Source organism: Ostrinia furnacalis, unplaced genomic scaffold, assembly GCF_004193835.3.
Source record: "Ostrinia furnacalis isolate ACB-3 unplaced genomic scaffold, ASM419383v2 OfSCF0216, whole genome shotgun sequence".
In the NCBI taxonomy this organism is placed as follows: domain Eukaryota; kingdom Metazoa; phylum Arthropoda; class Insecta; order Lepidoptera; family Crambidae; genus Ostrinia; species Ostrinia furnacalis.
In genome coordinates this window covers 1,516,230-1,660,408 of record NW_021130455.1, presented here as the reverse complement: position 1 = coordinate 1,660,408, position 144,179 = coordinate 1,516,230, and the positions used below count along the sequence as shown (strand labels likewise).

The 144,179-nt window shown below is 37.7% G+C and overlaps 7 protein-coding genes across 19 annotated transcripts; 4 read left to right on the top strand and 3 right to left on the bottom strand.

The window, feature by feature from the left end:
- The first annotated feature begins 27,574 nt into the window (after positions 1-27,574).
- On the top strand, positions 27,575-36,984 carry wap (DDB1 and CUL4 associated factor wap). The gene is made up of 8 exons (XM_028310018.1): positions 27,575-27,820; positions 28,001-28,083; positions 28,390-28,492; positions 28,680-28,815; positions 29,854-30,104; positions 33,293-33,418; positions 34,347-34,528; positions 36,056-36,984. The coding sequence occupies exons 2-8, from the start codon at positions 28,019-28,021 to the stop codon at positions 36,252-36,254; spliced, it is 1,062 nt and encodes a 353-aa protein (XP_028165819.1). The 5' UTR covers positions 27,575-27,820; positions 28,001-28,018; the 3' UTR covers positions 36,255-36,984.
- Positions 36,985-38,425: 1,441 nt separating this feature from the next.
- Positions 38,426-41,375, bottom strand: LOC114356690 (ATPase family protein 2 homolog). Its single transcript, XM_028310006.1, has 2 exons — positions 40,931-41,375; positions 38,426-40,661 (listed from the first exon to the last, which is right to left on the bottom strand). The coding sequence occupies exons 1-2, from the start codon at positions 41,277-41,279 to the stop codon at positions 38,770-38,772; spliced, it is 2,241 nt and encodes a 746-aa protein (XP_028165807.1). The 5' UTR covers positions 41,280-41,375; the 3' UTR covers positions 38,426-38,769.
- A 291-nt stretch (positions 41,376-41,666) lies between these two features.
- aph-1 (gamma-secretase subunit Aph-1) lies at positions 41,667-42,984 on the top strand. Its single transcript, XM_028310672.1, has 3 exons — positions 41,667-42,088; positions 42,253-42,426; positions 42,570-42,984. The coding sequence occupies exons 1-3, from the start codon at positions 41,867-41,869 to the stop codon at positions 42,894-42,896; spliced, it is 723 nt and encodes a 240-aa protein (XP_028166473.1). The 5' UTR covers positions 41,667-41,866; the 3' UTR covers positions 42,897-42,984.
- A 961-nt stretch (positions 42,985-43,945) lies between these two features.
- Positions 43,946-45,250, bottom strand: LOC114357103 (intraflagellar transport 43). Its single transcript, XM_028310572.1, has 3 exons — positions 45,000-45,250; positions 44,645-44,755; positions 43,946-44,257 (listed from the first exon to the last, which is right to left on the bottom strand). The coding sequence occupies exons 1-3, from the start codon at positions 45,077-45,079 to the stop codon at positions 44,053-44,055; spliced, it is 396 nt and encodes a 131-aa protein (XP_028166373.1). The 5' UTR covers positions 45,080-45,250; the 3' UTR covers positions 43,946-44,052.
- A 4,776-nt stretch (positions 45,251-50,026) lies between these two features.
- Dorsal (embryonic polarity protein dorsal) lies at positions 50,027-125,857 on the bottom strand. 13 transcript variants are annotated; one of them, XM_028310490.1, is made up of 18 exons: positions 125,665-125,857; positions 123,791-123,986; positions 114,103-114,221; positions 97,257-97,325; positions 91,230-91,356; positions 71,262-71,414; positions 69,911-70,098; positions 66,711-66,802; positions 66,064-66,201; positions 63,444-63,599; positions 62,715-62,793; positions 60,686-60,754; positions 57,488-57,567; positions 55,924-56,223; positions 54,793-54,867; positions 52,771-52,938; positions 51,295-51,472; positions 50,027-50,279 (listed from the first exon to the last, which is right to left on the bottom strand). In XM_028310490.1, exons 1-17 carry the CDS (start codon positions 125,702-125,704, stop codon positions 51,296-51,298), a joined length of 2,226 nt encoding a protein of 741 aa, XP_028166291.1. In that variant the 5' UTR covers positions 125,705-125,857; the 3' UTR covers positions 50,027-50,279; position 51,295. The 13 variants fall into 13 exon arrangements, 12 of the variants coding, with proteins under 12 accessions (XP_028166291.1, XP_028166299.1, XP_028166277.1 ...); XM_028310498.1 differs by having other exon boundaries at positions 66,064-66,228; positions 66,738-66,802; XR_003656273.1 differs by lacking the exon at positions 66,064-66,201 and having other exon boundaries at positions 51,016-51,472; positions 66,573-66,802.
- A 504-nt stretch (positions 125,858-126,361) lies between these two features.
- Positions 126,362-138,182, top strand: LOC114357517 (uncharacterized). Its single transcript, XM_028311155.1, has 6 exons — positions 126,362-126,573; positions 127,090-127,302; positions 134,191-134,344; positions 136,299-136,451; positions 137,645-137,708; positions 138,172-138,182. The coding sequence occupies exons 1-6, from the start codon at positions 126,449-126,451 to the stop codon at positions 138,180-138,182; spliced, it is 720 nt and encodes a 239-aa protein (XP_028166956.1). The 5' UTR covers positions 126,362-126,448.
- Positions 138,183-143,167: 4,985 nt separating this feature from the next.
- On the top strand, positions 143,168-143,961 carry LOC114357511 (uncharacterized). Its single transcript, XM_028311144.1, has 2 exons — positions 143,168-143,264; positions 143,453-143,961. The coding sequence occupies exons 1-2, from the start codon at positions 143,204-143,206 to the stop codon at positions 143,959-143,961; spliced, it is 570 nt and encodes a 189-aa protein (XP_028166945.1). The 5' UTR covers positions 143,168-143,203.
- The last annotated feature ends 218 nt before the right edge of the window (positions 143,962-144,179 follow it).

The following is a 144,179-nucleotide window of genomic DNA, read 5'->3' as shown; positions in this document are numbered from 1 at the left end:
ACGTAAGCCATCTTCGGGCACACCAGCGCCGCCAAGACAGCTAGGAGTCGGAGTGGTCGCCATGGCCGAAATCGGTCGGATGGATCATCATCATCATCATCAATATCTCTAAAGCACAGATGCTTGTCTTTCAGTTAAATTGTGTCCTGAAAAAGCAAATACACAGAACCGAATCGAGATATTTCATGTCTTTAACCATTGAACAACGCAGAAATATACAAATGATGTAACAGTCAAACAATCATTGTCACTGGATCATTTTACCACAGCGGACCTTGAATCTGAATCAGTATTTAGTAGGCGCCAGGTAGCTTATTATTTCCTAATCACAGTCAGCAACAAATCACACTCTACAAAATTTATTCATCGCCGTAATTTTATTAACATACGAGTATGACTTCTAAAGTCTATGTTGAAAGACTCTCGAAAATAATGCTTGAAAACGCATTACACTTTGATCAATGACCCTTTGGCGCTTTAAAATCTTATTTTATGTCTATAATTTATTGGATAATCTACTATCAATTTGTACATGCATAATGATATTTTCATCGCAATCATTTTATATGTTATGCTAGCCGTTTTAGTCAGTAATAAAATAAATAATGACATAATAACACATTTAAATGTGCTACCTAAACATGCGTGCGAAATAATGAGACCAGCCATGCAATCAGTCTTTGTAACTATCAAATAAATAAACTAAAAAAAACTTCCCGATCAATAATAACACAAAATAATGGTGTTACAAAATTGCAATTGCAATCATAACTAGAATTAACTAAAGTGATACGCGATTCATAAAACGTAGAAAGTAAAGAATCGGTTGTCAGTTTCTGTTCCGTTCCATTTTCCACCGCACTTCTATTAACTTAAATAAATTATTTGCCATTGTATCTATTGATTTGTTTATGAATTTAAACCTTTGTATCGCCTTTTCAGATGGTGAAGACTTCACAGAGAGTATTTTATAACATATTTGTTATCTAATAGATCTGCTAAACTGAAAAACCAGGCACATAATTAACTTATTGCAAATGATGATAAAAAGTTATCGACTGCAACTACATTGCGTTACCAAGTAAAGTGGGATAGAGGCTTGATAGATTTGCTTTAGGTCGTCAGTCTAGAAAATTATGGGGGCTTTTAATTGAAAAGCTCTGAGCTTATGTAAGCTTGCGTAAATTAACTCAGCTACGTAGAGCTTGGTTGTGAAGAAAATTTAAGTGTTACATATTTTAAGTTTAGAGAATTTCATAATTTAAAATGAAACAAACAATGTAAAAATATAATCTCTTTCTTGCTTTCTGAGAGTCACAAGTTGAGGCTTCTTTCTATAGCAATTAGCTACAAGAAAATGTTCTATCTTTGTCTCCTTTTATTGACAATACCTAAGATAATACATTATAGTTTCTTGGTTCTACTCGTACATGAATATTTCATCTAATTGCCATCAATTTCTGGCAACAATGCATGATATTTATAATATAATGAATCTTATAAGCGCTTTGGATGTATTCCGTTAGCTTGTAAGATGTTTGAATAATAATAAATAAATAAATAACGGATTGTACATAAACAAACTCTCTTATGAATCACATCCGATCCATTTTCCCAACTTGAATATGATAATGCGCCGGCGCCATAAATCTCGATGCCTTTTGCAACCCACTCGTTTGCAGCCACTTTGAATGCAATTCCCACTTGCGAGCTATAAGTCGATGTTTATTTATACATAACTCGTATTTATGTTGTATGAAGTCTAAAATTTCGTTGAGTCAATCTTTGGAAGCTATTTTCACTGTTGACACCGTGTTTTGCCTCAGGTGCTAAAAATTACATTGTATTATCTAACTTCTTAAACGTATCGTGTTACCCTCCAGCGAGATGAATTGACAATACGTTTAGAATTGCAAAGATCGTAAGATATAGCATGCATTGGGAAATATCCATTAGCTAATTCAATCCTCAATTACTATGGTTTAAAAACTCAAACTAAAATCTTGACAGCAAAATAACACATCAAGTTATTTGAACCCAAATTGGCCGAGTAAACCACAACCTTTCCAGTAAGTGGGCTACTCAAACAGTAAGTGAATAGCTTGAGAATCAAAGTAATTTATCTAACTATGCATTTATTATCATAATTCGACGCAGTTCGAGGTTCGATTCCGAGCGAGTGGCCTTGCGAGCGCAATGTACAGTCAAAGGCAATCGCTGTCTGAGACTCTATATTTATAAAGATGTAGCTGGCTTGACTTGTTTTAATATTAACTTATTCGACTCGTTAAAAACATTTAGTTCATTTCCTAATAATTAAAATGCTCATAGTAAAATTATTAAACGCATAAACTAAAACTATGCTATGCACATGTAACAATTTGAATTAGTTACGGTTTTCTTTTACATGTTAAGAAAGGAAGCAGTTATTAATATTTATATGCTAACATTATATAAGGGGTGAATGTCTACCATGTTAACACAAAAGCGCCGAGTGCAGAGTAAACAATATTTTATGACACTAATTTTTATTTCTTTAGTTTTAAAAAGTGAAAAATGTGTGAAACATTGCATATTTGTTTGGGTGACAGGACATTTGCAACGCCTTCTCTATGTGGGTGTAACAATTGAAGTACCGTGGTGGTGGTTCGTAACTTACTCGTATTAAGCCAAAACAGGCGTCTGTCATGGCTAAATTAAGATGTTTTATAGTACCACAGAAGCATGATATCATCTTTCAAGATAAAATCGGTATAGACAGTGGTTTTTCTCTACTCGAACTGAAAGAACAGCGCAGTTATAAAAATTTAACCTTTCGCGATTTCAACTAAAATAGAAAGACACGGGTCTTAACGCGACGTTTAGGTAGTTACATTATGTACTATGTATTATGTATTCTATTTAGGACGCATTTAATGCTGCTGAAGTTCTAATCAATGAAATTCTACAGCTTACTGTACTCAGTCTGCGAGTCAGGGTCCAAAAAATCAACAATACAAACCTCAACACGCATTGTGCGGCCGTCAATAAAACACGGCGTTCACAGACCACGTGATCAGCTGTTTAGATAACTCACAAAAAGACAGCATGATACACACAGTCAGTAAGAAAAGCCTTTGCGCAATTCTAGCTGCTTTGAATGATTGCGAAACTGAACAGGTCTTGTGTTTTTATTAGCTGTGCGGTAATTGATTATTGTTTTTAAATGAATTGACTAGGCTTGTTTTAAAGTAAAGTATTCAGATTTATAAATGTTAAAACAAAAAATCTATTGGATTTTTTTTTTGGTTTGTTAAGCATACTATTTGAATCCACACAGGTAGGTAAACGTAATTTTCTAATAGTAATATGTAATACTAAACAGTATAATTACGAGTACCTATGTATTGTTTTTGGGGTACCTACGAGTATGTACCCAAAAAATCTATGTGTAGTTAGTCGTTTTATACTTATTAGAAGAGTTTTTTGGAAGGAGAAAGAAACGGGGTCATGTGTCAAGTACCTATGGTATCAGATCATTAATATGAAATATGAAAATAGAACACATAAATGAATTCAAATAAAACCTAAACCGTCCCAAATTGTTCCAAAACAGCAATTTAAACATTAGCCAAAAATATTTAATTTAACCAAACAGCCAATAAACCATCATCGACTATTCTAATGCAATAAAATCACACTTATAACACTAATAACTTTATATTCGCTGTCGAACAGGCCATAAAGGCACTTAGCAGTCGGGTCGCGCCGCTAAGCCATACGAATGCGCTTACAAGCTCGTTGTTTTCACTTTCAAGCATCACTTTCAATGATTTCACTTTCGTTTACTACGAGCTATATGGTGTATCTTATCTGATATCGACTGAGTTATCGGAAAATCTTATCGATTTAAAAGTAATTAAGATCTTTTAGCTTTAAAACATAACTTAGGTATGTGATTTTATAGACAATATGTCTTCGCGTGTATGTTATTAATTAACCTATTAATCAACAAGTTTTTTGTATTTAAAGATAAGAAAAAGGTTACCTTGACCCTTCTAGACAAGGTTCTTAGATTTTAGTTTTATTATAAAACCTATCCAGCGCAATCTAGAAAGATCTAAATGGATATTCTATCCCTGAGAACAATCTTATTGAAAACCTCCTTGACATAGAAGAATAAAGGAAATAAAGTAAGAAAGTATTTTTAGATATAAATAAAAAAGTGTAATTTTTAGAAGTAAAATTATCGTTGTGAAGTTGTTACTTCATGAGATACAAGACTCGCTTTCAATATTTTCACTTTCGTTCGAGTGGAATTGTGAATCTAAATTAGGCAAACTTATCGCGGAACTAGTTAAAGAGTGCTGACGGATTTATTTTACGCCCAATTAAACATTTATACGCCTATTTTAGATTACGCTCTTACCTATATACTCTATAAATTCATTCGGGAAATAATTTCACAAATTAAATAATTAACTGTAATGCTGTATTTTATATTAAAAATAGCGAACTCGTTATTAATTTAATTATTGTTAAGAAACTTAATTTTCGTGTTTGTGTTCATCAATAAACTTAACAATATAAGCTTAGATCGTAGATATTATAATATTTTTTATTCAAAGTTCTCAAGATAATTTTTGCAAACCTGCAATTAGCATTGTTTTAATGAATACTTGGTTATTATCAAGTAAAATCAATCTTAAACAATGCTCGAGCTTATTTTGCGTAACTTTGAGACTGATTCTCACATGTTTTATTGCTCATTGAAGACCTGTAAACGCCATTCAAGTCCTACTGCTTTTTTTCTTAAAATGTTAACGAGTTTAATCTGTGGTTGCTAAACCTTTCGAACCCAGGTCTCCCAAGGGTTAACGACCCGGACGAACAATTGTCCTTTCTAAGCTCAGTACAGGCAAGACCTAGGCATTAACCGGATTGCCCAACTCTAGAAAACCTTAGTTACTAGCTTTGCATAGCTTACACTTACCTTGTAACATAAAACTTTGCAATAAAACACAATTGCTCATATTTTTATCGCGGTAATTAAATTTTAAAAGCTATTGATTTGCAATGCCTTTTGTATTTTTTACGCTGTACATTTAAAGCTTAAATCTAATAATATACACTCATACTTAAACAATAGACATAGAAATGTGGTACAGAACCACCTCCGTACCGATTCACTTTGCACTTAACACTTTAAACATCCAGATACTTCCAGGTCGTTCTAATACCACAGGCCTATGACACTAATGACACTTACGTAAATTTTGGCGGACATTTTGGGGTTAAACTGTCACTGTCACTCGCGAGTAGCGCATGCGCGTAGGTTCGCGCGGAGAATGGAGCGCGTGTGCCTGCGCTCCCTATATAACCTCCCCCCCAGTTGATATTATATTAATTACGATCGATATTTTCACTGGACAGCGCAATCTGGATCAGGCTTCCTATAAAGATAGTCGATCCTGAATGTCAAACCGTAGACAAGTCATTTTAGGCCCGGATGATCAAAATTGAAGATAAAGCTAAAAGCTCTCGGATCATTCTAGCAAATTGCATACATATTTAACGACTTACGTTTTTTTCATCAATACTTCATACTTTCGTAAGATTGCTTTTTCATACTCTGACTTTTCAGGGTAGACCTAGATTTTACAGAACCATAAATAAACGAAATGGAAGAAAACTTGTAAGATTTTCTTAAACAATTAAAATTTCATACAAACAAAAAAGCTCGTAACTTTACAAAGTTACTAAATATAACAAAGTTACTTTACAAGTATTGGATCATTTCTTAATTTTAGCAAGATTTCACCAGGTGTTACATACATGACATACAGGGTGGAAACGATAAGTGATCTCACGCGATTAATTCTAAACTACACAAGATATTGAAAAACTGGTTACTGATCCTGAAAGTGCTTCACGAGCACTTTCCAACGGTATAAGTAATAGGTTACAGAATTAACTGGATCTGTCCGAAAATTCAATGTTTTCAGCCTCCATACTAAATGTATGCCGGCCACACAATAATAAGAAGCGTATTTTTTTTATTAAACAATAAACACTTAAATTGAACTCGTAAGTTGCATTCTAATTTTAATTATTCATGGAAAATATTGGTTTTAGGCTTTACTTGCTATAATATTATCAAGACATGAGTGCCATGACTGTGGCAGTATTAAATGTATGGAATCTGGAAACATTGAATTTTCGGATAGATCCAGTTTATTTTGTAACTTATTATTGGTACCGTTGGATAGAGCTCGTGAAGCACTTTCAGGATCAGTAACCAGTTTTTGGATATCTTGTATAGTTTTTACTATTATGTGGTTTTACTAAATGTATGGAAGCTGGAAACATTGAATTTTCGGATAGATCCAGATTATTTTGTAACCTATTATTGATACCGTTGGATAGAGCTCGTGAAGCACTTTCAGGATCAGTAACTAATTTTTGGATATCTTGTATAGTTTAGAAATAATCGAGTGAGATCACTTATCGTTTCCACCCTGTATGCATATATGTAATGAGATTGTAAATCAAATCAAAAAGAGGTTAAATATCTTCCTTAAACTTTTACTAACAGTTATTGTTTTTGTTAATAGCCTATGGGAACTTCACACTCACACAATAACACATGCTACTACGGTGCTAATGCACATTAGACGATTTATTAATAAACAGCATAATCGGATGTGAAGATGCAAAAAAATTGATAATGAAGCTTTTCACTTCCGGGACATTTTATATTTATTACCTACTGTAATTTTCCACACAAGAACATTGTTTTGTTTTTAGATTCGACACCAACATTATTGATCATAAATCATTAAATTAAACTGTCTGTAAAAGAACGAGTAAAACTAACAGCCAAACAATAAAAACGTGTCTAGTCAACTTCAATCATCGATTAAATATATGAAACATATTTTCCTCAGTGTAAAACTATTCAAAAAGAAAACAATATAAAAACCCGCAAATATGAAGTTCATTGTTTTGAATCGATGTATCATTTCCTTACACTCATTATCAAATCAATTAGGTTTTGTTTGTTTAAAAATTACTTGTATATTTTTCAAAAAAAACAAATACAGCTCAAACTGTCAGTCAATTTTGTATACATAATCAATAATTTATGAGTATAATTCCCTCACGCTTAGAATCCAATTCTTTCTAGAGCATTTCATATTCACGCTATTACGCGTTCTTGAAAATAATGAATTTTAATTAGTTTACCTCATTATCAGTAACTAGACCGAACTGGTCACTTACGATGAGTTGGATAACCACAATTACACGCCGTGTGGCTGTCATACTAGTTCAGGAATATATTCGTCCTTATGCAAACAGAAACAGTTTTCCTGTACTAATAAATTAATAGTAAACGCAGCCTCGGAGTTTTGCGCTTCTCAGCATGTGCAACTCACTAAGAAACTTTTCTCTAAAGAATCAAAGAGAAAACGTGAAATCTGCTGGTCATATTTTTCGTATTTGTTAATACTTCTACTGTGGAGTGATGTCTGTTCTTAAATTACGATTCGAATTTAGTTCTTTCTCAATATTTATTACTGTCCCTAGAGTGGATACTACGTCTTAAAAAAGCTTGTCTCTCTTTGAAAGCTCGGAATGAAATTTTGAAAAATCCTAGTTAGAAGATAGTTAATGATCAGGTTCAATAGCAAAAATTGAGAGGCATTTGTTGAGCACTGTAAGGATATATGATAACTCGTAGAGTTACTTAAGTTTTTAACTAACAATGTGATTGTAAATCGTTTCGGATTAGCCATAGGTTTTTTTACATCCTATAGCAACACCCGGATTCCGGAATAAAGCCACTACCGGACCTATATGCGCCTGCGCACATTCGCAAAATTCAAAGATTCCAACGAATCGAACCGATTAATCGCATGAGAACTGTTTTAGCGCAATTATCAACAATTTATCAAAGTCCGTTATGCTGTAGTTACATTCCAAGTTATGTAGTTCCCAATTTATGATCATAACAAGTGTATATTTTACGTAAGTTTGCAATTGGACTACATCTCTGTGATAGACAGTCTTTATAGATACGAAATGCATCAGAAAGTATAAGTTCTTTTAATTTTTTCTCCTCCTTTCAGTTCTATGTTTCACTATCTTAAATATCCCGTAATTTCATTAGGATTTTTATACTGCTAGAGTTTGACCAAAATAGAATAGAATAGAATATTGTTTATTTGGCACAATACACAATACAAGATAAAACATACATAAAATTACAAAAAAGAAACCTTATCCCAATTAAAATAAAATAGATTTAAGTGCCCTGTGCCAAAAAGGTCCCTGGCTCAGCATTAGTCGTGACAAAGGTGCCACAACACTGATTTTCAGCAATGAAATAGTTTCAGCCTTGCTCGAAATAAATAACTTATCAAAAAGATTTTTTTAAAAGAACATTTTGTTTCTTAATAGCACCAATTTGGATAACATTGACATAACATCTTATCGATTCTTAACAACCCAAAATCTGCTTCAGATTCAAGTCTCGAACATTCCTCGAATCAACGTAGTCTGATGTAAAACAATGCGATTAACATGCGCGGGCGCCGCGTGTCGCAACGCGCCAAAGAAGCACTAGCTAATGATGTGTGTTAACTGTTTTGTACTTTTTTTAACAGTCACGCCTATTGTTTGGAGCTCGTTTATATTGGTCTACATTTTAAGATTACGCTAAAGTGGGTCTTGTCGACAAATGCCGTAGAGTCTTCGATCGCGTGAACGGTACATTAGAGCTACTAATTTGGAATACATAACATAATTTATTTCATCAACATTTGAAGGAATTATATTAGAAGTTTAATTTCCTCGACTGAAAAATCTCCATATCCAAGAAAAATATCGTAGCTAAATTAATAATTATCAATTTATCAGCCATTGATTCTGGCACACATACTATCACTATTGGAATCTTACCTTGACTAGTAAAGCGTCTTGAAAAAAATGCCTGCAAGTGTATTATTGACTCGCCGGACTAAAGCGCGCTACAATAGCATCTTATTTATCTAGACTTTACCCAACAAATGAATTCTGATGCCTTACAGCGACCCACCTCATATTTAAAGTTTCCAAAAATCAGTTAATTTAATCGTTAACCTCTTAACCTTCCGCAGTGTCAACGAAATAGATCGCCGGTTACTTTTCGGTTCACTTTCACTGCGTCGGGTCAAGGTCGCTGTAGCCGCCAATCGGAGCGAAGCATTTTACTCAATGGGCTTAAATCTTTCTACAATAACTTGATGGAAAATTCAAGATTTGAAAATGACCTTTGGGCTGATGGGAAACAATAAACGTGAAGGAAGTGAGTCACTTGGTAAGAAAATGTAAATTAAAGTTTCAAATCTGGCTATCTAATCCGGCGAAATTCTGTTAACAATGGCAAATAAAACACAAAAAATAATTGTTCACTTTGGTGGAGTTGTTTGAAAGTTATGCGGGTACATATATACTTATTACGGTGATTCATTGTTATTGAAAAGATTTATTCGCATTTGAAATCCTTCAAAATAATTTGTACACATTAAAAACTAATTTTATAACCGAAAAAAGTTTAACAAGTGATACCGCGGAAGCAAATACTTACTAAAAAAGTTGCATCATGATGAGGATAAGTCTAACAAAGCTTAATATATGTTTTTTATTCCAAAATAGAAACATCGAAACGCATTTAAATCGCTATTAACACGGTGCTAAAATGATAATAATAATTAACGAAACGTGGCCTAAGCCTTGATATACGTCTGTAGCTAGATTATAGATTTGATTTATAGCATTATACAGAAGGTCCACTTGGTTCCGATAGAAAATAATAGGACCACTCCTTTCCCGTAGATGCCGAAAGACGAATATGCAAATATCATACCACCACAACCCGTTTGGAAATTAGAAATGTTAGTTTTCTGCATTTGATGATAATGATGATAGTAGAAATAAGTTGAAGAGTTAGTTGTATCTCTGTTGCACCCTAACTTACCTATATTTTAGTTCAGAAGGCAAGTTAACAGTGGCAGTTAATAAAAATTGTATAAAACTTATTCTGAACCTCAGTTTACGCCTTTTCAGTCAAACTAAATGTTACATAGTTAAGATAAAATAAATAAATAAATTCTTTATTAAATAACTTATTGACAGTTTTTAACAATAGGCTTATATTAAACTATAATAGGTAAAAGTACATACGTGCCTGAACTAAGAATTATAATTCCTGTATCTCAGGCACAAAAAAGGCTTACATTACTTTATTAATAGAAAGATAGACTCGACAAACATATTCCAAAATCAAGCCTCAATGTGGGCCTACTCCTACCACCTTTTATTACAATTAAACTATTAATATCCTATTCTTATTCTTGATCTTATTCTTTCCAATGACGGATGACGTGTCTGACAACCGGACCCGGCGCGACCTTGCGCTCACACTTGACCGTTGCCATAAGTAGAGTACCTACGAGTAATTGCTCAACAAATTACATAAATGGGTAATTTTCTTTTCTATACCAACAAATACTTGGCTTGTAAAGTTATAATGCGTTTCCGGTGCAAGCTTTTGGAGTGGACTTCTAAACAAGGCAGAGATTATTAGTCATTTGTTGTAAGTGTTAACTTTTGTGCAAGGTCAAAGAAACAATATAAAGTAAATCACCAACGGGTTAATTAGGCTCCCTTGTGAGTGGTTCCGTTTTATTTTAGACAGTACGAAATACATAGTACCTACTAGTATGAACTGAATATAATGTTGATCGTTATTATGGTTGTGATATTATTGCTACTTATTGGTAATACATTTACGCCCGTATTCACAAACGATGCTTGCTTAAATGAAGCAGAAAATCGAACGCACAGCATTGAATAGAGCTCTGTGATTGGTTCATGTGTCACCCTGTGCGTCCATACGCACTGTAAGTCCTCATAGTAATGTTTGTGAATACGGGCGTTAATTTTGCAGGATTGTGAAATGTTATTCATAAGCCATACTCGTAAGCCAGGATAAGATTTATCTGGTGCTTCAAAACGGACGATAGACACATAGGCATGGAGGCTCTCATGTCATAGAGAAACATGTTTTTTAACATGCTTATTTCTAAAGATGATACAGTATTAAATGATAATAAATAGTTTATTTTTCCAAACCTTATCAATACTAATACATACTTAGGTATCTAAACAAACTTCGTGACTAAAAAATATGGTTATACCCCTGACCTTCAAAATAGTAAAAACTGAGCTTTGAAGGGTCAGCGGTTCGGTTAAAGTAAAATAATACCTTCCCGGATGAATTCCGATAGAAAGGCTATTTGCATAAGCCCTTCGAATGGGCTCCTTTCAGCGGCCTTGTACAAAAAGTATCACTACAAATGAACTTAGACAAAAAAGCTCGAATTAGATTTCGTCTCCACGCTTCAGCGAGCTTCCCACGGCCCGCGGGTCGTGCGCTGAACTAGTCGTGACAGATCTCGCCGGAAAAAATATGGTATCTCGGGCTAAATAATATAGCTATAGTTTATGTAAATTTAAATAAATACGCACCATAGAGCACGCTTAAAGGCAAATTAATTAACTTAGACTGAGTTACAATAAGTTACTTTAACTATAACTTTAATAATTTAGCCGGCATTTTCTGTATAGATTTTGACAGATTTTTGACATTTGTTAAAGTTAAAGAAAGATGGGCAACTTAATTAAGCTTAGTATGAAATATTTCACAGGTTACTGAAAGTTATACTTTTCTTCTAGGTACTTCTGCGACTAGGTTTGTTCGTAAGTTAAAATAACCGTATTTATGGCCAGAGACGTAATATTTGGTCAAATTCAAATTATTTATTGCATGTCACATGGGTAAGGGTTGGTCATATTATATTATTCAATTTGTCGAATACACATTACAACAGTAATTCTAAATGTTCTACCCATTACCCAATAACAATTTTTACCATCTCAATGGTACTCTCTCTGTGTGAATTCGTCCAAAGATTTATTATTATAAGTATTTATCTCTCACAAAGACCTTCTTACAATAATAAAGTGAGTAAAGTACCTATTAGATCAAATTATAGTGAACTATTAGATTACGTCGAAGGTGATATTTCAGGCCAAATCGGCGCCTTTGTTGGATATTACGTGTCAAGCTGTCAATCTTGTTACATGCACTATCACAATAATAACGAAACCTTTAAGGTTTATGACCTTCAGTTCTACATCTTCCTGTACTGTAGATAACTTTTCTTAGAAAATCTTCCAAAGCTTTTGGAGCAGTTTGAGCTTAGGTAACCCACGGAATCAATGTGGTGGAACTACCTAATTTATAACGTGAGTAATATTCATTTTAATGAGAACATTAAATTTGAAGGTGAAAGAAGCAAGTGAATGCAATGCAATAAAGTAAACTTTTAGGCCAGTGAGTAAATTGATTTATTGAATTAATCATTAAAACTTGTATCACTTATTTATGACACAATTTTTAGTTAATTGGCACCCACTGCGCTAGCATATTTATCCAGACATGTCGTGGTTGGGTATGTAAATTGTACCCACTTTAAGTTTAATTAATAAAAAGATGTTTAACCTAATAATACTTTTCTATTCGAACGATTGCAAATAATGCTTAGCTTACTCTAGTTCACGATTTTATGCAAATCTGGGAATACTTAATTCCTTTCTATGGGATTTGTAAATGATAGGATAGCCATTTGTGGTTATGTATGTTACTTAAGATTTAAAAAAATAGCGCTATTATTATCTACTATGCCGCCATAATCTATCATAACTTATCATTGAGATTTTCGCAGGTTTTTCATCTTGTGTGTAAATCTTGGTTTTTCCACCCATTCAACTGTTCCAATAACAGTTGGCGCCGAAACCAGCCACGTGACAGATGTCAAACGGGCATGTAGGCAAACACATTTTGTTATTCAACCTGAGAACTCTTACGATACGCCCCAAGACCGCAACGAATAACGCAGCCGCGGGCGGCATCGCAAGTGAAATGTAACAACTATATCTTTACACCCACGCCAATATAATTTAAACCTTATTTCTTGCACTTTGTGGTTTATTTTGAAGGCAAACTCAAAGACACTGGACAAGCCAGTGTTGTCACACCGCTGGGCTGTTCCAGATGTGTCAAGGACTACTGTTTTGCAAAAATACTTTCTTCCATCGCATCCTTACCTGCTTTACATATTGAGACACGACTCGTGTTTATTTGGCTTACTTAAGTTGAGTAGGTCGTCTTAAAGGCCTCCTAAAGGACTCATATTTATTTGATGCAAGTTAGATGAAATTTAATATAGTGGCAGTCCCAATATAGTGTTTTGAGTTTGTTCCGGCGTTTCTTCTCAGCACTTGCCATATGTTTGTCTCGAAGCGCTGGTAGGGCCCAAAAGATAAGGAGACATGTAAAGTGCCCCATAAGGGCTACCTTTTTTATTTACTATATTTTACGTTCATAAGTGCCACCAGTGGTCTAAATTGAATAAAATATTTTTGATTTGATTTTGATATAAGTACAAACTCTACATACAATAAGTACATGATGTCGAAACCGAAGGCTATTTATACTAAGTAGAACTTCATTGATCTAGTTCAACCAGCCAACACAATAATTAACTATGGGAAAATAGAGAACAACGAGTAGATGATTGAATACTTCTATTCTAACCATTGAAAATGTATATGTGACTTGGAAAATCGCTCCTACATATTATTTTTGCGTTGCATGCACGGTGCACCTTATCGCTTAACTTGATGTGCTATCGTCTGTTATTGAGCCTTAGAGGCTTTGATTACACCCTACTCACTGTTCCCTAAATACATACATACATTACTTAAAAAAATGTTTTGCATAAATAAGAAACAAAGTAGACTCACAAAAACTAAAAAAAAGCCTTCTTTGCTACATATCGTTGTCTGTGATTGCGGCTAACAATTATTGGCGAGAAGCAAAAACTATACAAATAGGACGTGCAAGCAAATCCACGCAACACGACCATAACTAATAATGGAACCGTGGACAAGACTTGCACCGGACTGTAATGGTACAGCACTTCAAGCTTACACTGCAGCATCTTATGTCGTTGAAATAGGGACTATTTTTCAATAAAAATACAGTCAGATGTGCTCTTGACTACAAAATGTCTGCAATACTTTCTGTCTACAATTGCAACAGTAACAAATTCGTGTCGCACAGAGCTGCATCCAGAGTGAATGTGTGACCAAAAACGCATTAGAAATCTGCAACGATTTGTCAGAAAAAGTGAAAATGTGAAATCCATCTGCTTTTTATGATGACCAGCTGAAATATGGTGCTTTCATTGCCTTATACGAGTAATAAATCTCATCTCATCATCGCATGTATTTGCTCTTAAGTTCTCTGATATACATTTTCTATAATGAAGCTCCTTAGCTCGTAGAGACGATGGCCGTTGGGGCAGAAAAGTTCTCGAGTGGCGACCACGGGCTGGAAGATGTAGCGTGGGCAGGCCTCCTACTAAGTGGACCGACGATTTGGTAAAGATGCGGGCAGCGCAGGACCGTTCATTGTGGAAAACCTTGGAGGAGGCCTTTGTCCAGCAGTGGACGTCTTTTGGGCTGAAACGAACGAAATAAACAAAAAAAAATAGGGCAAAAAGGATTTTATACGAAAACCATACAAAAGACATCAACGCGTTAGAGGAACATCGAATCCAAAACACTTTTGGGAGAAGACTTTTGTTGTTTACGTTTATGTCAATTTTATTTATTAATGCTTTCTCTTTATTATTTATTTTAAAAATCTATAGGTAGAAAAGATTTATTATAATCCCTTTCCTCCAGTACGGCCCTGTGACTGACCGCAGCCGCATTGTTCAGTCGGAAACAATCGCGAGAGCAAACAAACGATGCGCGTGCGCCGCCCACTCGCGATATTTGTAGGGAAATATTAAGATTTACTGACAACACATATCATTTATTACTATATCTTTAAATATTTTTCGATATAATATGATTTTTCTAATATTTTCGTTATGTAGTATTTAGTTTCCTACTTCGAAAATATTTTTAATCATTAAAATGTTTTTGAGTCACTACCTACCTGATGCGACTACCTATTTTGTTCTTTAGTAATAAAATTTTACTGGATTACAGTTTTATAAACCATCGCTAAAATTCACTTTGCATTTCCAAATAACAGACTATTACGAAAGTCATTAAAACCTCAAATTAAACAATATAGAATGTGACCTCCCTCAATAACCCTCCAATCACAATCTATAGCCATAAAATATTAAAAAGGTAAAAAATGGCAACGTCAATCACTCCCGGCAACATGTGAAATCAACAGAAAAATAGCTAAACAAATCAAATCTAAAATAAATTATACAATTTCCACCATGGGCAAATAACACAAGAAATATGCGAACGGACAACCATGTCAGATCTGGTGCAGACGGTGAGGAAGCGGCTGCTGACTCTTCCACAGCATGAAGAACCCAAAAGGCGAAGGTAAGTTCGTTTTTGCTTAGATTTTGAATTTGAACTGGATTATGTGGCTTTCTGATTGACTAATTTGAGTCATCCATCACTTGAATTTGCCTAAAATATCCTTTGCAACGTTTCTGGCAGTGTCAAATGAAAAAAGCGCGAGATCGTTATGTAAGGCACTTTTTCAGCGAGGCTTATTGCTAACGTTCAGTTTTGAAGTACCTATCATACTATGAAATAATATTTTTCCAAACTCACATGCTCATAAACGGGTGCTTAATCCGACTCACAGATAAACATACTCTTGAAAGTATGTTTATCGAATTTGTGTTTGGGTTTGTACCCAAATACTAAACCGGTGACAGCATTGTGAGCCAGTTCACCATGAATGGAGATACCATACGGGCTAATGCTGTTAATACAAAGCCTACATGTAAAGAAATAAATCATTACTGTCGGCCGTTTGGTGTAGTAGTTCGAAACGAACTACTATTCCGGAGGTAGCGGGTTCGATTCCCGCACAGTACAAACATTTGTGTGCATGAACATATTTGTTTGTATTGGACTGGGTGTTTTCTATGTATAAAAAAAAGTACCTATTTAAGTATGTTTATATCCGTTGTCTAGTACCCATAGTACAAGCTTTGCTTAGTTTGGGACTAGAAGCGCAGTGTAAAATGTCCAAGGATATTTAAGGATATTTTATTACCTTCAGATTCGACGTAATCAGACGCGTGCTGCACATGAAGAGCAGCAAAGAGAACGAGCTAAGCCCATACGAGCTGCAGCTGTGCGCCATCGTGGCGTGGACGGGCGTGCTGGTGCTGACGGCGATCGTGCTGCGCTCGCTGTACCTGCTGTACCTCAAGCCGGAGGGCACGTGAGCCTGATAAGTGAGTGCTGCAGCCGTTTCCAAGATTCTATTCGGCCTTTCAGGTCATCGGTCCACCTTGCGGGTGGACGTCCCACGCTGCGTTTTCCGGTACGTAACCTCCACTCCAGAACCTTGCTGCCCCATCGGCCGTCAGTTCTGCGTAGGTATTGCCCTGCGCATTGCCACTTCAACTTGCTAATCCGTCGGGCTATGTCAGTGACTTTAGTTCGTTTACGTATCTCCTCATTTCTGATTTGAGGTGGAATTGTGTAAAGCAATCGTTATCATTTGACAGTTCATAACGTACGATAAAGTCAGTTAAACAAAGCGTTTGACAGAATAATCGTACTTTATCAACTGTCAAATGATTACGATTGCTTTACACAATTCCACATTATTTTGATCTCGTAAAAAAACACCGAGCATAGCCCTTTCCATAGCACGCTGATAAAGATAGCACGAAGGCGCTGGATGCAGGCTGCTACCAACCGTGCGATGTGGAAGTCATTGGGGGAGGCCTATGTTCAGCAGTGGACGTCATATGGCTAAAATGATGATAATGATGATTCGGCCTTGAACATGAAGAGCAGCAAAGAGAACGAGCTAAGCCCATACGAGCTGCAGCTGTGCGCCATCGTGGCGTGGACGGGCGTGCTGGTGCTGACGGCGATCGTGCTGCGCTCGCTGTACCTGCTGTACCTCAAGCCGGAGGGCACGTGAGCCTGATAAGTGAGTGCTGCAGCCGTTTCCAAGATTCTATTCGGCCTTTCAGGTCATCGGTCCACCTTGCGGGTGGACGTCCCACGCTGCGTTTTCCGGTACGTAACCTCCACTCCAGAACCTTGCTGCCCCATCGGCCGTCAGTTCTGCGTAGGTACTATGTGCCCTGCGCATTGCCACTTCAACTTGCTAATCCGTCGGGCTATGTCAGTGACTTCAGTTCGTTTAGGTATCTCCTCATTTCTGATTTGATCTCGTAAAGAAACACCGAGCATAGCCCTTTCCATAGCACGCTGATAAAGATAGCACGAAGGCGCTGGATGCAGGCCGCTATCAACCGTGCTATGTAGAAGTCATTGGGGGCGGCCTATGTTCAGCAGTGGACGTCCTATGGCTGAAATGACGATAATGATGATTCGGCCTTGAACATGAAGAGCAGCAAAGAGAACGAGCTAAGCCCATACGAGCTGCAGCTGTGCGCCATCGTGGCGTGGACGGGCGTGCTGGTTGCTCGCTGTATCTGCTGTACCTCAAGCCGGAGGGCACGTGAACCTGATAAGTGAGTTTTAAATTTTCTTTATTGACATAAATACGTAACAAACAAGTGAATAACAAAGATAAAGTACATTGTTACAACTATAACATTCGCTAAACGTTAATCTTACCAGGCTACTAGCGCCTCCAAAGATTTTACACACCAATGTTCATACTGATAAAACGTATTGTAAGTGCTAAATTAATCAATAATCTAGATGCAACATTTTTGTGATAAGTGAGTGCTGCAGCCTTAGTGTTTTAGGTAAAATCTAAGACGATTTTTGGGCGTCAACTTCAAAATTTTCTAGGGCCATCCCCGACGTTTATCGGCTTATCGGATTCGTTTCGGCGAGCCCTATCCATAGACACCCCGTTTGTAGGGATCCGACGTCAAAAAGTTTATAAACATTTCCAAGGTTCTATTCGGCCTTTGGACTAGTTAAGATAAGAATAACATTCCTGCCCTAAAGTACCGTCTTAATATGCTGTTCTTGCAGTGACCTGTGCCTGTAGTGAAGAGAGCGTCCTATTTCTGCTATTTGGCTCTAAGGCCTGGTTTCTAGCAAGCTGAAATGGAGAAGTGTTTTGGAATAACCAATTACATTTCATTATTTCCATTTCTACTCTCCGCGTCGCGCCGAAGCGCCACTGTCGAATTCTGTGGAAAAGTTCGTCCGCCCGACTCTTCTCCGTTCTTATCCTCTACGCTCTCCGTCTTGGAGGAAACCGGGCCTTAAGCCAGACTACTTTTTACATAAATCTTTACAACTTTATCATCAATCCCCAAGCGGCACATTATTATACACAGAGATTATTGTAAACAGGAGTCCTATATAAAAAAACATTATTCTTATTACCTATTGCGCTTCGATTTGCGGGGCGACCAGTCTACTTATCTGTTAGAATCTCTCAATTTCATTTTCATCTAACTTTACAGTATATTTACATCTGTATGTATTTTCTATCTTCATGGTTACATTTTCATTTCCAGGTCTAAAAGGCATTCTATTATGCCCCACTTCCAAACACAAGCCCATAAATGTTTAACTTTCGTCGGAAGCCGACCCGATTCTATCGCATCAAGAGGTCCATCTATATGAAAACCGCCGGCCGCCGAAACATAGAGGCCGCTAGCGTGCAGTTATACCAGCTAGTACTGCTCACTGGAGTACTGTTTGTACTGCTACTAGTACTAAGGACTTTGTACTTGAAGTATGCCAACGACAGCGAAGGCTTACCCTCTGTCTACGGGCTCTGGTGCCGGCAGAGAGAGCGGGACGTCGACGTATATTGAGTATTAAAGGACTTGGAAAAGGTTTTGTATTTGAGTCATTTTATTTTATAGTTCTGTGCACAATCTATACAATACTCGTATAAGAAACGTAAACAGTATAATGTGACTTATTTATTGCTTTATTGCTGCTAGAACCAAAAACGTAACTACCTGAAATGTACTTACGTAAAAAGGTTTCCTCTTTTATACATTATTTATGTACATTAACATAGTTTGAGATTTCAGTCTGATATCTACCACTTAAGAACTTATAAAAAATTGCAATTACATCTTTGTTTAATGTCAATATTCATACAAAATATTTACCAGGAAATATAAAAAGCACTCGAAGCTAATTAAGTAACAATACATTATTTTCTACAATCGACGATCTGATCGAACCGGGCCTTGAACTTTAGGCTGATATCTCACGTCCTGTGAAACAAATTATGTAATCGATCAATTAATCGATTTAGTTTCCGCAATATCAACATTATGTATTTTCCGGACACACCTGCTCTAATCTTCACACAAAACTTTAAACTATGACTCAGTTTTACAGCACTTATTTCAAATTTGAGTTTAAATATAGCTATTAGTTTCTATCAAAAGTTATACAGGGTGTTAGGTGAATGGGTATATGAGCCAACACTAGCCCATGTTAACATGGGTTTTAAGTATTTCAGTAAGAAGTTAGCTATAATAGATTCTACATTTTACTGTCGACAGAGTAGTAGACAACAACACGTTTTTGTTTCAAAAACCATCCTAAGCATACTCTTATTGTGATGTAGTCTATAACGGTACTCTTCCCACCTCTCGTTCCCAACGCTGCAACTCCTGTGTATCCCTCCAATAAAAATCAAACGAGTCAAGGCGATGAAGTCTTTTATCTACTTAGAATATGGGACAGAACATAGGACTATTGTTAAGTGACTCTGTCAACAAACCCTTTTAAATTACTCATAATATCTGTCCTATCCTTCCGTCAGAAGACATTTGCTCCCACGTTGGACTCCTGATCGTTATTTAGACAAAACGCATTGTTTCATCAAACCCAAATCAATTGCCATCACACACCACAATGGTCCATAACACGAATGGTCAGCCTTTCATCGCATTGTGGTCCGTAAGGCCGCGGGTCAAGGCGCCTCGTATCTGATCCGCAGAGGCCACTTCCCTGTGACGAGGACCGCCCCCTGTCGGATAGCCTAATGCATTCTGAAATCATCTAAACGTAAACACTGGTTTGTGAGAATCGCAAGGCGGATCTGGTCTTGAAAATAAAAATACATCGTCTCTGAAGATTCAGGAGATGCGACGCCCAATTATCTACCAAAGTTAATATCGATAACAACGATAAGTGAAACATTTTCAATAGAAAAGGTGAACAACGGAAAGGAAATTTCATGTCACCATGTTGGGGACAATGGGAATAGAGGCAAATGAAATCAAAATAACTTTATAAGTCTTCCGGAATCCCAAAATGATAAAGGTTGAAGAAAGTAAATAAAATAAGTAAACCTCTTTATTACAAAATTTAACTAAAAAATGATCAAATCCTTTTAATGTTCAGATTTCTCCGAATATTTTAGTATCTTGTACTAGGTTCTATAAATTGAACTGGCATTTACAGATATGATCTCTATATATTTCTTGGAAATATCATTCGAATCAAAATGCTTCACTTAATAACCAGAATATAGTTCACAGTAGTTTGCAACTAAACCACAAAATACCAACTCCCATGGTGACCTTGACTGTCTATGCGTATTCCCATCCTTTTCCCCCTTTCATCCCCTTGAAAAAACCTCCGAAAACTTATAGCTCCTGTTACTAAATAATGATTTATTGCTTTACCACATTAGCGCATCCATATTAGATGTTATAATAAGTTTGTACTACAACTTACAGTTGTTTGTTACAGTTAAACAATATGTACTAACACTCCTAGCTAATTTAGTTACAACTGCCAACTAATACACTTTATTGAAGAAACTCGAGCAGGAGCACTACTGACTTCTTCTTTTACATAAGTTTACGACGAATATGTACATGAACTACCTAAGCAGTTTGTAAAGTTGTGATACACATTCAGCCAAAGAAATAAATTAACATAACCGAGTTAAATATAACAAAAGTGTTACAAATACGACAGCAAACCTTTTTATTACCCCAGACGTTACACTTAAGCCACATTCCGCGCCTGCGCAACTAATTATATCACGATCCCTTAAGGGGGGTTGACGTAAGAAAGAAAGTGGCGTCCTTAACCGGAGCTAAGCAGCGCAACACGCATGCGCGGAATGGTAAGGTCGTGCCTAGGAATGCAATGGGCGGTACTTGACTAAAATGTGGGTCGCGTGACCGTTAATTGGTTAATCTTAAGTTTGGGGTTGCCAGCAAAAATAGTTAGCCGCTAGGTTTTTCTCGGATAAGGTTAACTGCTGAAGTTTTTATTCAGCGAAAAGTACATTAGAAACGGATCAATAGAAGGTTCCAGAAATGAGCAAACATTTTCAAATTCAAATAAGGGCTGCCCGTTACTGCGCCTCCATCAATGTAAAAGCAAAACCTGTAACTGCCCAGTAAATGTCTTATTTATTGCCCTTATGATTTTATTGTGAAAACCCAGAATATGGAGTTTCTTTAATCTTAGTCATACAAAAGGATTTTTAATAAGGTACTTGATACAAATAAGGCCTACCTAACTTTAAATGCTTATATTTCAATAAATATTAACGCCAGTCAACAAAAACAAGGTTAATTAACTTCTTTCATCCTTTAATTTTGGCAATATTACAAAAAATAACACAATTTTTAACTAAATCTATTCAAAGTAAGCAAATTACGAAACCACTGATTTTGGCTTTATTAAATCACCTACACGGAATAAGGCCTATATGATTCAAATGCCTGTAGACCTTAAAATTGAGGTTGTAATAAACAAAATGCGGTCTTATAACATTAAACACGTCGATTTGTTTGCGTTATCAAAATTTTACATACCAAGTAAACAGAAATAATACTGTATATCTCTAGATAAACTTAAATTCCACTTATTAAGAATAATACATAAATTATAGATAAAATTAAATATTCATAGTAACAAAGTAATGATTCCTTACTTAAATTATCAAAAAAAATATCAAAAACAAACAATATTATTTTTTTGTATAGGGCTTATTAAAACACCGTGTTCGAATAAGGCCTACACATAAAACCTTTTAAATAAATCAGTTTAGGAACATCATTTAGTCTTGATTTTTTGTAAACAAAATGAGATCTCAATTTTTGTTAGAACCAGGGCATAAAAAGGCTTCTGAATCATCTTTACGAACTCCTACACAATCTTTATGATACCACCAAAAGCAGTCCTTTATGGTAGCATATCTGCTACATTGTCTTCGAGACAGGCATGATAATATCAGCTTTAATCCTTTAGAATTATACATACGGCGGTTTTTTCTTATTTTTTATTGGTTTTGTATTTTGTTTCTTTTTTTACAGGTTTAGTAATTTTTTTTTACTCTGTTTTCTTTTTATTTTCTGTGCGGTTTACTAACCTGTTACTACATTCTTATTAAATAAATATTTAGTTACTCTTTAACTCATTTAGTTCAATGAATTTGTCCGTAATCAGGTGTTGACATAAGTATCCAATATGGCCTACCATGCTGAAATAAGGCCTAGGCCTTATTAGATATTTCGCTCTTGTTGTCTTTAAAAATTTACAAATAATGCATCTATAGCCAGTAGTACAAATTAAGGTAATTATTAGCTAGTAAGAAATATTTAGAAACGATTACTAAGAAAAGCTTAATCTAAAACAGCGTTATTTTACCGAAAATTTAAGATGAAATCGCCAGATTTTTATAAGAGAGCACGAAATCATCCACCACCTTAGAAGAACGCGTGCCAATTGGTGCTGGGATCGTGGATCGGGAAGCTCTTGCACTCTACCGGGTTGTAGGGCATATGAGTACGTGTCCTTGAAGTATTATCCCGGTTGGATTTGTTTATCTGTGTTTTCTGATGTATAGGCCTTATTAGAACGTAGGCCTTATTTGTATCAAGTACCTTACTACAAGATTAGTCAACATCAGATAGCTATGTTTGTCAACGCTGAAACATTTTACGCAATTGTCTTATTAATCGCAAGTCAATCGAAACGGAATCGTAATGCTTAGTATGTTTTGAAGCGGATAATATCAAGCTCCTTTGACCATAGGTCAAGGCGTGTACAGATATTAATAAGTTCTTTTGTGCGCGCGCGCAATTCGTCATGTTTTGACAACGGCTGCTGCGCGCTTTGTTCGCTAAGGTTAATGTAGATAAACTATAAAACTAGTTTCAATTCGATTAATAGCGATTTCACGCCAATAGTCTTCATTAGGCATTGGCTTTGGGTTTTGGCAGATAGTGATATGCCCTTGACTTGGCGTTCTTTAGAGTTTAGGAAAGTTTGACTTGTTAATTAATTCTCAAACCTGATTATGACTTGAAAAATAAACTTAGCTGTGTTACTAATTAATAATAATTAATAAGTTACCTAGTAAATTATGACAAAACATTGGAATTCTAATATAATGTAGCTACACTCGCGAGCAAAAATATGGAATCACTTACATGAAGTTGTTTCCACGCGAACTTGTGTACTAACGAATTTGTTAGTAACAAAAAAAGTGGCACCATTTTAAAGATTAAACTTTTATCTTTAAATTGATACCAAATTCATTTAAATCACACCAGTATTTAAAAAGATATCCCGGCTGATGTGAAGAAGTAACGAAAAAGACATGTATGAACTGTTTGATACGTCGCGAGTTGCGGCCTATTTAGCCCCTATAAAAGCACGCGTTTTTAGATTTTTGCTTTCACACGTTGATTCACATCTCCGCTTCTTTTGACACTTTATCTGGGATTCTACACCTTCAGAAGCAGCACAAATCGTTGCACTATTGCAAGAAAGGCTCGGCCAGCGGGCTGTCGCACGTCAGCGCCACTTAAGCCAGTCCTGGGTTTCGAAAGTTTCAAGACGCTTTCGGGAGACTAGTGGCTTTATCCCGAGACCAAGTTCTGAACAGCGCCGGTGCACATCGCAGAGGGAAGACCGTTTTTTCATGTCAACCTCTCTATGAAATCGTCATTTGACTGGAATCGATGTCCATCAAGAGCTCAGAAATGTTCGTAAGATAGCTGTTAGCGAGTGGACAGTTCGTCTAAGATATAAGCAATAGAATTTGACTCCAAAAAGGCCTGCCACAGGCTCGAAACTGACGGCAGGTCACCGATAAGCACCCTTTCAATTTGCTCGTACACATCTCGATGGGAAGGCGAGTAATGGAGGCGAGTTCTGTTCTCCGATGAATGCAAACTGTGTTTGCAGGGCAGCAGTCGAAGAGGTCGGGTTTATAGGCGGCCTGAGGAGCGATTTGTGCAGTGCTGGTTCGCTGAAACAGTGGCTTATGGGGGTGGCTTGCTCGACTTAACATCGAGATGTGTACGAGCAAATTGAAAGCGTGCTTATCGGTGACCTGCCGTCAGTTTCGAGCCTGTGGCAGGCCTTTTTGGAGTTAAATTCTATTGCTTATGTCTTAGACAAACTGTCTACTCGCTAACAGCTATCCTACGAACATTTCTGAGCTCTTACTGGACGTCGATTCCAGTCAAATGACGATTTCATAGAGAGGTTGACATGAAAAAACGGTCTTCCCTCTGCGATGTGCGCCGGCGCTGTTCAGAACTTGGTCTCGGGATAAAGCCACTAGTCTCCCGAAAGCGTCTTGAAACTTTCGAAACCCAGGACTGGCTTATGTGGCGCTGACGTGCGACAGCCCGCTGGCTGAGCCCTTCTTGCAATAGTGCAACGATTTGTGCTGCTTCTGAAGGTGTAGAATCCCAGGTAAAGTGTCAAAAGAAGCGGAGATGTGTATGAATCAACGTGTGAAAGCAAAAATCCGAAAACGCGTGCTTTTATAGGGGGTAAATAGGCCGCAACTCGCGACGTATCAAACAGTTCATACATGTCTTTTTCGTTACTTCTTCACATCAGCCGGGATATCTTTTTACTGGTGTGATTTAAATGAATTTGGTATCAATTTAAAGATAAAAGTTTAATCTTTAAAATGGTGCCACTTTTTTTGTTCCTAACAAATTCGTTAGTACACAAGTTCGCGTGGAAACAACTTCATGTAAGTGATTCCATACTTTTGCTCGCGAGTGTAGTTATCTTTATTAGCTTACGAGCAAAGTATGGAATCATCACCCTGTGTTTTGTTTAGAGTCAAAGCCATCTTAGAACTGAATACCTACTTATTGTCCAATCTACTTAGGGTACTTATCCATTTTAAATATTACCCTTTAAAATGGTCATTTTGATTGTTCGGAACAAATAGGGTGACTCCATATTTTTACTCGCAAGTGTATAAATGCAATAATAATTAGTGTTAAAACAGTACTTAGTATTGGAACTTAAAGCTTTTTAATTGCCAATGAGCTAAAAATAAGCGGCAATGTTTTTGCAAGATATTGAAAAACTTGTAACAGCGAAAGTATCTGGACATAGGAATACATTTGCTTGCTGAAATGACGTGGCGCGAACGCGANACGGTCTTCCGTCTACGATGTGCGCCGGCGCTGTTCAGAACTTGGTCTCGGGATAAAGCCACCAGTCTCCCGAAAGCGTCTTAAAACTTTCGAAACCCAGGACTGGCTTATGTGGCGCTGACATGCGACAGCCCGCTGGCTGAGCCCTTTTTGCAATAGTGCAACGATTTGTGCTGCTTCTGAAGGTGTAGAATCCCAGGTTAAGTGTCAAAAGAAGCGGAGATGTGTATGAATTAACGTGTGAAAGCAAAAATCCGAAAACGCGTGCTTTTATAGGGGGTAAATAGGCCGCAACTCGCGACGTATCAAACAGTTCATACATGTCTTTTTCGTTACTTCTTCACATCAGCCGGGATATCTTTTTAAATACTGGTGTGATTTAAATGAATTTGGTATCAAATTAAAGATAAAAGTTTAATCTTTAAAATGGTGCCACTTTTTTTGTTCCTAACAAATTCGTTAGTACACAAGTTCGCGTGGAAACAACTTCATGTAAGTGATTCCATACTTTTGCTCGCGAGTGTACATTTGTGTGGGCAGGCCTTAGCAGCCTACAAGACATCACTGTTTCATCATATATCATATATGTAGATATCAATTTAGATCTAAATTACTTATCATAAAAGGACATTGCCATCTTTAATTTTATCTGTATTTGTTTACGATGGCAAGATACCTACTCGACTAGGTACTAAGGAAAAACTTATCTACACTCGCGAGCAAAACTATGGAATCACTTACATGAAGTTGTTTCCACGCGAACTTGTGTACTAACGAATTTGTTAGGAACAAAAAAAGTGGCACCATTTTAAAGATTAAACTTTTATCTTTAAATTGATACCAAATTCATTTAAATCACACCAGTAATTATTAGGAATATCGAATTGTTTTAGAGAGGTTTTAGGAATTATTGGATAACTAGCTTTTGCCCGCGGCTTCACCCGCGTGAAATTTAGTTTGTCACAGATCGTCATAAATTATAGCTTATATGTTATTCAGGGTTATAAACAGTTCAGTAGTTTTTGCGTGAAAGAGCAACAAACATCCAGACATCCAAACTTTCGCATTTATACCTAATATTAGTTGGATAATAGTGTCAACCACTCAACTAAATACTACTTCCTTCTCGTGTATTTGTTTGCAAACTATTACTATAATAACGTACTAAATATAAATAAGTATACGTGGATATCTGTTATTGTCTTTCTTGCGTAGTATTAAGAGTAACATTTTTCTATCATAACGAAATAAACACAACACATGACAAGACAACCCTGGCGCGACGGCCGAGCGTGCGAGCGAGAGAGGTATGCAAAGCGAGGTACATACATGAGTTTACCTTCTGTTATATTTTGTGTATAAACCCTGTTTCTTAAGTACTCCGGAAAATATATTTTTTTATGGAGTAAGTAGAAGCTCGTAAACTACTTGGTAATTCCGGAAGCATTCTATTTTAGAGCAAGACTGCTGCCATAAATGCACAATGAAACGAGAACGATATTAGTTAGGTATTATATTGTACCCATAAAGATTCATCATTCATAATCAAAATATGTATCACATTAGTTGAACGTCTGAACCGAACCTGGGAAACAAATCCAGAACCTACAACCACCGACGCAACGCTGACACCACAATGCTTTTACTTTTACTGCCATCTATCGAGTTCACGTAGAACTTATTTGTAATCTCGAGAAAAATATTTATTTTATCGTATAACATTATCAAAGTAAACCAAATGAAATTTATTTCTATTAAATAATAAAACCATAATTTATTCAGACTTTTATTTTCAATTTATTAAATTTTACAAAATGTATTTTATGTGTAAAACTAAAAATCAATGCTGTATAATCTTAAATTCTTTTGACAAGTTTTGTTTCTACTAATTGCCATAATATAGTGTCATTTTTCCCTTTTTCAAATTATTCTCCCTTGTGTAAAATAAATTTAATTTGTAATGAAGTAGAGTTAGGTATTTCAATTTTACGAAATATCTCAAAATTGACACTCATAAATTTATATGATAAGACACTATTGTCACTCTGTCGCTCGAACCTTACACAATTATTTTTTTTCCAAAAAGCTCAGAATTTATGTATGGTGTTTTTGGAAGCATTTTGTGGTGTTTGGCTTAAAGTGGCAACATTAAAATTAAATGTCATTAAACACGTCAATGTTGCTGAAATGCTTGTTTGATGAAAACATGCGATTTATTCTATTAATAAATTGAAAAGGCTTCGTAAAACTGACGAAAACTGCGACAATATTCATGTCGGTCACTAAAGTAATCAGATAAAAGTGTGATTTTGGGACTTGTGCTAGTAAGTAACCGTTTTGTGTTGGTTGCTTTGGCTCGTGTTATTTTCGTCTTCTTAGCCTCATTTTAGTAACTATTTATTGTTGTTGTGATGTGTTAGCCCGGGTAATATCACCAGTAATTTAGTGCATATACATTAGTTTGTGTTAATTTAACAAGAAGTTGAGAAAAAATGAATTTTCAGGATCATAGTTTTGTAACGATGTCTATGCCACATAGCAGCTCTAGTACGACGAGTTCGAGCACGAAACGCAAAGAAATATACAAGTAAGCATTCTTATCCAGAGCCCCGATTACGGTAATTTTTAACGTCAACAATCCAGACACGCTTCTCGATTCTGCGATACGATTGGTCGTTCAACAGCGTACGTCAGCTGTTTTGACCAATCGTATCGCAGAATCAGAAACGCGTCTGGATTGTAGACGTTAAAAGTTACCGTAATCGGGGCTCTGTACTTCTTTCGTTATTTCTTAAATTCTCAATATTAAATACCACAACTTTCATACATTTTGTGGTATTTTTTTTAAGTTATGGTACCTAATAAATGCAATGTTTATTTCCTTCACTTCCAGATATCAAGCACCATGGCCGTTGTATTCGATGAACTGGTCCGTGCGTCCTGACAAACGATTCAGACTGGCCCTTGGCAGCTTTGTAGAAGAATATAACAATAAGGTAACATATTACTGAAATACTGATTAAGCCTTAAGCAATTATTGCTGGCCCATTTATTTTCCCGAAGGGATGTTTAAAAGCACTTTTTAAAGTCAATTTGCAGAAAATTACTTTTATGACGGTGATTTGCAGAAAATTATTTACTTTTATGATGTTAAGAAAGTTACATATTGAATTGTTTAATTAGGTACAAATAATATCACTGGATGAAGAGACAAGTGAATTCAGTGCCAAAAGCACATTTGACCACCCCTACCCCACCACGAAGATCATGTGGATTCCGGACAGTAAAGGGGTGTACCCAGATCTACTAGCTACCAGCGGTAAGTGTCCATCAATATCTTTCATTTTTGATGATTGCATTAAAGTATACAAAAATACTGTGCAAATTTGCTTACTATTCAAATTGATCAACGCCAATCAAAATAACACAATAAAGACAATGCTTTCATTGTGTAGTGGTAGTTTTATACCAAGCTCAGAAATAAAGGTCAAGTTCAGAAGTTTTAAAGTAGAAACAATGGCAATTGAATTGTAATAAGTGTGATTTTATTACTAACTGTAAATTAATGATAGTCTATTTGTTTTTAATACTCTAACCCCCTTACTAATAAAACTTACACGCTCGTTGAACAGTGTTTTAAAGAGACGTTTAGTATGGAAATGTCATTTTAAAACAATGTTCAACAACTGTGTAACTTTTTATTAGTAAGGGGGTTCAACTGTACACTAAAGTGTCATGTTCATGAAAGACCATCTTCCTTACAAGCAATAAATAAATAAAAGGTATTTAATTCAGGCATATCCCATAAAAGTGTTAGTAACAAAGGTCTTAGAAACTATGTTAGTAAATCACACAACAATGCCCTTTTACCTGCATTATTGAGCAGAAGAAAGAAAGAAAGAAACATTTATTGCTATGGACATCACAAAAGACAAAAGAGGTAAAATAAAAAAAAAAGCAAATAAGACAGAGGTGACATAAAACATACAATGAATGAGCAAGTAAACTAAGCAGTGCCACCCTGTCGCACAGCGATGCCCATCGCAATGGGACCCCACTCAGCATATGCCGTGGCCCCCGGTGAGGGAAGCCACGACGCTGGTTTTCAGTGTGCCCCATGCCGAGTGAGAGTCACGGACACTGACCTATACTGCATAAAATATACATAAATAAATAATAATAATAGTGTGCGTATAAATTTTAAGTGTAAATACAGACGTAGTAGAAAATAATAATATACGATATAGACGAAGTAGCATGAACAGAAGCATGTGGTCAAGGTTTTTTAAACCATTCTTCAGAAATTGTAGCCTGTTTTACTACTTTCCATCTCAATTCTGCCTCCATCCATCCACAGGCGACTACCTCCGCATATGGCGCGCTGGAGAACCGTACACCCTTTTCGAGTGCGTTCTAAACAACAACAAGAATTCTGACTTCTGCGCACCGCTCACTTCGTTTGACTGGAACGAGGTGGACCCCAACCTCATCGGCACCAGCTCCATCGACACCACTTGCACTATCTGGGGGCTGGAGACGGGACAGGTGTTGGGACGAGTCAACGAGGTCTCCGGACATGTTAAGACGCAGCTCATCGCACATGACAAGGTAATCTAATGATAGGTGGGTTGGTAAGAGCTTGATTTATGACAATGAGGGCTATCGTTTTTATACTTAACAGTTGGCACCCCTGGCGATTGACAGGACCTTACTCTACAGTGGCGCCATCTTGATGAGTGCAAATGCGATAGTGTTCCTACCACTTTAGCGCTCACCAGTTGGTGCCACTGTCTTCGCTGCTAGCAAGTGACAGGACCTTACTCTACAGTGGCACTAACTGGTGAGCGATACGATAGCCCTCATTACAAGCAAATTAATGTACTTGGACCTCTATTTTACATTTTACGATATAATCCATGTATTTTGGACATATAATAGATATATTATTTTATTTGATTTGTCAGCTATAATAATCTAAAACAGCCTCTATTAAATGTAATATTTTCTTAAAACCAATTTCATCTTAGTTTACCAAATCGGGACTATTCCCAACTGTCGTTTCCACCGCTGCAACTCCTGTGTAGCCGGGATCTACAGGTTGACTGCCAAATAAAACTCAACCAGTGAAGGTCAAATTAATTCACCAAAGTCAGTGAGCAAAGTTTATTTCAAGTAAATATCAACACTACAATGGAAATATTTTTCGAATGTTTCTGTCTTTGAAAGATGATTGACCAAAGAAGAATTTTAATTGAGTATTTCGATGTTCATCTACTAATTAATAGTATACGAAACCAATTAATTATTGCATAGCAATGGACGACTCATTTATTAATTAAAGCATTTATTGTGTATTGGTCTTCGTAATGCTTAATAAATTACACATAATAATAAGTTTTGCTTCTGTTGATATTTTTTATTGATAAAAATACTTTTAGAAAATAAGTATGTCTTCTAATCGCGTTTTAATTAATTATTTTTATTTCGTCATCGCCAATTCATTCACCTCTTTGTTATTATTATTGTTTACTAACAACAGTTTGTTTGTTGACGATATAATGTCATAACGTCAGTTAACTACAGTTTATTCACTCATATTTCATTCCTGATTTATGTATGAGTTCTTGTTTCCACTGCCAAATATAGCAAATTTTTATTTGGTAGTATATAAAAACGCCCAAATACTGTGCTTGTCACCAGTTGCGCCAACTGGTAAGCCCCATTAAGGAAAGGGTTATCCGTTATCAGGGCCGTCTTTAACCTACTAGGGGCCCTGGGCATTTAAGGATTTTAAGGGGGGCCCAGTGGCGGCGTAGCATGGTAGCACGCACACAGCACGTGTTTAAATAATTGCGCTATGTGTACACCCAAACAATCTACTGACAGCAAGTTGTAACTTAAAGGACATAGTACACTTATCAACCCAGAAAGGGATCAATCCCGTATTGCTTTTCGCCGCACTGTCAACCGCGAGGTGTTTACGTTAAGGTGCGGTTAACACTAGAGTACACGCGTGGCCTACTAGAGTAGACCAGGGTAGCATTTTACGCTATAACTTTTTAAGAACTTGCGCCAGAGAGCTGGCATTCCAGGAAAGCCTCGTTTACTAAATTGTCAATAAGCCAGTAAAGCTTGGGTCGCTAGGCGTCTACGCACTTTTCTAAAATTGGCCGTCAAAACTGCGGATCTACACAAAAGCCCGAAATCACTCACGAAAAAAATTATGGAAGACTAGCAAAAAATGGATTTACCCCATGTACCAGGCAGTAGAAAGTCTTGAATACTATGACAGATAAAAAACAAATCATATTTTTTCAATATTTTTTTTTTGCTAGCATGGATCTAAGAGTGCAATTTTGGTCCATAAAATTTACAATTTTTTAATCTGTTTATAATGTTTTATCCCAAATAGTTATACAAAGAAACTTAGATTATAAAAGAACTATAATAAACACTTTTATCATTTACATAGTAATTTTATTCATAAATTGTTTACAAACTGATTTACAGTGATTTTAAATTGGCTTACCAGAGTAGGCCGCGCGTGTATTGGTGTAAAAAAAGAGGCGCGTGTACTGCAGTGTTAAGTGTGTGTTCCAGTACGAAGTTTCATACAAAGAATGACCGCCTTGAGTTGATACGGTTACGATCCGTTTCCGGGTTTATAAGTGTGTTCCAATGACAGTTTAATTTTCCCCCTCGGACAAACTTGACCTTGGTTGGATTTTTATGGCGGTCAAGCTGTAGATCCTGGCTACACAGGAGTTGCAGCTGTGGGGACGAGAGGTGGGAATAGTCCCGTTTATAAGTGTGTTCGTCCTTCTTCCTTTAAAAACAGTTGAAGGCTTCTTCTTTTTCAACTTGAAGCGTACAATTCTTCCTACCTTATTAACGTCTCACTGATGATATCAGGAGGTGTACGACATCGCGTTCAGCCACGCGGGCGGCGGGCGCGACATGTTCGCTTCATGTACACCTAGCGCTATCTATTGACTATTTACACGAAGGGAACGTCCAATGGGGGTTTCCAGTTGGCGCCCCTGGCGTGTTAAGTTCTATACTATTGTATACCCCACCCACTGGTGGCCGTACGCCTTTTTTTTTGTTCCGTTCTATACAGGGTAATTGGAACTGAGCATGTCATAAAAAATCGCTATTCGTCCTGTATAATTCCGTATCCGTCTTGTATTATATCGGCTGGTGCCTGCAGAACAGATGTACGACATCGCGTTCAGCCGCGGAGTGGCGGGCGCGACATATTCGCCTGATGTACATGTAGCGCCATCGATGAGGGTTTCCAGTTGACGCCATTGCAGCACTAGCGCTCCAAATGCTGAACTATCGTATACCTTATTAATGTTACTACACTTAACATCAAATATACCGCACCTTCCGTGACGCGAACTTTAAAGATTTTCTTCTGACACAATCATGGTGTCCCAACAATATTGGTGTTATTTGAAAGCCCAATAAATAGGAAGTGCGGATGCATACGTTTGAAAGTGCTTGTTGCGGGAGGTGCGTTTTATTTGATGTTGAGTGTATAAATTATACATACTCACTGATGATATCAGGAGGTGTACGACATCGCGTTCAGCCGCGCGGGCGGCGGGCGCGACATGTTCGCTTCATGTACACCTAGCGCCATCTATTGACAACAAGTTGTGACTAGAATGTTACCGTAGGAGGTGTACGACATCGCGTTCAGCCGCGCGGGCGGCGGGCGCGACATGTTCGCTTCATGTACACCTAGCGCCATCTATTGACAACAAGTTGTGACTAGAATGTTACCGTAGGAGGTGTACGACATCGCGTTCAGCCGCGCGGGCGGCGGGCGCGACATGTTCGCGTCGGTGGGCGCGGACGGCTCCGTGCGCATGTTCGACCTGCGCCACCTCGAGCACTCCACCATCATCTACGAGGTACGTACGTATAAGCCCCTCCAGGTTTTCTATAGGTCGCCAAAGAAGTTCCCTGGGCCCCGAAATCGACGGGGTAGCAGAACTTAGGCTGGTTTTAGTGTCACGCGGACTGTCAGTGCGGATCGCTCCGCACAGCCGATCTGTATGAACTGCTAGGGAGCGGAGCGGTTCCTCCGGACCGCATTACTCTAAAACGCTCCCTAGAAGTTCATACAGATTGGCCGTGCGGAGCGGGTCCGCACCGGACGGTCCGCGTGACACTAAAACCAGCCTTAAATCTTTGAATTCCTTGCAGCTACTGTTTCATTTTGCACATTTCTGATGTGTTTTTAGCTTCTTTGTTTTAATTTGCTGGAACCTCATGAATACTCGCGATCCTGCTCTAAGTAGTAGATTAAAGATAGCTTTGGTATACATACACAGTTATACCACGTTATGTTCTCATTTTATTAATCATCAGCTTCTAACAGTCCATTGCTAGTTATAGGTCTCTTTCATCAAACACAACAGGTGTAACCTAATTAACAAGGATCCAATATTTTCTACCGTGAGAACCTAAAAGTGTTTTACCTATTCCCTAACTTGTTTTTACTTTTTATTATAATAATAAATAAATAATAATAAATATCCTTGGACATTTTACACTGCGCCTCTAGTCCCAAACTAAGCAAAGCTTGTACTATGGGTACTAGACGACGGGATAAACATACTTAAATACTTTTTTTTTGTAAATACATACATATTATACATAGAAAACACCCAGACCCGTCACAGAAATTAAAATTCATCATTTCAATTTCTGCCCGGCCGGGAATCGAACCCGGGACCTCTCGGCATAGTAGTCCGTTCTGAACCACTACACCAAACGGCCGACAAAAAATTATAAACTGTAAAACCCTGGTTTTCCTAATAAACAAATCTGCTACAGGACCCGCAGCACACGCCGCTGCTCCGTCTGGCGTGGAACAAGCAGGACCCGAACTACCTGGCCACCGTCGCGATGGACGCGTGCGAAGTCATCATACTGGACGTGCGCGTGCCCTGCACGCCCGTCGCGCGCCTCAACAACCACCGCGCCTGCGTCAACGGCATCGCCTGGGCGCCCCACAGGTAGGACAGTGTAATCGATAGTTTATAGCAGTCTTTCCCAAAGTGGGCGATAACGCCCCCTTGTGGGCGCTGCTGGCTTAAAGGGAGGCGGTAAGAGACCCAGAAAAAAATCGGGACGTTCTGTAGAGGCTTGGGAGGCGTCATCTACTAGGAGGACTCTTAGACATCGACTGAGCTCGACTCTTGACTACAAAAATGGGGGGCGCTAAAAAATAATTTATTCTCAAAGTGGGCAGTAGACTAAATAAGTTTGGGAACCACTGGTTTATAGGTAAGCGAGTTTGCTCAAGTTCTGGGACGCAGGTGATAAATCCTCAACTTAGAAGCCAGTCGTAAGAAGCCAGGACGCCCCTAAGGTACGGTGAGACGCTTTATTCTAGCGAAACCTCTACTATAGTCTGGTCTGCGAGCACGTAGAATTTTGTCCAATGACCCCAAACTACCCATCCTTATCGCTCGCGCGTAATGAGGGCTATCGTTTTTATACTTAACAGTTGGCACCCCTGGCGATTGACAGGACCTTACTCTACAGTGGCGGCATCTTGATGAGTGCAAATGCGATAGTCCTCCTACCACTTTAGCGCTCACCAGTTGGTGTCACTGTCTTCGCTACTAGCAAGTGACAGGACCTTACTCTACAGTGGCGCTAACTGGTGAGCGCTAAAACGATAGCCCTCATTATGAATTCAGGGCGCCCCTGATATTGAAGACAGGGCGCTCTTAATAATAAGTCAGAGCGCCCCTTATAATGAAGTCAGGACGTCCCTGATTATGAAGTCAGGGCGCCCCTCAGGTACGATAGAGTCGCTTGACTAGCGAGACCAATGATGTTAGGGCGCCCAAACGCATGGTCGCTTGTCACGCGGTAATGAATCCGGGAGGCCCCCACAGACTATAGTCTGGTCTGCGAGCACGTAGAATTTTGTCACAATTTGGAAAAAATTATATGTGCTCGCAGACCGGGCTTTAGTCAAAAGGTAGTAGTCACTGGTTTGTAACAGGTTACTATACTATCGTGATTAATGGTCTGTACACCAGCCGAACTAGGATGCGCGTCACGATAAAATTTATCGACGATTTAAGTCGTCAAATATATGAGCATATCATCAAAAACCGATATGTGTCGATAAGATTTTATGGTGGCGCACATTCTGGCTCGGCAGGTGAGTCCCACAGTTTAAAGATCGCTAAGCTAGCTTCACTATTTTTCCAATTTCATCATCATCATCATCAACAGCCCTTTACAGTCCACTGTAGTAGGCCTAAGATGCGCGCCGCGATAAGCAGTTATCACGCCGTTTTATCGATTTTGCCCATATATTTTGACGTCGATAAAAGTTATCACGGCGCGCATCTTAGGCCTACTGGACTATGAGCCTCCTCCACTATACTATAGTTATAGTATAGGTTTTGCCATTATCCCCACGCTTGGCAGGCGGGTTGGAGATCGTTATTTTCTTTAGCAATTTAAAAAAGCTGTAATTTGGTAACACAAATCATTTACTAAAACGGCAACCCCTCCCACAGTTCATGTCACATCTGCACCGCGGGCGACGACCACCAGGCGCTGATCTGGGACATCCAGCAAATGCCGCGCGCTATCGAAGACCCCATACTGGCCTACACCGCCGCCGAGGGCGAGGTCAACCAGATACAGTGGGGCGCCACGCAGCCCGACTGGATCGCGATATGCTACAACCGCCACACTGAGATACTGCGCGTGTAGAATGGATAAGTGATAACACTTGATGTGGCACACGTTGAGAATATTGGCTCCAAGTTGTAGCCTTAGGGAGAAGCCACACGGTGCCAAACAAAGCCAAACATTTTGCCGTGTCACTGTACACATATGGAATGCGGCGCCGCAATACGGCACCGTCTCGCTCAATCGAAGTGCGGTGGGTCTGCGATGCGGCGCCGGAACGCACCGTCTGGCATATCATTGTTTTTATATGCAGGACGCCGCAGCGACACCGCTCCGGCGCCGCGCCGCGACCGCACCGCGCCGTGTGACTTCTCCCTTACATCCTATACGCCAACGTGTAGATCTTGACCTTATTATGTCCAACCGATCTACACATCATTGGTGTATTGGATTCGAGACTATAAATTGGAGCCAATATACCCAATGCATAGCGCTGGTAAGACGCGACGCTTGCACCAACAGCAAAAATTAGTAACTACAAGCTGTTCAGAATAAAAAATTGTCATCTGTTAAGAAAGTTCTAGGCGCCTATTTCGAATTTCTCATAAATTATTCGTATATTACTTCGTCAACTACTTACATCTCTCACTCACTCTCACTCTCTGAAACCTATCAAGTTTCTACAAATCTATTTAAATAATTGTTTACATACATTTTTTTTGCTGTTGGTCCAACTATAGATAAAATTATTTACCACCTAGTAATGGTAACACTTGTACTGTTAGACGACAAATATCGCCGTTTGTGAGCGCGTTTTAAATGAAAAAAATAAATGGAAAGATTCTGTGTAGATAATAATGACAAAAGATAAAAAAAAATGAATTCACATCAAAAATACATAATAATTACTTGCTTTTACGTGAACTTCATTAAATCAACATATTTGTGCGGATTTTGAATGAAAAAATGCGCTGTTTGATGGAACTTAGTGGAAGCGAAAAGTTCCAGGATTGTGTGTCGTCTCAAAATGTATTTATAAGTGAAAATGATTTGCAATAATGTGTGATAAAGCAGGCCCTAACGGCTGCTACGTGCTAAGTAAAGAATTGACAAAAGTGGGACAGAGAAACTATTCATTGCCCTTTTTGACTTACGACTAGGCTAATTTTTAGTCAATAATTTATTTTAGCACTTATTCATTAAGGACGTAGCACACTTGTCAACACGGAAAGGGATCGTAACCGTATCAACTCGAAGCGGTCAGTATTCTTTATAATTATTTAAACAAAATTATATTATATTCTTTATAATTACTTTATATGAAACTCGCGGTTGACAGCTCGTGAGAGGACATACAGTGTTGATCCCTTTCCGAGTTGATAAGTCTGCTATGACCTATTCGGTATTAAATCACCTTCATAAATAATAGCGTGTAGTATCAGTATTAGAAGTAAGAACATAGAAACTATTTTAATACAACTAAAATCATTTTCATATTATGTGACCATGTTTCTCTGTCCCTTCGAAGATGAACCAGCAAGATCTGTTGTGAGCGACGTATGGTATATTTTAATAGGATGTATATTTTGTATAATAGGTCTCAATTATTACACTTATTGTGTGAAGAGATTTAGCTACATCTGACAGCATCGACCTGTATACAGGGAGATACCAAATAGTAACGAGGCAAGATTCCATGTTTATAAAGAACTAGCTGACCCGGCGAACTTCGTACCGCCTTAGCGTAGAGATTTTCTTAATATTTTTTTCCGTAAGAACCATCCTTGGACTTCCACAAACATTTAAAAAAAAGAATTATCGAAATCGGTTCAGCCGTTCACACGTGATGCCGTGACAACGCGAAACGGGTTTCATTTTTATATATATAGATATACAGTATTTTTTGTATATGATCACATTTAGGTTGATGCTGTCAAATGAAACGGTACTTATATGGCAACATTATTGTGGCGCGTAGAAAGTATTGCTGTCCTTTTCGTAATAGGGGATAAGAAGAAGACAGCATTACTTTTAGTGGCTATTTTGATTAGTTTCCGGACATGATTTGGTAGGGCATCTTATTATGTCCAATCTCCATCTAATACCAGGGTCACCCTGTTTTTAATGTAAGGAATATTCTTTCAAATTAGTTGCTAACTTGTAACTGATAAAGATTAAGTAATAAAAGAAACCAGGGTTAGTTGCCTTATAAGTACCTACTAAGCTTGCCTTTATCGAATTGCATTTATATGGATAGGTAAATCCTATTTTAAATTAATATGTGACCCCAAAAGACTTCCTTGTTTGTAGGATTGTTGTGTGTTGTCGATATAGACATGATTTTGTATGATTATGTTCCTTGACCATGTATGTGACAACCATTCAAATGCTGGTATCGAAATTTTGTTTAAATAATTACAAATAAGAACTAGATTAATTATTAATTTATACACATTAGTAGAATTAGGTTTCATATTATTGATAAAATAAATTATGAAACAGATTATAACACTTTTATTGATCTTAAAAATATAAAACATCATGTATAAAATAAGTTAGTAGAAGACGTAATATTTTTACTTAGGAAATTATGGCTTTATCCAGACTTTTGTCCTAAAGCAAATTCTTCATATACTTTCAGTAACGAAGCCGGAGTTCTCGGTTTATAGTCCCGCAAGACATGTTCAAAGTGTTCCATGGTGACCGCCGGGCAATCGAGGTCCTTCTCCAACGCCCGCAGCGCCGCCTCGTGGCACAGAGACTCCAACTCGGCGCCCGAGAAACCATCAGTCCTCACAGCCAGCTCGTGAGGGTTAATATCATCACTGGTACCCATATTCTCCATTTTCAGCTCCAGAATCTGCAGCCTGGTCTCAAAATCTGGTAACGGGACGTATATCAGTCGATCTAAACGCCCCGGTCTTAGCAGAGCCCTGTCGATTTTATCAGGACGGTTAGTTGCAGCTAAAATGATCACAGAATTGAGAGGCACTACGCCGTCTAACTCTGTCAACAGTTGAGCTAGAACTCTCTCGTGCACGCCCGCCTCTCCCGAACTCCTCTCCCCGCCTATTGCGTCCATTTCATCGAAGAAGATTACAGAGGGCGCCACCTGCCGCGCTTTTGTAAATAGGTCCCTCACGGCTTTCTCAGACTCGCCGACCCACTTGGAGAATAGCTCTGGACCTTTGATAGACAAAAAGTTAAAACCACTTTCAGTGGCCAATGCTTTTGCTATTAAAGTTTTTGAACATCCTGGCGGGCCGTACAGCAAAATGCCTCTCGGTGGCTGAATGCCGAGGCGGCGGAAGCTCTCCGCGTGCTTCAAAGGCCACTCCACAGCCTGGCGTAGCTTCAGCTTCAAGTTATCCTGCCCCCCAATGTCCCTCCACCTCACATTGGGAACTTCAATCAGTAGCTCCCTCATAGCACTTGGCCTGACTATTGTCAAAGCTGCTATCAAATCTTCATGTTCTATCACATTGCTACCCCTCTTTATGCATTTCATTGAAGCCTGTGTACATAAGTTCACCAAATCTGCAGCAACATACCCATGGGCCAAGTCTGATATTGAATCTATTTGTTGATTAGACACTTTGTTTGGTAGACTACCAAGCAGAGTGTACAAAATCTGTTTTCTTCTTACTCTATCAGGTATAGGCACTTCTATCTCCTTATCTAATCTCCCAAACCTTCTTAGCATGGGGTCTATTGCATCTGGTTTCCTTGTGGTTGCCAATATGAATACTCTATTGTTTTCTGAATGAAGACTGTCCAAGAGGGACACAAATGCAGAAGTCACTCTTCTCTCTTGCTCAGTACTCCCAGAAGATCTTTTAGGGCAGATTGTTTCAATCTCATCTACCAGTATAATGCTTGGTTCATTTTCAATGGCTTTTGAGAAAAGAGTTTTAATTGATGACTCTGTTTCCCCAAAGTATTTGCTGAATACAGCAGGGCCATTGATCTCAGTAAAACTACAGTTACTATTTTCTATCAAATACTTGCATATTGCTGTTTTTCCTATACCAGAGTGGCCATAAATCAGTAAACCTCTCGTGGGTTGAAAAGTAGCAGCCAATTCAGGGTCAAAGGAAATTTTAATGAGAGTTTTTACTTCATCCAATATGTCATCAACTCCACCTAAAGAAATAGGTTTCTTCTTTACTTTTTGTGTGACATCTTTGTCCATATTCCATGCAGTTTTGTCACTTAACGCAAACCATGTTTTGTTTGTCTTTTTATTGTGTTCCTCTGATTTCACATTTACTACTTGTATTTCCAACTTTTTGCCAAAGTAGTAGTAAACTAAAACGCTGCCCACACACACAAAATCATTTTGAAACTGCTGTTTTAAGATATCAGAAATATCATGGTCTATTTTGTGGTTCTTGACTTTGACTGCTAAGTAAGATGCTTTTGGTATGTCTCCTTGTACAACTGATACTGTAATCTTTTTGTTGTCACTATTCCAAGCTCCGGTCAAGTCTGTAAATAAATATTTCAAATTCATTAGGCACACAAATAAAATAGTTTTTTTAGTTTTTCAAAATATAAGAATAGGATAATCTTTATTGCCAAAACTGTGAAAAACCAAGTTAAAACATTAGCTTGCTTAGTGACTACTTTTACCACTGAAGAACTACTGCGATGAGGTATTGAATTGGAATGTCGAATAAACTAAATTAAAGTTCTAGCTAGATTATCAGATAGGTAGTTCAGATTTATTGCATTTTAAATACTAACAACCAACTTACCAGCTACAGGTAATATGACGGCTGCCGGCGCTGACGTCTTCGAAGGCCACATCCGTTTGACGAGGGTCGGCGCTCCATCCCTGCTGAGCTCCAGTGGCCCTCCTATTACTGCCCCCACTAAAGTACCGGCTGAGGGATGAATCAAAACTGCGTCTCTAGGGACTCCCTCGGGCGGTGCGGCGCCCCGCACTAGCCACGAGTGTAGCTTCCCATTCTCCACGTACGGACACTTCAGCTGATTCTTTTCACAGTTCAGCTCAATATGAACATTTTTGTCGTTTGAGGTTATACTGCAGCCACATCGCTCGCAATCCACCCATAACGTCTTCTTTGCTTGCTTTGGAGGCATATTTGATTTAAATACTTTTTCAGTACTCTTAATTATAAATTGGCTGGAAAAATGTATTTTTAGAAAGCTCACAAAATATTTTAGAGGTTATGTAAAATTTTGATAACAACAAATGTCAAAATATCACCTAAAGGTTGCGTTTTGTTCAGACTGATATTGAATTTTTACCAGAAAATTATCTCACAAAGCATTCGCAGCTCATTATTTCTTTCGGAGCAAATAATTTTGAGGAACAATTTTATTGATAATCAATCAGCATTCTATTTTATTTTGCTTTGGTTGGGAATGAATGGGGACTCTGCGAAAAATATGAATGAAATATATTCTGCGGAAATTGGAAATGCTATGACAGCACCACAGATTAACATCCACACAAAAAATGACAGCATCTGTCACTTATACTGAGTGATGGTGTTGATTTTTGATTGTGCGTGCGATAATTTTTTGGTAAATTAAAATTCATCAGCGCTACACACAAATGTCGTTTACGTCCGCTAATTGAACTCGAATAAAACGCCGCTCAGCGGCATATTGCAATCTTTGTAATATATCGTTATTGTACATAGAAACAGTAGATTGTAAGTAGGATGACTCTCGCGGAGTTTTTTAGTTGTTCCCTGCTTGCATTCGGAGCTCCACTGGCGATGTTCGCGATGACAATAGCGAACGACCCTGTCCGGATCATCATCATGATAGCAGCGGCATTTGGTTGGCTCCTATCATTTCTCTTGTCGTCGTTGGTATGGTATGCTGTAGTGCCTTTACGATCATATTTGGCATTTGGAATGGTTTTTGCAGTCATATTCCAGGTAAGATAATTTATTTTTACTGTATTTATTATATCATCATCATATTATACAATAAATTGCTACCTTAATAAACACTAATAAATTGATAGTCTATTATTTCATAAAAAGTCTACTTGCAAATCTTGCAAGGCTTATAAAACCAATACCATGTTATATTTTTTCAGGAAGCATTCCGTTACGGCATGTATCTCTTATTGAGGAAAACAGAAGCAGGTTTGAAAGAGATCTCAGAGAACCACGAAATCGGCAGCAATAAGCTGGAGATGGCATATGTATCTGGACTTGGATTTGGAGTCATGAGTGGAGCTTTCGCCTTAGTGAATGTCCTTGCAGACTCAGTAAGTTCTATTGTTATTGTTGTATTTGCATACCTAAAACCAAAGACGCAATTTTTGGGATCTTGAAGGTGCCATGAAAAAGATTAACCTGGCAATATCTAAAGGTAAAGAATTTAATTAATTTTGATAAATCATGTTCACAGGTTGGACCAGGCACGTTAGGCCTTAAAACAGGCACCGAGTACTTCTTTGTCACGAGTGCAGCCATGACCCTCTGCATGATCCTCCTCAACACATTCTGGAGTGTCATATTCTTCAGTGGCCTCGATGAAAGTAACTACATGAAAATTGGATGGGTGATCCTCTCACATTTCTTAGTTTCCTCAATAAGTTTGTTGAACAGTAAAGAATTGTATGCCATTACAATATTGCCCTCATACATCGTATTAATCATCACGGCAATCATAGCATATAAATGTGCGGGAGGGACCAGCAAAAGCTTTATTGACAGTTTTACAGTGCGGTCATAGGGCAGCCGTTGTAAATACTTGTTGACCACTGCATTAGTTTAATGTGACATGACACTCATTTGTACAATTTGTTGATCGGATTGGTAAAGTGTAAATAATTTGAACTAGTAGATAGTTGAGATTATGCCTGTTCTAACGTCAACATAGATAATTTAGAAGTGTTGTTAATACGGATTGTGAAGGATGGGCAGTGTGTATAAGGTATTGCAACATCCCGCCTTTATTAAAGCAATGGATCATATCTACACAGAAAAAGAATGGTCTCACACAAAGACTATCCCCCTTACTAATGAAAAATTATACAGTTGTTGAACACTGTTTTAAAATGACATTTCCATACTAAACGTCACTTTAAAACACTGTTCAACGAGCATGTAAGTTTTATTAGTAAGAGGGTATATATTTTAGGAAAATTAATGATCATTATTCATTGATTGATGAAAATGTGCTGTGGAACAATTAAATTCTACTATGTTCATGTTCCTTCACAAATATCTATTCTTGAGAGTAGAGAAAGAAAGCAAATAATTATTGCAAACACATTTATTTTGCTTATTAATTGTTCATTGTGTACAAAAATAAAACACTAATTACTAATTATCATTATTTATTATGCCTTAGTTTATAAATCATAAAATAAGTAAAGAGATCATTCCCTTAGTTTGTAATTTATTCTAGTTCTTGTAAATTGGACGGAACTGAATTTATTATTGTCAACAGACGAATAACAATGCTATTTCTGGATAATTAATAAGACAATTAATTATTAAAAAGATTTTTTACAAAATAAAGAATTAGAAACAAACTTCATTTTTCTTTTAAAAAATCTTAGAAGTTCTATGTTAATTTTAAATTAATTTTATTTATTTAATTTAATAATCCTTAATTAATCCAAAAATTTGAGGTGCATTTTTTTAAATAAATTATAATGGCAGGACATATTGATTGATTACCTACACACTCTTTGGACACCAGTAGAAAAAAAAATGGCCACCATGAATTTTCACTTCTACCTCCATTTCTAACATTGTCTGTGTCTTCATTTCATAATTCTATAAATTGAATAAATAAATCTAAATTGCACTTAATTAATGTTGCAAGCTGTGAATTGTTTTACAAATCATAATGTTTATCCTAAGTGTTCAAGAGTGGTTAATTACAAAACTACAGGTTGAATTTCCTCAGCTAGTTGAGTGAGCAGTGAATCCACAGTCCACACTGAGTCTGCAGAATCCATATCCACTTGAGGTATGTAAGATTTTAGTATCTCTAATGCTGAATCCACACTGTCTACAGATGCACTCAGGCCTCCGCCCACTTCTGCTAAAGTGTTCACTGTGTCGGTGTCTTTGCGGTCAGTCCTGGAAATTGATGACATTGTGATAGTATAGGGCAGTGTTCCGCAAACAGTGTATAGTGGCACACTGGTGCAAGGTGAGCATTAGATGGTGTGCCTCGGAAAAATAAGATTAGCTCATAAACTTATTTTTAGACTTATAAAGGTACCTCCAAAAAATTTAGTTTTCTTTGATGTACCTTAAACACAAAAAAATTGTGGAACACAGCCATTTCAATTAAAAAAAAAAGATATTAAATTATAGGCTCATAATTTGGTGTCCACTGTTAATATGTCAACCAAAACATTCTTTGATGAAAATAAAACACTTTGTATTGCAGTTATTATTACCAAAAATACTGGTAACCTTTCCAGTTGAAAATTATGATGAAATTAATTTTAAATTACTTACGCAGGCGGCATTGATATTTCCTTTTCTAGAATGTCCTGTAAATCGTCTAAATCTGGTATTGTGGGGATATCATCGCTGGAGTCAGGTGATTTTTTTGGAATTATGTACTCTCTGTAATATCAACAAACTGGTTTCACAATCACTTTTAAGCGAGGTAGACTGGTAATAAAACTTGCAGAAGTTTACTTCCGCAAACTGTGTTTATTTATTTATTTACTGTAAATAGCTAGATTTACACTGGTGACAGCTAGCGGAAGTCAACTTCTGCAAGTTTTATTCCTAGTCTAAACCTCGCTTTACACAAAAGGGTTTAATTACTCAAATAGAACAACTTTTCTTCATAATTGTTACGTACTTTGCTTCTATGTGGGTGCCCTCGGCCCAGACACCAACTTTTTTGGGTTCTGGTACATTAGAATTAAAGGAATCATTCATTTTCAGTAAGATTTATTCAGTGGTAGGTAGGTACGTGCTTAGATTAATAAAGCGGTACGTGTTGCTTTGCGTCACAGTCACTACCAAAAGATATTTCGTATTTCCGATCAAGTTTTGTTTGTTTACAAAAAGTGACGTTGCCGAGGTTACTTGCCATTGGAGGCGTTTGGCCAAAAATAGAATTGTTAGCACTAATAATTTTCGTTTAGCGGCATAACGTGCTTTCACTGCTAGAAAAATGTATGGTAAAACATCATAGAAACGTGTCTTCGCTGTAAACATGGTAAGGTTTTCGGCGATCGCCATTTTGCTTGCAATTTTTAACAAATTCTATTTTCTGCCAAACGCCTCCATAGTGATGTGGTAATGCTAAGAATGGGCGATTGAGAATGATATTATTTGATTGTAGATGTTTCATGTGATTGTTCCTTGAAATATCAATCAAAAGTGGACGTTATTTTGCGTGCGAAAAAGACTGATTTTGTATGGTAATCACATTCATTTATACGAATGAACTAGCGGTTCCGGTGTATTCGATTGTCTTCGAATATCAATCAAAATTGGAGTTTATTTTGTGTGTGAAAGACAAATTTTTATGCAACATATTCATTAAAATAAATTTGCTGTTTCATTCAATTGTGCGAATTAGCGATCGATTGTTAATGTTTGTAGTATCAAACCATTCGTTCGTTGGAATTCGAATGACAATTAAAATACCGTGGCTCTAAAGTAGTCGGAACTAATACCAATCGATTATAACGTTTTGTTATTGGTTTAACATCCGATTTTAAATTAGAAGCATGCCGTATTTATTTGACTTACCAGCTTAATGCCAGGGAAATTAAACAGAAATCGGTGGTGTAAAATCGTTTTACTGTCGGTCGACTGACTTTAAATAGTGATTTTTAAAGCTTTTAGGTTCGATAATAAGAACAAAGTTTTATTCTCACAAGTTCTCAGGACTCTAGAATGAGATTTTTATCTTCACTATTAACATGCGATATTCGATTACTTTAAAATTGTTTTCGAAAATCGTATAAAGAAAATTATATCGCCCATCACTATTCTTGGTTGACGCAATCTGACACACCACAGATTAAAAATTTGCTGACTGATAAAACTAGTGATGTCGAACATAACATCGACAAATCGCGGTGGGTCATAATAATTCATGGACTATATTCTAAATTTATCTAGAAGTCTAATATTTTTTTTTTGTAAAAGGATTATTAGCAATTTGTATTGTATTTGTATTATGGAATTATAGAATTGTTTTTTTTGGTTGACATTTTGGGTTCTTCTACCCCAACTTCTACGATTTTTATTATATTTTCATTCGTAATATAGAGGCTTCTGTGGCGAGTATTAAATGATCCTGATGCCGAAATATACGATACCTAGACGGTTACTCACTGATTTTTTTGCTCATCGACTTGATGAACAACTTAATTGTCCGATGAATCCATACGACTTATGAAGAACTTTAGGAATAAATTCAAGAATACATTTTGGTTATGAATTAAAAAAACAGCATTTTAAAATAGCATTTTGTTTATTTTTTCATAGAATAAAAAACTGACAACACATTTGATAACCGACATACATTTCATGCGTTATTGCACCATTAACATTCGTAAACATACTCTTAAAATATAACATTTACGTATTTTTCTGTGTAATTAGATTGTTTTCCGTTTTCGTGATCATTATGTTCATGAGCGAACAAGTACATATATGCAATGGGTTTCATTGAATCATTTGAAAACTAAAGAAAATTGTAGTATTTGGTACCAAAAGATCATTAAAAAAATAAAATCTAAATTACCTTAATTTATTATGCACAAAATCTCTATCATAATACACTATACGGCAATTTCTTGAGGACCGCTTCTCTAGGTAATGCATTCATTAGTAATAATTGACCTCGAACGCACCAGGTAATCCACCTGACAAAAAAGTTTATGTATAGGTAAAGTTGTAAGGATTAACCAAGGATAGTTTGTGACAGGATGATATCCTGGCGAAATCACCAGAAAATCGAGCAAAGCTAATAAAGACTTAGCCAGCTCGACACTGTAATATCACATTCGAGGTCTAATTAAAAACCAGAAACTTTATCTTGGTACAACATAACATTACGTTCAAAATACTAAGTAAATCGTAAAATAATCAGATCGTCAGTCGGTGTTTTGCGCCGATTGTACTTGCAGACAAAGATTAACACGTTAAAATATATACCCAAAAAATAACTTTTAAATACTATAAAATTATTGTACGTCCTATCTTTTAATTTCAAAAACAATTTGATGATAGTCTAACGGAATTTATTCAAAATACTGTAGCACCAACACTTAATTTCCTAATTTAGCACTTTCAAATTTGATTTGATAGTTTACAGTTCAGTACCTCTAGCATGAACAACTTTCGTCTCCGAATCGTTTGCGTATTCGACAAATTAAACGATAACGTGACAATTTTGATTCTCGAAATAAGTTTCGTGCAACTTCTCATACTAAGTTCACTTTACGACACGTTCACAAGGGCGCTGTTGTAGTTTTCGTACTGATGATATAAGTATGCAAGTATATTTTATACCAAAATAGCTTTCACACATCATTTCCTTAAAATATATATTTTTTACCTTGGTTTTATATGTTAACATCTTAGAATGTCTAAATAAACATTAAATGCATAATAAATATTTTCGCCTATAGATAGATACCCATTTCATTGTCTTTGTAAAATGTAGAACGAACTTGTTTTTGTCTTAGGCTTTGCGCGAACGGGTGATTTTTTGTCACCGTGACAGTAGGGTGAACTTCCAGTCATTGGACACCTAAGGGCATATCTCTGAGTTATTGGACAGATCTTTTTACTGAATTAAAAACAGCATTTCTATTACAACAACAAAGACTGATAGAGATAAAAAAGGGTTCATGGAGTGTTTTGTCCAATTACTGGAAGTTTACCCTATATCTTTCTCTTTTACACTTTTACAAAGAGAAAAATAGACACACCGTAGTACTTATTAATATTTATGGAGACGTGCTGTCACGGTGACAAAAGTCACCCTAGCGCGCACGCCTTTAGTGTGAGTTTGCTTCGAAAATGTCTGATAAGCACGCGATTTCATAAATTCAAAATCTTTATTATTTTCGACCCCTATAGGTGTAACAAAACTTTCCACCTTTAGGCGCTATGTTCGAAGGTCTACTAAAGATTCGGGGGTACTTGCACTTCTTAATGAACAAGTAATGCCCCCCGAGAAATACTCCAAGTAGTCGTTTCTAAAGCAATTAGAAACGGTACTGGACACACGTCAAATCAAATCAGACTGGGAAATTCATATTTGGTCATCTTTAGATTTGGAAGGGAATATGTGGTTTATTTACGTACATGCATAACTTAGTTCAGGTAATCTTATGAGATATTTCTAGTGTCTTAACTGTAGTTACTGTTATGTTAGTATAAGTAGAAATATGGTCTAAACGAACACGTCTCTAGATAGGCTATATTGAGCAAATACATTTTTATACATATTCCCAAATATAGTTTGATACTGAAATATCTTGTTTTCGTGATTTTAGTTGTTAGTATGTTTAAAGATGCAGCTATGGAAGAGAAACATAAATATAGCACACAAAATTACGAGGGCTTTGTGTTCTTGGTAACCAATATGTTATATAAACTTTACAACTTAATCTAATTTTACGTCAACCGTAAAATATCAGCATTATAGAAATCTAGCATTTTCAATATTTATTCCACCAGTTTAATTCGCTAGATATCCCATTATTATCATACTATTTTAATGTAACAAGCAAATATATACATGTCTCTAAACATAAATCTGTGCCAACCATGTTCACGGAACATTACAGTGACAAAGACCGGGAAATATCTCATGACATGTGAATGGCATGACATTCAACAAAAACTACTTTGACATAGTAAAGTTGTTCAAATACTATGATAGATTAAAGACACAATAATATTGTGATAGGTTTCCATGCCATTTTCCCTGTTTTCCGGTACATTATCTGGTTTGTCAAGTCTATCCTTTAAAGTAAAGTTAAAGTTTGTAAAGTGCCCCATAAGGGCTACCTTTTTCTTTTTTTATTATTTTCTATTGACGTTCATAAGTGCCACTTGTGGTCTAAACTGAATAAATATTTTTGATTTTGATTTTGATTTTGGAGATGGTCAAAATACAAAAGATGATGATGAAGTATTTAATTCAAACATTTATTTAATAAATTGTGTAATTTGGTAACCACAATTATTTTTTATTCCATAGAACTTGTTTTTGTTTAACTATTTCCAATGGATAGACTTTTTTTAAGTCGACGTGTCAAATAAGTTACGCCTTGGGTTTATACCTCTACCCACTAAAGTGCTACCTCTTTTTAACAACTACGCATTAAATAAATTCGTACAAACACAATAAAGAGAAGCAAGCTGCTTTTCAAGCAGAACAAAATCTTGATATCGCAATCAAAAAATTATAAAGATATTGAATACAATAATCTTCCATTTCAAAAATATGGAAATGTATAAAAAGTATTTTTTCATTTCATTATGATATCAGAATGAATTATTTTCATTCAGGTATATTTTACATTGCAATATCAAGCTTTAGTATTAAAAAAGTATTAATAAAAGGCTTTGAAATTGCCATTTTAAAGATAACTATCAGAGTCCCACTCTAGTAGTAATAACCAGTATTCCACAAATCAGTAACGTTAGCGTTACACGCCAACGAAACGATAACGGTACGTCGAATTCGCTTCTTTGGAGATCACTTATTTACAATATCAAACGGCATACTTACACATTTAGACTACAAATAATTTAATTCGAAATAAACACACTCGGATTAAATTAACCAATACAATTTTATCTTAATGATTTTATTATACAAGTGAAATAAAATATTACATTAAATGTTGGTTTTAGAATCCGAACGAACAATTAGCGAAATGTCTCTTTTTTTTTAGTTTTCTGGTTTTAGTCTTAAATGCAGTAAGTGATAAACTCGCCTAACTAATCCCAACATCGATATCGATGAACATTATCAAATAAACATCTCTAGTCTCCTTTCTTCGAAGCTGGAATAGTTTGCCTCCGATGTGGTATTTACCGCATTTGGGAAGGAACGAGATGACTCTTCACAACAGATAATCTGGATCGGCTGAACGGCCTGGTGGGAAGAAAAAATATTGTTTTTATAAACATAGCTTAGTTAGCGAACGTTTGCCGCATCTAAGTCAAATTACGTGATATACATTGTTCCTAGAATTGAAATAATTTAGGTGCAACTTAGAAGTCCCATAACTTATTTATTTTCTAGTGTAGGTAGTGGCCAGGCGCGTGAAATCAAAATCAAAATTATCTTTATTTGTTTAGACTAATTAAATTAGTATTTGCAAATCGTCAAATGCTCTTAAGGAGCCTATACACGTCTCATTCTTTTTTTGCCCTACCAGCGCTTCGAGACAAACATTTGGCAAGTGCTGAGAAGAAGCGCCGCAACAAACTCAGTCACCACTGTCTGCCGGTTTCAAAATATAAAAAAAAGTAGGAAGTTACAATACATTCAGAAGCAAGTTACTTACCACGCGCTCCCGTTGATAGAAGGTGGCCTTTAAGACTCCCATCTAGCACGAGACCGCGTGGCAGTTTTGAATATATTTCTACGTGAGGGAGGCGGGCAGGCAGTGGCGGACTAACAGGGGGGCGGAAGGGGAGGCCCACCCCGGGCCCCCGGTCTTTGGGGGGGTCCCAAATGCCTCCGCGTTCCCCCAGAATGTGGGGCTACTAATTTGAAGATGATACGAATCGTGACACATCAGAACTATAAACCCTAGATTGGACAGGTGCGCGAGGTCGTCGGAGGTGTAGCTCACGTCAGGTCGCGGCGGGTGCTGTGTACTCACGCTAGGGCTGCAGCAGGTGCTGTGTACTCACGCTAGGGCTGCAGCAGGTGCTGTGTACTCACGCTAGGGCTGCAGCAGGTGCTGTGTACTCACGCTAGGGCTGCAGCGGGTGCTGTGTACTCACGCTAGGGCTGCAGCAGGTGCTGTGTACTCACGCTAGGGCTGCAGCAGGTGCTGTGTACTCACGCTAGGGCTGCAGCAGGTGCTGTGTACTCACGCTAGGGCTGCAGCAGGTGCTGTGTACTCACGCTAGGGCTGCAGCAGGTGCTGTGTACTCACGCTAGGGCTGCAGCAGGTCGCGCGTGGACAGACGCGTGAGGGAGTCGGACAGGTCGTGGCGGTCGGCCAGCAGGCTGGACAGGTGCGCGAGGTCGCCGGAGGTGTAGCTGACGTCATCGTCACCGGCCTGCTGCAGCAGCGACGTCAGCGACGGCGTGCTGTTCACCGTGCTGTCCATCTGTGGAAAAACATTTATTTGTATTATTTACGTTGTTGAAAAATTTCACCTATTGCATACAACTGCTTAAGATGTCACAAAATGCTAAGAGGATGGGGCTAAGGCCTAGGGCAGATGCCACCCCCTGAAAATGGAACGCCCCTAGTTTAACTACCTTACATTTTGTTCCAAGTATCTGCGTTTAGGAGATAGTGCTTAAAAATCTGATTTGCCGTGCTGCCGTTATGGGCAGAAACCGGCGCGACCCCTGGACTATTGTCGATATGCTGTTTCTACAAAACTATTCGACAACGGTCGGTGGAGATAGAACTAGCGACCCTCAAATTAATAGACCATCACTAACAACTGTCCCTCCAGACTGACCTGCGTGTATGTGGGCGCGCCTAGGTCGGCCATGACGGGGTCCATGGTAGGCTGCAGCCCCATCGGCATGCTCATAGCTCCTGGTTGCATGAGCGCGGGAGAGGCGGCGGGTGCCTATCTGTTGCGTCTACTGCCCCTGGTCTTTAGATCCAGTCGTTTGGACAATTTCCACGAATTTGTTATTGTATTCATCAATAGTTTCCCAGTCTTTTAGGCATTTGAAACGATTGTGCAGCTCGAGTTCAAAAATATAAGGTTTTGGCACTGGATGGACGCCGCGCAGAGTGGCGATGCCTTCAAAATTTTAATGGCACGCTGCTGCTGGATTTTTTTTTAATCGGCGCGCACGTCTCAGTCTGCGTTTCCACCTGAAATGTACGAGGTTGCGTAATACTGACTTGCGTGTATGTGGGCGCGCCCAAGTCGGCCATGACGGGGTCCATGGTAGGCTGCAGCCCCATCGGCATGCTCATGGCTCCTGGTTGCATGAGCGCGGGAGAAGCAGCAGGCGAGGCGCCCATGGGCGACGCCGCTCTTACCTGTAGCGACTGCTGGCCCCCTACACGAGACTATTCACTGACTGCTGCTTTAGACACGGACGTTGCCGCCGGCTGATCAAAATTTCGTGTCGGAAACTGATATTGGCTGTAGAGTGCAGAGCCTTCGTCTTTTTTCCATAATCATATTGGTGATGTCAGAGATCTTTTTGGTTTCTTTTGAACTACGGGTTTCGAACATCTTTAGACCCAATCGTTTCGACTATTTCCACGAACATTTTATTCGTCAACACGTACACATTCTACCAGGCATTTGAAACGATTTTCGTCACACCTGTGCTGGGAGGAGCAGCGCTGACCTTAGTACGGTCGTGGGCCCGGACCTTTCGCTTCCGAGCCTGGTCAACGCCATGCTGGAAAGTAGCTTCTTATACTGACCTGCGTGTATGTGGGCGCGCCCAAGTCAGCCATGACGGGGTCCATAGTAGGCTGCAGCCCCATCGGCATGCTCATGGCTCCTGGCTGCATGAGCGCGGGAGAAGCAGCGGGCGAGGCGCCCATGGGCGACGCCGCGCCCACCTGCAGCGATTGCATATGCATCTGCTGCTGGAATGACACACCATTGTTAAGGTTCGGCCAAACGAACGCGATCAGCCTGATTTGACCGAACCTTTATACCCTGGCACTCTAACGCCCGATTCCCATATTCAATCCTTGTCCAAATCCGGATTACAACTGTCAAATTGAATTCAGTTTTAGATTATATTTCCAAAATTTTCGATGCATTTACACTTTAATATTGTTTAAATAGTCTTATAAACAATATAAAAATGTAAAAACATCAAAAACCGCAGTTATTTTGGCCAAAACATATTAAAATTTGACAGTTGACAATCCAAATCCGTATAATTTGGATTAGGATTGAATATAGAAATCCAGCATAAAAGAACGACCAGCCGGGCTAGGATGCCCACCGTAATAAAATCTTATGATGATTTTAGGTGACAAATGTATGGGCTTATCGATAAAACGGCGCGATAAAAGCTTATGGCGGCGCGCATCCTAGGCCTATAGACCTCAACCTGGATTTTAGACTAAGCATGTCACACATTAATCACTTTTGTTCTTTTCAGATGTAGCGGGTTTAAGTTTAGACCTCTACGCATAGTGCAAGTGGAAGCTATTAACAAAAAAAAACACTGTGCGATGTAGTATCAAGTCTCATCTCGCGTGTCCCATCACCACCGCAAGTCACTTTTGTATCAACATCGAATTTGATCATTCATTTTTAATATGTTTTATTGTTATTCTATTTTCAATTAAAGCAATATAAACTAAATAGTGTTTTGCTACGATGATCCTATTATTATACACCACCCTCGTAAATCTAGTAATACACTAGTAAACAAGCTCCACTGTTTTGAAAACAGACCAACAGCTATTCAGGGGGGCGTAATGTCTATTCAGGGGGGCGTAATGTGAGTTAATTTACATCAAACGTCACTAGTAAAAAAAATGGCTTTTTTTTTGTTTTTTTTTTTTGACCGCCAATAAAAACGCAACCAGTGAAGGTCAAGTTTGTCCCGGGGGAAAGTTGGAGTGGAACCATAGTTAAAAGGGGGACGTTTGATGTAAAGTCACACTCAGACCTCAGTACCTCTAGCATGAACAACTTTCGTCTTCGAATCGTTTGCGTATTCGATAAAATTCGATACTCAACCTTCGAATTAAACGATAACGTGACAATTTTGATTCTCAAAATAAGTTTCGTGCAACCATTTCTCATGCTAAGTTCAATTTACTCCACGTTCACAAGGGCGCTGTTGTGGTTTTCGTAATAAATCTTTTGATGGTGATTCCAATACGCAAACGATTCAAACTCGAAAGTTTTTCGTGCTAGCCGTAGGTACTGAACAAAAATTGTGTGACCATAATATAAATAATATAAATAAATAAATAAAAAAAAAATCTTGGACATTTAACACTGCGCTTCTAGTCCCAAACTAAGCAAAACTAAGCAAAGTACTATGGGTACTATACAACGGATATAAACATACTTAAATACTTTTTTTTTGTAAATACATACTTATTATACACTAGCTTTCCGCCCGCGGCTTCGCGCGCGGCGATTACATTATCTACATATTTTACGGAACCCTATTTTTTTCCAAAATAAAATTTAGCCTATGTTACTCGTGGATAATGTAGCTTTCGAATGGTGAAAGAATTTTTAAAAACGGTCCAGTAGTTTTTGAGCCTATTCATTACAACCAAACAAACAAACAAAGTTTTCCTCTTTATAATATTAGTGTAGATAGAAAACACCCAGTCCAATACAAACAAATATGTTCATGCACACAAATGTTTGTACTGTGCGGGAATCGAACCCGCTACCTCCGGAATAGTAGTCCGTTTTGAACCACTACACCAAACGGCCGGCGAATAATAAATGCTATGTACCTGATGCTGCATCTGCTGTGCGCCGAGCAAGTGCACAGCGTAGGGCGACGTCGGGTGCAGCCCCGGCGACACCACCTGCGGACGGGACACAACTCATTCAAACGCTCGATAGTAGCAGAGTAAATAGAATAGGTTTATTGACACATTAAAAGATACAATACAAAAAAAAATACACAAAAACAAAATAATACATAAGCTAAATACAAATGAGTAGGTCATCTTCATAGAAACGCACCGAGTGCGGTTTGTATGTGAGCGCGCGCCAATTCAATACGTATGCGCGCGCTCACACTGACAAAATTCAGCGCACCTCCGTGGCGCGCTCACATACAAACCGCGCTCGGGCGTTTCTATGAAGATGACCTACTCATTTGTATTTACTCTGATAGTAGAGATCAGGGATGTTATGGAGATCCGTAACCGTAACCGAAACTTTCGGATATCCGAAATAAAAAAACCGAAACCGGCATAATATTATTCCTATATCCATAACAGAAACTACATATCCGTAACATCCCTAGTAGAGATCACCCAGGTGATCAAAGTGGACTCCAAGCGACAATTTAGCGTCTTTTGATCACCCATTGATAAGATGACCTGGGTGATCAAAGTGAACTCCAGTTTAATTATTATTTTAGTTTCCTTTGACCTATAAATAAATTACACCCATTACCCATCACTAAAGATCAACGGTAGTCAAAGTAGATCAACGGACACTAAACTGTCGCTTGGAGTCCACTTTGAACATCTGGGTGATCAAAGCCAGGTGATCAAAGTGGAATAGACCTTTAGTAGACTATTTGATAGATAAACTAGAGTCTAGGCTCAAAGTGCCATTACATTTGTGACAGTTTTAATTTCGAATAGCGAAGTAACTTCATACAAAAAATTTCAAAGTGAAACGCTATTGCAATCACAACTGTCACCTCTGTGACTGTCTAAGGGGGCTTAAGTTTTACGGTTTGAGACATTTATTTCTCAAAACAGAAAACATTTCGGAATGCAATGTGCTTAGTCGAACAAGAAGTGACGCGATAATAACTAATGAGGATTATGTTTTTATCTGACATCTGTATTGTACTATGTTTCTGTGAAAATAAATTAATTAGAATTGAATTTGATATACATTACCTGCTGTACATGCATGGGTGAGGGTTGCTGATGCATAGGCGAGGGTTGTTGATGCATCGGCGAGGGTTGTTGATGCATGGGCGAGGGTTGCTGATGCATCGGCGAGGGTTGCTGATGCATCGGCGATGGTTGCTGATGCATCGGCGAGGGCTGCTGATGCATGGGCGAGGGTTGCTGATGCATGGGCGAAGGCTGCAGATGCGGCGAGGGCGGCGCGTAGGGCGGGCTCTGCCAGCTTACTTGCGGCGCGTAGGCGTGGCCTAGTTGGGCGCCGCCCACCATCTCCGCGCGCCATTGTGGCTGAAGGAAATGGTCGAATTTTAATGGTATGTTCTTCGACATTTAGTATTCGACACCTTTATAACATTCTGGCTTCATCATAATATAATAAGTATAAAATTTATTCTAAATTCATAGAAAAGATTCTATGAATTTAGAATAAATTTTATACTTATTATGATGTAATTCTATTATGACTAAACATTTTTGATCCATATACTTTTATAGCAAAGGACCGGTCGTTGTGGAAATTCTTTGGTGAGGCCTTTGTTCAGCAATGGCCATTACGTCACTGAAATGCACGAATGAACTCATATACAGGTTGGATTATTGTAATGACACCTAGGGAAAGTGCTCTTCATACTTATACATACTCACACTGATGTAATGTAATATTTGAATACAGTCTCAGTCAGCGCGAAAAGCGTATACAAATACAAATCTTTGCTTGTGTTGATTGCCTCAACTCTTGCTGTGCGATCTTTATGTTACGGTTAATGTGATAAATTGAAAATTATTAATAATAACCGGTTATTATGAATAATTACCGACAGTCGCGGTAAAAGTGATAAATTAATCACATTTAACAGTGATTATTTGATAATTGAACCTTAGTACTAACAAATTTCATAAAAGAGAACAAAATCTTGTGTACGTGCTCATGTACAGCCAAACTTTTGAACGTTTTGATATCATATATTAATATAATTTGGCATAATGAGTTTGGAATGTTTCTTGCATAATATTACTTTTCAATGATGCCTATAACATAATGTTTTGATTTAAAGTGAAAAACAGGTTAAGGTGCGGCGGGGGTGGCCCTTGGGCCACCTCTAAGCCGCCTATTTAGTTTTATACACACATAAATGACCTCATATTAATCACATTTACCAAATCATGCGGTAATTATTCATAATAACCGGCGATTATTCATAATTTTCACATTTATCACTTTGACCGTAACATATAGACACAAGTCTTTGCTTGTGTTGCTCGCCTCAACTGTTGCTGAGCGATCTATCCCAACTAATATTATAAATGCGAAAGTAACTCTGTCTGTCTGTCTGTTACGCTTTCCCGCTTAAACCTCGCAACCGATTTTGATGAAATTTGGCATAGAGATAGTTTGATTCCCGGGAAAGAACATAGGATAGTTTTTATCCCGGTTTTTGAAACAGGGACGCGCGCGATAAAGTTTTTCTGTGACAGAAAAAATTCCACGCGGGCGAAGCCGCGGGCGGAAAGCTAGTACAAGGATATAAGATAAGGCAGTGTAAGTCATTACCTGGTCAGCGTAGGCAGCGGCCATGGGATGCGGCGGCGTGCGGTCGTGCGGTTCGGCCTTGATCGCCATCTCCATGGACCCTGCGGAACACCATCAATTGTAACAACTGCAAGACGCTAACCATGTGTATATTGGGCCACATTCCGTAAAACATGAAGCTTCATACTTTATAACGACTCTCGGAAGAATTACTTTAAACTCGAGTATGTTTAGTAATTTGTAGTGCAAATTACTAATATTCCCGTTAACCCGTCACTGGATAGGGGGAACCTACTCCTAACACAAGCATAATGTTAACCTTCGCTGGATGGTAAACATATGTTTGAGTTAGGAGTAGGTTTACCACAACAGTCCAGCGGTCGGCGGGGATAGAAACAAGGTTTCTCAGATCTTGAATTAGCAATCCGACACCAACACCGTTAGTCTACTGTCGCCTAACATTCGAGCAAGTGATTGTTTGGATTTCAATATTTGAAACAATCAAAGACTTCATGGATCTATTCTTCAGTGGAAAGATCAAATGTTACTCATGAGTATTTCGGAATGTGACCCGATAAATGTAACTAGTATACATACAATAACAAAAAGTTAATTAAAAACAAAAATGTGCGAGATGATCCCAAAGCCATTATAAACTAATGATTATAAACCTATAAAGCGCAACATGCAATTATAAAAACACATCTGTACAGTACAAACTATTTACAAATACAAAATTATATCTTAGAAGAAATTATAATAAAAAATAAAACATGCAGGTTCAGTGGTAACAGTTTCAACGCTAACATGAATATGTGTGAAAAAAATTAAAAGAAACTAAAAATTACAATTGGAACTAAAAATACAACAAGTAAAAACAAAGGGAAACACAACCATGCCATAAAGTGGGGTCCGTACCTTCGGCTCGCATTTTGAGGGAATTTCTGGGATTTCAATAAATAAAAATACATTTTAATTAGCATATTAATATAGAATTTCGCGTCACTCAAGCTTCACTACATAGAATCAAAATATATTTCTGTATAAAAAATGTAAAAAAATCATCCAACAGCCGAATCGCAAAACCAGACAACTTCAAACTTTAGCACGATTGTTGATCAATTTTGGGATCCGTCTGCCGTTAAATAATTCGATAGAAATAACTCAATACATGTTGATTGTGAAGTAAATTCATCTAAAACTTCAATAAATATTTCATAAATTTAATGAAGGATATGTCCGCACCTTACTAATTTAACAATATATCAGGATTGCGCCTAATTTAAATACTTTTTTACAGTCTGTATATTAATTTTATCTATAGAAAAAATACAATTGACATAGACAAACGAAAATGAAGAAAACATCAGAACAAAATCAAATTTATGTAACAAAATGCAATGATTATAATAATATAATACTTTTTAATTAACAAAGTATATTTTTATAATAACAAGATGAAAAATAACGAAATAACTTTATAATAAGTTTAAACAATACCTAAGTTTTTGGTAACTAAAAGGGTAATTTTATTTAGAATCAATTACAAATGAATACATTTGACAAACAACAAAAAGACCTATCCTAAGTTTTAATAAGCTTTTTATTGTTACCTTTTGTTTGTTAACCACACATATCCACATTAGCACTTACTCTAAACGCAAAAGAAGGACTTTTGTACTTGTAGCGTTGTACGCTGCAGACGTGTGCTCTATGCCTGCCATAGTGACACTCTGAGCAAAACAATAATAATTTTGCCATAATAAATAGCAATAATTATAATCTCCAAGAGATTCATAATAAATAAGACTCAGAATTCAGAATTCAAACAATTGCATTATTTCCGAAAAGTAATAAAGTATTGTAGCATAGTCAGCGGAAATCCTATATTTTATAGATTAATCCTCGGACACACTAGGGGACAAAAGTGACCCATAACATCACGCACAACTATAAAATAAGTCAAATGTTTCGCACCATTTTGAAGGAAAGATAAAATTAATTTATTTGTTCAATCATAACATTTTAGTTTTGCAGGACATTTACTAGACGAACACACATAAATCCCATATTGTTGGGTCATGGTACAATTAGTGCGCCTATTTTACCGAATTAACACCATAAATACTAAAGTAAACTCGGCAAGAGTTTCCCTATTTCAAGTAGTAGTGGAAAAAAATGTTTTCCCTTGTAAACCCCTAGTGTATCCAAGGAGTTAGAGCTTGCCCGGTTTTAATAAACTTGAAACTAACTAATAAATGCTATGGCATTTTGTTGGATAGGATTCAAGTCTCGTCAAGCTGACTACACTAAAACTAACGATAAATACTCAAAACATCAACAACGAAAATAAATTACGACCAACAAAGTATACTAGAAACGTTTTATGAAGCAACATGTTGCAATATTTGTTTATTTAATAAAAAGTTTATTCAAATCCTAATAAATAAAGAATAAATAAAAAGATATTATAATAATTACTAGATCCAAAATGGTAACGTTATATTTTTTTTTCTAATTTAAAGACACTATTTCCCAATATTAAAGTCTATTATTATATTTAACATAACGTCACAATCGAGTCTATTTTCAAAACGATTTCAATATATTATCGCTTCTAGTTGTCTCGTTCACTCGTATAAGTGAGTGAAAGGGACGGATGACGTCGAATATATTGAAATAGATTAGAGTATACAGTCTAATTCTAACAACACCACATTTCATGTTATTTTATTTTGCTAATGTTAGAGCCACCACCTATTGACGATCGTATTTGCTACCCTACTCAATAAATATCTTGTTTCTATTATAAAAATGATACTTATAAATGTTAGGCGATATAACAGTATACCTTATAGATAGATATAGCATGATTTCATATAATATGTTTGTTAGATTATACATACACAATTTTATGAAGACCCACATGAATTAACCCATGCTCCTCCGATGGTACATATATTTCAATGATCCTCCATTGAGAATTTGTAATAAAGTACAATCGTTAGCACTTCAATCCATTATTCCTCTATAAAACGAATTTTGAACTTTATTCTAAAGCCATAATGTTCAAAACCATTTCGTCGCTCACAAAAATAATCACACGTATGATTTATATTTGTGATATTTCAATAAACATTCAAGTCCCAGCACCATAATGACACAAACAAAATTCTCAATGGACGATCACAATACAAAAATGCATAAAAATACACTTACTCTCATCGTATTCCTGTAAATTGTACGACAGTTTCTTCCGTCGCTTATGGCCTAGTATTATCTCTTTATCTAGAACATATCAATCACACGTTAGATATAACGACACAAACATTAAAATTAAGTACAGAGTTCAAAAACAAGTCTCGATTCCATTCAACGATACAAATTGATGTTAATAATACCAAATACAACCTTTCAAGTAATGCGATTGCAAACTATGTAATATTGACTACAGTTGTAGTGATTATCCAATGAATAAATACACCCTTGAAACATTTGGGCACTTATTCACTCTTTCTTTGTGATCATCAGTTTATACCGTTGAAAAGAAAAACAAGACTGAAGACAATATTTGGAATCTTTCGCAATTATAGTGTAAAAGGTATCGAAAAATTTGGCATTGGGGACGGGAAGGGAAAGGAATTGTATGTACAGAGTATGCCTAAGTACATTTTGGCTTACTCAAATGTATGTGTGTGTAGTGTGTGTCAAGTTTCTGTTTTGTGCCGAGCGTCACAGCGAAGTAATGGTTAAACAAATATCAAATAAGCAGTTTTTGTACGTATTTGAGCCTATTTTCGATAGCGGTGCAGTGTTTGAAATTTATTATTATTTACTTTAAGACTAGAAAGACTAGTAAGGATAATTTTTTCATTAGCCGATTTTATCAGCATTTATAGCTGCCTCATAGAAGCTTTTTTATTAAGTTCCTACACTACATTATAAGAATTTAGCTGCCTCAATATTTAAAATAGAATTATCTTTAATAGCTGCCTTCTTTAGAATAGGCCTTTTTAGAACCATTTTTTATTTTTTAATTAATTTTGATTCTGAAATTTGCTGCCATCTACCGGCGAGTAGTAGCAACTGGTCTCGTCAAACTCCGATACCGTCGCGTGCGGCGCTACAGCCATATACAGGGCGTAGTGTTCCGCGTCGGTTAAATCGAGATCGTCTTGGAGCTTTTTGAAGGCTGACGCGTCTAATGCGAGGACGCTTTCCGCTACCAAGATGGTGCCGCCATCTGTCGGCGGTAGAGGCGCCAGGCTGGCAGGACGACGAAGAGACGCCTGCGAGCGGTCATCTTCACCGTCACCGTGTAGGGAGATATGTGTGATACTGTCCGCGTAGCTTAGACCGGCGCCCGACGCGTTGTCTTTCAGAGACGTATGCGATACTGAGGATTTGAACTTCGAAGGCCGCAGCCCAGAAACGCTGCTAACAGAGCGGCCGACCGGTTTGGACTTCTTCTCCTTTCTGCCTTCCGATTTGACGCTCGGAGCGGGAGATTTCTCTTTTCGCCTAAATAGACGCGAGAAGAACGACCGCTTCTTGACCGGAGGCAAAGCCGGCTCGCTGCGTGCTTCAGACAACTCAGTGCGATCACGCCGCAGGACTTCAGGGTTCCTGGTAACTGGGATCTGGCGTCCCGGCTTGAGGATGCTATCGACTGAGGTCTGGCTCGTTTTGAAGGGTTCCGTCGAGGGTTTGCGGACGCGTTTCGGTGGCAACGGAGGGGCTTTATCGTCATCATCGGTGTCGCGTTTCAGCGGCGCAAACTCTATAATCGGGCCGCGGTAGCTGTGGACTTGGACATCCTCGTATGGAAGCGACTCCGGCTCAGTTATTGTTATTGGGTTTTTGAAGGCGAGTTGGAGACTGGTGTAGGTTCCGGCGTCGTTGAAATCCTCCATGTCGTCGTCTGTCTGCATCGAGGTGATGTTTTCTAACCGCGTGCGATTCTCGGTGTAAATCTCATCGAGCTCCGCGACTTGATCGAGGAGATCGTCGAGGCTCTTTTCGTTGGAATCGGGGAGGAGCGCTTCTGAGGCGTCGCCGTTTGTGTCGAGGGGCGTGGTATGGTCAGAATAAGAGTCGCTGGTGGAGCTGACGAGCGCGTCTTTGTCGCGGTTGTTGTTGTTTGTGTCTGTAGGGTTGGGGGCGGGGTTAGGGGCGGGATTTGGGGCGGGGTTAGTGTCTGCGAGCAGTAGCGCGAGGGAGGCGAGGTCGGGCAGCGGCTTGCGGGTACCTTGCACGTTGGGGATGTACTCGAAGCTGTAGGCGTTGCTCTTGGCGCCGTCCGACAGCCGCTGCAGCTGGAACTGGACCTGAAATGGGACGAGGAGTTCATATGATGCGTCTCTTATGCCCGTTTTCACCATCAATTTTTAAGTGGCTGATGTAAACCCATTTTCGCAAAATAAATGATTTGATTTGATTTGACCCCTATGGTAACACATAAGACGAATTTCGTTTTCATAGGGGTCACTTGAAAATTAGGGATTGATGGTGAAAACGGGCATTAATATCATATACATACAAGCATTTTAGGAGAACCGACATAGACGGCAGAATTGTTAAATTTATGTGATAGTAGGCGAGGAATAGCTCGGTAGAGCTGATGGATGTTGGGGCAGGTTCTTAAGGGGCGACCACGGAACAGAAACCGAGGCAGAATCCAGTAGATCAACTAAATGGGTAAGGTCGCGGGAAGCGCCTATGTGCGAGCAGCGTAAGACCAATCGTTATGGAAATCCGTGGGGACGCCTTTATCCAGCAGTGGACTTTGTACTGTGCGATGAAGCAGCGAGGTTCTGGAGTGAAGCCACCCACAAGGTAGACCGACGACTTCGTAAAGGTAGCAGAAAGGCGCTAGATACAGGTCGCTACCAACCGGGCTTTGTAGAAATCATTGGAGGAGGCCTATGTTCAGCAGCGACCGTCCTGTGGCTGAAATGATGACGTGTGCTGTACTTACAGTAACGTGGTGGTCCAGACGTTGGTCGCGGTAAGGCGGCGTCTTGAGTACTATAGCGAGCTGCTTGTGCACGTAGTCGATATGTCCACGCTCTGACCACACCACTGCGCCGTTCTCTTCTAAGAAGAACCACACTTCTGTGTCCTCACGCGTCACCTGCAAACCACATGTCTGGTGAAAACAGGATCTAAGGCGAAGAGGGATGATATATTGTAAAGTGAGCGTAATTATATTGCTTTTGCGCTCGCACACTCACTGTTGCCGCCCGTCGCACAGTCGCGACTTGGATTCATTGGACGAAATTCTACGTGCTCAGCGACCAGACTATAAAAGAGGGAGCGAAGAGTGTTCGCCTGACGTCTTTGGGGAACAGCCGCCGACGTAAAGGGCGTAGCAGAAGGTAAGGTGACAGCATATTTTTCTCTTTTACACTTTTATAAAGAGAAATAGAGAAAACGTAGTATAGCCTGACCAGGAACATAAAAACCCTCGCCATGTTGCGGAAAACTAATGGTACTAATTTCTTTTAATGGCAACAGTAACTGAAAACTTCATTGACATGTCACCTTGCATGTCAGTCTATTGCTGTCAAAGTGTAAACAAACTTTATTTTAAATGTGCGCAATTGATTTTGTGAATGAAATTGCTAAAATCGTTTTATAGTCGTGAAAGAAAAGTGGTTCACAATGTGTTAAAGTATTTGTCGAAGAGAAATACTAAGGGTTCGGACAATATTTTCATTGAATAATGTTTCCGACAAAGGTTGTCAAATTGACTGACATGTTTATCGTATAGTACAGTCAACTATGAAAATTAGCTGTGGTTTGTTTCAACTACCTATTTTAAAGTTTTTTGTCACTTTGTAAGTATTGAATTTTATGGAATTGGGAAAGAAGTACCGAGCTTGAAGCGTTCATGAGCAGACATTGTAGTTGAATATTCAAGTTCAGAATTTGATTATTGATGAATAATAATAAAATCCTACTTGCTCGATTGATAGTTTCATTTAATTTATTTAAACCAGGTTACCAGTTAAAAGTTATCCGACGATTGATAAATCGGCCCTAATTCTTATAAATCATATGCAGAGAGACATACTGTCACCGTGACAAGACACACGTGCGCGCGCGCCTTTACTCGTACTTTCATCCCAACATTTGTTTATGTGGTAAACAAGCAGAATATTGTAGGCATTGCACAATAAATGATTCATTGATGACTGGACTTAGTCTCAAAAAAGGATAACAAAGACATACTGGACGATATTAATGTAATGCTTTACCTTCTCGCACAGCAGAATAACCGTCGTCCCACCCTTGACACTTCCAGAGCAATGGCTGGAGCGTACTATGAGCAGGTCGGACATGGCCTTCTTGTCGTAGATGACTGCTGATCAACCTTATGAGGAGTAGGCAAGATTCAAGCTACGTACCTTCTCGCACAGCAGAATGACGGTGGTCCCGCCCTTGACGCTTCCAGAGCAGTGGCTGGAGCGCACTATAAGCAGGTCAGACATGGCATTCTTGTCGCAGATGACGTCAGAGACGACGGGCGGCAGCGCCCGCTGCAACTTGTAGGCGTCGTCGGTGAGGAACACCTGGAACGCTCTTCGACCTTATGGGGCGTGGAATAAGGATCAAGTTACAGTGTGTACCTTCTCGCACAGCAGGATAATGGTGGTCCGTACTATGAGCAGGTCAGACTTGATCTTCTTGTCGTAGATGACTGCTGGTCAACCTTATGAGGAGTAGGCAAGGATCAAGCAACGTACCTTCTCACACAGCAGAATAACCGTCGTGCCACCCTTGACGCTTCCAGAACAATGGCTGGAGCGTACCATAAGCAGGTCGGACATGGCCTTCTTGTCGTAGATGACGTCAGAGACGACGGGCGGCAGCGCGCGCTGCACTTTGTATGCGTCGTCGGTGAGGAACACCTGGAACGCTCTTCGACCTTATGGTGCGTGGAATAAGGATCAAGTTACAGTGTGTACCTTCTCGCACAGCAGAATGACGGTGGTCCCGCCCTTGACGCTTCCAGAGCAATGGCTGGAGCGCACGATGAGCAGGTCGGACATGGCCTTCTTGTCGTAGATGACTGCTGATCAACTTTATGAGGAGTTAACCTAGGGGAGCAAGGTTCAAGCTACGTACCTTCTCACACAGCAAAATGACAGTGGTCCCGCCCTTGACGCTTCCAGAGCAATGACTGGAGCGCACAATGAGCAGGTTGGACATGGCCTTCTTGTCGTAGATGACTGCTGGTCAACCTTATGAGGAGTAGGCAAGGTTCAAGCTACGTACCTTCTCGCACAGCAGAATGACGGTGGTCCCGCCCTTGACGCTTCCAGAGCAATGACTGGAGCGTACTATAAGCAGGTTGGACATGGCCTTCTTGTCGTAGATGACTGCTGATCAACCTTAAGAGGAGTTAACCTAGGAGAGCAAGGTTCAAGCTACATACTTTCTCGCACAGCAGGATGTAGTTGGTCCTTGACGCTTCTAGAACAATGGCTGGAGCTTGCGATGAGAGTCAGACATGGCCTTCTTGTCGTAAATGACTGCCTTTTGACCTTTCGTAAGTGGTTATGGCTAAATAAGGATCCAGTTACAGTGTGTACCTTCTCGCACAGCAGGATGACGGTGGTCCCACCCTTGACGCTTCCAGAGCAATGGCTGGAGCGTACTATAAGCAGGTCGGACATGGCCTTCTTGTCGTAGATGACGTCAGAGACTATGGGCGGCAGCGCGCGCTGCACCTTGTATGCGTCGTCGGTGAGGAACACCTGGAACGCTCTTCGACCTTATGGTGCGTGGAATAAGGATCAAGTTACAGTGTGTACCTTCTCGCACAGCAGAATGACGGTGGTCCCGCCCTTGACGCTTCCAGAGCAATGGCTGGAGCGCACGATGAGCAGGTCGGACATGGCCTTCTTGTCGTAGATGACTTCTCTTCGACCTAAGGTTCAAGTTACTGCAGCAGTGTATACCTTCTCACACAGCAGAATGATCGTCGTGCCACCCTTGACACTCCTGCTGGCTGCCTCTGTCTGGCCTTGTCGTAGATGACTGCTCTTCGACCTTAAGATGAGTGGATATGACTGAATAAGGATCAAGTTACAGTGTGTACCTTCTCGCACAGCAGGATGACGGTGGTCCCGCCCTTGACGCTTCCAGAGCAATGGCTGGAGCGCACTATAAGCAGGTCAGACATGGCCTTCTTGTCGTAGATGACGTCAGAGACGACGGGCGGCAGCGCACGCTGCACCTTGTAGGCGTCGTCGGTGAGGAACACCTGGAAGCACAGCCGCACCGCGTTCAGGTCGATGCTCTGCGGCTGGCTTCGGTGCGCGTAGCCCGCTGGAAACAAAAAGATTCAGTTTTACTCACATATATTACAACACTAATAGGCTAGATGACAAAATTTCAATTATTTATCCGTCAGACAGATAATTAGAAAATATTAGACTCGTATTTTTTATTTTCTTTCATAATTAAATAATAACAGTGCTACATCGAGCTGAAATGGCGCGTTACGTCACGCGACATTTCACCTCAATATAAAACTGTAATTAGGTATTCGATTATGAAAAAAAATACGTATCCAATTTTTTTTTCTTATCTGTCTGACGGACTAAATAGAATTTCGATTTCATTACCCAGTCATCATCCCAATTGACCCGGCGAACTTCTATGTTAGTTAGAAATAATGTAGAATTCTAGTGATGAGAGTATTTCTCAAATCGGTGTAATATTCCTACGAGCAAAAGTATGGAATCACCCTTTTGTGTTTTGTTCCCAACGATCTGAAGAACTCAATGACTATCTATGCATCTATGGTATCAAGTTAAAGTTTGTAATGTAACCTTTAAACTGATACCATTTTTAATTTAATCTTCATAGTCGTTTAGCTACAAAGATTACTCAAAACAAATAGGGTGATTCCATACTTTTGCTCGCGAGTGTAGTTTTGGAACCTATTCAATACAAACAAAATATAAGTGTGGACAAGCGACCTACTCTGGCTTCGTAAGATTGCAATGTAGACACTATGTGATGTCATATTTTAACATACACAAAACCACAAAAATTATACATTTATAAGCGTAGAGGTAGTGTGGTGATATTTGCATGACTAGTATTGTCGGCCCTCAAATAAAGATAGGGGCTAATTTTTTAGTACCCAAAGGGTCGCCCACTAAGCAGCATTGGAAACACTCCAGCGTTTTCCCAACACATAACCTGCTTCTACTGTCGAATTGAGACCCTCCTCTTTTTTTTAAGTCGGTTAAAAGTGAAATACACAAGTATAGCAATGACTACACAGGATCATTATTGGCTTTGTTGGACATTGCTATATAAAATTATCATCATCATCAATCATCATCTATTCAGCCATAGGAAGTATAAAATTATACTTCTATAGAATAGCCATACTTTTTACTTGGTATTATTTTACATAGTATATTATGTATTTTACAATGTGTATCCAAATCGCCCAGTTAGTAATAAAATTGTATTCGTAAAATCGTAAACGCCATGGAATCGCATCGATCGCGGGCCGCGTGCGCGCACGCCTGGAATAGCGCGCCAAAAATAGCGCATTGTTACGACACCGCCGCCAGCGATTGTTCGATTCATTCGCTAATACACACGCCTGTAGTAATAGTGGAAAGCTAAATAAACGGTTGCCTTGTCGCAACTTCAATCGCCTTTGAATTGATAGCGATTATGACTGATGGCGACTAGTCATTGTCTACAGTAGATGTTAATAAATCTTATAAATACGATTTAAAGTACGAAAAGTGATTGGATGTAAGATTTTACTTTTTGAATTTTTCAAACAAAAAATATATCGATTTGCTTTTAGAAAACTATCTAATTAGAGAATTAAATTATCTAGCCAGTTTTAGTCTATAGATATCTATAATAGTAGTATCTTAATGGTATAAAAATTGTTAAAATCTATTTTTTATACCTTTTCTCGGGCACTTGTTTTTATTAAAACATTTTGAGACATCTTTTGTTATTTATTATTATTTATAGTTTGGTAGTTTTCGGCGTTAGCGCGGGTCGCGTTGCATGTGTTTCCTTGATGTCCAACAACAAATTAGCGTTGTAATCGGCGGACAATCGTACGGCATTAATGGCCGGTAATTATACTCCACGTAAATCGTTTACTATTATTGAATTGACTTTTGCTTAATGTTACCAGTACTGACATCTTCATACTTTGTAATGACTTACAACCCAAAGAAATATTATTAAAAAATCTAAGTTGTTACAGTAACTTTTCTTTAATTAAAAAAAAATAAAAATATTCAGTGATACAAATTAGATATTGTGATATGTAAAGTTAAATATAAATATTTTGATGATATTTCCTGCCTAAGTGAATAATAAAATTTTATTTAATCAATTCAACGTATTTTTATGATAACCCTTTCACCTCGACTATCATTTGCAATACTATCGTTAGAAAAACAACTACTATTATCTATAATTATATTATGAGACATTGTTGACCTCATTATAATTATAATTTCAGGAATTTTCGGAATGAGAAAAATCACGGTAATTGATAAATGAATTAAACCTTCGAAGTGAAGTTACAAAAACTACATCAATTGATAACGAGTATAACCACAAGGAATTAATCAATGTATTATCAAAACGGGATGTTGATATTATTACATCGATGCGCTTGAGCCGTTGTGGTATATAATAGTATTGACGTTATTCACAATTAAAGCTATCGACGCTATCGTATGTATATTTTTAACTCACTTTCTTATATGTTCGAAACTCAAGTGAGTGACATCATAGAGTTCGAATCACAGAATCATCTATTCGTAACGCTTTTTGAATACCAGATCCTACGCTACCAGCAGTAGCACCGCGAACGAGAAGTGGGAAATTGGAAACAGTTTTTAAAACTTTTACAAGCGTCCACGCGTTGTGTATAGGTATGTATTTATGTACCATGCATGCGTTGGGCGATTGTACAACCCGATCGAGTTTAGCTCATCTGAAGGGGTTGTCGCGGCGCTTGACGCACTGGATGCAGAGGTTCTTGAACTGCACCTGGCGCGAGACTAGACGACCTGCTGCTGATGATGACGGGACAAGCGGCACTCACTCTTGAAGGGGTTGTCGCGGCGCTTGACGCACTGGATGCAGAGGTTCTTGAACTGCACCTGGCGCGAGACTAGACGACCTGCTGCTGATGATGACGGGACAAGCGGCACTCACTCTTGAAGGGGTTGTCGCGGCGCTTGAAGCACTGGATGCCGAGGGTCTTGAACTGCACCTGGCGCGAGACTAGACGACCTGCTGCTGTTGATCATGGGACAAGCGGCACGCACCTGTAACGCCCCTGGGTCTGCAGGTGTCTATGGGCTACGGTAATCACTTACCATCAGGTGATCCGTCTGCTCGTTTGCCTCCTGTCACATAAAAAAAACTCACTCTTGAAGGGGTTGACGCGCAGTTCCTGGCGCGTGCGCAGCGCGTCGGCGATGTCGCGGCGCTTGACGCACTGGATGCCGAGGTTCTTGAACTGCACCTGGCAGGCGTCGGCGTCGCCCTCGGTGCGCACCTTCACCGTGCACACGCCCATTTGGCAGTCGCGCCCCACCAGGTTGTGGGGGTGCGGCCTGGGGAACGGAGAATAACAAGTCAGAACAGATGGGAGAAGTAATTACTATCTTCTTCTTTTCGTGTCGACAACAAACCTACACAGTGTCAGCCCAAAACTCCGCCACAAGAGTGGCGTTGTCAGTAGCACTCATCAAATCCTCCTGAGTTTTATTTAATCAACCACCTGACCAGATTGTCCTTACTACGGCCAACCTGCGTCCGAAGTCTACATTACTATACTCGGCGCAGACTCGTGGCAGGCGGTGTAAGAATAAAACAGTGCATATCACATTTTCACTCGCACTCACATTGGTTATGGGTGATGTCACACAGGCAGGCAGGCATAGCGTTGTTTATAATCTCTCTATCTATCTATCTATATAAATAAAAATGAATTGATGTTCGTTAGTGTGATTAAAACTCGAGAACGGCTGGGCCGATTGAGCTGATTTTGGTGTTAAAATGTTTGTCGTAGTCCAGGGTAGGTCTAAACGGTGAGCAAATAAGGAAAGATTTGCTTATTTATTGCCTTTAAGGCGGAACAGAGTTCGCCGGGTCAACTAGTACGCAATAATTAATGAAATATAAGTAGGCGAGTGTGTATCTCTGTTTCAAAAATTACTTATGGCCCCGCCTGCCACGAGATTTGCGTCGAGTATAGCTTAGAAGGAATGAGTTGAAAGAAAATCCCAAGTGAGACCTGATGTAAGGACTATTCTCTAGCTTCACCCCACCAGGTTGTGGGGGTGCGGCCTGGGAGAATGGTGAATACACAGTGAGAACTATTCTCTGGCTACCGTAAGAGCTGATGAGGGGACTATGTTTCACTTTTAAGATCATTGATCATCACTTTCCATCAGGTGAGATACAGGTAAGAGCTGCTCCGTTTTGTTTATAAAAATGCAAAAGCTTTAAGTTGGTTGACAGTGATGGCAGTACTGTCGCTTCAGTCTATCTTCAATCTCACGGTCAATGAGCCAAATAATAATGATATCATGACCTTTTCAAACCAATAACCCTTTCACCATTAAAGAAAAATATATTGTAAATATATTGAACCTCATATTAACTCAATAAAGATCAAAATATGGTGACAACAATTCATTAATTACCAGTTCTGCGACGAAGATTCTATGATGGATGATGATGATGATTAAGTAGGCTAGGGCACGGTACTCACTTGTAGGGCTCCTCCTTGGTGACACATGACACCACGATGACCATGCAGCCCTTGTAGCCGCAGACCTTGATCGTGGGGAACGTCTTGTTCTCTTGCGTGCTGTTCACGCCGGGAATCGAACCCGCTGACCGCCCTTCGCACTCGTAGCGAAACCTGTTAACAAATCCGTCATATGAATAAAATAATTTTCAGATATTACTTGAACTTTTATAGCACTATCGGTAATAAATAATTGCTAATATCGGCACTTGATGTGTCACTGTAGTGATGTGATAATATTTTTTTTATTGCAAAGTTAAAAGACAATGCCGGAAATTGGCGTCTTTTTTTTTTCGCGCGGCCATCGACCAAACCATGTTTTTTGGTTACAAAATAGTGTAATAAACCAAACTTACTATGACATGTATACCTTTAAACTCAGTCTAAACTGAGTTACGAGCATTAGAAGTTTGATGATTTACATACTAGATTTGCTTTTTGCAAGTTTTGTAAGAAATTGCAACAAGGTTTAGTCGACGGCCGCGCGAAAAAAAAAAGACGCCACCTTCCATACAAAATCTGGCATCGCCATTTGGTAGTTCACTATGTTATTACAAATTATAGCCTGACCAGGAACATAAAAACCCTCGCCATGTTGCGGAAAACTAATGGTACTAATTTCTTTTAATGGCAACAGTAACTGAAAACTTCATTGACATGTCACCTTGCATGTCAGTCTATTGCTGTCAAAGTGTAAACAAAGTTTATTTTAAATGTGCGCAATTGGTTTTATGAATTAAATTGCTAAAATATTTTTATAGTCGTGAAAGAAAAGTGGTTCACAATGTGTTAAAGTATTTGTCGAAGAGAAATACTAAGGGTTTGGACAATATTTTCATTGAATAATGTTTCCGACAAAGGTTGTCAAATTGACTGACATGTTTATCGTATAGTACAGTCCACTATGAAAATTAGCTGTGGTTTGTTTCAACTACCTATTTTAAAAAAAATTTTCACTTTCTAATGTTGAATTTTATGGGATTGAGAAAGAAGTACCGAGTTTGAAGCGTTCATGAGCAGACATTGCAGTTGAATATTCAAGTTCTGAATTTGATTATTGATGAATAATAAAATAAATTCTACTAGCTCGATTGATGGTTTCATTTAATTTATTTAAATCAGGTTACCTTTAATAATATCTTTTCGTTAATTTATGAAAATATCAAATTAGCCCGTAATCCTGAATCCTGATACATAAAGTTAGCCTATTAATTTAACACAGGTACGACTGTACTCAGTGTTGCACTATCAAATGCAATTGACGCGCCTCTATGCCAGGGTTTTTATGTTCCTGGTCAGGCTATAAATATGAATGCTGCAGCCAATAAATAAAATCTACTTGGCTACAGCAATGCAGTCTAGATCGTGTAGTTAAAGAGATGATTGCATTCTTGGAATGAGTTTGAATACTGCTGTATAATAAGGAATTACTATGAACGTATCACTCGGTCGGTATGTACTCGGTATATTTCTATGTAAATCACAGCATTACATATTTATTTGTTTAAAGACGCATTAAGTGATTATAAAACAATTAATTTGCATGCGAGTACAGTATCAATTTAAAACGTATTAAATGTCGGAAGTTTAGACATTCTTGAACCCTACTTGGCAAAAGTGGTACAACTACTACTTTTCAAAAAATGAATCAAGAATTTTACATACCTAATCAATCAATATTTTAAGTCTCGATTTTTTAATAGGCTAGGTACTGCATTACTATATTATGTAAGAAAATATGTTACAGAAGGACTCTCGACGATCTCTTATAAATTTTAATCCAAAAGTGATAAGTTACTTAAAGCATAATCGATTGTGAAAACTGATACATATTATTAAAAGTTGATTTTTGTCAGTGCATCGTAATCTATTTTACCTTTGTAACACAGAATGCTAACATATTTTTTACAAATCAATACATCAATCAATCAATGGTTATCTACATGATGGTAGATATTTAACATAATACATAGATTATGGAGGAAGTAATTTGCTTGAAACACAGAGTTGCGAGTGGGTTGATGGTTTACAATCACGATATTACTAATTAACGGACTCCTGCGCAGATTACAGGCTTATACAGTTATTATCCAAAACGCGAGCTTATTTTATTAACTTGTGACATTTAATTGATTTGTTAATAATTTCAGACAGCAACTGATATTTTAACCACCACGGAGTCTTCCAGCGATTATAAGTATTTATTTCATTTTATTTTTTATCTTTGTGTAATATAGCGCATTATCACGTCTTAATTAATGATATCATCGATGACATCATTAATTAACTAATATTGATAATTATTGTGGTAATAGACTGTCAACGAATAAATACGAAATATTTTATTAGTGAGTAAATTCGTAATTTTGTTTATTTGAGTCGAATCATACACAAAGCGTCATACATACATCAAAGTTTACGACCGGTAATGAGTGTGTGTTTACTATGGCGCTCGCAGCACGCGGACAAAGGATAAACTAAAGGATAACTCGTACAACGCGCAATCATGACTGTTCTGTGGACACGTTTTGTAATTAATTACTTAATGATCATATACCAAAGATTATTACGATTATTTACCTTTTTTTATTGAGCAGAAACAATAATAGACGCTCGATGACCTAACTAAATGAATAGAATATACCTAATCGAATATTAATTGATAAACGCGTGAAAATAAGCTTTTTTGAGTTGATGCTTGCTTAGTATAAAAATATAATAAAGAGAAATAAAAGCATATTCACGAAATATCAATCAGCGGGTACTTAGCATTTTACCATACTAAGCACTTGTCAGTTTGACATGACACTACAACTGATATGCAATCGGCAAAATAAATTATGTATGCGCCTGAGTGGACTTAATCTTTGCGTTGTTAGTGGATTTCACGCGCATTAGATTTTACACTTATCATGTTTATTTAATACAAACAATATAATAAACATTTTATTACATCGTAATACTACTGTGTATTAGCGAAATGCCAGCTACATATTATATCTTTATGATGTCAAATTGATTTGATAATGCATCTGATATCAATGTTTCTCAAAATCAGATTAAACTTTTATTTTTCACGACGCTCATTCTGCTGTTTCTGTTGCAGAAGTAGATTTTTTGCCGATGCATTGTCCTAGATACTGAGGTGGCTGTATCCAATGCGCCAATGACCGAAGCTGCATAAAGGAGCCCGATTCTGAGTTTATTTACTGTGTCTTCTGAAGTTTAGACGAATATTCAAAAGATGGGATCAACCCCGGTTGCTGAATTGATCAAACATAATTTTGATATCTGCTAAGATTTTATACTTTTCGATAACAGATTACAATTATTTCCATAGGTTTTGAATTTTATACTCTTAAGTGGCTTTTTAATTTTACAGGGAAATATTGTCGACTTTCATGGAACGCTAGTTTTATCCCTGTCGTCCACTGAATATTGTGTTGTGGTGGACCCACTCCTAACACAAGCAATACAGTTTAGTTTAATTGGAAGGATTAACGGTAATTTATTTATTTATTTAATCTTGGTAATGTGTGCCCTATCAATTTTACAGTTTTTTGAATAAAAAAACAGAGAAAGAATCTCGGAATCGGCTCCAATGAACAGAACTCGAGAAGCAGAGATCAATTAAAGCGTCACAGACAGCGTTTTCATCGACACTTCCTCGCAATTTTCCTGTTTCTCAGTTTTTATGCACTTGCTTCGCTCACCAACGTAGTTAGTGTGTATTGTTCTTGTTGCCTTAAGAGTTGATGACGAATCTTTTTTTTTTTAATTGTATACAGATGAAAAAATTAAATGTAAATTTAGATGAAAAATAAAACTTCGAAAGTTTTACGACAAAGTGACACAACTCATAAAACAACGTTTTTAGTAAGACAGTTTTTAGTTCGTTGGACCACTGATTAAATTACGGATAGCGACAAATAATTGATGAGCACTTACTTTCAGATTTCTTTTGCGTGCGCCATTAATTATTACAAAAACTGTAATGCAAATGGCCGCGGGAGCTCACGCGGAAAGCTATCAGCTTAGTTAAGGTGTAACGTAAATCAGTTAATTGTTTTATTCCATTATAAAAAAAGGCATTGTTTGTGCCTATTGTCTTTTGAGTGTGTCCAATTTGCGCTGGTGGCGTCAGTGACACTCAAATCATGACCTATCTCCAATAAACCATACATTCGCAGTATTCTCCCATTAGAACTTATATTTGGTCTCGCTATTAGGACTCCTGCAGAAACATCTCGTCTCTTTCGAACTATTTTTCAACGATCTAGTTCCGCTTCTAGTTTATTTACATAGAGCTCGGGTTGTCGACCCCGACCGATGCAACCCGCATTCGTTAGGTATGTCATATTATCTTGTTCAAAAATGGAAATTATGCCGTTCGAAAATGAAAAAATCAATCGGTAATTCTTAAAATATAAAATAAAAGTTTGACAAGTTGCTTGTGGTTTGTGGGTGTTAAAAAAACTCGAAAGCCACGACAAATAGGCGAGTGAATTTAATAGTAACAAAGTAGACAAAGGATATAAGGTACAATTTATAGTATCCACAAATTTAAGCATTGATGTTCTGCCTTCACATGATAAAAACGAGATTATGTGGTAATAATAATATTTATTAGCAAAAACATATTTTGCGGTTTTGCTACCGAATCGTGTATAAACGGGCATCATTAATAAATTCAAAATTTTATAAATTAGTAGTTTCATTTATAATGTTAGTCTTATAAATTCCAAAGTTTATGTCGTATCTATTTTTTTAGCTAGTAGTTATGGGGTTCAGTTTTAACAGGAAAAACTGTATTTAGGCTTTGTTACATACAAGAAGACCATGAGTAAGTTTAAATGGTTTACATGAAGATTAGTAGTTTATTAGGTAACATTTTCCTCTTACAATTGAAAAAAAAAAGTCAAATTTAAAACAAAAATCTCAACGCCAACTGCCAAACTGAACCTGGAAAAACGCACAAAATATCATGTTGTTTTTTTTTTTCAAATACTAAGGACAATGACCAAAAATGTATGGAGTGTGGTCCAAATGTCCACCACTAACGAGACCTATATAGTAAAATAGTCTACTAAATACTGATTCATTATAACCAAACCGCAATCAAAAATATGCTATCAGTCAGATGCTGTCAGTAAAAAGTTATGACTGAATGAAAAGTCATGTTTTTTACCTTTTCATCCGAAAAATGTTCTTGATATCATTCTATCCATCGCAATTTTGGACTAATCTATGCATGTTATGTCATGTCGTTTAGTGTTCCGTGTTAGATACTCGCTAAAAGAAAAAAAAAAAAGCTCAGAAGAAAGACAACAATATTGGAATTATGGTCGGGTGGTCGCTGCTCCGCCTCTATTGGTTGTAGGGTGATGTTATACATATAACCTAAAACCATCCTTGATAAATGGGATAACCATAACAAAAATAATTTTTCAAATCGGACCAGTAGTTCCTGAGATTAGCGCGTAAACTACTACAATTTTTCATACGGTCATAACTTTTTACTGACAGCTTATTTTTCTTTCGTCCCATACTGAAAGTTAATCTCTATTTAATGGACTATAAGCCAATACAGTGTGAGTCACGTTAAAGTGTACATATGAAAATAGATGAAACTAGACCTATTTTTATCGACAAAAAAGAGGTCAAAAATTTTTTGAGATTTTTTTTTATTTTTTTATAGATTTTTTTTTCTTCAGATTACTTATTGTAAAGAAAACGTAATAACTTTTAAACTAAGCGGTATATCCTGATAAAATAAAAACAGTAATAATGCTAAATAACAGGCAATACTAAAAAAATACATAAAATACACAAAAAAGGCCAACAAATAATAAAAAATGATACTTTTTGAAAAAAATCTGCTTAAAAATTCGTGTTTTTTTGGTTATTTGTTAAATTTCTCCAAAAAATCCCCCTATAACTGGTAGTTTTTATTACTTTGTATTATTCTCTATCGTATTACCTTCGTAAAACAAAAAATCGCATGTCTCTATCCCTATCACAACGTTTGCAATGATCGTTTGAACTAAGCCTCTCCGGGCGCGCCATTCAACGCTTCGTTAACAACAAAACTGAAAATGGCTCTAGATTTGTAATTTTGATAAAGACAAGTTAGATTTCAAATAAAAACAAAAGATTTCGAAGTAAAATAAGCATTTTAGTTAAAATTAAAATTGTCTCTACCTGTAGCGGAGAATAATGTTGTGGCAGGCCTTTGTTCAAACGATCATAGCAAATGTTGTGATAGGGATAGAGACATGCGATTTTTGGTTTTACAAAGATAATACGATAGAGAATAATACAAAGTAATAAAAACCACCTGTTATAGGGGCATTTTTTGGAGAAATTTATCAAATAACCAAAAAAACACGAATTTTTAAGCAGATTTTTTTTAAAAAGTATCATTTTTTATTATTTGTTGGCCTTTTTTGTGTATTTTATGTATTTTTTTTAGTATCGCCTGTTATTTAGCATTATTACTGTTTTTATTTTATCAGGATATACCGCTTAGTTTAAAAGTTATTACGTTTTCTTTACAATAAGTAAACTGAAGAAAAAAAATTCTATAAAAAATTAAAAAAAAATCTCAAAAAAATTTTGACCTCTTTTTTGTCGATAAAAATAGGTCTAGTTTCATCTATTTTCATATGTACACTTTAACGTGACTCACACTGTATAGGTCTCATTAGTGGTGGACATTTGGACCACTTTTGGTCATTGTCCTTTATTGCCTTTGAACTTTAATGTCTTTAAAGTCGAAATTCTTTTGATTCGTTCATTTCAAGATCATCAGATGTATAGGAAACAAAATGAATATCAACATTTTGAGACACCACCAAACCGGTTCCGATGTTCTTGTTTCCAACCGAAAGACCGGTATAATCAGATCATGTCTGTCATTATGTTACGTCAATTTACCTACACGGGATACATTATTATTATACGTAATAACCGCCACGTGATATGTTGTACCCAAACACGTTCTATAAAACTATACGTATCGGCCATATCAGGTTAGTAGTGGGTATCCACTCCCAATACGTAAAAAGCCATTAATTTTACTATGCAGTCGATAGGGATTCCCATATAATGCGATTCGTAATTATTTAATTACGACTAATAGTGTGCTAATAGTTAATCATTTTTTATTCAATAAATGTATGTGCGGATGGCTGTTTGTTACTCTTTCACGAAAAAACTACAGAACAAATCCGAAACTTGAACGTTTCAGGACCATTTTTACCATATTATTAATCCTAAAAAGCAAAAGCTACTTCGATCAGAAGATAATCATAAAAAACAAAGGACAAAAAACGTTTTAGTAATAAAATGTGAAAGAAACAAAATAATGTATAATTTAATAAATCAATTTATGTTCGTCTTATCACTGACACACCTTTTGAATTTATTAATAACGAATGCCTAAAATCCCGGGAAATAACCTTTGATGATTCTTGCATACGATTACCATAATGCCGAGAACATTATTGGCAAGTGACCCTAAACGGACAAAACACGTTTTGGCTTTTCACTGGGCATCCCAGCGGCTTTACCTACTGTTTTGGCTATTCTTGTATAATGATAATTAATTAGTGTAATCAGAATAAGAGGATTTACAAGGACACACCCTTATACTTACCCTTTTACTAATAAAAATTACACGCCGTTGAACAGTGTTTTAAAGTGACGTTTAGTATGGAAACACTTTAAAACAGTGTTCAACAAACGTGTAATTTTTATTAGAAAGGGGGTAATGTATTACATTAAAAATGAGTGTTTTACATTCCGCAAAATATTAAACTCTTCTGAATCATCACGGTCTCACGGACAGATTGGCTGACCCATAATGTCAGAGTATTATCTTAATTATTGCAGCGCTACCGCTATCGACCGTCAACAGACACACTTGCGGTAGAATGACTTGACTGTTGTTGTTTAAGGTCATTTGATGTTTTAGTATAAATTCAGCGATCACATTTTCAGTTATGTTCAAAATTATAGGTCTATCTTAACTCAGTCAGTCTGTGCCATGGGAGAGTTTTTGTAACGTCAAACGTGCTATATCACGTCATATTATGTCAAAGTCACCCCTCCCGTGCCGCTCCCATACCTCAGGTAAAGACTGAGTTAAATTGTTGTTGTAATATCTTTGATATCTTAAGAACAAGATAACTTCTCTATGCCTATATTTCTCAAGATGTTACATAGAAGTGCAGCTGTAGCTCACTTGTAACACCTGACTTTCACTTCGGCCATTGTTGGCTCAGATCATCAGCTTCCATAACTGTTAGTAAATAGTAAACGATCAGGCCGTCATTGTTTACATGGAGACCGTAATATTTGCGTTTGGTTATTCCGAATCGGCCCGCGTCTCGGTGTCACGAGCGTAACCTTCGATGACGCGTGCGCTACGTAGTTCCCACATTGAAATAACGTTTTGGAAAATTGACGGGTTTAAACTACAGCTGCAAAATGATGGTCAAGTTGAAATTACTTTTTATTATTATTTATTTAATCTACTTCCATGTCGAATTTTAGCCTTTCAACTTTATGTAATGATTTTGGTTTATTTAAACGAAGCAGTAAGTCAAAAACTGTTGTTTTCGTGACAGACTACTGGTATGTCTATTTAAATAGAAATTTAACAGATGCCAGAGAAGTTGGTTAAGATTCAACGGTAAGCAGTTGCGTATCAGAGACACTTTCATTGCGGTCGACCGGTTTATTAAACACACGAATTTTCCTCATGGTTACGCAAGGGCAGAATACATGACCAATGCAATAAGGAAGTGCTGTTAGAACTGTTATTCGACTACTATTCGGTTAAGTTTTTGACAAAACTCATGTTAGACAAAATTGAGAATTATAAAATGGTATATTCACCAGCTACTACAACTGTGACAGCATTAATGCCACAGTGTTTATCTTGAGCCGTCATCCGTGCCTTTTTTAAGATTTAGTAGTTGCGTCACTTTCACTTAAAATTGACAATTTAGTATTATTTTTCTACGTTTTAGTGTAGGTTTTTTGGAGTCGGTTTTATTTTTTTTTATAAAATTTTACTTATTTCTTGCTTTTTAGTTAACTAATTATTACCTTGATGTTACCACTGAAGGTAGGCAGTACACTGACACCAAAAAAAATTGGTTCATAATCGGCGGAGATATTGCGTATAAAAAAGTTCATCCCCAATTTTCCACCCTTGGGGGTGAAATATTTTCTTCAAATTCGCATGAAACCACCCTTTTGATAATACCTATTCAACAAAAAAATAATCGTTCAAATTGGTTTATAATCGGCGGAGATATTGCGTATAAAAAAGTTCATCCCCAATTTTCCACCCTTGGGGGTTGTTTTTTTATTATTAAATTTAAATGGGACCACCCTTGAGGTATTACCTATACGCCGAAAAAAGATTTGTTCAAATCGGTTCATAATTGGCGGAGTTATCGCGTAACAAACATAGAAAAAAAAAAAACATACGGGTCGAATTGAGAACCTCCTCCTTTTTTGAAGTCGGTTGAAAATTAGCGCATTGTTATTAGTTCTTCTGAATCCTACGAGTGTGTGTGATCTGTGCTAGTGATATTAACGTAGCTTTGTATGAATACTGATGTAGTTAATACTTATATGTTATGTTATCTGCTTATTGATAAACACTGTGTTACGCGTGGGAAGTGTGGAATAAATATGTGACTTGCCATTTACGTTTCCAAGTATCTCCTACATAAGTGTAGATGCACATAAAGGCTAAGCATTAGACGCTTTTATAATTGTATTTATTCCTACAATAGAAAGAGTTTGCTTGTATTATTTCCTGGTAGAAATAAAATATTCATAAAAGTCTTAAGTCAATGAGCATTTCAGCTTCTATTTATTTATTTTATTTAGTTTTTTATTATAATTGCCTGACTATTAATAAGAGGTCAAAAACGTTACTTTGTAAGTTAAAGTAAAAGCGCACTTTTCATCGCAACTACGGCAATGTTTGCTAACTTGATGTAGAGCTATGAATAACTATGATACACAACAATATTTGATAAATAATCAAATTAAACCAATATTAAAAACCAATTAGAATGAATCTGCGCGTGATTCCAATTAAATGCACGTCGTAGAAACAACTAACTTTGCTACTTTGTTTTAATTTCTGTCGGCAACAATCAACATTAACTCTTACCGGCTTCTAGGTCTAGACAGTGGTCTGCGCGTACAGTCAAGAACTAAACAATCTTTTAACATTCGACCTTATTGCATCGTCATAGAGTGCTTGAGTGTATTCATAACTGTACAGATCGCGATTTTCCTCGTATTAATGTGGGCGCGCATTCATAAAGCGGCGAAACACGTTCCCAACATGCAATATGATTGGAACAAAAAATACACTAGTTACTTTTTTGAGATGCACATAATATGTCATGCCGTAAACGAAAACGTGCGGTTTCGATCTTGTGAATTGATACTAATAGTGAAACAAAACAGGAAATATTTGTTGCACTCGATTTTTGGGTAGATGCAGAGCTTGCATGACCAGTCGACTGCACATCAGAGTATCATTTTCTGTTGAAAAATAGCATTTATTACAACTACAGAAGATGCCATAGTGTTTCCCTTATTTACCCGTAGTCTGAACGGGTTATTGTCGATTTGCACCAAGTCGATTCGTCACACTTGTAGTTCCATACATTGAAAGTAAAATTGTCATAAACATGGCAATACTCCAAAATAATTTGCTACAACTAATACAAATATGACGAATATTCAAATTATATTTTTCGTGACGAATCATCTTTGTGGCAAATCGAGAATAACCCGTCTTAACAAACTTTGGCCATCGATGGGAAACATCGGTACAAGCGCCGGTCAAACCGCCCACGTGCCGATCATAAAAATAGCGGGACAGAACTGGCCAAGATTAGAACGAACGTAGCAACATCATGACGCTTTAGGGAAATTGTTATAGCTTTTTATACTATCTTCAATTATTTATTCACAAATTGTACCTATTGTTTCACGTATTGAGAATTGAGGACCTTCTCTTTTTGTTGTCGGTTATTTAACCGACCATTCATTTTGTAAGTAGTACTTTAAAAAGGTCTTAAACACGTCCCAGTGTTATTTTAACCCTACTAATGCTTCGGGATACTAAAGAAAGAATCGTTTGACAGGTTTTTGACGTAAACGCATTATTCCAACGAACTCTACCGCATCAAAATACAACTACATATCTGATGTCAAACAAAACCAGTAAGGCAAAACTTGTTTACAACGTCTTCCAAGCACGAATGTTATAATCTTTTGCGTTGGCACCGTGAGAACAAAACAATGGCGAAAACTTGCAGCCAGGGGAGATCCCTCGGTTTATTATTAGATTGAAATTACCAAAAAAAGTGAGGTTTTTTGCCATAAGCACGCGTTATATTCATTAATTAATACATGGACGCACACAACCAATTGTGAGACATGTAAATTAAGAGCAAGATTTGACGATCTGTAACTAGTCTTTTTTATTTGGAAAGATACCTACTTGATGATTTTTTTTCCAAATACATTTTTGGCTTTAATTCCAATAAATATTTCTAGTGTCTGAAAAACGACGAACTTTCAAGAAACTTTAAAGTTGGCATAAAAATCCACAACTTCGTGTTGCCCTAACGAAAAACCCATGGGACCAAAAGGCAGATTTATGTCTGTAATTCTATTATTAAATAAAAAAGATTTCGGGTTTAGCCAGTGAAAGTTACAGAGTAAATTATTAGAACCATAATATGCCATGCTTATTCATTTTATCCATATAAATATAAACCCACTGGTACAATTTCAAAACCGGTCCAATTACTGCGTCTTCCACAAAACCCCAGCGCCTTACTTTACGCGCCTTGAAAATACCCACTACTTCCTAAAATATAATGACATTCCCAAATTAGCCTTGCAGTTATATGGTTTATGGGGTGGTATTACCATCATCAATGGGCTATTTTATAGGGTCAATCAAATCGATAAAATAACGTGTTTTTATTTACGTTACTTTCTAACGGACGTCGGCACATCAAGCCAAATCTTATGCAGTTGTGAAACATGCTATTTTTGACCAAAAATTTTCTACGATTGTATTTTACTATTTCAATGCATTATAATTTGTGTTTAATTATTATCAAGTTTTAACTTATTAAGATTTAACCCTTCTGGTACCTATCAGTAAAATGACACACAATTGATGAGTGACTGCGCGACTAGTCTATGGACGGATCTAAACATTGTTCAAAACTTGATTTATACAGGGTGTTTCTTGTAAGGTGTCAAGCCGAAGGCAGGTGATAGGTGAGGACTAGACCTATCGATTTCACCCCCATGTACAGCCTTGGCCAAAAGTATTGAGCACCCATGATATTTATTAATTTTGAAGGAATTATACATGTGTCTGAATCAAAACAGTTTTTGACAGTTTTATATTGTTTATTAACAACAAAAAATTAATACTTTGTTGGACCACCCTTTGCCTTAATTACTGCAGAAGTTATTTTTGGTAAAGATTGTACTAATTTATTACAATCGTCACATGTTAAAGCGTTCCACTCTTCCCGCAAGCGACGTTTTAGGTCTTCTTTTGTTTTTATTCAATGGCGCCGGACCTTGCCCTTCAATAGACCCCACAAATGCTCGATGGGGTTCAGGTCTGGTGACTGGGCAGACCATTCAAGCAGCTCGATGTTATTGTCACTAAACCAAGCCATCGTTTGTGACAAGGTGCGTTATCCTGCTGGAATTTGACGCTTTCCATGTTGGTGTCACCAAAAAGTACCTGAATGCACATTCGACAACGACGCAAAACAATTATTCGTAAATTTACAAAAGCTTCTTGCATTCTAATGTGGTAAATCATCAAAATTTTCATATTCCCTTTTGTATACCACATGAAGAGCAAGAGCTTCCACGTTGTGGATAAAAAAAATCTTTTCAGTTATTGTCTCTAAATGTGTTCTACATAACGTAAACTTAGGGGATTGCAAATATTAGTTAGTCCTAAGAAAGTCAAAAACATGTAACGGAATCTCCGACTTACCACTTTAGTGGAGTGATTACAGAAAATAATGGCCTATTAAGTACATGTTTTTTTGTGTTATTATGAAAGTTTAGAAAACTGCGCAGTTTTTAAAATTATTTTGGACCTATGGAAATTCTTTTTTTTTCTCATACATTTCAGTTGAAAATTTTAGAATGTTCTGCTAAAAGCATATTTTTTATGTTGCTAGCAAAAATTTTGTATCTTGCATCAAAGATAGGAAGGTGATTATTTTTTTCAAATATCTGCAACTAATAGGGAATCTGTCAAAAAAAAGAAATCTGAGAAAAGTCAACCCAAAAAAAAGATAAAAAAAAAATTAAGCCACTAGGTCCTGAAATTTGAAAAAATCACAAAATTAACGATAACTTCTAAACTACGAAAAATCGTAGAACATACATGGGGGTGAAATCGATAGGTCTAGTCCTCACCTATCACCTGCCTTCGGCTTGACACCTTACAAGAAACACCCTGTATACAAGAATAGATTCACATTTGTAATTGAATTTCAATACTTAGACTGGACCAATCATCTTTTCTTGCTATTGATTCATCTTTAGTGTTTGGCTTAATTAGTATCAGGGTTCGAAAATATCCGATATTTATTATAAATATCAAAATATCGGATATTTATGATATATTTATTTATTTATTTATTTATAGGCACAACCACAGAATACAATTCAATAAAATTACAATGATAACTAGGTTTCACATTTAAATTATATTCCTATGAATGTTGCACACAACATTTATATAAGAATAATTAAGATATGGAGCTTGAACAGGTTAAATATCAGTGGCTACGTTTACTTACTTAATGCATAATTCAATTGATTTTTTTAAATGAGTAAAAANTCTGTGATCTGTGCTTGTTTCTAAGTTGATAAAAATGAAATATTCCTTAGTACTTTTGATTTAAATTATTTTTTTTATTTTGACACGTGTTTGAAAAATCAAGGTCAGATAACAATAAAATAACAAGTGAAAACGTAACATTGCATTGCAACTCGCAATTTCGCAATATTGATGAGGAGATTCCATTGGAAAGTCTGTATTCATTCCTAGGATTCCCCTAACACCATCAAATTCAAGAGAATTCAAGAGAGTGCAGTTTCCCATCTCATTTATTTATTTATTTATTTATTTAAAGGCACAACCACAGAATACAATTCAATAAAATTACAATGATAACTTAACTAGGTTTCACATTTAAATTATATTCCTATGAATGTTGCACACAACATTTATATAAGAACTAGCTGACCCGGCGAACTTCGTACCGCCTTAGCGTAGAGATTTTCGTAATATTTTTTTCCGTAAGAACCATCCTTGGACTTCCACAAACATTTAAAAAAAAGAATTATCGAAATCGGTTCAGCCGTTCACACGTGATGCCGTGACAACGCGAAACGGGTTTCATTTTTATATATATAGAAGATAGAAGATAATTAAGATATGGAGCTTGAACAGGTTAAATATCAGTGGCTACGTTTACTTACTTAATGCATAATTCAATTGATTTTTTAAATGAGTAAAATTTTGAAAACATATATCTAAATTGGTGGCATTATCATTATATAATCTGCACATTCGAGACAGAGGGATATTATATGCTACATTGTTGCTGCAAACAGGAATACAGAATAATTTCAACCTTCTCTTACTACCGCTCGTCTTAAGTGATAAATGGCTCAATAAATCCATGGCATCATAATGATTGTTAACAATCTTATACAGTATAGCTAGATCCTGTATAGAACGTCTACACTGCAGTGTATGCTTATGGACCACGGTTTAAAATAGTGTGGTTGCATAGAGCCTGCAACGGGCAACCGCGTGCGCAGCTGCTCATACTAATTTTCGATACAAAAGTAAGTGTTGGCGCCCTCACGAGTTTTAGCGGAGTTCTTTTTTTTTGTAAAAGTTACAAGGCAACATTTTGAGATGTTCAGAGACATGCCATTATACACACACCAGTTCTGTACCCTATCAACATCGTCCTGCAAAATCATAGCATCATCCACACACACCACTTCACGATATATTTTAATATCATCTGCATAGGCTATACAATTTGATGTCATGGAATCGATTAGGTCATTAATAAATACTATGAATAAAAGGGGTCCTAAATTTGAACCCTGTGGAATCCCAGAGGTGGAATTATACGGGATTGAATCATAGCCATGCACTGCTACCAACTGTGTACGCCGCGACAGATAAGATACTAGCCACCGGAGGAGAACACCATGAATTCCAACGTGATGAGCCTTCAAACAAAGAATGCGATGGTCTACCTTGTCAAAGGCTTTAGCGAAGTCAATATAGACTGAATCTACTTGCACATGTCTATTAAAGGCCATGTTAAGGTCATGAACATAAGTTAGAAGATTAGTGGAAGTGGAACGACCGCCTACGAAGCCATGTTGTTTTGTACTAATTATTGGTTTTAAATGAAAATATGCATATTTGTAAACTAAACTTTCGAATATTTTTGCGAAACAACTGAGTATGCTGATAGGTCGGTAGTTAGTTATATCAGTTTTGTCTCCTGACTTAAAAATGGGTACTATTTTAGCAATTTTCCACAACTCGGGAAAAGTACCTGTATTTAGGCTTTTATTGTATAATATACAAAGAGGGATCGCCAAAACAGTCTTACACTGCTTGATAAATATCGGTGGTACTCCGTCCGGCCCAGCACCCTTAGTAACATCTATGGCGTCAAGAGCTGAAGTTACTTCCTTCAATGACAATATAATAGAGGAAACACTTCTAGATGACTCGGGAAAACTAGGTATATACGTGTGTGTGGAAGGTTTGTTATAGACAGACGAAAAGTGTTTTGCAAAAAGATTGGCGATGTCTGCACCATTATCTGCAAAGTCCGAATTATAATGCATATGGTGAGGTAGTGAATTTGTAGCCCTTTTTGATTTAGTATATCGCCAAAACGCTTTGATATCGCACTTAATATATCGGATATTTATCAACTTTGATATATATCAATTTTGTATGAAAGCCATACTATTATTTTATTGTATTACTAGCTGACCCGGCGAACTTCGTACCGCCTTAGCGTAGAGATTTTCTTAATATTTTTTTCCGTAAGAACCATCCTTGGACTTCCACAAACATTTAAAAAAAAGAATTATCGAAATCGGTTCAGCCGTTCACACGTGATGCCGTGACAACGCGAAACGGGTTTCATTTTTATATATATAGATTCATGAATACTATTGCATAAGTGTTACATAAACATGTTTTTAAAACTTAAAATCAGATAAATAAAGCAAAAACATAAAATTTCTTTGAAATACGGCAAATTGAACTAAAAAAATAAAAATCTTATGTCAAAAAGTACAAATACAGTAACAAATTTTAAAAGTTGATATATATCATTAAAACCGGCTTGATATATATCGGATATATATCCGATATATATCCTCGAACCCTGATTAGTATGGAACTAAATAAGACATAGGAAACAACAATTTGACCATTACGTCAAGATAAGAAGTAATGTCAGTATATTTTATACTATTTGCCAATTTATTTAATAAATAGGCGTGTCGAGTTACCCAGTTACAGTAATACGGTTTCCTTGTCACAATTCCCTTTCGCAAATGTGGTGTTTTTCCTTATAGTAAAACTGGAGACCGTTCAATGAATGATGGGAGCAAGTTCACAGGACAAAACATATTACTCACAAATTCACGCATTACGCATTTGCTTTAAAGTACAATGTATTCATATTTGTTGGAGTTTCCTTTAGTGGTTAAGACAAAAGTCGGTGCTTGCGGCGGATCCGTCCCAGAATCTCTTTTCTGTTTTGTTATAAAGTAAAAGTCATTATTTTCTGAAAATGGGCTTTTAAAAAGCGCTTTTACATGTTATTTCACGTTAAAGTAACGTAAGGTCCCGTTAGTAACGTTAAAATACCAGTTTAACTGTACCCCTACCTCGGGACATTAAATGGGCCAGTGCTACCACCTCTCCTACGTCTTCTTCTAGAACCAATTTCCAAGCCAAAAATCATCGATTTAGGTTTAGTTGTTTCACAATTTGTGTCAAATGTGACTCACGTCTATTGTTATAAATCTATTGTCTACTTTGTGTCAGTTAAATTAAATTATTAAGGTGTATTGACATTTCTGGCGTACATCTCTATAGGGCCCCATGTTGTGACGTTTTCGTAAGCTAAGCCCCACGGTAGGCATTATGGCTGTGTGGATATTCTTTAGGTGAGAAAACGTAACAAACTAATAGATATAATCGATTGATTTTAAGTATTTTTAAATGATAGAGTCAGTGGGCGTGCCGATTAAGCTAAAAATATTTATTATCTTTTGACAGGAATGATTAAAAAATACAATGGCAATCGTTATCGTAGATAATAAGATATTGCATCATTTAGTTACGTTAATCAAAATATATCAATCAGTTATATCATATAATTACGCATATTTAAGACCATGTAATTAATGTAAAGGCACTATTTAAAATTTAAGTCCACTTTTGCATGCAGTGGCAACCTTAATAAGGCAACTTACTCGGAGTTGCACCATCTTATTTTAACCGTAACTATAACTATAACCGGTGTTTTTGTATGGAGTATGTCTTGTTGGATGTCCTATTAAATAAATAAATAAATAAATAAATAACCGCGTTAACAAGAGTTTGCCTGGACACAATAACAAGCTAGGTGAACAAATTCAGGATATTTTAACAATTAATTTTGTATAGTCGAGAAAAAACGTGTATTTTAAAGATGTCATAATATGCCTCAAAATATAATTATCGACTGTCAAAAAAACTATAAATAAATATCAATAAAATAAGATGAGAATTTCAATTATCATACAAGGTTTACAAATTATCACTTACTAATCCAGATTATTATTGTATTATACTTATCTGAACTTCAGAATCTTTAATTAATTAACTTCTGATAAGTAACTGATAAGATATTTGATGTTACTATGTATGAAAGCAAGCGGAGACATAAGATATTTTTAAGCCCTATAATGTAGAGGCTATATCTCTGTACATTCATAAGTTTTTCTTATAAAGTTTGATCTATCTATTCATCTCTTTAAGAACAAATTGTATCACACCAAAGTCTCTGACTGATGTCTGTCTGTCCTATTTTTTGTGTGATTTATTTGTCTGTATATCAAAACTGTTATTTGTTTGTTTCAGGGTTCGAAAATATCCGATATTTATTATAAATATCAAAATATCGGATATTTATGATATATATCCGATATATATCAACTTTGATATATATCAATTTTGTATGAAAGCCATAGTATTATTTTATTGTATTATTCATGAATATTATTGCATATGTGTTACATAAACATGTTTTTAATGTTTTTAAAACTTAAAATCAGACAAATAAAGCAAAAACATAAAATATCTTTGAAATACGGCAAAATCAACTAAAAAAATAAAAATCTTATGTCAAAAAGTACAAATACAGTAACAAATTTTAAAAGTTGATATATATCATCAAAACCGGCTTGATATATATCGGATATATATCCGATATATATCTTGATATATATCCTTTGATATATATCCTCGAACCCTGGTTTGTTTCCCTAATATTATAAATAAATAGACACATGGCAGCCGGCTTGATAATCTTTGATCCTGTTTTAAACTGTTCAGCTAAACTAGCCTATGCTTGTGGTAAGAGTGAGTTCTTTTAAAATACACAACATTAATAAAATACCCCGTAGGTATATGAATGGAACATCGATGTATATCTATTATCTATTATGCTCTAGATTTCGCGATCCGAACACTCGCTCTGTTCACCTGAACTATACTGCAATCCGTACACTCTTTATTTTAGAGCGACTTTGATATTCAACTATACTCGGTAAGCGATAGCGATAATATGGTTAAAGACGACAGAACTAATGTTTTAACGCTGCAGCGAACTTAGTTTTAATTCTTTCCTAAAAGGAACAAGAATTTTGGTTTACTTCTTTTTCTTTTATAACTCTATGGAATAGAATAAACGCTGTGTTACGCAACCTGTGGTCTGCGGACCGCTGGGGGTCCACGAGCATAAAAGGATGGGGGTCCGCAGCAGCGTTGCCAGTTTTTTTTTTCGCCAAGTCGGGACTTTGGTACTTTTTGAGTGAAAATAGCGGGATTCTTCCGTCCGAAACGGGACATAGTAAAAAAACGTATATAATCAAAGGTTTTCAAATATTTATCTTTTTATTTGACTTAAAATTACGTTTACGTGACAATAGATAGCAAAAGTAGCCATAGAAAATGTATTTTAACAAAAAAGTAGTATTTTAAATCAGTACGGCTAGCACGAAAAACTTTCGAGTTCAAATCGTTTGCGTACTCGAATCGCCATCAAAAGATTTAGTACGGAAACTATGTACAACAGCGCCCTTGTGAACGTGTCGTAAAGTGAACTTAGTGTAAGAAATGGTTGCACGAAACTTATTTTGAGAATCAAAATTGTCACGTTATCGTTTAATTCGAAGGTTGAGTATCGAATTTTATCGAATACGCAAACGATTCGATGACGAAAGTTGTTCATGCTAGAGGTACAGATTTACTCTATCGTTAAATTCGTCTTTAGAATAAAAAAAGAAAAAGAAAAACAAAAATCGAAACGGGACATTTAAATTTGATTTAAAAATCGGGACGTCCCGCCAAAATCGGTACGTCTGGCAACGCTGGTCCGCAGCCTTATCTATGAACTATTATTTTAAGAGTCATATGGTCGTAATTTTACTGTAATTGCCCTAAGTTGCCCCGTGGACAAAATAGGTAAAGAAACTATGGAATAAAGTATATTCTCATCTCACCTGAGCGACTTGGGCGCGGGTTGCTCGATGATGTACGCGTAGGGCGCCGGGGCCTGCGCCATCATGCCGTGCGCGTCGCCCGCTGCGCCCGCGCCGAACGACGGGTCCGCCTGCGAGATCACCTCAACTGCCACACAAACACGTCAAGTTAAACTCAAAAATTGTTCGTATGGATTATTAAATAGTGCTTGCAAATCGTCAAATATTTCTAGAAAAAAAAGGCAACTATACAACACTCAGTTTTGTCAGGCCTGTTCATCTCCGCGAGTTTACATCGAAAACAAAACAAGCACGATGGCACCCTACAGGATTACTATTCGACAAGGCCTCACATACGAGCGAGCTCGAGCATTGACTCACGCATGCGTATTCTTGTGTATGATGGAAAAAAATAAAGAAAATGGTGTACTAAATACTTATTATTCTGTAGTTTTAGTCTTATAAAGCCTTTACAATTTTACATGTCTCATTTCATTTTTGTTCATTGTTGAAAACCTTGGAGGAGGCCTTTGTCCAGCAGTGGACGTCATTTGGCCGAAACGAACGAACGAACGAACATGTCTCATACTCTTTTTGCCATACCAGCGCTTCGAGACAAACATTTGCCAAGTGCTGAGAAGAAGCGCCGCAACAAACATAGTGACCACATTATTGATACAGGAGCAGTTCTCTGAATTAACCACGCATTTTTGTATGGTGTATCTTACAAAAAAATATACAAAATTGCGTATTATAATAAACAGCCCATAATGTTGTCCCGAAGTGGTGGTAGGGCAAGCTATATTTGGGACGTGTTTAGGTGCCCTAGAAAGGGCCTACGTACTGAATAAACTATTTGAATTTGAAACAAAGTAGTGACGTGCTGAGGTTACAATCAATACAAAACCTGGCTAAGATATCAGCTTAGCTAGCATAGCTGACGCAAATTTCCTTAATGTAACACTATGGATACTGCGTCACCTATGCGAGCTCACCTAAGCTATAGTAGCTTAGCTCTTGATCTGAAACCCGGTCAATAATGAATTTGAATTATAATACCAGGGAAGACGAAAATAGGTACGGAATAAGATACGAAGTCTTCCACCAGAACTTTGTCTTTGTACTGGCAAAGAGGAATAGGCAAGAGCTGGGTGGAAAAACGGAATCAGTCCACCGGGAACTGGCTCAACTCGACCTCCTTTGGGAGCATTCAAGTATTACGTAACGCAATTTTTGAAGATTTTGGACTCCCCCTCCACCCCTTGTAACGCACCGTAACGTTTTTCTGTACCTCCCTCCCCCTCTCTAAACGTTACGTAACACTCAATCAAGTGACAATTTTTACCCTAAAGGCGCTAAAAGTTAAGTTGTAGTTTTTGTCCTTGGTATAGTTTTAATTGCTTTTGCGATAATCATCTCCTATACTTATAATAAATCTGTAGAGAGGTCAATTCTGTACATGAAATATATTTGCAAAATAACTATCAGGGGGTGATTAGTGATCGATACTGTGTCAAAAATGCAATCAGTAAAATTTTTGTCTGTCTGTCTGTATGTTCCTTATAGAAACAAAAACTACTCGACGGATTTTAACGAAACTTGGTACAATTATTCTTCATACTCCTGGGCAGGTAGGCATAGTATACTTAAGAATTCCCACGGGAACGGGAATTAGCGGGAAAATCCTTTTGTATGAAAAATCTAAACCGCTTAAGTTAGACGCTTGAAATTTATCATGCAGGTATCTTAGTAAACTTAAAGCTTAGTTACAACAGGATATTGCAAAATTCCCACGGGAACGGGAGTTAGCGGGAAAAAACATTTGTATGAAAAAAATCTAAACCGCGTAAGATAGATGAAGAGGGTAAAACGGGATCCACGCGTACGAAGTCGCAGGCGGCCGTTAGTACTAAAAAATACAAGAGATTTTTTATCCGCAACACCTGCGTATTTTGTTTATTTTTCTATAAATTTTTGGCTTTACACACACACATATGTTTTTCTCCATCATTCCTATCCTATTTTAGCTTTTTTTTACTAATAAACTCTTAAACTACATAACGTGTTTATTTTAACCTTTGGGAATGCAATTATAAACAGAAACCCAACTGAAATTAAACATTTTACTCGAAATAAAATCGTATTCTTAACAAAATTAAAAAATAATCAACTATTAACCAAATATCTAAGTACGAGGGCGGCACTGAAAATTTCGGGAATCAAGGAAGTGAAACAACATTACTATTTAAAAATGTATTTATTGCTTTTTAAAGTGTTCTCCGCGAAATTTGACACATTTTTCCCTACACGAAACCAATCATTGAAGCATACCATTGCATTCTTATTTGTATTTGACTCATGCCAATGTCTAAAGTTGCCTGAATTTCGCGGTATATCACATGTCGATCTTCTTCAATCAGCTTACGCACAGCATCAACGTTTTCTTAGGTGACTGCAGTTTTTGGACGACCTTGACGGGGATCATCACTGAGCTTGACACGTCCACGTTGAAATTCAGGAAACCAGCGATAAATTGTGGTTTTGGATGGGGCTTCATTACCAAATGCAGAAATCATCCGGTCAACACACTGTTTTTGTGTTAAACCACTTCAAAAGTCATAATAAATCATCGCTCTTGAATTTTCTCGAGTCAATTCCATTTTCTCAACGACTAAACAAGTTTGACAAGACCTTGTGATACGACCGAGAATCTTTTTTTAAATAAATAAATGGTATACGATTTTTAAAACCCTGGAGTTTGCAATTAAATAGATTTTAATATGACTGGAACAGTGGAAATATTCCATTCCCGATACTTTTAGTGCAGCCCTCGTAGGTCTATAAAAACAATTCGATTGAAATTAACGCTCCTCTGTCCACGGGTTTGCTAGCCATTCAGATTCTTTCATCACTGGCACCGGGGTGCAGACGAAGACGGTTCTGGAATTGTCAAGCCACTTGCATCAACTTCGTCTTCGTCGAGCCAAACAAATGAGAAATGACGACCAGACTATAATACAAACGAAGGATTCCCCGTAAAACGTAAACGAAAAGGGTTGCCAATTTGGGAGTTTTAATTCGCTAAATTTTTATTAAAAAAAAAAGAAAATGTTACGTAACGTCTTGTAAGAAAGTCCCCCTCCCGCCCCTGTAACGCATCGTAACGTTTTACGAGACCCCCCTCCCCCCCAAATTGCGTTACGTACCTAATACTTGAATGCTCCCTTTGCGACTGTTTTAACTCTCTCATTTCGCACTGGTCACCTTTATTCGATGAATGTACATGTTTAAAATGACGCATTGGATTGGAGAGTATAAAGATTTGTAGTCAATAAATGTGTCGTTGCACATCTGCAGAAGGATGCAACTTCACGCTCATCTCTCACGAATGGACTAGCAAAACCCCGATGGTTTGGTCTTGGAAGGTTGTGGGATAAAAAAATGTCTTTGTGTAGGCTGTAATAATAATCCTTATGAACCGCAATAGATTAATCGCCAATCCTTGACAGAAATTTACATGTTACCTATTTATTCAATCAAGGAACCAAAATGTATATCAAGAGCTTCCTAGTTGAAGACAAAAAAAAATTTTAAGATCAAACTACCCAGGTACTTCAAAATGAGGCAAGTAATTCCAATTCTTACCGTTTTTCAATTACGTATTCAATATGCTGTAATTTTGTTGGATCTATGAGATCTTAAGTTATAAAACATAATCTAAATTGGCAGTTACGGTATAAAAAAACAATAGTAAAGATAATTTATCAAATCGATATAAGAATACACAATGCATTAGCCGTGAAAGACTATGACGCAAGTTCTCCTAATAAGCATTACAGACCTGTAACTATGACAGATATAATATACACAAAGAAAAGCAGTATATTTTGATCTGTGACACTGGGAAGTCTGGGAACCACCTTGGCCCAATTCCAAAGGAGCGTGCCAAGTCTATCGATTGCCTTCGGTGAAAGAAATGTTCATGATCACACAGACATTGTATTTTATATGGCGCTGCTGGTTTAACTAACCCTACTCTGGTTAATGAGGGCTATCGTTTTAGCGCTCACCAGTTTGCGCCACTGTAGAGTAAGGTCCTGTCACTTGCTAGTAGCGAAGACAGTGGCACCATCTGGTGAGTGCTAAAGTGGTAGGAGGACTATCGCATTTGCACTCATCAAGATGGCGCCACTGTAGAGTAAGGTCCTGTCAATCGCCAGGGGTGCCAAGGCCAACTGTTAAGTATAAAAACGATAGCCCTCATTATTGTGAAGGTCGCGGGGGGTGCTTGGAGGCGGGCGGCGCAGGACCGGTCGTTGTGGAAATCATTGACAACACGTCACACACACAAAAATACCAATACATTTTTTTTCCTTTATATTTTAGGGTTCCACCGGTTCTAATTCTAAATGTACAAATTTTAGTAAGGAAAGGGAACAAGTGTTTACAAGATCAACAGGTGGAGTCAATATCACGCACTCCCTGCCTGCCATATAAATATTACGTAAGGTTTGTTTACGTTTATGATGCGTCATAATTTTGTAAGTTAGAAGATATCTAAGGTTTAAGCCTTTTGCACTTCAATTGATATTTCTATTGGATTGCGAATGATGTCGTTTTTTAAGTAATTTTATTAAAACTAGAGATGAAACGGATATCCGGTAACTATCCGGTAGGCCGGATATCCGGCCTAAATTTACTATCCGGCCAGATACCGGATATTTAAAAACTACGACAATTTCCTATAATAAAATGAAATACATTAATCTTTGAAGTAAATATCAATAAAGTGGCTTATAATAATGACGGCTTTTATTTAAAATCCAAAAAGTTACAAAACACCATTAAGGCCTTGTAAAAAACTAATTTATATTTCTGGGCTATTCACTCTAATGACGAATACATAAATAGTAATCTGTTAATGTCGAAATATTGCCAAATAAAATAGACGATCTTTTTTTTACTGATGGTCTGATGACATGATGCAGTTCAGTCTAATGACATGTAGCAGTTCAGTCAGATTACGCAGCAAGTAAACTAATTTAATTTTTGCTACAATCACACAGTGACGATGGCAACCGAAATCGCCCGAATTGATCTGCCCCTTAGACAAATTGCAAAATCTGACATTCTATTCGGAGTCGGACGGATTTGATTTTCGAAAAGTGTGACTTATCTAGTCTACTAGACCCACTGATCGCGTTCGAAGCTCCTGTGTAGCGCTAAACTCGTCACGACATGCAACGTGACAATGGGCCAACTATCCGGCCGCCGGATATCCGGCTATCCGGCCTAGCAGCTCGCCGGATATCCGGTATCCGGTATCCGGCCAAACAACTATCCGTTTCATCTCTAGTTAAAACAATAGTAGTTTTACTATCATTTTTAGTATGCATACGAATGAATATGAATATTTTAATTCATAATTATGCTAACGTGAGAGGATTAACGCACATGTATTATCAATACACAAAGATAATCTGCTGTCGCTAACGCAGAAAAGAAGCAGGGAAGTCGAACCTTAACTTCGAACTCCTCCTATGTTCTTCTGGTTAATTTCGTTGCGGGTCCAATGACAGTTTAACTTTCACCCGGGACAAACTTGACCTTCACTGGTTGGGTTTTTATTGGCGGTCAAGCTGTAGATCCTGTCTACACAGGAGTTGCAGCGGTGGGAACGAGAGGTGGGAATAGTCCCGTTTAACGCATAAAAGAGGCGCCAGCAGATTAAGTGTATGTAGTTCGTTAAAAGTGTAGCATGGTTTTTTTTACCTGCTATTCAACTTTGTCTACCCTAATCCCTTGCATAAACTAAACACCCACAAGATTAAAGACCAAGATAATGTGAAATACAACTCTCAAAAATACAATTTACTATGGTTACATTCTGATATGAAGGGGGGATGGGCCTCCCTAACTCAGTTTGGTCAGCGTAGGGAGTCTAAGGGAGTGTAAGCCAAACCCTTTATTTACTAGTAAATTGTAGAAGGTCATGTTCCTGCAGTGGACTAAATGGCCTAATGATGATGATGAGGAGAAGATACTTACAAACATCACTCAGGTGGGCGCTCTGGTCGCCGGCATTATGCACTACGACCGCATCGGGGGCCACGCCTTCTGGAAAACAGCACGGCATAAGAGGACGGACAACAAGCAACCAAAGAACAAACTTTATGGATCACCTCGCAGTATAAATACAGCAATTTATGTTGCTTAGGCGTGGTATACACATAAGCGAGACGACACAAAAAACAAAGCTTCCTCCAACAACCAAACGCAATATTCTTGAAGGATACATACATACATACATACAATAAATACATAGCTACATTCGATTGTATAGTTATGTGTATAACACCCCTTAAGCCAAACAAAAGGTGAAAATAATAAAAAATCTGAGAAATACTGCGGCCCATTAATGCTCCTCACTCTGAAGAAGACCAACAGTGATATTTGCTTACATTATAACATGTGGGGATAAATTCATAAAGTTTGTTCCAATGAAAAGTCCTTCACCAAAACTAATTAATTCTACTAATTACATTGACAACATCAATATGCAACAAGACACGCTTCGGCTAAAATTACAAGAAGTAGTGCCACTCTCATGCATGGTGACTAATCACAATTCAACATTGAAAGAGGAAAAAATGTTAATTAGCTGAAACGGCTATTACAGTTTTTTTTTAATAAGAGGTCCAATGTATACTAGGTCACTGCACTGCTAATAAATCTGGGTAATAATTATTTGTAATTTTAATTTTATTTGTGAAAAAACAAATTAAGAGAAATTACAAGGTCTCACTTTTGTAAATAAATAAAATATATCCAATCCAACCACCTGTCTCAACTAAGCCTTATGATTCGACTTGCTTAATTTATGATTTCGCGTCCGCGGACCAAGCGATCCAAAGAATCAATGGTAAGCTTTGCCAAAATACAATCTTTTTTATAATCAATATTTCAGAAAACCCTACGGTTTTTAGACCCGTACACAGAAACCTAATACAAGTTGAAAAATGCAAAAGGCCATTGGGTTATACCGGTATGCAAAATTCGAAATATTAAGTTTTTAATGATCGCAGCTTCTACAAACCGGTTTTTTCCTGCACATCGGTTATTTATTATTCGCGGAACAAATAGCGAAATTGACTTCGAGACCTCTAAAATAAATAGTAAATAATTTTCTTGCTATTTTTACTAAACTCAAAGAACGTGTAAGATATGAATGAGTTGTGTTTTTATGGTTTTTATTAGCGCGAATCCTACGTCTCTACTCAACATTTTATGGTAATAATATTGCGTGCTTTGTTAATAGTAATAGCATTTTAGTCATGAAAACTAAATTTAGTGAAGCCATGGAAGACTTATGGCGTCAGTTAATAAAACCCCTCGGCGCTTTGGGAGCGCATGACATGACATGACTGATTTCCAGAAATAATCATTTTTACCATTTCTAAATTAAATCGGCCATTATTGGTTCAAACATATTTTGAACTGACATACATATTAACTGATTTATACAGGGTGGAAACGATAAGTGATCTCACTCGATTATTTCTAAACTATACAAGATATCGAAAATCTGGTTATTGATCCTGAAAGTGCTTCACGAGCTCTTTCAAATGGTATCAGTAAATACGTTGCAAAATTAACTGGATCTATCCGAAAATTCAATGTTTTCAGGCTCCATACTAAATGTATGCCAGGCAATGATATTAAAGAACTATAGATATGTTACGTTCATAGAAATTACGATTTGAATCCGTGCCGAGCTATTCCAAATTGCACACATTGACAAATGTAACTGATAAGTGAAACAAAAGATACGAAATAGCACGCAAATGAAAGAGATAGCTATAGTTTTAACGATTCTGCACTAACTAATCTATGTCCGCAGCGCACGCATCCTTATCGCTCTAACGTCAAAACAAGATCGCTTTCTCTTTCTTAACTTGAACATGGCGCATGGCGTCTTGATTGTTTGCATAAATAATTGAAAATATAAATACTAAATAATTTTGAATAATCACATGTGGTAAGAGATCCCTTGTATTTTGTTTACTTTAGAGTCATAATTGGTACACTTTCGAAACACACACGATGGCATTTTTTATTTATTTTGGTAAGAACAGGAACTTACGGTGTGGTACGCACGCGATTGCGCACGACGCAGGCCACACGAAGACTAAACACAAGACGTCCCAATTGGGACGTATTTGAGTATTCACAGCGCGAGCGCTTATAACATATCTGCTTTTGTTTTTATATAATATCATTGATGCCAGGCATACAATATTAGAATAGTTATTTTTTTTTATTCAATTATAAACACTTAAATTGAACTCCAAATTGCATTCTTATTTAAAAAATATTCATGGAAAACATTGGTTTTAGGCTTTACTTGCTATAATATTATCAAGACATGAGTGCCATGACTGTGGCAGACGTGGCAGTACTAAATGTATGGAAGCTGGAAACATTGAATTTTCGAATAGATCCAGTTTATTTTGTAACCTATTATTGGTACCGTTGGATAGAGCTTGTGAAGCACTTTCAGGATCAGTAGCCAGTTTTTGGATATCTTGTATAGTTTTTAATATTATGTGGTTTTACTAAATGTATGGAAGCCGGAAACATTGAATTTTCGGATAGATCTAATTTATTTGGTAACCTATTATTGGTACCCTTGGATAGAGCTCGTAGGGCACTTTCAGGATCAGTAACCAGTTTTTGGATATCTTGAATAGTTTAGAAATAATCGAGTGAGATCACTTATCGTTTCCACCCTGTATACCATAATTTTAGATAATCTCTGTTTTTGGGAATGATTTTTTTATGATTGTTGTTTCTCTGTCAAGCTAGGATGAGACTATCTTAGGATACCCTATGACACTAGAGTACTAATGATAAAAATGGTTATTACATAGGCTTCGAGGAGCAGGCGTAATTTAATAGTAAACTAGCTTTTGCCCGTGGCTTTGCTCGCGTGAAATTTTGTCTGTTACAGAAAATCTTTATCGCGCACGTCCATGTTTCATATCTCTATTATCCTGATCTCTAGATCAAATTTCATCGAAATCGGTTCAGTGGTTTAGGCGTGAAAGCGTAACAGACGGACTGAGTTACTTTCGCATTTGTAATATTAAATAGGTAGGGATAAACCTACTTAAGACCAAGAACCTAACACTCATTTTGTTAAGGCTGAGTATGGTAGGGTGAACGCACTGCTCGCCGACCTTGCATTGAATGAAACTTATTTGCGCGACGCGACTTACGAAGCATATCTATTTTTACAGGATTAGCAAAAAAGTGTCAAAAAATACTTATGTACCTATTCCTTAAAAAAATTTCATCTTTTTTAAGTCGCTTTTCAAAATAGTATTTTTAAGTATTTCTTAAAAACTTGCAACTTTTTTTAAGTCGCTTGTCTAAATATGGAGTAGAAATGCTAATTTAAATGTTGTGCTACTTAGCAAATGGGTATCGTTTTTCCAAGTGAGGTAGACATGACAAAGATAAAAAGCAAAATCATGAGTTTCAGTTGTCTATGCTTTTTAAAGGATGATGATGGAAAAATGGATTGGATGACCATTAGAAGATCATTGAACTACTTTGAACGTTGCGGTAGGTTATTTTTAGAGGCGAAACTTATACGAACGGAGCAAAGCAACACGCAAGTTTGGCAAGGAAGCATTGTAATTTGTAACTCCTTCAATACTGGACGGGATTTGATGAAATGCTATAATATCAATATAGCAATATTATAAAAAATCACGCCAGCGAATCTAGGGAATAAATTATCAAGACCGATTGCCGATGTGTTGCGATCAGCTAGGGTTACCATCAATCCAGATTTTCCAGGATATTTACTAACTTTAAAATGCAAAAAAATAATAACTCTAGATGATAAAAACACACGCAAGTTATCTTAAAAACGTATAACATTTAATTTTGTGACTAATGTGTCCGAACTTTTTATTAGGCACCCCACAGACTACAGACTTTTTGTCTGACGATAGTTTAGTCGGGCAGTTGATCAAATCCCACCACCACGAATGGCTTTACCAACCTCACGGTTATTGTGGCCGAATGCAGGCGGAATATTGCGTCTGCTAGGCAGTCGGGCAGTTGATTAGTATAAACATGTATGGAAGTGCGCACGCCGCACACTACATCAATTTGGTGTCGGCCGATTCCTCATACAAATTGGAAGCCGACCCAACTATCGGCCGACTAAACTAAAAGTCTGTAGTCTGCGGGGTGTCATAGCCTAGGCGCAGACCACCGATTTTTAGTTGGCCGATAGTTAGGTCGGGTTAATAATAACTATGAAGTGTATCGGTGTAATGTGCGCACTTTCATACATTTCCATACATGTATGAAAGTGCGCACATTACACCGATTTGCTATCGGGCCAACTATCGGCCGACTAAAAGTCTATAGTCTGCGGGGTGTCTTGTGGTGACTATTGCGACTAGACGAGTCTGGTTTCGCGCGTGGGCGGATCTGGCATCTCAATGTGGAATTAGACTGAAGCTTAGGAATTTTCACGCAATTTCCGATGTATGAGTTGACAAGGTTTGTGTTTTATTATCTCTTACTATTCGAGCACATTTATTAGATTTTGAACAGAATATTTTTAAACACGACGGAAGCTAATGCAATGCATCAAGGAAATATGTGTACAGTAAATACTAGGTATAGCTAAGCAGTTTAAGAATTAAGAAGAGTGAAAAATATGAGCACTTGCCTCTTCTTTAATTTCTTAAACATTTTAAAGTATAGAGACCTGTTTAATTTAGGACTGATTGAGTGTTTGGTTCTAATTTTTGATGAGTGTAGAAACGCGAATTTGTATAGAATTTTCCGTCTAGTTTTTAGTTGAGCAACACACTAAGTACTCTTATAAACTTTAAAATTTGTAAAGCCTCAGATGTATTAGTTTTAACATGTAAAAATGTAACTCACAAAAAAATCATGATTTCGCATGCATTAATTAATGAATAACCAAGCCTAATTCGAACAAGTATCTGGTTTAGTGTCTGAGTTAAACAAGTACTATTCTGTGGTTAAACTACGAACAGAAGGACATAGTACAAACGTGGCGAATTTTAAAGGGTTAAGTATTTATTTGTTATTTTACTATGAAACCATAACAAGGAGTTGATGATCGTAATATTGCAAGAAGGAACCGTATTTAAGCACAAAAAATTGAGCATAATTGCGTTAATAATCGACGATGAAATACATACTTCTATCTACGTTTTAGAAAAACATGTTTTTAAATCATATTATTTAGATGAGTTTTTGATTGTAAACGATTCACGTGTTATTTTTTATTATACGCCGTTTATAGAACATCTAGTGGGACTTCCCCATGATTATTTTTAGGCTATAACAATAACTGTTTACCCGCGTAAACAGTTATAATAAGACTAATTTTTGTGACAGCCATTTCGCGAGGCATATGATTGTTTATTGTATTTAACTTGCTAATTGGTACATGTGGGTTTTAACTATCTATGCTACTATGCAAGTGTAGCAATTGGTTTTTCTAGTCAAACGTCCAGCAAAACAAGAACTTTTTTTACTAGATGCAATAAAGGGGCAAGGTACCTCTCAGGATTTATGATTACTAAAATAAAAATTAAGTAGGACTGATTGTGGTCAAATATGTATACCTGCCCTGTGATGCATAAAAAAATATAAGTATGGACATTACAACTAACTATAATATTAGTTAGAAGTGTAGCACATAACTATCGTAAATAAGTATGTTATATTACGATCAATCTCGCTGCGTGTTATCAACACATAACGCATAGCTGTTTCCTCATTGGAGTTACTTCGCGCACATTTTTAAAGTCATGTTTGTGTACACAACCAATAAACTATATAGCAGGTAAATATTGAACCTGATTACTATGCAAAAACCGACATGTATTATGGAGTGTTAAAAAATCCAGCACAACTACATAAGTTAGTAAATCATCATAATGTGATAATAATGAATTTTTAACTAATTACTCAATTAAATCAATCAAGAGGATTTAAGACACTACTATAATCAGAAATGTAGCGCTAAATATTAAGTAGGTAATAAATAAATAAAAGTAAAAATAAATTAAACGAGCCAGCAAAGGGGGCAGATTTAATTTAGTTGAGACAAAAATAAAAAAAAGTTCAAGTTTTGTAGAGCCAAATTAATATTATGTAGTAATTTTCTTACTTATTTAACAAAATTTATTTGATCTCATACAGAAAAACGAAAACTTGCGAAATATGGAGGAGACTTTGGATCTACCACTTACGTGGGAAGAAGCTATGTATAATATGTAAGATATTGCTTAGATATACAAGTAAAGTGTAAATGCTGATAAAAATTTAATTAATATAACATTTGATGTCCGTCTTGGACTTGCCAGTGACCTTTTAATTAAGATAAAACTATAAATTTGTAAGTGGCTATCTGAACAGTGGAGGATTTAATTCTTACTGCAATTAAAAAGCATTATGAATACAAAAAATATGTTCGAGTTACTATGATCACAATGAAAACAATATTTTATTTTCTGCAGTTAATTTATATTAGTAGCAAATAAATCTCAAATCGGAATACATAGGTAGGCTTAATTTGTTAATTATAATATTAAAAAACAATAAATGGTTAAAATATTAGGCACGGATTTCCAAAGAGATTGCTTTTTGAGATGCAGGGTAAAATATAAATCAATTGTCAGGATGAATTTAAAATGTTTAAAAATTACTATTCTGAATTGGGATTTTTAGCTTGATTTTATTTAAATTTCACAAGTTTCGGTTCGTGGCTTCAGATATTTTTGTATCAAGGGTAATTTAACCATTTAATTGTAATAGACCATATCTAACAATACCATGCAAGGCCAAATTTGGTCCTTTTCATACTCTATTAAATTAGACAACTCACTCGACACTCCATGCTTGCTCAAATTTGGAGTGTTTCAATATTTTTATTTATTTATCACTTCTATGCACTTTAAAACACAGAATTCTACAATAAAGTACATTAAATAATAAATTAAAACCATTAAAACAGATCCACCATGCTTTCCATTTAACTACCCACCATGGGACGTCCACAGTTAAAGGTTAAAAAACCATGATGGCAAATGTCAATTTTATTAGATTACTATTTATTAGTTACTGCCACTTTGTTATTCTTATTCCAAGTTAGAAGTTATTTATTTAATGCATTAAAATTTGCAGTAAATGAAAGTTATAATTTCATTAAAATAAGCAAGGCCTTCATTTGCAAATATGTACCAAAGGGTTAACTTAGTTTGTATTTGCTAGTGTTTGTATTAGTAGTAAGAAATTACTTGGAAAAATATTTGCTTTATATTTGCTAGTTTTAAATAAGATGCCTTTTTATACCCTAGCCCTATAGTTGTGAAACTAACACAATGGATTTTAAATTATAGAAAATGAATTGTGGACCTGCACTGGCAGTACTGGCACTGAAAAGTAAATTTAGAAATTAAGTAGAAAACTACACACAGTTTCATTTTGAATCATATTGATTTGATTACTATTTTTGTTTTAATGTAAAAAATATGATTATGCTAAAATGTAATCTACTAACATTCAACTAATCACTAGCGTCACTACCCTGTGCTAAAAAATTATGATTGTGATTTCTATTTTTAAAGATTATCTTCTCTATTGAGTCTGTCTGTACTACAACAAAATAAAACTATGTACATAGGTATTTACATTGCAAGAACCAAACGTAACATATTGAAAGCAAACTACACCATTCTCCATCAACAGCGTGCGGCTAGTTTAGATATTTTTAGATCTACACTCAACCAGTGAACTCAACAAGCTATTACAGTACTGGCTGGAAATGTGCTGACACCGAGCTGTGAGTACTGAGCTGTGGGGCAATGCCCAGGGTTAGAGGCGTGCAGGTGCAAGCCGGGCATCACTACCGACACGGCAGCATGCAGGCTTCTCTTTGATTACCTCCGCCGACGTCCATGGCACTACGGTACTCCGCGGGGACGCCTCACAGCCGTCCTCCCGCACGCGACAATATCAAAACGCACATATTTATAACTTCGTCATGACTGGTACATTCGCACTTCCCAGTTGCAGAATCCCTGCGCAGTGAACTTGAGACGCACTCCACACCACAGTTATGATGGTATACTCCAAACGGATTAGAAACAAAACTAAAACACACACGATCGTTTTCACAGATTGTAAACTAAAAACATACCTCCACGGGCATGAACGATCCTATAATAACTGTCTCTTCGCTCGTCCAGAGAACTAGTTATCAAGGTCTCGTCTCGATCGCTGCAAACGCGCTTCCAAGAATTGCTCACAGGTTATAATGTGAATTTCGACGTACCCTAATGTTAAAATTTATTTGATTCACATTAAATTGAGAACGTTTGTCCACAATAAACATAGAAATTCAGCGATTGGCACTAATTTAACAAAGTTGCACTACTTCTTCGACGAGTGAATGTCAAAAAACTGATGATAAATCGTATTGGTGTGCGTGAAAGCCGAACGTCACACTTCAGTACACTGACAGCGATTGGCCGGCGGGGTGTCACATGGCCGACTGTGACGTATGCGGACACTGCGCATGCGCGCAATGAATTTAAACTTTTTACCTAAGAGTGAGTGAAACAAAACGTTGCGCTAGCTCCTTTCATGATGCTAAAATTAAAACTGTAATCTCACTTTGTTAACTTTGTATTTTACGTAAGTTTTAGCATTAAATTTTGTCGATAATAAATAATTAAAGTTGAAATATGAAGAATAAGCGATAATGTATGAAATTATTGCGTTTAGTTTATAGCATACTTACAAGTCGGTAGTACTGTAAGTTTTCGTACATACAAATATGATGGACATTGAAGCAATTTACTCAATTTTATTAAATATGTAGGTATGTAAAAAATATACCTTTTAATAACATCATTTATTAATATAGGTAAAGTTATAGAAGGTAAGATAATGCGATGCGACATCGGATGAATCATGCAGGCTTTATTAAGGCTGCGTATTATTTCAGTGCGTAGGTGGGACGCTTACGAATCCCATTTCAGTTTCAGCGGATTTTGGTCGGTGAGTCACGAATAACGCGGGTAACGCGCCGGAAATAGGGGCAGCTCCAAATGAATGAATGATTACGATTTACAAGTAGAATGAATGAACGACAAACATTATGAGTGTGAGACTGAGGTGTGAGATGATCATGGAGTTTGGCATATTATTATTATTTAATTAACTTAATCGTCTCTTTATATCAAATTTTGATTTAGTAGATATTTAGATGATCTAGCTAGATGTTTTCTCTTTATTTTAAGTAAGTTACAAATAAGTAAACCAAGTAGTGAAGATTTACCCGTACCATTTTCCTTAAAATGATTATTTATGAACGGTGCCGTGCCTGGCTTGAATTTGTAATTATTGAAATGTTTTTCTAATTAGGCGTGTCGTGTTAGTTACTCCACTTATAACTCAAGAACGGCTGAACCGATTTAGCTGAAAATTGTCAGGGAGGTAGTTTAGAGCCAGGAGAAGGACATAGGATACTTTTTATCCCGTTCGAAATTAAAAAAAAAAGTCTGCTAGTTATAAATAAGTAACAGTAAATGTTCGCCGGGTCAGCTAGTTATAAATAAGTAACAGTAAATGTTTAAAAATAATATGATTAAACATTGATTGTACTTACTTTATAATACCTAAGTAATAAATAAATATGTTTTAAGTTAGACTTGAAATTTATAGTTACCTATTTTATTAGTACCTACTACTACCGAGATTATTTTCTTTATCAAATGAATCTACTCACAAAACCGAATTATTGTACCCACCGATAAAAAGAGGCACCGAATTAAGATAAAGGCGCCCCAGTCCCCACTCCGCGACAGACTGCGCCATCTATCGATATTACAGCACAACACTACACGAGATCACTGAACACAAGTTCTCCGTCGCAATGCCATAAGTAAACTAAAATCATCGCGAATCATTTAAGAGGTCAATACGAGGGAACGCGCGGAGGAAATTGGTCATATATGGGAAAACCCCTGCCGCCTGCGAACCACAGATGCCTGTTAAAGAGGCGTTTATTGGCTAAAATCAACCCACCACAAAATTATTGGACATTCAGGCAGAAGGCGGCTCGGGCGCAAGAGGGAGGAAGGTTGTCTTGCCATTTAAGTTGTGGCTTATTGATGGTTTACTCTCCTGATTTGCAGTGGCCAGGCGAAGGGATAGGAAATAACAGATAATTAAAAATAATTTTTAACTGAATTAACTTAAATTCTCAAGTATTTTATTACAGTTGGCAGCTACGATGATCGCCTGTTGCCATTTAGGTTTTAGCTTATAGGTGGGTTACTGTCCCTTTCCTGCCTTTTGATCTTTTTTGTGTAATTTGTGATTTTATTTGATGTTTTTTTTTAATTTTTCATGTTTTTGTAATTTCCAACACGATAATGTTTTTGTTTATGGAATAAGTGACTATGACTTGCACTGGCCAGGCGAAGGGAGAAATAAATTTATCAGATAACTTAAAAAAACCTAATTCAGTATTTTTATTATACTTAGCAAAATAATTATTGGGATACAGGTTCAGGTTCAGTTTTTAGTAATTAGTCCATTTTGTTTTAGGATTATTTCTTGTTTAAGGTTAAGCCACTTTTGATGAGCCAATAATAACATCCCGTTCGCGCTAAGTTTGCCGGTCCGTGGAATGCGCGTCCCCTCCCCCAACCGCGATTAAAGGTAATTACTTAGTGATTAAACGCAATTAATGTGTCTTATTTTACGCAAATACACAATTCTTATCAATAAATAAATAAATTTTAATAAAAAATATTATAAATATAGTTTGGTGTAGTTATAGACGCTTTCCTTGGAGTGACGTCATATCGCCAGCGGCAAACTTATCGCGAACGGATAGAACGGATTTTACTGCATGTTGTTTACTTTGAAATGATCACGTAAGAAACTATAGTCGCTTTAACGATCGAACTGAAAAAATGATTCAGACACTCAACAATTTATTGCATCCATAATGTTACAAAAGGTGGTAAATAGCCTCTAGGATACAATTATGGACCCTGTCGGGCACTGCATTTGATTCGATTAGATTCTTATTGATTCGAATTAGATAACTTTTAGGTTATTTAGACCCAAACTATTTCTTTTTTCGGAAGTTTGTGTAACAAATTATCTTATCCATCTTTGCTTTTAATAATATTTTTGTCAACACGATCGTGTGACAACAACCCTTGAGTGAGTCATGTTCAGGGGTAGGGGAGGTCGCGTCAGGACGCCAGTTGAGTTGCGTGAGGCGCCTTTCGCATTTTACTAGCGATTCTAAATTCGAACCGATATTTACGTTCCTGGAGGTGCATGGTTTTACAAATTACGCAACATAACACGATAACATTGTTGGATACAGAAAAAGTGAAACTAAAATTAAAATAAACTTAATTGATCTATTTTTATATGTGAATGTTCTTTATTTGCGTTGGAATACCTGCCTTGTCTAGCATAAAAAAAAATTAACTGTATAAAAGAAATACAAAAGTAAAAATATTATAGGTACCTAATCATTATCCTACATTTAATTTACCTAGACTAAAACACAGGGCTAACGTTATTAAAAATGTTATGACTCAGGCACAGCGGGCTTTTAGGTTGGATCAAATATTTTGTTGGCAATCAGTAGTAAAACTTTACATCTGCCAAAATAAATATAAATAGGTACCTAAATATGGTAACGTTAATTAATCATGTTTGAAAATGTACATAATACGTATACCTACTACAACTCGAGTCAGAAATTATACATTTGCTATGTTTTTAATTATGGATTGTTATGAATGATAAAATTAACAATAACTCAAATTAAATACTTGTATAAGTATATCAATTGATTTCAGTCTATAATTGTGTCACGTGCTCTGTCACGTGTTTTAACGTTCATTCAAATTTCCGGTTCCCAAAAAAATATTGCTTTTTTTAAAACTTACCCGCGTAATAAAGAGTGCGTAGTAGGTATTAATAACATGGTTTATTTAATAATTTGAATCAAGTTCTTTTATTTTATGACCCTCGTATACATGCGTGGTAGGGTTACTTAACTAAACTACCCAAAGGGGTGGCTACATAAACAAAGGGTGTATTAATCTTATGCAATAAGATTGTGCAGTTCGACACAAGCCTGTGTAGGATCTAAGAACTTTACCGACGCGATGAGGTTTAGGAAGTTTTAAGATATCACCTTGAATGAAAAACATAAGTCTACCTGGGTATTACACCTATGCCGTATGTTCTCCTGTCTTAATTAGTCAAGTACATCTTGGACCTTAACTTAGAAATTTAGGCAAAAACAGCTATCTTCCTAAGTGAAAAGCAGCCCCAAGCTACTACTTGGGGCTACAGCTACAAGCTGAAAAGGCGTCGAGCGAGCGGACAAAAAGGATAAATGAAAGATGGTTCTCAACGTTAAGTGGTGTGCGCGGGCGCAAGACAGAAGAGAAGATCTGCATAAATCGTTAATTTAACTGCTTAATTAACAATTTTTATACATATCCTTGATGTACGGCACACTAAAGTCCGGTTTCCACCATAGCGGAGACGAGAGATTTCTGAACTGAAACTGAAGATCGGCTACGGAACCCTAAAAAGTCGAAATGCTGTGGAAATAACGAAACCTGATTGATTTAGTTAGACACATCTCCTCTCCTCTCCGTTTAGGTGGAAACCGATATTATCGCGTGTTAATTTGTGTGTTGTGGTGATGTGACGTTAAATCATTCGTGTAATCGACATTACGCCGTTGCTCGCGAGGCTGCTTGAGTTTGCTCGTTTGGTGCACCGCGAGAAGCCTTGCACTGTCGTTACACACACTCCTTTACCCAAACCAACGCGATCACACGCGATCAGCCGGCGTGCAGCGATGGCGATCAATGCATTTAAGTCTGATCGCCATCGCTGCACGCCTGCTCATCGCGTGTGATCGCGTTGGTTTTGGCTGAACCTTTAGTTAGAGGCTTCATAACATTGACACCAGGGTAGTCACAGCAAGCCCATCAAATGATACAATAGGTACATACACAGCGTGTTGTACCTAATCACGTCACGGCTCCAGGCTCACCTTAGAATGTTGTTCGCTACTGAGTGCTGGTCTCCAGTTCTCCAACGGAAAGCTACCCATTGCCACACATTTTGTTCTTGGTCTTTTTATTTTAGACTGGCGTGGGAGGAGCTTTTTTGAAAAGGTTTCGGTCACTTCTAGAATTTGAGAGCACGCTGGGTGGCTCCTGAATACGAAATTAAGGTAATATTTTTACTGCTACATAATACTCGTAGAAGGATAAAACTTCTTTTATGTAACTATTATGATAGAGGTGAAAACTATAGGCTTTGACCAACTACACTGTATCTATGCAATTTAAGTATATATTTGTAAGCTGTTTGTTTTCTGAATAAAACAAAATAAAAAATAAAATGATCGCGGAATCACCAGTTCCCCCTCCATAATAAGTAATTCACGTTAACATACTAGTTCTTGTCTGTTGGCCTACTTACGCAAATTGAAGTAGGTGTAGTAGTACCTAGCTTTTCTATGCAGTTATTGTCAAAGCATTGTTTTCCAAAGAAGCAGCGACCAGCGTTAAAAAAACATAAATGCGTGTTGGTGTGTATGCGAATGCGTCATCGCGATTTCGCGGCGCGAGGGTGCGGCACCGGCGTCGCCGGGGCTGGCGCCGCCGCGACTTGGCGTCCGGCGTCCGACGGCGGCGCGCGGTGCCGCCAGGCCTGCGACGCACGCGACCCTATGGTGTTAGGGCGGGCGCGCGCTGAACGACGTCGCAGAATTAGTACTGACCAACGATATCGAATAAAGAACGTCGCGCGTCGTACATGAAGCCGCCGCGACTCGGCGTCCGGCGTCCGGCGGCGGCGCGCGGTGCCGCCAGGCCTGCGACGCACGCGACCCCATGGTGTTAGGGCGGGCTCGCGCTGAACGACGTCGCAGAATACTTAGTACTGACCAACGATATCGAATAAAGGACGCCGTACATTTATCGAGTTAACCCGGAAAGGGGTCGTAACCGTATCAACTCGAGGCGGTCAGTATTCTTTGTATGAAACTCCGTACTGCAACGCACACTTATCCGCACCGTAACGTAAACACCTCGCCTCGCAATTGACCGCGCGCGAAAGGCGATGACAGCTCGCGAAAGGCGATACGGAGTTGATCCATTTCCGAGTTGATAATAGTATGCTATGACCTTAAGGCGTATTCTTCTTCTTTTTGTGTCGACAACAAACCTACACAGTGTCAGCCCAAAACTCCGCCACAAAAGTGGCGTTGTCAGTAGCACTCATCAAATCCTCCTGAGTGTAGTTGCTTGGGCACTCAGGGCATGACATCAGGTGCTTCATCGACTGGGGAACAAAAAAGCATTCGCGTGTAATGTAAAGTTACAAATTCGAGCATTACTTCAGAGAGGGAAAACTGAATACAATGTGGTATAATGTAATGCTCAAAGTTACATTACGTTACACGTGCATACTCCCGGTGCCGCGGTGAAGGAGCACCTTTAACGTAACTTTCTCCGTTTGGTTAAACAAAGGGTCCCACTGAAAATCAGTGTAGAGGTGAGACATGCCCACGGCTGTCTCGATTAATGCTGAGCCCCTCTTTGGCAGAAAGGCACAAATTGTAATAGTTTTTTTTTTATCTAAATTATATAACTCAAAGGTGACATAATATGTAGTGATCAATCAACGCACAGCCCAAACCACTGGACGGATCGGGCTGAAATTTGGCATGCAGGTAGATGTTATGACGTACCTAGGCATCCGCTAAGAAAGGATTTTACGAAACTCCACCCCTAAGGGGGTAAAACGGGATCCACGCGTACGAAGTCGCGGGCGGCCGCTAAGTAGTTCGTAATAAAATTACGAACACAAAGTCGTTAGTGCTCGGTGCGCCTTACAACCCTTAGTTCAATTATTCAGGCGATTATACGCACAGGTGCAGGGTTCGCCGGAAATGGCCGCGCATTTGAGGAAACTCGTAAAATAAATAACTTATTTAGAGCATTAAGTAGAATTTTAGTAGAGCAATGCTCCCTACATCTAACTCAAACAGTTCTATTAACAGTGGGAGGAGTCATCAATAATTGAAAAATATTCTGAGATGGTGAACTAAGCAGGCGGTGTAGCCTAAATAGTTAGTCTTCTTAATGTTCTCATCATTACATCAATCAAAAGATCATGCAAGAGCTGTCTAAATTAGATGAACATGTTTTTTGCTACAACAACAGGGTTACTCACGATCAATGCTTTTCCTTCAATGCTATCCTTCATTTTCCGAGTGCGTTTCCTACCTCAACAAGCCTCAATGAAATTTTATGATTTAAAATTTCAACGTAACTAAACGATTGCTTGCTACACGCCTTGCTAGTATTGTAGTCAGATAAGATCTTAATAATATAACATATTATGTTCGATTCCTAGATTAAAGAATAATAGTAAAAAAAAGTTAACATGTGAAATAGCTATTTCTTTGTGAGCATAAAAATGTCACCAGAGATATTATTTAATTAAAGGTACATTTATAAATAAATAAGATTCACAACTTAAGCTAGCTACGAGATCTACGTCTACGATAGTAGTCCCGTAGCAGTGGCGTAATGCTACAAAGTGCACTACGGCTCGTAGCCCGTAGTCGCTGCTCGTAGTAGGGGGCCGAATTACTTTAGATCAGGGGTTCAGGTGTTCCCTAACTTACATAAAATTCCTCCAAAATTCCTCCAAAATTCCTACAAAAGTCCTCCGGTCAAGATTATATTTATTGGTCGTATCGAGCAGTCTGGAATGCATTCTCTCAGCGGTCGCAGGTTTTTCATACTTAAGTACACAGATGGCCCGCCGCGCCCCCCTTTAAAGGTCTTTGCGCCTCCCCTGGGGGGCGCGTCCCCCAATTTGGGAACCAATGCTTAGATCAGTGGTTCTTAACCTTTAAGTCATGAGGGACCATTTTACCAAATTTCTATCTTGTCAGGGACCACCTCAATCGGTCAAAACCAGTTTGACTGCAAAAATCAGTTAAATTTTTTTTTTTTTTTTTTTTATGCTAGCCAAGGCAGGTATTTGACCGCAATCGCACCTGGTGTTAAGTGAGATGCAGTCTAGGATGGTACATACCTGCCCTGTAAAATGGTTTTGACCAAGGTGTGCAAGTACACTTCGTGGACTTCAGGGACCACCGGTGGTCCGCGGACCACCGGTTAAGAACCACTGGCTTAGATGAAAAGCGGGTTTGCGTGATTTTGATATCGTTACAACAAATTGATGCGTATAAAATGAAAAGTTAATCGGTAGAAATACAAAATGAGTTGATTTCTCGTCTCATCATCCAGAGATAATCTTCATAATAATTATCCCTTGTGGTTTCTCTCTGCTTACGGGACTATTCCCACCTCATGTTCCTATCGCTGCAACTCCTGTGTAGCTAGGATCTACAGCTTAACCGCCTATAAAAACCCAACCAGTGAAGGTCAAGTTTATCCCGGGGGAAAGTTAAACTGTCATTGGACTCGCAAAGAAATAAATCTGAAGCAGTGGCGGATTTACAGTTTTGCCGCCCGTAGGCTAGGGTGGGGTTGGATCTTTATTTAACTTTTATCTTCTGAAATCGAGTAAGCGTCATCTGAAATCTGCCGCCCCTAGGCCGCGGCCTATACGGCCTATTGACAGATCCAGGACTGATCTGAAGAACATAGGAGTTCGAATTTTCTCTCTGCTTGGGGTACAAAGCATTTCCTGTAGGGGTAAAAGGTAAGAAATAGAAACTTACCTCCTTTGATCCGCAGCTGCGAGCGGCAGGGGCAGGGTGTGAAGTCCGGCGAAGGCTTCTCCTGCTCTTCTTCCTTTACCTCCACCTTCACGGCGGGATGGCTTCCGTGAGGGGACATCCTAAACATTAAATAACCTATCAAATTAATTTTCTATCTTTTCTCTTTCTTCTTTCTATTTCAAATGACAGGTTTTACAAATTTTTTCTCAAGGTGATCTGATTGGCGCGGTGGTGGGTGGCGTGGTGAAAAATACATTTGATTCTCGAAGGAAAAATATGAACAAAAAAATATCATAACAACACAAGTCGTTCCTGGTAAGATGAATGTAGAAAATGAACTGTTCTAAATACTTAAAGTCAACTTCTGGCTGCAAGGCCAATCATGTCATTCAATTTTAATTAAGTAGTAGGTAAAAGGAAGAATTATTTTGGCACATTTGAAATATGTATAATAATAAAAAAATAATAAAAATGCTTTATTTCCTCACCACAACAATCATTACAATATTTTTAATACAATTTAGACTTATAGTAGAATTCGATTATTGTGGGAGACTGATGCCTAAACTAAGCTAAAAGAAGCTTGTATTTCAGGTCATCAGGCCCCCTCCACAAACCAACTTCCCAAAAAAAAAAAAAATACATCTATACTAATATTATAAAGAGGAAAGATTTGTAACTATTTTTGTATGTTTGTAATGAATTAGCTCAAAAACCACTGAGTGGATTTTGATGAAACTTTACAGTACTATTGTTCATAATCCAGAAAAACACATAGGCTATAATTTATGACGATCTGTGACAAACGAAATTTCACCCGTGCGAAATCGCGGGCGGAAAGCTAGTATTATATAAATATAGAAAAAAGAAAACAAAGTATAAGGATAGATAGAGGTTATTGCAACAATCAGTTTTACAGTGTCAAAAGCAGAAACAGTTACACTCAACTCGCTTGTTTAAATACGTCTAAAGTGGTACATTTAATAGCATTTCTGTTTCATTATAATTTAGAGTATTTAGCCATTCAGAAGTTAACACTTTACATTTCACTTTCGTTAGCGGGTATATTGTAAGAATTTTATTGATTTTATTATAAAGGAATCCGCCAAGATAGCAAAAGAACTTCTGCGAAAAAGATGTTGAGAACTTGTGAGTTCGTCGGTCCACTGGCAGTTGACGCCTACGTGGTGAACTTTTAGAGGGGTTTTTGTAAGGGACAAGGATATGTTGCTTGAGCACTATATGCAATATAAACAGTTGGCGCACTGTTAGGACCTTAGCTTGGGTATACAATTGGAACGTGGGATGTCTATATGTGTGAAAGTAGGAGACCTTGAGAATAGCTCGTTGCGTTCTCTCAAGATCAATGAGGTTTGTTTTGGGCGAGCCTCCCCAGGCAGTGATGCAGTAAGTAATCAGTGACTGCACTAGTGCAAAGTAGACCGATTTGCGCANAATAGCATTTCTGTTTCATTATAATTTAGAGTATTCAGCCATTCAGAAGTTAACACTTTACATTTCACTTTCGTTAGCGGGTATATTGTAAGAATTTTTTTGATTTTATTATAAAGGAATCCGCCAAGATAGCAAAAGAACTTCTGCGAAAAAGATGTTGAGAACTTGTGAGTTCGTCGGTCCACTGGCAGTTGACGCCTACGTGGTGAACTTTTAGAGGGGTTTTTGTAAGGGACAAGGATGTGCTGCTTGAGCACTATATGCAATATAAACAGTTGGCGCACTGTTAGGACCTTAGCTTGGGTATACAATTGGAACGTGGGATGTCTATATGTGTGAAAGTAGGAAAGTAGAATAACTTTGGAAGAAAAATATTTTATTTGATTCATCAGAATCTACAGAATGGCGACTTCTCAGCATGTGTCGTGCTCTATGGTAGAATCTAAAACATGCTGGTATTGTGCTAGATAATTATTTGAACCAAAATCAAATAGGAAGCAAGGAAGGCTAAGCCTATAAAATATACCATAGCAATTACTTACAAATAAATAAATTTAACTTGGGAATTTCGACAAAGGACAATGCATGAGTAACAGCTTGATAAGTGATTCATTTGACCACAAAACGGGAATAATTAGCAATTTCAATTCGCTAACAATAAGTTTGAGTAACCAACTTCAACTTGGTGTCAACAATTTCAAAAGTTACGCGAGTTTATACACCTTGACAGGTTATTAAATTGTAATGTACTTGACAGTTTAATAAGTTTTTTTAACAACTACATAATTATTTTGCTCTTTTTAATCGTAGGTCTACACTATATGTATCAATTTGTCAGCTCAAATATGGGTACAATGTGACAAGTTTTTAAAACAATATAATTTTGTTCTTATCCCGTCATTCGACAATCATCTAGTAGCTAGCGTCGTCTCTGTACCATTACCCTATTATTATTATTATTACATTGATTTCTACCGAGACCATTTCATCACAACATAAACTTCTTATCACCCTTATGAAGCAAGCGTCCCCACTTGGTATACGTCTTTGATCCAGTTTCAATTGTTTTATTTTCTTCCACAGGGATGGCGCAAACGCGTCCCACAGAGCGATGCGTCCCTGTTCACCGTAGCGGGACGGCTGGAACGGGACAAGGTGGCCACTGCCACGCCGCCGCTCACGCCGCCGCCGGTCGCAACGCCGCCCGCCGCCGTTGCCTCGCCTGGAGTACCAGCTCCGAACACCTTCAGGTATGTTTTAAAATTATATGGTATAAAAAAATGGCTTCTTTTTTCCCAGTAAGAGAGGGTCGTCTTTCTTCCAAATGATCTAATAATGGTGGTGACGATTTCGACTTGATGATAAAAATTACACCTTGAATACGTCAGAGACAGACAACGCAATGAAATCTTTCAACATTTATGTGGAAAAATTTACATACGAATACAATATCGCGTTCACGAGATCACCGAGAGCTCAAAACATCATCCAAAAGTTATTTCAGAGTGCATCTCTTTAAGCTTACAGATGGGATACAAAACCAAACATTTGTTTTGATTCCGTAAATCTTGATATACTGTGGAAATAGTCACCCTATTTCTATACCGTCTTATTAACTAAGGGTATGTCACATCACTACAGACGTCAGTCACATTAGGCGGTTATCACACTGCGCCGCGCTCCGCCGCGGAGCGCGTGATTTTCATATAAAAAATCACGCGCGCGGACGCGTTGTCGCTTGTCAGTGTAAAGTGCCGCGCGTGCTTTCTATACAAACTGAGGTACTTGCATACAATGATTAAATCTGTCGCCCCGCGCTCCTCGGCGGAGCGCGGCGCAGTGTGATAACCGCCATATAGTGCCAAAATTTAAAAGTCATGTTCATCATGCCTATAGCAGCACAAACCGTAAACTAAAATAATTTCTTTTACAGATCTCGCAAACAACCATCGTCGCCCCCTAACGGGTTCCCCTCCGGTCCGCTTCGGTCAGCATCATGCGCTGTGGTCAGCGCAGCCGTCGAGAAGCCGAAGGAGCCGGCGCGGCCCGACCGCGAGTCGTTCAAGCGCAGCCACTCCGTCAGCGAGAGCATCAGCTCGAGGCTGGAAGAGAGTGAGTCAATGATTTGCAGCAAGTTCTTTGATGAAAGCGATAAGCTGAAGGAACCGGGGCCGCTTCGGTCAGCATCATGCGCTGTGGTCAGCCGAAGGAGCCGGCGCGGCCCGACCNTTTTCTGAGCCTACTGTTGAGAGAGTTGATGTGTTCCTGGAATCTGAGATGTTCGTCGATATAGACTCCCAAGTACTTGATACTCTCACAACGGTTTAGATAAGGACAGGAGCAGGTACCATGTCCTGGCATAAGACAGGAATGAGCAGTCAGAGCAAGATTAGGTGATGAGTCAACTTGTTTTTTTATAGTAAAAGAAATAAATTTGGTTTTGTCGGCATTTAGGGTCAGCACATTATTTTTTAGCCATTGCGTTACAAGATTCATTCCATGCTGAGCATTTCCGTATACCTCTTCCCATGTTTTGGCTTTGAATAATAGGACTGTATCATCTGCGAAAATTATGGATTTTCCGTTAGGTAGCTTAAGCCCTCCCAGTTCGTTAATGTAGATTAGAAAAAGTGTGGGCCCTAGCACACTGCCTTGGGGAACTCCATAATTGACAGTGCGCTCATCGCTGATGACATCATCTACTTTAACTCGCTGGGTTCTCTCACTTAGATAGCTCTGGAAGAGTCTCAACTGCACATCCCGTATTCCCATGCCTTCCAATTTACTTAGCAGAATCGGGACAGAGACCGTGTCAAATGCTTTTGCCAAGTCCAAAAATATTCCCAAAACTTTATGTCCACTATCTAGGTTTCTAACAATGTAGTCAGTCAGGTCATGCACAGCGTCAGAAGTGGACTTTTCGGCACGGAAACCATATTGAGAAGGGAAAAATAAATCGTTTTTTTCTAGATAGCTAACAAGTCTACGATTAATAATACGTTCTAGGATTTTTGAACAAGAGGATAAAATGGCTATAGGTCTATAATTGCCAACACGATCTCTGTCCCCACTCTTATAAATAGGTTTAATGATTGCTTTTTTAAAAGCTCTAGGGAAGCAACCCATAGTAAGAGCTAAGTTACAAATGTGGGTCAAGGGCGGCACTATAACATTTAGGTGGGTTTTTAGGATCTTATTTGAAATATTATCCCAGCCAGTAGCACAATCATTACGCAGAGACATTATCAATTCGCACACTTCCTGTTCATCTGTAGATAGTAAGACGAACGAGTTTTTATGTATTTTAGCCGGTGAAATCTTTGTCTTGTTGGTTGTTACGTTATCAAACTTTTCAGCTAGGTTTTTTCCAACATCACAAAAATAATTATTTACGTAGTCTAATGAGAGTTTTGGATTATCGCACAAGGTCAAGAGTTGCGACATATCAGTCTCCTTCCCTTTCCTATTCCTATTTGTCACATCGTTAATTGCTTCCCAAAGTTGTCTATTGTTTTTTGATTTACCAGCTTCGTTTATTTTGTTTTTTTCAAAGTCTCTTTTTGTTTTTTTTATTAGTTTGTTGCAGTAGTTGCGATATCGTAGATAGCTAATTTTTAGTATCTCATTTTCTGGTGTCTGTTTAACTTTTTTATGCAAATTATCTTTGTGGCGAATACAGCGTAGGAGGCCTGGAGTGATCCAGGGTTTAATGGATTTTTTGCGATTGGGAACCTTGACAATTTTTGTATTGGTCTTAATTGCATTAGAAATTAGAGAAATGAGAATATCTGCTGCTACGTGAGGGTCCAAAGTATGAAAGATAGGGTCAAAATTGATTTTGGCTATGTCTATGGATAACTGGTCGTAATTGATTTTCCTAGCAGTACCATTTGAGACACGTTTAGGTATCCTCTTAGCAAGATAAAGCAGAACAGTGTCGTGATCTGTCAAGGAAGAGGGTGCCACAAAAGTCCTAGCTGGTAAGTTAGTTTTAAGAAACATATGATCGAGGCAGGCGTTCATTCTTGTGGGGAGTGTGTGGGCCGGTAGAAGGCCATGGGACGCCAATAAATTCAGATAATTATTCTTATTAGTGTCTTGGGATTGCTCCCCAATATTTATATTTATGTCACCAGAAATAATAATATTTTGGTAGCGTGAAATTTTGGACAATACTACGTCCAAAGAGTTTAGAAAGTTAGTTAAGTCCTTATATCCAGGGGGCCTGTAGATAGAGAGTAGGATGGTGTTATGGTCAACTTTAACTTGAAGGCAATTTGCATCCTGGAGGGCCGAAAATAATTTAGATACCTTATTATTGGTACGAAGTTCGCCGAAGTTGGATAATGAAGCGGATTGTAATTGGTGGTGCTTTTCAAGAGGAAAACCATAAGCTGAAATGACAATAAGTTTAATAATTTTAATCGGGTTAAATTATTCTAAAAGCCCTTTTTTGTAACAACTAAACAGGTCATTATTTCCACTTTTGTCTAAAATCGAACTTAGATGGTTTCGTCTGAAGGCATGCTGAACAGAATAGGGGTAATTAACTATTCTCCCCTCCCTTTGTGAAGCATTTGCCGTACATTGTCCCTAACCTGGAAGACGTCATATGTACCTATTAAGCAATCAGCAGATGTGTAATTAGGATGAATGTGCCTACGTCTACATGCTAGTATTTTACTGTACAGTCAGCGTCAAAACTGTTAAATAGTGACACCCAAAGGCGCCCAAAAGTTGACCACAACCTTATTCGAACTTTGGTTATTTTTGATGTCACGAAGTATTTAATTTTGACGCTGACTGTAAGTTATTAGGTATGTTATTTTTCACATACGAATTGCATAAATATTTATTTATTTTTGGTGATCTTATAACTTCCCGATTTAAGTGCCAAAATACTGGTCAAAATTGAATAAATATTTTGATTTCATTTCTAGTTTTTCATGACTCGGTGATCACTGATTTGTTGGCGATTAGAAACAATTTTCTATTTTGCTTTTGCAAACGTCTACGTTAATGTATAAAACCACTGCCTAAGCCGCTAAACTAATTGAGATGAATTTGGTACAGACATAGACCTTGGACCTGTGAAAAGGATCTGCGCTAATAATTCGCTAAGTGAAATTAATACTCTTCTTAAATAAATAATGTATTATTATTTTGCGTTACAGATTATAAATTTATGTACCGTATTTGTGTATACGATATGGTTCTATATTGGCTCACATAAAATTCTAAATCCTATTCTTTGTCTTACTACCGATTTGTGTTCATAATAATCTCTCTTCATAATTTTATTTTTCATACTTTTTTTGTTCATACATTTGTATTACTACCATCGGAGCTCATAACAGTTATTAATCATATTTTTTTTATCAATACTGTTACTACCAAGAACCATTTAAAATACATAATTTTTATTTTCAGATATTTTTTCTTCATAACATTCATTGATTATTTTAATTAATAATGTTGTTACTTAGAACATGCTTCAACTCATAATGTTGTTGTTCAGAATAATTTACTTTATAACAGACATACTCGTATCTTTAAAAAAATCATATATAATTTAATAGAGTAGATAAGCATGCAGAGCATGCAGNAATAAATTCAGGTAATTATTCTTATTTGTGTCTTGGGATTGCTCCCCAATATTTATATTTATGTCACCAGAAATAATAATATTTTGGTAGCGTGAAATTTTGGACAATACTACGTCCAAAGAGTTTAGAAAGTTAGTTAAGTCCTTATATCCAGGGGGCCTGTAGATAGAGAGTAGGATGGTGTTATGGTCAACTTTAACTTGAAGGCAATTTGCATCCTGGAGAGCCGGCTCCTCAACAGTGACACTAAGATGTTTCTGTACATAAGTAACTACTCCTTCATTTTGTGTGCGATTTAAGGTAGTTTTGTAAGTTACATACCCATCAATGTCCGGGACAACTACACCACCTGGGAGCCAGCATTCAGTCAGAGTTATTATATCCCATGATACATTCGTTCTAGTAAGAAGTGTATATAATTCAGTCATGTTTTTAGATATACTTCTAATATTCTGATTTAGCAGTTTTAGATGCTGTCGGCAGTCAAAATTGGGAGGAACACAGCTATCAATATCACACATAGATGATTCAGATATGCTTAGTTTTTCGAGATTGTCCAAGGAGTTTAATATAGAATGTACTGCCATTGTAAAAAAAAGTAGTTATATTACGTACAATATAAAAATAAGAGAAATCGAGAACTGAAAAGGACCGAGTTATAACAAATTTATGAATAAAATAGTTACAATAATATTACAATCAATATAAAGCGAGTATATTAATTAAAAATTACCTCTTAAAATTACTGTATAACTAATTCTTATCTATAGTTGGGTTTTCTAGATCTTGCTCGTTGTTTATAAGGACGGGTTGATCACCTTCTGACTTTCTAATGTAAACGTTCCCGCGGTAGGTCCAGGCGGCGTAGATCCTCCCAGCCCTAACCCGTTCCCTTGCTAGGTAAAAGATATGTCTATTTTTGGAGGTGAGACTGTCCGATACAAAGACTGGTTTAACTTCTCCTTTCAGTCCTAGGGTCCCGGTGTTCAGTTGGTGCTCCTTATTAGTTCTCTTAGACTTGTTATATTCCTTAATCTTCGATACAAGGCTTTGTTTTCTAAGGGTTGAGGTGAATTGGACAACAATATTGCTGGACTTTGTTCTGAAAATATCTCTTATTTCAGTACTTTCAAGGGAAGGGGTTGCTCCAACGTTTGAGGCGATATTTTTGACCGCAGAAAGCAGATGTTCCTTGTTTTCGCGTTCAGACTTAGGGATGTTTCTTATTTCGATTGAGGTTGATTTAGTTTCCTTTTCAAATGATTCTACTCGTTCTTCTAACGTTTTTATTTGCGATTTATAGTGGGAGTTTTCTTTCTCGAGGGAGTCAACTTTGTTCAGTAGGCTGTCGTATTTAGCAGACATAAACTCCATCGATTTTTTAATCTCACAATTCTGTTCAATTAGTGTTGTAAGAGCGTTAGAAAGAATATCAAATCTATTTTCCTGTGATACACGCAACTCTTCAATTTTATAGTCAAGCGATGAGTCGGACGCTCCGGGAGTGAGGTCAAGTTTACGTTTATATCTTTTCGTAATATTTGCTAGTTCCTCGCGGTCAGTTGAGTTCGGAGGATCCTTGTTTAAGACGGGGTCCGACCCATAATGCGGCGGATTGTCTCTTGTTAGCAAGTTATTTGGAGGAGTGCGCTGTGTTTGCGGCATAGTAAACAAGAAAAATAAAGTTCCGCGTCGTGTGTAGGCCTAAATGAGTGCGTAGATAAACTCACGCGCCGACGGCAAGTGAAAGGCGATGGAGGCGGGGCGTGCGTAGGCGCATACCCCACTGACGATCGGGCGGGGTTAGACGGTGCGTAGATTGCAGCGCGCGCAACAGAACAATATCCGTCTTTGTTGAATAGCGTGTTGTCGCACTCGCACAGCAAGTGCCCACTCCTTTCACTAGCTGGGCTCCTGGTATCACTCGCGAGTCTATTGGATTTATTTTTCGATATTATTTTCAAAAATAAACAAATGTGGATTTAACCAGAAAGGCGACTGATCTCCTCAGCGGTCCGGGAGGGAAGGGGAATAATAAAAATAATTTAAGATTTCATGGTTTTCCTTTCATTTGATTAATCAAGTTTGTTGGAGACATTTCATCCTTATACCACAGAATAAGTAGGTAATAGTACAGGTACAGAAGGATTACTCCGCAAGACGATTTAAATAAATGCGAGTCTTGCTGCGACGCGATACAGTGGAATTCAGCTCGCACAGCACTACGTACCTACAATTTTATTCACCTACAAGTTTTGTCTCTTTCTATCGCGTGCCTCTGAACTCTTCTTACGCTGTTAGGGTTGCTGTCTAGTGAAAAAAATAATTATAATCTACTTATATGTCATGAGGTACGTACCTCATAANACACGCAACTCTTCAATTTTATAGTCAAGCGATGAGACGGACGCCCCGGGATATATATGTATAATTACATGTCAAGGTTGTTATCCGATAAATTATCGTGGAAATTATAAATATCTTCACAAACTCACATTTATATTAGTAGGATTAGTATAAATAGTACGCATTGTTACTTTTTTTTTAACTAATATAATTTATTTAATTAGGACAATATTATCGACACATTTATAATTACTTGAAAATTATAAGTTTAAGATTGTTACTTGTAAATGAACCTGTAGGGCTTGGGTTCGGTGGGGGGCCTGGGATCGTCGGGGGGCCTGGTCCCGGCGGGGGGCCTGGACCCGGCAGGGGGCCTGGACCCGGCGGGGGGCCTGGGCCCGGCGGGGGGCCGGCGCGCCGCCCTCAGTCCCAGGGTCGCGTACTTCAGCAGGATACTGGAGGGCGCGTCCATACAGTCTGAAAAAGACACCATGTAAATGACGGGTAGTATGAAAAGCAAACAAGTAACGTGCATTGAAATACATACATCGCTTTTAAAAGTTATTAAATTATAACTCTTCGTTCGGCCTGCTGTACACGGTGGAAGGGCCTTGCCATACTGGCGGATTACAAGCGCGGCGACGCTTGAGTTAAATTGTAGATTTCTGTCAAAAAAGCGTGACGTCAAATCCACGCGTTTAAAAAAACGACTTTGCGTGCTGTTCTAATGTGGCTATCAAAAATCAAATCAAATCACTTGATTTTGGAGATTTTTAACAAAGAATAAGCACTGAATAATATTAAAAATGCAAAGGCTAACTGAAATGTGAGCAATCAAAAATATTGTATTCCTTTTCCTTATCACTAAATACCTATAAAATGGTCAACCTTAACCAAAAACATGAATTCTTCTTCAATCGTATGAGTCGTAATAAAATGTGACGACGAACCTCCCCATCAGCTTATCGAATCCATGAGTCCTCCCCATAACACAGATCACTATACAATATGTAGCAAGCTACCCCATAAGGAGGATCCCCAACTCTATAAAAACCGTTATTTTGATAGCGATCGTGATAAGACTTTCTGTGACAGATCGAAATAGACACATGCAAAGCCGAATGCACAAGTTAGTTACGCAATATTTTTAAGAAAATGTGTAGAAACATTACTTACTGCTCATTGTTGTACGGCTAATATGTTGCTAACACTGAATAAACTTTGATGTATCAAAAATATTTTTAATAACTACAAATTAAGTGCTTAGCAACTATTTTGAATTAAATGTACATGAAAGTAAACTGTAAAACGGTTCATATTTGAGTGAACTGATAAGTACCTAGTACAAAAACGCGAATAATAGACGATTTATCGCTTGGTTTTTCCCTTGGCGATATGTGTTTTATCAAAAAGGCCCATTCAATGTTTCATTTTCATTGATTATTAAAAGGACACGTTTATTTATAATGACAAATTACTACGTTTAGTGTAATCAATCATTAACGAAAGATTTTGTAGGTGTGAACATGGAAATACCTAATTGATTAAATTTAAAAAAAAATTGTAGAGGCACTGTAAAATTATACAGCGGGTTCGAACCCCACCCCCGACGAACTACTTATTGTGGTGAACCCTCTCGTAGTAGTACGTAATACAAGCATATTATTTTAATTTATTAATTACCACGAGGCCTATTGAGCAATACAAATAATTTTACTAACCGCTCGCTGTAATGTTTATCTACGCGTGCGCGTATCATCAAGATCAGTCAGTTATCGATTACATCGTTCTTTGGTTTATGAATGAGACTTCCCCGGGTTGCACTATCTTACAAAAACTATAACAAACGACAAAAGTGTGTCAAAGTCCATGCAATAAAACCGGTTATAGTTACGGTTAAGTTAAGGTGGTGCAACTTGGCCATAGATAGACTTGCAAATGTCACGATTCCTATGAGGTTGTTGGTGTTTTACAAATAACCCTGTATCAGTGTTGGTATTAAATTAAATTAGCATTAAGTAGTAATTAAAAATATAATTAATTATCAATGAAAAAAAAACACTGCTGTACGCAAAAATACATGGACTGGGATGGATCTGAATTTTTTAATTTGTATGCGATTTAACTATTTTTTAGATTAACATTTTTTATTTACCTCGTCGTAGTCCATCGCTGAAAAAGGGATAGATTGGCATCTTTCCCGATTCCAGAAGTCACTGAAGTAAGTTTCACAGTCAATTATAGCCGAAGAAGTACGAGCTGCTTTTAAAGTAGATACGAGTAGCTTCTAAAATCTTAAAGCTACTAAACAAACTTCTATTTCAGCCTCTTCTTTTAGCACGACTAACTGTCGCTACAGTAATTACTATACTGAATAGTTCGTAAATTCTGGAATTTCAGTTGGGATGTGATTTCCTACTGATAAAAAAAGATAACTTCCCGACCTCGCCTCGTTCAAAACACTGCACTGGCTCATTGGAAAAACCTCTTAATCATGAAAAATAAATGTATAATTAATATATTATGGTAAAATTTCTGTAATTATATTATATATAATATAGTTTATTGTTAGCTTGTGTTATTGTTAGTGTTATCTGTCTGAACTCTACCTACAAAACTATAACTTCAGGTGCAGTTATTTAATTCACTTTGACTGTATGTATTTTATTAGTTGCAGTGGAAAGATTTTGTAAATAGGTATTTTAATATTATTCAAGTTTGTAAAAAAATGTAAAAATCGAATAAACAAAATAATAAACCAAACGAAATGAATATTATTAAGACCATAGGAATTCCACCTCATTTTATTAAACAGGTGATTGTTTAAAAATTTCAAAAAACGAATAATCATCGGTGGCTGCTGGCTGTCAAACTGACAATAACAATTGGATGACCAAAGTGATCAGTCGCTACTTTCATAAATATTTGTACATTTTCCGATGAGAATGCCCGAAGGTCTGAAGATACCGCAGAGCACGTCGCCGGTGGCGCGCGCCGGCGCAGGGGACATATCCGAGAGGGAGCTCTCGAGGGAGAGAGACAGCCTGCAGGCCACGCCTCCCACGTATGTACCTTCTTGACCCAAAAAATATAGGAGCAGAAGACAATTTTCATACAGTGCGTTAGCGTTAGCGTATAGACAACGCTGACGGACACGATATCGCCAATAATCCCAAACCACTCTAACCATGGGCATGATATCATCAATAATCGCAAACCAATCTAAACCAGTGCAAGCGCGAGTGCTGTCCGCTTGAGACGCGTCGGTGTGCACTGTGCGTATGCAAAATAGTAAAGTAACAGATTATTGTCTTCTGTCTGTACTCTGTACTATCTATTTAGTGCTTGAACTCATGCAAGACCCAGATATTGAGCCTTTTTGACTTCATCTATTGACGGGCTTACCCATATCTCCATAGCTCAGTAATCAGAGCATTCGTCCGGAAAACGAATGGTCGTCGATTCCATTCCCAAGAGAAGGAATAGAGGTTTTCAAGTTCAAAAAACAAATCGCGCGGACTCTTCAGGCGCGTACATAATTATGTAAAATATGCTCTATATCAAATTATTATTTTTCCAGCCGAGTCCAACCAGCTCACCCGAAGAAGCAGCTGTTCTCAGTACCCGTTAACAAGTTCACAGCCAAGAGCAGCGTGCCCAGCCCCAACCTGGCACGCATCAAGAGCTGCCTCGACCAGTTCCGCGCGCAGACGCCCGCGCGCCGCGTGCGCGTGCGGCCCAAGGCCGTCTCCATGGAGGACCTCACGCCCACCAAGAGGACCAGGAACATGAGGTAAGTGTCCCCAGTCCCAACCTGGCACACATCGAGAGCTGCCCCAAACTGGCGCGCGTCAAGAGCTGCCTCAAACTGGCGCGCGTCAAGAGCTGCCTCAAACTGGCGCGCGTCAAGAGCTGCCTCAAACTGGCGCGCGTCAAGAGCTGCCCCAAACTGGCGTGCATCAAGAGCTGCCCCAAACTGGCGCGTATCAAGAGCTGCCTCGACCAGTACCGCGCGCAGACGCCCGCGCGCCACGTGCGCGTGCGCCCTAAGGCCGTCTCCATGGAGGACCTCACGCCCACCAAGAGGACCAAGAACATGAGGTAAGTGTCCCCAGTCCCATGACGCGCATCAAGAGCTGCCCCAAACTGGCGCGCATCAAGAGCTGCCCCAAACTAGCGCATCAAGAACTGCCCCAAACTGGCGCGTATCAAGAGCTGCCTCAACCTGGCACGCATCAAGAGCTGCCCCAAACTGGCGCGTATCAAGAGCTGCCCTAAACTTGCGCGCATCAAGAGCTGCCCCAACCCGGCACGCTTCAAGAGCTGCCCCAACCTGGCGCGTATCAAGAGCTGCCCTAAACTGGCGCGCATTAAGAGCTGCCCCAAACTGGCGCGCATCAAGAACTGCCCCAAACTGGCACGCATCAAGAGCTGCCTCGACCAGTTCCGCGTGCAGACACCCGCGCGCCGCGTGCGCGTGCGGCCCAAGGCCGTCTCCATGGAGGACCTCACGCCCACCAAGAGAACCAGGAACATGAGGTAAGTGTCCCCAGCCCCAACCTGGCACGCATCAAGAGCTGCCCCAAACTGGCGCGCATCAAGAGCTGCCCCAAACTAGCGCATCAAGAACTGCCCCAAACTGGCGCGTATCAAGAGCTGCCCCAACCTGGCCTCCATCAAAAGCTGCCTCGGCCAGTTCCGCGCGCAGACCAAGGCCGTCTCCATGGAGGACCTCATGCCCACCAAGAGGACCAAGAACATAAAGTAAGTAAGTAGTCTGATTTACAGAAGAGTTTACATTCTAATTTTTAACTTAGAGTAAGTAGGCGCACACCATTGATTTTTCGTTGGCCGATCTAGTTTAGTCGGGCAGTTGATCAGTATGGGCATGTATGGGAGTGCGCACACTACGCCGATTCGATTTGGCCGATTCTTCATACAATTTAAAATCGGGCACAACTATCGGCCAACTAAAAATCAAAGGTGTGCGCCTACTCTTAGACTTGGTAAACTGCTGCTTCTCCCCAATATCTGGAACGCATGAAAAGCTGCTTCGAGTAAGTAGCACCACTCGTGAAGGTTGCCTCTATGGGTATTCATCGTTTACGGTATATCAAGACACCAAGAGGACCAAAAACATGTGGTAAATAGTCTGATTTATAGAAGAGTTTACTCCTTAACTTGACTTAAAACTATAAACTGCTGCTTCTCCCCTAAATATGTAACGCATCAAAAGCTGCTTCGACTAGCACCACGTGTGAAGAGTACCACACGTTTTCGGTTTACCAAGAGGACCAAGAACATGAGGAAGGTGGTTTGGTTTGGTTTCGTCCTATGAACACAGCTGATGGATGGCGGTAACTTTCAGGAGAAATTACAACTACGCTAACTAGCATAGCCAAACCTAGCTTCAACTGTCGTCTATCAAGAGGACTAACGCCCGTATTCACAAACACTACTATGAGCTCTCACGGTGCGCGTGGACGCACAGGGTGACACACGAACCAATCACAGAGCTCTATTCAACGCTGTGCGTTCGATTTACTGCTTCACTCAAGCAAGCATCGTTTGTGAATACCGGTCTAAAATGAAAAACGGCTGCTCTACCTCAACCTGGAACGCATTAAAAGATCTGACTCGAACAGTACCTACCGCAGCTGCGCAATAGGTAGTCTCAAAAAATGGCGAACCGCGAACAATTGTTACGTTTTTATAAAAGAAATTCATTAATTACTCATAGTTGCACAAATTTTAAATGCATTACAGTTAAAAATATTGTGCAACTTGTAACCACAATCTGTTTACTTTAACTACAGTTTTCCCAGAGTGATATGACGCAATTTTATTACATTACATTGATTATAAAAGACACTGAGCTATCTTTAATTTTTTTCCAAAAACATCTTCATGTTTAAAGAATTATTTAAAGTTCTTATGAGAAATAAATTCCATTAACCTAAGTGGTGGTCACTGAGTTCGGCGGTGGTCATGGGTCGATTTTCGATTGAGCCAAGCGAAAAAGTAACAGACAAATATTTGAGCTTAATCTATATATTATATAAAAATGAAACCCGTTTTCCGTTGTCATGACATAACATGAAAACGGCTTGACCGATTTGGCTGATTTTTTTTTGTAGTTTTCTAATACTCTGTACAAGGTTTTTACGGAAAAAAATATAAAGAAAATCTCTACGCTAAGGCGGTACGAAGTTCGCCGGGTCAGCTAGTAATAAATAAAACAGTTTATTTTAGTGTATATGTTATAGTCAAACCTCAAAGCTCAGGCGCTCCTAGGTTTGACTAGTCAATCCTCAGGTTTGACTTGAAGTCTTAGTCAAAGCCCAAACATTTCGGCCTTTGACTAAATAATGTTAGTCAAACCTAGGACAAACTAATTTGGTCAGTCATACGTCGAAAATCAATTTAATGAAATCGGGGTTTGACTAGTCAAACCTCAATTAAGAAATTAACTAACTATGTACTTCATTCTGATATCGAAGTTTACTGTAGGTTTTATCGTGCACGCGCATCTCTTTAGGTGAAGGTACCAGTAACTAAACTTATTTACTGCAAGCGTGATTTTTTGCCGTTTTTTGCTCAATTAATTACGGCAATAGGTGAAAGCTTGAAATATTCATAAATATTCAGTTGCATATTTACTTAAAAATAAATCATTAAATTAAAATAAAATAAATATTTAGGGAGGGGGGGGGGGGCTCCTATACAACAATAAAAGAGTCGTACGGAACCCTTCGTGCGTGAATCCGACTCGAACTTGGTGGGTTTACTATAATTGCTACCGGCCTCTGTAACGCCGCGTCTACTTTTGACCGAGTCTATCAGTCGCTTCTAGGATTGACTAGGCAAAGCCCGAAACAGATTATTTTCATTTCGACGTTTGACTGAACAGTTAGGAACTCCTAGGTTTGACTTAGTCAAAGGCCGAAATAGGAATTTATTTCGGGGTTGGCCCGAAAGCCTTGGTCAAACCTAGGATAGACCAGTCATTCCGCGAAGAGACTGCATATCGACCTTTGACTATGACATATACAGGGTGTTAGGGAAATGGGTATATGAGCCGACACTAGCCCATGTTAACATGGGCATATAAATGGTATGGTGAAGTCAGAAAATTGATATCTTCATTTTAATTATTTTAATTTTCATACAAATCGGATTTTATAAAAAATATTTTGTATGAAAATTATAAAAAAAAAAAAGGGTGATGTCAAAAGACAATGCCGGAAATTGGCGTCTTTTTTTTTCGCGCGGCCATCGACCAAACCTTGTTTTTTGATTACAAAATAGTGTAATAAACCAAACTTACTATGACATGTATACCTCTAAACTCAGTCTGAACTGAGTTACGAGCGTTAGAAGTTTGATGATTTACATTCTAGATTTGCTTTTTGCGAGCAAGTTTTGTAAGAAATTGCAACAAAATAGTGACATTGTATGTGTAAACAAACAATACCATCCATTAAAGACCGTGGGCAGTCGTTGAGATGACAGCGCGAAAATCGTCGGCATCCACTAATTATGACCCTTATGTACCACTATATTGACAAAGTTCTCCGTCTTCGTACGCGATATTGGAAATTTGGCATCTACCATCGGCTGATCTGACATTAGGCGTAGTCTGGCTTTGATATTCAATTTTCAACTGTATTACCTTGACAATCAGTTCAAAATTGATTACTAGAAAATTATTTGACAGACGATTTCTACTCTCGACAAATGCATTTGAATTAGCCCACTGGCTCCAGACATCAGTGTGGAGCAGAATCAGCGCAATAAAAAATAGCGCAATATTTTGTTGCAATTTCTTACAAAACTTGCGCGCAAAAAGCAAATCTAGTATGTAAATCATCAAACTTCTAATGCTCGTAACTCAGTTCAGACTGAGTTTAGAGGTATACATGTCATAGTAAGTTTGGTTTATTACACTATTTTGTAATCAAAAAACAAAGTTTGGTCGATGGCCGCGCGAAAAAAAAAAAAGACGCCACCTTCCATACAAAATCTGGCATTGCCATTTCTGACTTCACCATACCATTTATATGCCCATGTTAACATGGGCTAGTGTCGGCTCATATGTATACCCATTTACCTAACACCCTGTATAGAGATCAATCTTATCTTGTAAATATAAAAATGAAACCCGTTTCGCGTTGTCACGGCATCACGTGTGAACGGCTGAACCGATTTCGATAATTCTTTTTTTTAAATGTTTGTGGAAGTCCAAGGATGGTTCTTACGGAAAAAAATATTAAGAAAATCTCTACGCTAAGGCGGTACGAAGTTCGCCGGGTCAGCTAGTATTCAATATCTTTGTTGATCAAGATTATGATCAAGCCTATAAATAGGTACAGCTTGATAGTCTCAAAAAGAATAGGCTTATTCCACTATTCCCCGTTGACAATCCCCGTCAACGGGGATTAGTGAACTTTTTGTTCACTATTCCCCGTTAACGTTAAATTGGAACTTATTACGGGAATAATAAACTAAAAAGTTCATTAATCCCCATTACATTCAAAATAAAATCCTAATATAAGTAAGGAACCATAGACTTGGCACGACTTTGTCTAGATTTCATTACTTTTTAGAGATAAACAAGCAGCTCCATCGAGACTTGGCTAGTTTTTTACAGAATGTTTTTAGTGGGATTTCACTTCTTTTTGTAGAAAGTGGCAAAATTATTTAACGTCGTCGTTTTATCGATATTTTTTTACGATATTAAACACAAATAAACTCAACGACCTTTAAAATGGACAACGAATCAGAATTGTTTTAATAACATAACCTTAGCGAACCTTACAATATAATAAACGAAATCGAACACCACGGTGCCGGAGTAGTATTGATTATGAATGTGGTGTTACTCCAGATCTTCGATTTTCCTAGTTTTTATAGTTTTCCCTTTATGTGGCCATTAAACCCTAACTCTGTACCAAATTTCAGCTCTCTGAGTTGATGGGAAGTACTAGTTCTATTTTGATGATCATCAGTGAGTGAGTGTCGTAAATGCGAAACTTTGCTTTCGCATAACTTCGGAACTAAATGACCTACAGACTTGAAATTTTGGATTTTAAGTATGTGATTATAGCTTACTAGATGACGAAAATTTCTGCGTTCTGGTCTTATCCAGAGGTTCTCAAATAGGGGCCTGAAAATGCGGCGAAATGGTTCCAGTAAAGGATGGTACGGCAGTGTTTGCTTCGCGCTCGACTTGGCGGGGGCACTGCCGTGCCCCCAGATTGCATCATGGTGCAACTCAAATACTATCTTGTTGTCCTGCGCCACGTGTGTGCAAATCGCGTCGCACGCGCCACAATGGCAAGTATGTACATTCATGAAGGCTTTGAACAGATTTTGTACCTTGTTCTCAAGGCATCAAGCTTGTGGTATCACTTTGTGGTACAACCTACCACTGTTCTGACACATCAGTGACGTAACACCATGTCAATACAACAAAGGTTACGTCACGACACTTTTCCTGTACCGTTTTTGTTGTATCGTGTCTACCGCTGCCTTAACCACGTAATCCTAATCCCACAACTTGAGGATGTTTTGGTTTAAGATAAAATGCAGGTGAGTCATTTTTACAACAGGAATCCGAAAGACTGTGCCAATTTAATAAGGTTATCTGATGATTAGCTGTGGCATAATAATTAATCACAAATAACATGTTTAGATAATGTCAACTTGAATATCATTGAAAATATTCAAATGCTATATTATCTCAAACTTTGAGAACGGTCTTGAGAGCGGTTTACGCGCTCTTGAGTCGCGCGCGGCTGGTCTCAAGTGGCATCGTCATCCGTAAACAAAGTGATTTCGTGTTTTGTTACTGAGATGGGTTCAGTGAATCGCGTGCCAATTAAATATGTATAACAAAACTACGTGGAATTGATACATAGGTATGTATCTTTGCACCGCTTCGCGGAAAAACATAGGTGAACATATTTTTTAATCCGATTAGTTGGGTACTTATTAAGAAAACTGCAACGATTAGGTGTATTAAATCAGTCGTCCTTCTAAAACTGGATTCAATTCTCAAGAAGTACGCAAAGTAAGTTCTAGTAATTTCTGGTAGAGCCACTGCATAGCTAGCAGATCAAGCCAAAATCGTCTTACTTTATTTATTTTCTAGAGAGACCCGCCCCTGCTTCGCACAGGTACAATGTATTATACTTAAAAATCTTTCTCTTGAATCACTCTATCTATTTAAAAAAAACCGCATCAAAATCCGTAACGTAAGTAGTTTTAAATATTTAAACATAGGGACAGTCAGCGGAAAGTGACTTTGTTTTACTGTGTAATGATAATGATTTATTTTTTAATTCCAAAATTCGAAAATAAGGCGAACTTAATGCCATAGGACATTCTCGGCTAGTTTACCTTCGTGTTATTACTTAACCTCTCAAGAATTCATTCTCAGAATTAAGTAGAGATATTTAATTAGTCGATTGGAACGATTGGCGATTCCCGTCGTTCTACAAGGATTTGCCATAACATTGTCGGTCAGGGCAAGAGTCGGCGGTCCGGGCAAGACCGACAATGTTGTTTCATGATGCGGGCTGCGTTCACTGTAAACTGACTGTTGACCGCAGAACGCATGCAGTATATCAATCCTTTAGTTCTTCTATCATTAGGAGGTTACAAATGAGTTATGCTTTAGGGAAGAAAGCAGCCTGGAAGCGGTGAAGTCGCCTGGGCTGCAGTCGGCGGCTGAGGAGCAGGCGGCACGTAAGGTGTACGACTTCCTGGTGGTCAGCGCCTGGCGGCGGCGCAGGGACGAGGTTCGATGCCTGAGGAAGACGCTGGAGTGCCAGGTACAAGCCTACCTACTAGTGCTCCATCTTAATAGTAAATATTGTAAAGAGAAAAGGTTTATTTGTTTTTGAAGGCTCCGAAACTGGACCGATTTAAACAATTCTTTCACCATAGATAGAGCTATACATTATCCCTGATGGATGATATCAATGAATAAAGACAATAAGTGACGTACAGACCGAAAAAAACACGGGCGAAGTTTCTTGCAATAGCTAGCAAAACATAATTTGGATTGTAACCACCTACAATGTAATTTGGCGTTTAAATATTAACAATTTTTTGTGAAATTAATCCGTATTCCCACATAATATTGTCTAGCAAAATGTATGTACACATTGGTCGCGTGCGTATATGACTCATTGTTTACAAGTGAATTTTCCTCTTACTAAATGGCACTGGAATTACCATAGATTCGTGTGTAAAAGAGACATTATTGAAGACATAATACAAGATAAAAAGGGATGCACTAAGCACCGTTAAGATAAAAAAAAATTGCTACGCCATCCGTTGACGTGTTATGTGAATACGCATGACGTAGTTCATTAACTTGTAGTTCCATTCTATAGAATATATCACTGCCACGATGAAGACTAAGTAGTTGACTGTTTTCTTTATTCCCGTTGAGATACACTATTTTGTGTCATACTGTTGAGATTCGTTTAATAACCAAAGGAATAGACTCTCTGTCTGAAGCGGCAATAGAAAATGCCAATTTTGTAGATGTAGTATCGTAAGAGAAGACTTCAGCTTTAAAATGTCTCAGTAGGTGCCCTTGACATAACTTCACTGCGCAATCGAAGATAGTTTATATATTTAACGGTTTGATTTGATACCAATTTTATCGCCTCTGTAACCTTTGTAAGAAAAGTTTATTTATAAGAGCCAACGTAGCCTTTTTAGGTATATGTAGTCAATAAATCCGGGATCTGAGGTCATTATTATATTCTCATATCTGTGAATATTAATGGACATTATCCTCTATATCCGGAACTGGTGAAGTGGAACGTCAATAAACTTTGTTAATCATCAAAACAGGATCTAACTTCATCTCTCCTAAGGAAATATCCTTTGAATAAGAAAATACAACTGCAAATAGGGAAAATCTTCAAAATAATTTGACTTGGCCACATTTAAAAATTATTTGGCTCGTTAAAACTAAATCATATCACTTTCACCCTAACCATACCTATTAATAAATATTACTAGTTACTCCCACTCTTACCACGAAATCGTAAGAGGCGATTTGGAGGGAAATATGCGATCATCAGGTTTCTCCAAACCATCTGACCAGGGCGCCGATTAAGTTAAAAAATTTCATCTTCAACGTGCCCGGACGACGAACGAACATCAGCCGTTATGACAAATCCGTATCGCGGTGTCGTTTTGACAGCTAGTTGAAACGAAGCATAGACGTAAACTTAAAGCTAAATATCTAATGTGACAATGAAAACACTAGGAAGGTACGTCCATTACCGTGATACCGAATTTGCACCTCAGCTGGAATGAAAAACGGAGCGCAACTGGAGAAGAAGCGCGTATTTATTGGAAACGTTAAAAATTAGCGTTTTCGGGGCACTGAGTGGGAAAAGGCCAAATCCACGATTTGCGTCTGGTAAATTGGAGATCCTCTCCTCTCCTGTTCTTGTAACTAGTGAAGACAAATAAATTGCTCTTGAGTCTCGCCTCTGAATAACAAGATCATCTTGTGTTGTGATCATATCTTGTCTGAGGCCCTGGTAAGCTTAACCCTAGCGCCAGGGCTTATACCCAATACATCACCGGCTTGCACCACTGATAGTGTAATGGGTATTTTTTAATCCTTTTTACCACAACCAACAACAGGGCCCCTAATCGATCTTGGCCTTGGGGGCCGTATCATTGATACCACTGAAGGGCGGTAGCTAAGGCGATAGTTGCTGACTATTTGTGTTGAGATTTCGTCGTGTTCATCAGGTGTCATGCTCGGAGCGCCTGCGCATCCAGGTGTCCACGCTGAAAGCGCTGCTGGAGTCAGACACCGCTAAGGTGCGGCTGGCCATGCGAGAGCTGGAGCGCCTCAAGCAGCTGCTTCGTGACGGGGACGTCGAGAAGGCGCTGCTGCAGCGGGTACTTATGTTTCAGTCTTCACCGTCAAAATTATTTCGTAGATGCCTGCCACTGAAGTTACTTAATCCTCCCCAAAACAAAGTTGTCAGATAACGAAGTTGCAGAAAACTGCTAAAGTCCATTACAATCGGAAAATCTGAGTGGCTGGGGATGGCCTATGTTCAGCAGTGAATTTATTGGGTTTCAATTATTAATATTAATTTCAATTTAATTAAAAATACAAAATTTATTTAAAAATACAAAAACATTTAGTGCAGGAACCTTTTAAAATCCCATGAATACCTATTTGACGATAGGTAAAGTGAACTCAAGATGCTCCTGTGTGCGTGTTCCATTACCCATATGCGAATTAATAAAATTAAATTAATTTCAGATTTTATGTAATCGTAATAATCGTGTCTAATTGTAATTAAACTCGCTTACCTTCTAACTTATTTTTCTCGAAATCCAATTTAAAGTTTAGCCGATGTCGCACCATTTTTTGTTATTTCCACAACACAAACTGAAGAAAAATTCATGAACGTGGCGAAACGAATAGAGGGCGGCAATAATCCGGCTCTACCACACTCTCTCTCCTAAATATGCGAGTACGAGTGGAGGGCTGATGGATTTGTGTTCTGCTAAAAGAAATTACGGAAAATAATTCAACCATGACTCACTTTTTGCGTCTTGAGGTTATCGTTTTGCGTCTTGAGATCTTGAGACTTTGGCGGCTAATTGCGCGGCTCAGAGGTGTTCTCATCTCAATATCTCAAAAACACAACTTAAGCACGTGTGCAGTTCTCGAGCGGATCAAATCTGTCCTCAAACGTGTTTTAAACGCGTGCGTAAAATGTTGAGGAATTCAAAATTATAAAGGCATTGTAAGTATGTTGTTCATAAGTGCCACTTGTGGTCTAAACTGAATAAAATATTTTTGATTTTGATTTTGATTATGCGTGAAATGATTTTTTTTAATTATCAATCACAGCACATACTAATCCAAATATGTACATAGTCTAATGCACCGATTACAATATTTATTCGTACGTAAGAACTAAAGAAATTTTCGGTACCTATCTGAGCCAAAATTTTTGTTGACGATATTAATTTAGTTCAAAGGCTAAAATAGCCCAGCAAAACATGAACCAAAGTCCACCTTAGGACATCCGAGTCCGATTTAGACGTAATATAATGGATTTTATGTCGAACAGGAAAAACTGGCTCTCGAGCGCGACGTGTGCGCGGCGCACGACCAGGCCTCCGAGATGAGCATCGGTATGTTGATTATTAGTTTATTATCATTCAAACATCGTTTAATAGGTAAATGTCATGTCTTTAGGAACTAAAACAAGGGAACGTAAACATGCACCGATGATTTAATTACGTGAAAGATAGGCAAACAATCTGGCTAGGCTGAAACGGGAGCGAATAGTGTTGGTGATCAAAATGCAATTTTTCACTTTACAATGAAAATTGCCACCCAGTTTCTCGTAGTTCCATAAGTATCGCAAACAAGTTTTGTATCCAAGAGGTTGTTTCTCACAAAAAACTAAAAAAACTCAAGGAAAGCTGCATAGGAGAGTCACTCAATCGCAGCTCATTAAAAATCATAGTCACACAAGTAAGATAAGTAGGTAGGTTTTATGTCATAGAGTTCCATATCAATCAAAATCCGTCTGTTTTTGTACAATCAAAATAAACACATTTAAAGCTATAAAACTGTGTTTATGACTTGTAGACCGCTTTTGACACGAATTATTTAAAATAACAAGTACTTAAGTAAATCATCGCGTAAGCTTCTTCGTTACTTCCCACACGTGTTTTTTTTATAGTGTTATTTATTAACTTATGCAAATCACTTGTATCATAATTTTATTATGTTTTACGGACGATTTTTTAGCAACTTCTAGTGCCTTGTCTTTTATTTTAATACATAAATAAGTACTGCGTAGGTAGGTACCGCCGCTTCAATTGCCTAGCAGCTCTACCTTTTAATTTCGCATTAAAATAAATATAATTTAATTTTAAACTATTTTAGTTGGTATTTTTTGCAAAAATCATTTTAGGAAAAATTCTTTCAACTTACGGTGTTTTTTAAGTTACATACTAAGGCTGTGTTGCACCATCTGGGGGCACGGCAGTGCCCCCGCCAAGTCGAGCGCGAAGCAAACACTGCCGTACCATCCTTTACTGGAACCATTTCGCCGCATTTTCAGGTCTCTATTTGAGAACCTTTGGATAAGACCAGAACGCAGAAATTTTCGTCATCTAGTAAGCTATAATCACATACTTAAAATCCAAAATTTCAAGTCTGTAGGTCATTTAGTTCCGAAGTTAAACGAAAGCAAAGTTTCGCATTTATGACACTCACTCACTCACTGATGATCATCAAAATAGAAGTAGTACTTCCCATTAACTCAGAGAGCTGAAATTTGGTACAGGGTTAGGGTTTAATGGCCACATAAAGGGAAAACTATAAAAACTAGGAAAATCGAAGATCTGGAGTAACACCACATTCATAATCAATACTACTAGCGCCACACCGGCACCGTGGTGTTCGCCTGTACTGCTCACCGCTAGCACTTTGAACGTCGTTTTTTTGCACCGCGGTGTCAAGATATTTTTCCTTTCTAGACCCAGTCGATTAAGTTGAATGTTGTGTAATTATTTGAATTTTGTTGATTTCGTTTATTATATCGTGAGGTTCGCTATTATTAAAACAATTTCTGATTCGTTGTCCATTTTAAAGGTCGTTGAGTTTATTTGTGTTTAATATAAAAAAAATGTCGATAATATTAAAAGAAAAGACGACGACGTTAAATAATTATGCCACTTTCTACAAAAAGAAGTGAAATCCCACCAAAAACATTCTGTAAAAAACTAGCCAAGTCTCGATGGAGCTGCCTGTTTATCTCTAAAAAGTAATGAAATCTAGACAAAGTCGTGCCAAGTCTATGGTTCCTTAATGCGATTTCTTTATTATTTATTGTTAATGTTGTGTGACTTGGCCGTTGAACTATCTTTATTAAGATAATCATACATAAGTATTATTGAAATACGCAGCTTTATTAAGTCTACAATTGACTGGTTATTGAATCAACGTTTTCCAAGTGCAATTTATTTTCCATCGTCAATGGGTAGCGGTTCTGGCGACAGATTGGTGCAAATGGTGTCATGGAGCATCTGGTTTTGTACCCTTCAACGGCCAAGTCACACAACATTAACAATAAATAATAAAGAAATCGCATTAAGGAACCATAGACTTGGCACGACTTTGTCTAGATTTCATTACTTTTTAGATATAAACAGGCAGCTCCATCGAGACTTGGCTAGTTTTTTACAGAATGTTTTTGGTGGGATCTACTTTAACAGTAACTATAAGAATAATCGGCGTTTTTTGTATGGAATTTGACAGATTTTTGACGTTTGTTAAAGCCAAAGTAAGATGGTCGGCCTAAGTAGTAAGATTGTTATTTGACCTACATCCCAAAGACGTATTATAAGAGTCGACTCTTTTAATAATGTAAATGACAATATTAAGAATCTTTATCCATAGATTAATGATTGATTCAAATAGGACTCCGACCTTTACCTCTGATGTTTACGTTCTTTGCGGACATTTGCGGTCAGTGGAAAGTGACTCACGGCATTAATGTGCACCTTCAGTCAATACATCACTATGAATGTTACAAGTCTCTACCGTTCTAAGGCAAAATTGGCAAACCCCAAAAATATATTGAGCACGATAAGGTGGCATACCTCCTTTCTTGTATCGATAAAGTTGGATAAAGCGCCCCAGAGAGGTTCGAGGATGATTCGCTGTATTTTATTGATGTTGATAATATCATGCTTATTAAAATTTTCTAGCGTTATGAGTCGCATCTCAGGCAACTCGATATCACACTCTCGGCAGCTTTGGTAGATTAGGGCAATGATCGAGATGAATCACGAATTCTGGCGAGACGAAAATTTCCGAATTCAAATGCATTTTATTTGTTTTTGCGAGTCAAAGGTTTCGAATCCCAGAACATATGTATAGTATAAGTATCGCCCGTATTCTGAAGCGACGCGAAGCTCAAAAATAAATTACCACACCTACTTATGCGTAGGTATGCAAGCCTGTAGTAAATACCCAAAATAGTAAAATTCATTCTTCAACCAATCACAGTCAATGTAGTTTAAAAACAGGCCATTGCTTAAGTTTTAATTAAACTTCGTGTCTTAATATCTACTTACATCGGCGCATCGCAACATTTAAAACCTACTTCCTCAACTGGGAATTGAATCCACAACTTTTCACTTCCGGACGACTGGATCACATAAATACACCTAAGACGTAGGGTTTAGCAGTCTCCGTAGTAGCTCAGTGATCAGAGTAGGTAGGTACCCAGTCACCCGGCAAGCAGAAGGTTGTGGGTCAATTCCTAATTGAGGCAGTCCGTTTTTTCAAGTGCATTAGCTGTCAAAACGCAATGCAAAGACAAGTTATGATATCACTATTATTTCGTGAACATAACTTAATGTACTGAAACTGAAAACTACATTTAAAATTTAATTAAGTATAGGTACAACAGATTGTTTTTAGAAATTGTGTCCTAAAATAGGTCTGACAAGTAGCCCATGAGCAGGGCCAGATCTACCATATTATGGCTTTTTGGGCTTCAGCCCAGGGCCCCGTGGATTCAAGGGGCCCCCAGTTAAGTCAAGTCAAAGTCAAAAATATGCGAAACGATAAAAATATACAATAATGCGAAAGTATTAGTGGGCCCCTAAGTAGTATCCCGGGGCCGCCCTAAACTCACGGTCCGGTTCTGTCTACCTAGCATGGTAAGAGCGCTTTCACATTTAGGCGATTTAGCAGCGCGACAAACGCGCGACAGAAGCGCTGCCGCAAATCGTGTTTCCATCCGTTAATAGCCCTAGAAAATATCCTCAAGTATGCCCAAAAAAAATTTTAGCCTTTTATTTTAATGTTTAGTACCTCAAAAATGAAAAATGAAAACCTCATTTTCGCCATTTTCTCTGTTACCCGGCCTTAATTATCAACAAACACAACACTGAATATTAACGCCAAAATTAACGTTTTACGCCGCGGCCTTTAATCGTAAAGTTAACGCTTTGTGATTAAAGGATTTTGATATCTTTCGTTTTTATACAATATCTCGTATATTTTGTGTCTGTAACTGAAAATAGATGCTTTAATCATCCTATATTATATTATAGACTCAACATCAAACAAACCGCACCTTCCGCGACGCGAACTTTAACGATTTTCTTCTGACACAATCATGGTGCCCCAACAATGTTGGTGTTATTTGAAAGCCCAATAGGTAAATATCCTTAAAGAAAAATACATTTAATTTCTTAATAAATATTAACATATACCATAAATGTGACTTGAAAAAATACCTCACTTTGGGTCCACCTATGGGATCAATTAGACCAATTATGGTTATAAATCCAAATAATGATCTCACGTGTCCTCTTTAACAGATATGGATAGCGATTAATCCCAACTTAACAGTTTTATAGCCATAAAAGTTGGCTCTAGCGTAACTACCTATTTTTTGAAGAAGTGACTCTGGATCCTTCTAAAGACAAAAATTTCAAATGGTGGGAAGTGGGGATGCATACGTTTGAAAGTGCTTGTACGCTACAAGGAGGTGCGATTTATTTGATGTCGAGTGTATATATCGTGTTAATTTTCAGAAGTTTAAAATTTTTATTTGATTTTAAATAAGTACTTAAATTAAGATATATACGAGTAGAGTTATAAGCCTAGGCGCAGACCACCAACTTTTAGTTGACCGATAGTTGAGTCGGGCAGTTAATCAGTAGGAATATACATAGATGAATGAAAACATTACACCGATTTGGTCTCGGCCGATTCTTCGTACAAATTAAAATCTGGCCCAACTATCGGCCAACTAAAAGTCGGTGGTCTGCGCCTAGACTAATAACAACCGCTTTGACAAAGTTTTGAAAAACAATTCCTACGTCGTAGTTTGCGTGTTTGATTTCCGTAAAATAAAAATATGTATTACAAATACAAGCTTAAAAATCCTTTTAATTGATCACTTACATGTATTCACAAACATCACTATGAGGTCTCAGAGTGCGCGTGGACGCACAGGGTGACACACGAACCAATTACAGAGCTCTATTCAACGCTGTGCGTTTGTTTCGTTTGTGAATACAGGTGTTAGATCCATTGAATTAATTGAAGACTATTCAGCACCACTTCGCAATTATACCTGAAGCTTTAGACAAGTTTATCTTACCGAGCAGCTAAACTTGTTATAACCAATTATTTTCAAACTGTCTGATTGGAAAGTTTATTATATTTTATACTGTTAGACTAAAATCAAACCGATATGTTGTTAAATATTTTACTACCACTTCAACTTATAAATAAACTAACTTGAAAACTTTTTCGCACACTTTTTGCTAGACAAAGTACTGTTACACACTAAAACATAGATGCTATCTGAGACAAAAAGTCAAATAATCACTTTACTGACAGCGCCGCTGTGTTATTACGATGCTTATTGCTAATCGAATCGCCAATATTTGATAGTAATTCCAGGTGTTAAAACCATAATGATAGAGAAATTATAGCTTGGAAGAGGCGCGAGGAAAATTGGTATGTCGTCTGTCCATAAATATTATTAAGAACCGTTTCAGAAATATGGGCCCAAACTTGTAATCTTTGACTGGATATAAAGTGGGATGCTCGCGGCCGGCCTGCATTAGGCACGTGGATCTGCAGCATGGCGATCAGTCTGCGATTGTATTTTTTTTGCACAATACTCATAGTTTTTGTGAAAGCAGGTAAACAAACAATATAACAAACAATTGCAAAAAGTTACTTAATCTATTAATTTAATAATCCATAGATTAGATTAAGAAAACTAAATAATAACTCATATTGTGAGTTTAGAAAGTAAAACAGGAAACTCAAAGCTCCACCCACTTGTGCTGGTTACTCGCAATAAATAATTATAAAATATCGTTCACAGATGATCTACCACGACCGGAACAAGAGGTCTTACAACCTGAAGAATCAAACGGCATCTTCGGAGTATCCAGTGTCGCCGGCATTGCATCCAGGAACGGTCGCGTCTCATCCCTCGGCGGAATCCAGATCTACCCCGGCCTGGACCAACAAATAACTTACACTAGCAATGACGGAGCAGGATACTACTACCCTCTAACAGTCACGAAAGAAGGAGACGGAAAATACGCGTCCGGGTCCATACAGTTATACCCGGGATCAGTAGTCGTCTCTTCAACAGCTAGATCAGGGTATCCATCTGACATCAAAGCTCTTCCTCTAAGCATAAACCGACCATTCAAGGAGTTTTTATTCCAGCCGGTGCCCGATTTCTTTGAGAAGCAAAGGAATATAGACCCTATTGAGCCCTGGTTTTTGAAGAACATGTTCCCCTTTAGTCCGCCAAGACCTGATGTCGCGGAGAATCCCTGGCTCTATCCAACTTTCAATCCGTTTTTGAACTTCTGGCGTTGAATAAATGTGATTTTTTACTTTTAAGGTGTTTATTATTTCATATTTTTAAATATTTGGCATTATTGAAAATACGACTTCAATTAGAATAATACAATGTAGTGGTAATGTGACAAAAAAAAATTTAATGGAACAAAACCCGCAAAGTAACCAAATTCATTATCTAAATCGAGGTCAGTGTTTGAGTTTATAAGTAACCTTTGTTGCATTTTAAATACTCG

Bases quoted from the DNA above. Each gene is read 5' to 3' on its own strand.
- wap (XM_028310018.1), top strand. From the start codon at position 28,019: ATGTCTATGCCACATAGCAGCTCTAGTACGACGAGTTCGAGCACGAAA. The intron at 28,084-28,389 runs GTAAGCATTCTT...CTTCACTTCCAG, and splicing joins AAACGCAAAGAAATATACAA to ATATCAAGCACCATGGCCGT. The intron at 33,419-34,346 runs GTACGTACGTAT...AATCTGCTACAG, and splicing joins ACTCCACCATCATCTACGAG to GACCCGCAGCACACGCCGCT.
- LOC114356690 (XM_028310006.1), bottom strand. From the start codon at position 41,279: ATGCCTCCAAAGCAAGCAAAGAAGACGTTATGGGTGGATTGCGAGCGA. The intron at 40,662-40,930 runs GTAAGTTGGTTG...ATTTATTTACAG, and splicing joins CGTCATATTACCTGTAGCTG to ACTTGACCGGAGCTTGGAAT.
- aph-1 (XM_028310672.1), top strand. From the start codon at position 41,867: ATGACTCTCGCGGAGTTTTTTAGTTGTTCCCTGCTTGCATTCGGAGCT. The intron at 42,089-42,252 runs GTAAGATAATTT...ATATTTTTTCAG, and splicing joins TTTTTGCAGTCATATTCCAG to GAAGCATTCCGTTACGGCAT. The intron at 42,427-42,569 runs GTAAGTTCTATT...TCATGTTCACAG, and splicing joins TGAATGTCCTTGCAGACTCA to GTTGGACCAGGCACGTTAGG.
- LOC114357103 (XM_028310572.1), bottom strand. From the start codon at position 45,079: ATGAATGATTCCTTTAATTCTAATGTACCAGAACCCAAAAAAGTTGGT. The intron at 44,756-44,999 runs GTACGTAACAAT...TTGATATTACAG, and splicing joins GGCACCCACATAGAAGCAAA to AGAGTACATAATTCCAAAAA. The intron at 44,258-44,644 runs GTAAGTAATTTA...ATCAATTTCCAG, and splicing joins GAAATATCAATGCCGCCTGC to GACTGACCGCAAAGACACCG.
- Dorsal (XM_028310476.1), bottom strand. From the start codon at position 125,704: ATGCCAATCTATCCCTTTTTCAGCGATGGACTACGACGAG. The intron at 66,803-69,910 runs GTGAGTTTTTTT...TTTTGTTTCCAG, and splicing joins GCGCGTCAACCCCTTCAAGA to CGGGCTACGCGCACCGAAGC. The intron at 57,568-60,685 runs GTAAGTGTATTT...GGTGTTCCGCAG, and splicing joins TTTACAGGAATACGATGAGA to GGTCCATGGAGATGGCGATC.
- LOC114357517 (XM_028311155.1), top strand. From the start codon at position 126,449: ATGAGAATGCCCGAAGGTCTGAAGATACCGCAGAGCACGTCGCCGGTG. The intron at 127,303-134,190 runs GTAAGTGTCCCC...GTTATGCTTTAG, and splicing joins AAGAGGACCAGGAACATGAG to GGAAGAAAGCAGCCTGGAAG. The intron at 136,452-137,644 runs GTACTTATGTTT...TATGTCGAACAG, and splicing joins AGAAGGCGCTGCTGCAGCGG to GAAAAACTGGCTCTCGAGCG.
- LOC114357511 (XM_028311144.1), top strand. From the start codon at position 143,204: ATGGCGATCAGTCTGCGATTGTATTTTTTTTGCACAATACTCATAGTT. The intron at 143,265-143,452 runs GTAAACAAACAA...TATCGTTCACAG, and splicing joins CATAGTTTTTGTGAAAGCAG to ATGATCTACCACGACCGGAA.